Source organism: Pleurodeles waltl, chromosome 5, assembly GCF_031143425.1.
Source record: "Pleurodeles waltl isolate 20211129_DDA chromosome 5, aPleWal1.hap1.20221129, whole genome shotgun sequence".
Taxonomy (NCBI): Eukaryota; Metazoa; Chordata; class Amphibia; order Caudata; family Salamandridae; genus Pleurodeles; species Pleurodeles waltl.
The window spans coordinates 97,601,361-97,745,539 of record NC_090444.1 but is presented as its reverse complement, the minus strand read 5'-3'; the positions used below and the strand labels follow the sequence as shown (position 1 = coordinate 97,745,539).

General features: G+C 45.8%; 1 protein-coding gene across 1 annotated transcript; it reads right to left on the bottom strand.

Annotated features, from left to right (window-relative positions):
- Nucleotides 1-25,957: 25,957 nt before the first annotated feature.
- On the bottom strand, nt 25,958-120,812 carry CIMIP2C (ciliary microtubule inner protein 2C). Its single transcript, XM_069233694.1, has 4 exons — nt 120,602-120,812; nt 67,402-67,675; nt 66,232-66,344; nt 25,958-28,934 (listed from the first exon to the last, which is right to left on the bottom strand). Exons 1-4 carry the CDS (start codon nt 120,673-120,675, stop codon nt 28,901-28,903), a joined length of 495 nt encoding a protein of 164 aa, XP_069089795.1. The 5' UTR covers nt 120,676-120,812; the 3' UTR covers nt 25,958-28,900.
- Nucleotides 120,813-144,179: the final 23,367 nt, after the last annotated feature.

The window sequence follows — 144,179 nt, the reverse complement described above, 5'->3', positions numbered from 1 at the left end:
ACTTGGAAACTGTGCCTGCCACGCCATAATCTCCTATAGGGTCTACAAGGTTAAGATAGGTTTCTAACTGGTTAATCTGGCAGAAGTTAAAATATTAATAGTAGGAAACAACATATTTTATTTTTCATGAACATTTATGCCTCCTTTCCGCTTTGGAGTCTTTTCATACATAGTTGGGCGAAATGCAGCTGTGCATGATAAAATCACTCATGTCATTAAATTATATCCCAAGAGTAATAAGAAAGACATCTACCGTGTAATCTGGATCCTTCAGATAGTGCAAGTACAGCTGGAGCATCCGATCTTCACTGCAGTGACAGAAAAGAGAAGACAGACTGTGTGACCTCACAGTAGCTTCAAGAAATGTCATGCAGCCCGACAACCCCACAAAATGAACTGCTCTGCACATTGAGATGTATGTCAAGAGAAAGAGGCCTGTCACTCACAATCAATGACACCTGCTTACGATGCTCTTTTTATTCCTTAACACAGTGGTCTCTCCACTGCTCGCAGACCTATCACTGCCTCGGTATACTATCTCAAGCTTTAGGTAAGGTGGCCAAAAAGTAACACAACTCCTACAGCTTGGCCTCTTTGTCTCTGTGCAGGCGACTGTATACCAATATTTTATCATGCATTAGTACATCAGGCATGAAAAGAACAACACATTTAGCAGCATAATAAGTACAACCTCACAATGCTAGTTTTGCCTGAACAAGACCTATACAGGTAAGAGTGCTACATAGTAGCACAGGTAGTATAGTTACATACATTTAGAGGCATTAACAAAAGGTACTTGTTTGAATTGATACAAATATATAAATAGGATGAAAGAAAGGAGTCATCCGGGGATTTCCTTGACCATTGGTCCACTTTTTGAGGAAGCACATAGCGTCTTCACTATCAAGACATGTACTCCTGCTCTTCAACTTGTGGGCGGAGTCAAAGCCCCTCTCCTGGTGATGCTCACATAATTGCCGGGGGACAGCTGCTCTGTCAAGCAGACCATAACAAGGAATAATGATATGGTTTCACTTCAAGAATAAAAACAGTGTGATTATTTATTTTCTTTGTCTACTCTAGTACCTACCATTTTTTCTTTGAATCTGTTTATTCCATTTTTTTATTTCCAAGTTTTACACACTATCAAGACAGGAAGTTGCATGGGTCAACAAACACATACTATAGATGTATACCATTTTTACGACTTATGATACATAGAGTAAGGAGAGCACAGTTTCCAATGCGATCAAGTTAATGCTCGACGTGAGAAGTTGACTAGAGCAAATAGTTTGCAATAACAGAAGCAAACAGTTCATTGCAGCAAATATCACTATTAATAACCATAATATTAACAATAATAATAATATCAATCAGGCAGGCCAACTGTACTACGTACCATAAGAAGAAACAGGTAAAGAGGTAGGACTAGAAGAAAAGTAAAACAAGGTGACTAACGATGGAGCGATGGAAGGGAAAGGTACTCGAGAAAGGGAAACTGACAAAATAGAGAAGAGGGCAATCGCTGGAGGTCACAGCAGAAGAAAAACAGAAAAGGAGAATAAGAGATGCATTGGTCCCTTTTCCTAAAAAAGAAAACAAAGGACTAAGGGCCACATGTATGTACGTTTTGCAACTTGCAATTAAGAAATCACAATTTGCGACTCGCAAACCGAATGTACAAGGCAGTCGCAAATTGCGAATAGTTGCAAATAGGCCACTTTGCACACCCAGATTAGCACTGATTCCAAACAGGTGGTAACCAGAACCAAGTTATATAAGCAGACCCAGAAGGCATCTGGGTTTTTTAAAATGGCTGCACTCTACGTGATTGCATGGGGGAGACGAGTCCAGGCTGCCCAGCAGAGGAGGAGGAGGCGGAGACAGGAGAGGATACACAGAACCAGGCAGACCATATTCCAACAGACTGAGGAGAAAATATATGAAAAATATAGATTGAGCAGCACAGTTATCTTAGAGATCATTGACCTGCTGAAACCTCAGCTAGAACGCCAAACCCTATGCAGCTGCTCCATCCCCACACATGTGCAAGTGCTCTGCTCACTGCACCTCTTGGCCTCGGGTAGCTATCAAGGGGTGATTGCTGTTGCTGGTGGGGTGTCCCAAAGTGCCCTGTCACGATTCTTCAGACGGTTCTTAGATGCCATACTAGCACACATGTTCAGATACAGTTACCTTCCCAGGAATGCAGAGGAAATACACAACACCAAAGTGGACTTCTACAGAATTGCAAACTTTCCCCATGTAATAGGGTGTGTGGACAGGACACATATACCCATATGTCCTCCTGCAAATCTGGAATATGTGTTCCACAATGGGAAATGTACTCACTCACTCAACATCCAGGTGGTATGTGATGCCCATAATGTCATAACTGACATAGTGGAGCACACATGAGGCGTACATATTCAGGCACAGTGGGATACACCAACGCCTAGAACGTAGGGAGTTTGATGATGGATATTTATTAGGTACTGTGTAGTACACACCAATGTCATAAATACGTGTCACTGCATAACCATGTTATGCCATGCTCATATCTGCTGCTTTGTTACACAGGTGATAGTGCATATGCTGTGAGGCCATGGATACTCACCCCATACCTAACACCTGCCAATCAGAATGAGAGGCGCTACAACATTGGACATCGGTGCACCAGAACCGTCATTGAGAGGACCTTTGTCATGTTGAAGTCACGTTTTAGATGCCTGCACAGAAGTGGAGGTGCACTCCAGTATGCCCCAGAGACTGCATGCAAGATTGTGGTGACATGTGCCATCCTACATAACATAGAAACCAGACGTGGGCTACATCTCACCCTAGATGACACAGATTCGGAGGATGAGGAGCAGGAGCCACCACAAGGACAGCCTGGGGATGGTAGCATCTCAATGGAGGGCAGACGGAGACAGGATCACATAGCAACTCATTACTTTGGCAGGTAAGTGCCGACCGTTACAGCACTCACAAATGTAAGGCACATAGCCAGGTTGTGCAAAACAAAGAGATTGTTTAATGTCAGGAATGCATAATGTAAATGGTGGCGTATATCCAGCAGTAAAGAAGTATAATGTAACAAAGCCTAACACATTCAACTCAAGTGCCTTAGGCTAAACCTAGTGAGAAACATCACACCCTCCCACGGCTACAACCACCATGGCCTGTGCCTGGTTGGTCCACAGATGTCTGGCGGGCATTGCTACTACGCAGGATGTGGGCATCTGAGGCCGAAACGCTGCTTACACTTGATATGTCCTCACTGTCCTGAGGGGTGTCACCAGTACCTCTTGCTGCCTGGGAGGTACGAATGAGGTCAACAGCAGCAATAATGTGCCCTAGTCCCCTTGCCACATCTCTAGCAAAATGTCCTAGTTCAACCTGGAGCGTGACAGTGCTTCTGGACGGGCAGGTAGTTGTGGTGGCTAGGCGGCCAATGGACTGACTGAGACGGTCCAATCATGCCGCTGTGTTGCACTCTCTGCGCCTTGCATGGGCCCAATCCGCCACCATTTCCCTACATAGGTCATTGATGGCAGTGGTGAGGTTGACCATGTTGGTGTTCATGGTGGATAATTGTTTTTGATCATTTCCAAATCCCTGTGTGAGGGTCTGTTGCATCCGGTGCAGGTTCCTGGTTCATCATCCGCATGTGTTTGTTTTGCAGGCAGTGACTGCTCAGTATGGATGCCTCCAGTCCAAGGAATTGTTCTGTTGTGACATTCTCCTCATCTGCAACATGTGTCAGATGACGCCTTCCCCGCCCAGACCCAGCTGTTCTCAGTGGCCGGCTCGCACCCATCTTTGGCCCCGGTGTAGGGTTTACTACCTCAGTGTCCACATCTGTCTCCTCCATGGTCTCACGTGGATATTCGGTGTGGCCCTGCACTCCCCTGTGGAAATGCTTACTGCCTCGTCTGCTGTCATAGTGGCATTGTCATCTCCCTCCGCACTAGGGTCATCAGTGGATACTTGAGGGAGACCTGTGGGACACAGGGGATACATATCAGTGCCTCTCAGATGTGTGGCTTATCAAAATAAATATTCTTCACACTTTGGACTACTGTATTACATTACCCATAATGCACTGAACTTGAGGTGGGCATATAGAGATTGAACAATTTGGATGATGTATGCTTTTGTGAACTGTGGTTGTGTGCATGGTGCCTTGAATAATGTAATTAAGTGAGAATTACTTAAGTTCCAGGTGCTGAACTGTCCAGGTCCCCAATTCCAACAACAACCTCTGGCTCCAGAGTGGTCTCTACATGCTCTCTATTGCTGTGGGTGGTGGTACTGTTATTGGTCCCCCACCTGTTCCATGCGCCTCCTTCAACCGCTCAGCAAGCCTTTCCTTGGTTCTTGACCTGAGGTCATACCATCTTTTGCACACCTCCTTGATGGAGCGATGACTGACTCCTATGGTATTTATCTTGTTTTGTATGTCCAGCCAAATCTTCTTTTTTGTGTGTGTCTGGGACACTCATTGCTGCCTTTCCAAGCAGGACCTCATGGTGTAGGCAGCACTCCTCAGTGATGACCTCCAACTCTTTGTCAGAGAATTTCAGCTTTCTCTTCGTCCCTGCAGTGGTTGCCTCCTTTGTTTGGCTTGCCATGGCTGCATTGCTCCCCTTATCTGGGTGTACCTCTGCTGTGTGACCTGGCTAGACTCCTCCTACTTCCATGGGAGCTACTTCCTGGTTGTGAGGTCATCATCCAGCACCAGGAAGTGTAATTTCTCTTATTTTTTGCACATGTTTGCTAATTGGGACACAGTCGCTATCTGCGATTCTGTTAAACACCTATGTATAATTTAGGAAATCGCAATTTGCGATTTCGCAAATTGCGTTGTGACTCGGCACCGAATCGCAAAATTGATTTGCGATTTTTTCTTACATCCCGTTTTGCGAGTCGGAAATAGCAATTCACATTGAGTCGCTATTGCCGACTCACAATTTTTTAGCTTTGTACATGTGGCCCTATGAGGGGCAAAACAAAGAAAAGAAGAAATTGAGAGGGTGCAGAGTTCTCCCCAAGATACGCAATTACAAATTGAGTGGGATCTTGACAGTAAATGGAATACATTACAAGAGCTTGAATTGCATGGTCAGGTTTTGTATTAGAAATCTAAAAAATCTAGGTTTCTAAATCTGAAACACGTTCCCATGGTGCTAAAACAGAAGAAGAGCAAATGAACTTGAATCACAACAAAGCTGCTTAGTCTAACTGGGTAGACCCCTCTTTCTGTTCAGGATAATACCAAGGTGTTTGGATTCCAGTTCTGTTTGAGCAAAATAAACACTTAGCTGAGGGTGCTGGACTTTTATGGCCAGTGGCACTGGGGCCCAAACTGTGCAGGGGAGGTGACTGAAAAACAAGGGCTTAAAGAAGTCTAGAATTGGCATGGCAATGGACAGACAAGGACCACTAGCATTGGCATTGTTGAGGAAATTGATGCACAGTGTGGGACAGACAGCAGAGCGTAAATGGACAATGTTCAGTTCATGACCATTCCGTGTCTTCACGGAGGCAGAGTGAAAAGGGGCAGCAGTGTGTCAGCCATGGAGGTATAGCTGGAAAAGGGCTCAGTCCGACTCTCTTCAATGTCTACATGAGCCCCCTCGCCAACATCGTACGCAAACACAGCATCATCATCACCCCCTACGCCGACGACACTCAACTGATACTTTCCCTCACCAAGGACCCCACCAGCGCCAAGACCAACCTACAAGATGGAATGAAAGACGTCGCAGATTGGATGAAACTCAGCCGTCTGAAACTGAACTCAGACAAAACGGAAGTCCTCATCCTCGGAAACACCCCGACCGCCTGGGACGTCTCCTGGTGGCCCACGGCCCTTGGCACCGCACCGACCCCCTCAGACCACGCACGCAACCTCGGTTTCATCCTGGACCCACTTCTCACCATGACCAAACAAGTCAACGCCGTATCATCCTCCTGCCTCCTCACCCTCCGCATGCTCCGAAAGATCTTCCGTTGGATCCCCGCCGACACCAGAAAGACCGTGACCCACGCCCTCGTCACGAGCCGCCTGGACTACGGCAACACCCTATACGCAGGAACCACCGCTAAACTCCAGAAACGTCTGCAACGAATTCAAAACGCCTCCGCCCGCCTCATCCTCAACATACCCCGCAACAGCCACATCTCCGCCCACCTGAGACACCTGCACTGGCTTCCCGTCAACAAAAGGATCACCTTCCGACTCCTCACCCACGCACACAAAGCCCTCCACAACAAGGGACCCGAATACCTCAACCGCCACCTCAGCTTCTACACACCCACCCGTCCTCTTCGCTCCGCCAACCTCGCTCTCGCCGCCGTCCCTCGCATCCGCCGCACCACGGTGGGTGGGAGGTCCTTCTTCTACCTGGCGGCCAAGACATGGAACTCCCTCCCCACCATCCTCAGGACCACCCAGGACCACTCCGCTTTCCGGAGACTACTCAAGACCTGGCTCTTCGAGCAGCAGTAACCCCCTCCCCCTAGCGCCTTGAGACCCGCACGGGTGAGTAGCACGCTTTATAAATGTTTATGATTTGATTTGATTTGAAAACATTACACCCTAGAAGAGGGTACTTTCTATGTTTGCACTTGGAGGAATGGAGGATGACTACTGGTCAGGTTCTGAAATTGCTGAGTTAAGTCTTGGCTACATATAAAATGGACCCACACCAAATGGACATACACATAGGTAGAAGTAAGGTGGATTAAGATGGAGCCACAATAGGGTTAAATGGGCCTATGGTATGGAATACAAGTCTAAAAGACTGGAGGAGAGACCTAAACAATGATATATACTGACACATTTCCCCTATCTAATAATAGGTAAATGACAGTGTATTTGAATGTCTGGGGTGGACACTTGTAGTGTGTTGTACATAACAGTAAGCTGCTTTGGTTAATTCAGGGAACAAACAAAAAGTAGCCATCGGTGGTTACACAAGCCCAGAAGACTCCACAACTTTCGTGTTTACTGCAGTGCTTTCCAAAATGTTTTTCATCTCCGACAAACCCTACCTGAAATCTATAGTACGATGTAAAATTGTAAACAAACATAAGTACAAATATTTTCAGAAGTACAGTTCACTTTTGGTAAAGTGTCATATGGAAAAGTGTGCAGAACGGGCAGTGACATTTGGACATCAGGACTATCAAGACTGTAAATTTGTTGAAGCCAGGCCATAAGTATTGTCAGCTGTGTTCGGGAAGAGTGAATGGTGAAAGGCTGCTGTCTGGACTCTGAATGTTTTAGGGAATTCTATTTGTCTTACAGGCAGCTTTTAAAAGGCATAAGGTCTAGTTAGATTCAGACCTTACTCGCTGCTCACAAAGTAGAACAAGCATTTGCGATGCAATCTTGCATTTTCTTGAGTTAGAGCTATTAGCATTGTAAATTCAGAACAGGACTTTTCTTACCACATAAATTGGTCAACCCTGTCTCATAATTGTGTCTTTTCCTGCCCTGTTTTGGTGGTCACTGGCAGATATTGACATCAGAAAAGTCTGAACAGGAATTGGAAAATAAGTCTGGAAAAGTATTTTATTTTTATTTTAACAGAATAAAAAGTCTTGCTAGAGTTCTTGCCTCTCATTTCAACAAAGCTCTAATGATGTGAACAATAGCAGAGCAGCCTGAGAAGATTTATGGCCCCAATAAAGGGGAGAAGCAATTTCCTGGCGTGCAATGTCCTGGGTGCTGGCAGGGAGGGGCCCTGCAGAGAGAGACTCTGCGAGGCAAAGCAAGTTCCATATAATTGCTTCTAGATTTAGCTACATTCTATCAGAAAGGGCATATTGTGGCTTTCGTGTGCAGTGAGCTAAACGACTGGGTGTTTCTTTTGTAAAATAAGCTTATTTTAGGAGCCAGAGGTAAACGCGGACAGCACTGGAATAAAGCCAAAACAAATGTCAGCGACATGAGAGGAGGTGGGAGGAACGGAATGCTGCAATAAAACAGGCAACTGCTAGCCTAAAATACCTACAGTGAAAAGGCTGCAACAAAGAAATAACTAAAAAAGTCAGTCACAGCAACAGATAAAGAAACCAAAGTGGAATAATACAGTAGTTGGTCACTGCTCTGAAACAGAAAAAGGAGGGAGAAAAAGGCAGAACTGATCACTAGCGAGCAAGAATTTTTAAAGGACACTGCAACCAACAAATGAAATCGTTTTAAGCCATAAGAAATATACTAAACGTATACATGAGGTCGAACGCTTACGCTTCTCCTAAAAAATAATGTATTTAGCGTTGGGCAGAGGCAATCTATTCAAACTGAAAATGAGGGAAAGGGCAGTGAGCAGCCTTTATGCATATCATTCTTTCTGCAGCTACAAAGCAAACATTCCCTTCGTATATGTCCCTTCTATAGGTGAATGCTTTCGAAATTAATGTGCCACCTATGCACTGATTGTACTTCAGTGGGGCCAGTTTACTGGTGGCTGCCCACTAATAAGAACCCTGTCATGTGTGTGATGCCTCTTTCTCTCACAGCAGTGAGCAGTTCAGGGGCAGCACCTCAGTAAGTAAATGTAGCATCTTATGTATCACAGGACAAAGGTTGGCGAAGGAACAGGTGGCCTCAAAGGGTGTCCAATCATCTGTACATATAGCACAGTCACATGATCAGAAGTGACACACGGGCAATGGGTTTCTTGGGCCAGAAGGCAAGTATTTAGGAAAGTAGTTCAAGAGAGTTTGTAAATGTAAACAAAAAAACAAAAAAAGAGTGTTGAGACTCAACTTGCATGAGAAAGATGCACATAGACTACAGCATGCTTACTTTCTAGTTACAAAAAGGGGTCGTTCCTCAGTGCTTAATTTCTACCTGTTGTTTCCGGTGCAGGGCACCAGCAATTATTTTTGAGGGCCAGCACTTCTTTTATTACCTCAAGCATTTACTGAGACACATATGGGAAAGCCAGAGGAAGAGAAAAACGAAAAAGTATCACATTGGGAGAAAGCAGAAAGCTGCAAGAGTGAGCTGAAGGGGCAGTACGTGGCTGTAAATGGTTTGAAAAAGCCTGAGATGGCTTCATGATTACGCTGCCTCAGTATTCCATGTTCGCACATTTAATTGCAGCAGCCGCGTGCTTAAGAGGCGGGCTTTTGGCACCGGCACATTTTTATTTACAAATTAAGCACTGACGTCTCTTGAAGATGTGCTTCCTATGAACATGGTACGAAGTAGGTTTTAGAACTTTATGAATTCTGGGGAGACAGTCTGACGGTGGTTTATATTGTCACTGTAGATCTTAGTGTTATAATCACAGCAGGAAGGTTCTGGTTCTGCATGCACCTCTGGGGGAGAGGGTCTGAGCACATCTTGCTGGGGCTGGTCGAGCAATAGTCAGGCTGCTGGCTTTTCATGGGTCACTATTTGCAATGTATCAACACATGTCATCACCAGTCCTTGTAGCAAATCTACCAAAGCATCCAGCAGTTGACATGAATTGTTTCTCCCCATGAATTGTGAATGAATTTTCAGCGCTTCCAGCACTCCCCATGCACGGGAAAACATGTTTTGGAGTTTTCAATTAATATGGCACATCCCTAGTGATGAAGTAAAGTTCACAGGGCAGTAGCAAAGGAACAACATGGATTCCCCCGGGCTAATAAATCATTGCATTTGAAGTTGACTTCTCTGGTGAATGCAGGGAGTGTAATCTGTAGTTCATTTGTTAAAGGAGGTAAAACCTAGTACCTTTCCTACACCCAATGGAAGTGAGCACCCTGTTAGAACCTCCAGGTAAAAGGTACTTCACAACTACAGTGGTTGTTCTGAAGCGCCTCGGAGCGACACATCTTTCAAATGTAGTCAATGCTGAGATTACAACTAGTACTTTTACTGTTACTTTCTTATATACCCCACAGTAGTTAGTATGAGTCCCACAGCAGGGAAGATGTTTGTAGAAGTGCAGAATGGGTTGCCAGATGGCGAGGACTCACAGAGGAGACAAAGAGACTGAAGCACAAAGCGGCCACACTCATCCTCAGAAGGGCAGACAGGGTACCAGATCTGTGGCTACGGATGCACAAGGCTGACTGGCTGCTGCAATGGTGAGGGCAGTCTCAGGACCTGGCCAGGGCAGCACGTTAGAAGAAAGCGATCGACTGTCAGGGGAGGGAAGGGAAGGATGACCGGAAGTAGAGACACTACATCCGTAAAAGGAGCATTTATCATTCTAAATATTTCCGGAACTGATGTAGCGGGGTGAAAATGATGTGTGACCAAAGTTGATACCACGGAGCAGAAGAACATAGTCACCATCAGTGACCAGCAATGTAGAGAAGAAGTGCATCTGTGGACTTGATGGGGCTCAACAGCATGAAGAGCGGTGTTGCTGTGGGCGTTCCACCGCAGCACCCATTGCTTTTGATGCTGCCCCAGATTTACAAGAAGGCGTAAACCTGTGGCAGGGACAAAAACTAATGTCACCCAGGGGTGGCATTAGCATGGCGCAACGAGGAGGAATACTTTTATTCCTCCTCGTTTTTGCATGGGATGGGTTTAAAATGAATAAATGAAACTTTGACGTTTCATTGTTTAACCATTCACAAATGGGAAGAGGGTCCCTCAGCGAATGGTTACCACCTCCTTCAAGGAGTCGATAAAGAAATATGAATGTTCTCTGACCGTAATTCATTCACAAAACATTCATACATCCCATTCAGAATTGGGGTTTGGAAGGGAAACCCTAAACATGACCCTTTCAAATACCGAATCGCAAACACAAATGGAAATTCGGTAACGTGTTAGTGAATCACAATGTGTTTTGTACACATGTTAAAAGCTTTTTGCGGTTAGAAACGGCCCGATTAGGCCACTTCCAACTTCAAAAATGGCTTGAGCATGTGGCTCTTAGTGCCACATATCACTTTGCCCAAGATACGTGGTTTCTGTTCATGTTTTAGACAGCTTATTTATTTAATGATATACATAACAGAGATGAAAGTGTATTGTACTGTAGGTGGTAACCACCAAAATTCAAATATTGGCCTGTGTTATGTTGATGCACAGGGCATCTTTTGATCCCTTGCTGAAAGACAATACCTTGTTTTAGTTATTTTCTACTAATAGGCATCTGCATGAATGGAGCTGTGACAAACATGGGTGCTATCCACAATGCACACATAATGATTCAAAAATAGTCATGTTTGCTAAATGCTCTACATTGACTGCATTTTGGACAAGGATATTTGATTTTATGAAGCATACAAATATACCTTCCCTACTCGATTATGACTGTATTGCTTGGCGTGCTCCAGCAGACTGTGTGTGGTATCAGGTGTGTGTGTGTTCCTCCCTTGTGGAATGAAAAAAACAAATGTTACAATACCAGCGGTGGCTCCTTCACAATGGCGAAGGAGTGTTGCCTCCCTGGCTAGGCCAGGAGCTGAAAAATGAAACAATATTTCATTATTGTTTTATCTTTCAGCTGCTGGCTCAGCCATCAGCATGCTCAGGGAGGGGCGGGGCTGGGCCACGGGAGGGGGGAGTGGAATCTGTGCACTAAGTGCGCATGTGTGTTTGGCCGTCCTTCTCAGGTTGGCCAAACACACATGTGCACTTAGGTTTCTCCAACCTCGCTGTGCTACACAGCTTGGCTTGAGAAACTGCACAGACCCCAGGGTAGTGTCTGAGTGGCAATCCAAACCGATCAGACCAATCACAATGCTGCTCTCATGCTAGGTTCAGCATGAGACCAGTGCCAGGATTGCTGGGGAGCCTGTGCTGGTGTCTCAGTGAATGCTGGGACACCAGAGGAAGAGCAGAGGAGCAACACGGCAGGCGGCTGCGACGGGATCAGGTAAGTTGTTTTTTTAAATTTTTTTTTATTCCCCCTGTGCTGCCCCACCCGCCCATCCCCTTGAGATTTGAGCAGCCGCCGCTGCATAATACTCAAAAGTGTAGATACCAGACTCATAAACAATCCTTTCCTTACAGTTTCTCTTATTACCTATTTATATTTACCCGTTGACAAATTCCTGCATTTATAAGTTATACTTTTTAATTTTATGGCTGATAGTATTTGTAGATGACTTTTTAAAATTTATGTGAACCGTCTTTTTTGCTTGCTAGCTAAAAAAAAAAAAATACATCTACAGTTGAAACTCACTATATGAATCTGTTCCTTATGGCAGCACACCCTTCCCTTTTTCTTAAGCTCCCTTCATATTGCTTTCCAACCTTCATTTCCAGAGAGTAAACCCTCCCCTCTACTATACATTTCTGGCTGACTGCGAGCACCATTCATATCTATGTGTTTACTTTCCTGCTGCCTGTGTGATGCGAAAGGAAAACACTAAAAGTCCATATTGATTTCAGAGGTAATCTGTAAGCAGATGCGGTTTATTTCCTTCCACTGGCAGAGAGAGGAGAAACACAATTTAGATGTAAGTGGATGTACTTTCAGGGAGACAGGTTTCCCATCCAAAGACGGAGGAGACTGGCATCTCCTTGGGATCAGGCAAGTCTGCGGACCGCCCTGCTGTGAACAATTCCCACTTCCCATGAACAGCAGGCCGAGCCAATTTAGAGGGGCTGGGGCCTGACAGCGTTCAGCATGTGCTGCAGACCTGACCTGTCCAGGGGATCTCTGAGGAGCAAAAACCAGGCCTGGACCAGAGCAGGAGGAACGGCTAACTCCAGCACAAGAACGCAGAGCAATTATTTACACCCTGAGTTTACGGAAAATGTCTTGATACACAGAGACCTCTACCCAATCTGCAGACTTTGGATTGAAGAGACCTGCAGTTCAATCCGAGATTTCTCAATTGACTACAAGTCACCCTCAACATGGTACTTCATCTTCCTGTACCTTGGCTCCATTTTCGCCGAAATTGTGAGCACTTATGTTTCAAAAAAGGTTTATTGAGTTTTAAGATACAACAAGCAACAATCCTCAACTCCCCCCGCTCCTAGTCAGTGCCAGTGCGTTTCTTTGTCCCTCCTCAGCCAGTTCAGTCCTTCATCCTATGAAACCAATTCCTTTCCCATCAATGTTCTAAATTCGAGGGTACCTGCAGGGCCATCAGGTATCTCAGCCATATTAATGTCTTGAAATTTTTAGTGAAGTGTTCTACATAGGTTTCCATACCTTTCGGAAGCGCTGATCCTCCCCATGTTATGCATTCAAGATCTCTTTCATCCTGAAAATGTGCTGTATTTTTCCATACCAATCATGTGCTGTGGGTAGTAGAGTTTTGCCCCATTTGGCCAGAATTGCTTGTTTGTCTTTTAGTAGCAATGCAGTCACTAGCTGGTTCTCTCTCCCGTGTTCCCCTCATTTAACCTCTGGCATCCAACCCAGTATTGTGTATAGAGAGTTCTTGGGGATCTACGCCTGGGATTGCTTCCATGGCGTTTTATGTCTGTTAGAAAGTGGGTTACTGGTTGACTGGGGTGTGAGTCTTGGTCAAGCAGCAACCAAAATCCTAGTAAGGATAAGGAACAAGCAAACCTCAAATTAACCTGTGTTAAAACCCCTGGCATTTTGACACAAAGCAGTCAGGCTTAACTTAGAGGAAATGTGTAAAGTATTTGTGCAACACTTCAAACAGTAAAACAGTAGGAACATCACACAGAAAGATTCCCACACCAGGCTAGAAAAAATGAGTTTAATTTAATAAATAAAACAAACCCAAACAACAAGAATCCAATCAGTAGAACCAGAGTTATGAATGTTTAAAGAATAAACTGTAAAACAGTGGCTAGAATCAGAAAGTGCCAACCGCGGCTATCTGGTTGCCCTACACCGGGTCAAATCCAAAAGTTCACAGTTTCAGACTTGTCCCACTGAAGGTTTACCTTCTCCAGTTATGTGCCCAGAGTCTTGTTCATGTGGAAGAAACACACCTGGAGCAAGGACAGCATCTCTGCTGGTGGTTGGGGCGACACGAGGAGCAGGCCAGGCATCATGGTCAGACGGCCTGAAGCGTCGCATTGGCTGTCCACGTGGGCTGCTTGCTGTGCAAAGAGACGTACTTGTGGCAGCTCATGCTGATTTTCCATGCTAGCAGCGAGGTTCCGGTGTAAACTGGCCTATTCTTGGTTCCAAAGAGCCAAAAAACTTGACTTTAAGAGCTCAAGAGCCACACCAAAGGCCCAGGATCTGAGAGGCACCTCTTCGGTGTCAGAAACTCATTGAAGATGGGTCCAAGAGCTTTTGGGAGCCAGTTATGTCCCTTAGGTTCTTTCAGGAGGGAAGCAGACTAGCTCTTTGAGTCACTCCGGGTCCTGGGCTCAAATTGGAGGTTGCAGGTCCATTTCTTCTTTCCCAGGCAAGAGGGCAGCATGCCGTAGGTCAGCATAACAGAGCAGCAAGTCCTTCAGAGTAGCAGTCCAGCAGACGGCAGTCCTTGTAGGAGCACAGCAGACCTTCCTGGCAGAGTAGCGACATGTCCAGAAATATACTGAAGTGGTGGTGTCTGATGTCCTTCTTTTATACACAGTTGTGCCTTTAAAGTGGGGAGGCATACCTTTGAAGTGCACAGATGCCCTGCCACCCCTGCCCTGGCTCCAAGCTGGCTAAAATGATAATGCAGGGTCCTTCAGCCCTTTGTGTGAAGACATGACACAGCCTACTTAAGCGTGAGGCTGGGCCCAGCTCCTCCCTCTCTGCTGCCAGTGATGGCCCATTCAGTCACACCTAAGCTCCCCTTCTGTGTGGCTGTCTAGGAGGATTGCACAAAGTCCAACTGCCAACTACACCAGTCAGGTGACCCAGGCAGGATGCATGCACCAAATGGCTAAGGCAAGAAAATGTCACAATCTGACTTCACCATAAATTAGGATTTTAAATTAGGATTCCAGAGGTACCGAACCTAAAGGGGTTATCTCTTCCCATGTCAAAATTACACTTATAAAATATATTAAGGAGAAACAAGCCTCTCTTTGGTTTACATGCATCAATATTGTTTATTCACCTAAATGGCTCCAAATGGAACAACATTTCATCTCACCATTTCCTTTACCGGCATTACTATTTACGGCTAACTCTAATAGGCTTCTCAAATCATCTGCCATTATCACATCCAGTAAACTAATCATACATGATTTTGATTCTTCATTTTCCTTACATATCTCAGACTCTACCAAACTATCTCTGTGGCACAATCCTATGATAAAATGTAATTATACTATCACATTTTTGAAATAGTGGATAAATGCTGGTATTTTTTACCTTGGGGATATCTATGATGAAGGTGCAATAAGGTATTGGCAGACCTATATTTCAAGTTAATAGTTAAAAGTTAAAAGTTCATTATCATATTGCGTTGGTCAAAAAACATATCAAACCATCGTAAGAGTTGGAAAGAGTGGCCGCGCTTCGGTGTCACTGGATAAATCCCTGGCCTCGAACAAGCTTGAACTTTTAAAATAGATTAACCCATAAGAACACTTGAATAGCCTTGAGAAAGCTCCAGGTTTACATACCGCCAGGGGGCGAAACGCATGTCGGCTGCTGTTCCTCTATATATCTCATAATAAATATCTACTGAATTCATTGACTGGGCTGAACGTGCTTTTTAAAATCCGATTATGATGTCAAGATTTGGACTATTAACTTGAAATAGGGGTCTTCCAATACCTTGTTGCAGCTATATATACTTTTACTGAGGGAAAAAAAGAGGGTCCACACCTCGTTGGTGGCTCATACCCCTAAGAAACAGGGCATTAAGAAGAAGAGAGTGTTGGACCTTTTGGAGTGCATTTTTCTACATTTATGATAATGGTGTTTCTATTGTCATTTTCAGCATTCCAAACTACCATTTTTGTTACCTAAGACAGAAGTCCATAAATACAATATCCTTTGTAATACTATACTTAACTCTTTTTCAAATACTTTACCCCAAAATATCACCCCTGACTCTAAAATCTGTATCAGGGTTTTTTCTGCTATCCTACCCACAGTTTCTAAATTTTACAAACACATCATATGAACCTAACTTGAACTGGAATATTGGAATACAGAACTTTCTACAGATTTCTCCCTGGTTGATTGGAGACAAATGTGGCTATCAAATATACCGGGATGGTTTCCTGTGTCTTTATCACAAAGAAATGCCTTTATTTTATTTAACTGTTTATGGACTCCTTGCAAATTATGTAAGGCTAAACTTGTTGATTCCCCTCTTTGTTGGCATTGCAACAAAATGTAGTATGGTAAAGCCAGAATGGAGCCTGCTTAGTTCCTCCATTTTAAAATGCACATTTTAACTTAGCATTTCTTTGTTGATGGTGACCCTTTACATGGGTTTCCCTCATAAGAAAATGTATTGAGAAATCACTGTGCATGCAGCCTGTTTCTTGTAAGTGTTGCTGCCATCCAGTCTGTACACTTCATCCAAGGCTAAGCACACAGAATGTGATGTCCTGGTATTGTGATTGTATGTGGAGCTAGCTGTTCACTTGCAGGTATATCATAGCATTGAGCATGCAACTCTAACACAGTGTGACACGAACAGTGCTTGCATTATAAAAACTGACTCTGCGCTGCCTTCTGCAGAGGGACACTTTGGCTGGGATTATCCTGGAACACGGCACACTAAGCCTGGGATGCAGCTTTGCTGACCCTGATGCTGATCCTGACCTTTACTCTACACCATACAATAGACTGCATTACAGTAGACCGGCCTTCTGGCTTCCCGGTACGGGGATAATTGATCTGGCAGAGGGTAATCCCTCCATGCTATCGATAGCATAGGTAGCAACAGATAGGAGTGTACCAACATAAATAACATTAACATGGTTGAACTGTTTATCTTTTTTACCATATTCGTAATGCTTTGTCTAGTTTGCCTAATAATTGCAGCTCATGTTTTTATGCAAGAATAAGATTGTTGCAATAAATGTTTTAAACAACATGTCTGCACCCTTATGTGTCTCATCTTTGGTACACAGAGTGATAACAAAAGGGTAATCATGTTCAAGGTTGCAGATACCATCTTGTACCCTGGTGTGTTTAGGGGTTCAGATGATGCACTATGAGCTAGCTAGCAACCATGTCAACATTTTCCGATGGTATACACGGACTAAGCCCCTATGTGTTGACATTTAAGTTGAGGAGATACACAGTTCTACTTAATTCATAGGAACTGTATAACAGAGGGGTCTTTAAAACATGTTTTGCTTGAGTGTTCTGTAATTTTAAAATTTGGGAGAAATGTTTGGGATATTATATTGAAAAACTCCCCATCACTGACCTTACTTATGACCTGATTATATGTGAATCTACCACATTACCCTCCAAATTATCGGACCCTCATAATACGTTTTTTGACCTCCTCATCTCAATAACCAGCAAATCCATTACGACTAATTGGAAATTCAGTGACACATTATCAGTCCATACTTGGTGGTCCTGGGTTACATTTACTAGATGTGGAGCTAAACTGTCTTCTAAGGGCACTTTTAAAACACTCCTTTGTTTCAAAAGTTATGGAGACCGGTTGATGATTATATTGCCACATACATGCAATATATCTGTTGATTATATCTGTTATTTCATAAAGATATAGTTGAACCCCTGTAAAATGATAAATACGTTTTGTTTGTTCTTTAGTTAACATTTTTTTCTACTTATCACATGACATTTAATCATTTTAGGTATATTTATAATTCAATCACTGTATTTCAACATTTCAGTATATTTATGTTATATATACCATTGCAGTATACTTCTTCGCAGCCTGCAGCAGCGGCCTTCATGTGGCTTCTTCTAAGCCCTGGAAACTGCAGGTCGCACAACGTACTGCAGTTCTCAGATGTGCGGGTGGCAGAGACACCGTGGTTGCAACACTGTCAGATTCATTTGTTAGGATTTTGGAATCCACAAATGTGTAATTGAAAGGTCTGTCCCTTGGTACAGCCAGACTGGCTTGGTTGGCCTCACAACAGGGCCTTATGAAGCAGGAGACAAGGCAGGCAAGCTGCTGTACTGGTTGGCCATACTTAACGTTGACTGGAGAACCATACCACAAAATGATGGCTCAAACAACTTGAACCCACAGAACATACACATGTAAACATAGACCACACAGGCTATGGAGAATGGGCATAGGTGTATCAGCAGACTGTGGCAGTACCACTGGCACCTTCCTACACATAGTATGAGAATGCCCCAAAAAAAGTCCAATAAACACTGGTCAACAAAACAACACATCTTGTCCACAGGATTGGGGTGACCTGTTACTCTTGCTCTTCAAGTAGCATTCTTGGACTTACTGGATCAGGTGGAAGCCCACGAGGTGCATGCACACTTTTTGAGATCACATAGCAATGCCATTAGGAATCAGGTGCGACAGCCTCATAGCAAGAATGGCTATATTAAACTAGGGGATGATCCCAAAAAATCCCCATGAAAATAGGGGGTGGGAGGAGCTTGGAGTGACCATTTCCTCAACATCATTTCCTAAACATTTGACGTTCTCCACTACCTTGGTACACGGCAGGTAGTTTGGAGCAGGTTTGCTGGGTCTTGAAGGGTTCCAGTGCACACATTAATGGAAGTGGACATGGAATGCAATGCTAACCTTTCAAAACCTCCTTTTGATGTATACTTCATCATTTCCGTACTGTGTGACTGTTATCGGATACATATAGGTCGACTGTTGAAACATCAATAAAAATGTTGGGGAAAAATTAATTATCCATTACACTTTTCAAAGGTTAGTTGTAATTACAAAATACAGAGGACAAGAACTCCATGCACTTCACAATTAGGTTAGAGATCTAGGAATTGTTAAAACTCTTGAAATAGCAAGGATGAGATATTACTTATTCTATCAGGGAAGTAGCATTCTGCAAGACATGTACTCCATTGGTCATAAGACCGTATCCAGGTTAGATGCACCTTGAAAGTGCAGGAATCATGGACCTAGTGTGCATGTATTTCTTCCCCTTGGGACAGGATCTGGAAGGGATATCACAGATTATTCAATCAGATATGCTCACGTTTTACCCATTCAAGAGCAACAAGCACTAGTCCTGACTGACATCGTCTAGAAACACATTTTTAATATGTTCAGAAGTGGAGGCGTCAATTCAATCAAGCCTATTGATTTGTAACTAGGGTAGCCAATAAGAATCTTAGTTGCAAGTAAGAGATGAAGTGGTGCTCCACTGTTTAGCACATCAAGGAAGGAACTAAGAAGCTAAATTATTTGAACCAATATTGGAAAGTACACAGTGTCTAACATTCATGTCAAGAGAGTATGTCAGACAAATGACAGAAGAAAACACAGCATTCTTCATCAAAATCACTTATGGCAAAGTGACTTATGGAAAACATTTGCACTTTTTTCCACGGATGAATATGTATACTACTAGGCAGGGCCGGTTTTAGCGCTGGTGGTGCCCGGTGCAGCAGTATTTCTTGGCTCCCCCAACCCCATGACCACCTCCTCGGATTCCCTCACTACCACCTGGCAAAAGAGACCCTCATCTCTCCATAGCCCCCTCACATACATTTCATTTGTTTTGTAGCAAGTGCTGGCTTTCCTAATCCCCTCATCTATCAGCAACAAATATAGTTCTGTTTTTTGCAGCAGGCATATTAACCCTCAGCGCTACTTTATGGCGAGTCAAAGCTGCCACTAGACAAAACTCTGACCTCTCTCCCTAGCAAGAATATTAATCAAGAGAGGTATCTTGGCATTTTAATTGCTTCCTGCACAAGGAACATTTCAGCAGTGCTTTGAAATCGCAAGTTTCATAAGTTATTGCGAAACACAGCCCCCACCCCGAGATCAGCACATCCACCCCTCCCCATCCAGATCAGCACCCTAAAGCCGGCCCTGGTACTAGGTACAGTGATATTTCAGGACAGGCAATGGGTAATAGGCGTGCCAATCATGTAACCAAGGGAGGATGGAATACTCCATCACAAACGTAGCGGATGTCCCATCCGCCATATTAAGAGTGCATTATAGCCTACGGGACCTATAACACAGCAGATGAGATTTTCCTCCCCTTTTGACAGTATTTTCCATCAGCCAAACTCTAAATAAAGCCCTCAGTGTTAAATTCTTTAAATGGACCTAATGAGATGCTCAGTAAATTGTTTACCAGTATCTTAATTCAGCTGCATTTGTATTGCTGAATACAAATTTTTATAATTAGTGTTGGGATGTGTATGTTGCTCCATTAAAGATTTATTTTAAGGAGCTATTTGTATGTGCGGATCAGAATGAAAAATGTTATGTGATCTTTGCATCCCAGATAGTCTGGACTTCACTCAGGTTCCATGCGTATCAGGATGAGAGATTTAACGGCAACAATTATTTGCCTTTTAGCAGATGAACACTTTAGAGATCATGTACTCAGAGCTCTTATCTGACAGTGTAAAATTGAAATCATTTTCAGCCCATTATTGCACTTATCCTGTCCTTTCTGTGAGTTGAAAGAATGATGGTCGCAAATTGGAAAGGACTGCAGTGAAAACTTTCACATTACCTCAAAACTTCAAAAGTAACACTTCTAAAAAAACTTCAAAATTATGAAATACCTCTAAAAAGGAACACTTCCCAAGGTGTGTGTTCTCAAAATATATTGAGGGAAGGACAGTAGGAAATGGGCAAAGTGTTTCAGTGTTTGTCCAGATCGATCTACAAACCAAGGATTGTAGCGTGGTCAACAGAACAATATTTTTGATAGCAATTTAATCAATTTTGTCCATGTATGGTCATACAAGTTTTGTCTTCAAAAGTAAAGACTTCATGCTTCAGCCCTTAATGAAGATGCTTTCTGTAAATACAGTCCTGAATTTTATGCCATTGCTACCAAACTGCCCCCTATGAACTATTTCAGTGCTAATCTAAAGTGTCACTGTTAATCTACTTTAATCAGTGGTCCCTTACCATGTTTAAGGAACTTCCTACAGGTACCAGCCTCCTCTTTTCTTTATAACTACAACAAGTTCTTCCACTGGGGGTCCACCAATCTCTTTGAGACCGGTACCCACAATATATAAATTTTCCAGAGTGTTTCCTTTTTTTAAATCATCACATTTAGAATTGCTAACCTCCACAATTTGTAGTTTTCATCTACCTAATTTTAATTTTATAGATTTGTTTGGCTACTTGAATTTTCGTGACATTGTGGGAATGTATTGAGTTGGTATCACAACCATTTTTGCTCTTTTCACCTTTAATAATGGTACATATTGTTTTAGCACAAAAAGAGGTTACAGAAAAGTCTCTCAATATTTAGCCTGTTCCTTTTTTTCTTTACAAATTCAACTGTGACCTGACTTCTCAGGATTCGGTAATACTGGCAGAAGCATGGGTGGATAATTTTGGTAATATTTTTAACCCTAGAAGTGTAAAGGCTATTAGTCCACAGAGTCGGGAAGACAGTCACAGCACATATACATATGATGCATTGAGAGACACTATAGATATTGCTGATGTTACTGCCACCATTAGGTGCAGTCCAGCGGGGAAGGCTCTGGGGCCCAACAGAAAATGCTTTGGGCTCCTGTTAGACCTGACAGCCTTAGGGTGGTCACCCCTAACTTTTTGCCCTCCTCCCTCCACTTTTTAGATACTGTTTCTGCTGGTTTTAAGACTCTGCGTACTTTACCACTGCTAACCAGTGCTAAAGTACATACACTCTCTCCCTTTTAAACATGGTAACATTGGATCATACCCAATTGGACTATTTAATCTACTTGTAAGTCCCTAGTAGAGTGCACTATGTGTGCCCAGGGCCTGTAAATTAAATGCTTCTAGTGGGACTGCAGCACTGATTGTGCTACCCACTTCAGTAGCTCCTAAACCTTGTCTCAGGCCTGCCATTGCAAGGCCTGTGTGTGCAGTTTCACTGCCAATTCGACTTGGCCTTTAAAAGTACTTGCCAAGCCTAAAACTCCCCTTATTCTAAATATAAGTCACCCCTAAGGTATACCCTAGGTAACCCATAGGGCAGGGTGCTGTGTAGGCAAAAGGCAGGACATGTAACTGTGAAGTTTGCATGCCGTGGTAGTGTAAAACTTCAAAATTCTTTTTTACACTGCTGTGAGGCCTGCTCCCTTCATAGGCTAACATTTGGGCAGCTCTCATATTTTGTTTGAGTGGTAGCTGCTGATCTGAAAGGAGTAGGAAGGTCATGTTTAGTATGGCCAGAATGGTGATACAAAGTCCTGCTGACTGGTGAAGTTGGATTTAATGTTACTATTTTAGAAATGCCACTTTTAGAAAGTGAGCATTTCTCTGCACTTAAATCCTTCTGTGCCTCACAATCCACGTCTGGCTGGGTTTAGTTGACAGCTCCCTTGTGCATTCACTCTGACACACCCCAAACACAGGATACTCAGCCTCACTTGCATACATCTGAATTTTGAATGAGTCTTCCTGGGCTGGGAGGGTGGAGGGCCTGACACTTACATGTCAAAGGACTGTAGCCTGACCTCACACAAAGGACTGCCCGGCCCCCTACTGGGACCCTGGCAGACAGGATTGAACTGAAAGGGGACCTTGTGCACTTCTAAGCCACTCTCTGAAGTCTCCCACACTTCAAAGGCACATTTGGGTATTTAACCAGGGCCTCTACCCCTACCAAGTCAGACATTTTCTGGAGAAGTGAACCTGAACCAGAACCTGCATCCTACCAAGAAGACCTGCCTGGCTGTCCAAAGGTCTCACCTGACTGCTTTCTGTGAAGGACTGCTTCCTTGCTGTTGCCCTGCTGCCTTGCTGCTCTCTGGCTGTGGTGAAGACGTGCTCTCCAAGGGCTTGGATAGAGCTTGCCTCCTGTTCTCTAAAGTCTCAGGACCAAAAGGACTTCATCTCTACAAGAAGGACTCCTTGTGCGGCGAAAGTCGACGCACAGCCTGCCGAGCCGGAACGACACAGCCCAACTTCCAGAGAGGAATCGACGCAGCGCCTGCCGTGCGGTTGAAATATCCACGCAACGCCCACCGGATCGATGCAGCCCCTGTGACTTCGTCCTGTCAGCACCCGAAATCCATACATTGTCCCCAGGGCATCCGAAAACCCAGCAAACCCGAAGAGGATCCACGACCAAGTGCCAGAAATCGACGCACAGCCTTCCCTGCATGAAAACTAAAGACGCATCACCGTGTGTGGCCCGAGAAATCGATGCACACCCCCTTGTTTTCCATGCATCTCCTCCTCTGCGGTTCTTTGCAGAGATTTTGCACGCAAACCATGTTCTTTGTGCTTGAAAGAGACATTTATTGCTTTTTAAAGGTTAAGGACACTTTATATAACATTTTACAGTGATATCTCAACATATACTTATTGCATTTTAATCGTTTTGACCTCCATCTTATCAGATAAATATTATATATTTTTCTAAACACTGTGTGGTGTATGTTTGTGGGGCTATACTGTGTTATTGCATGATTTATTGCACAAATACTTTACACAATGCCTTCTAAGTTAAGCCTAACTGCTCAGTGCCAAGCTACCAGAGGGTGGGCACAGGATAATTTGGATTGTGTGTGACTTACTCTAACTAGAGTGAGGATCCTTGCTTAGACAGGGGGTAACCTGACTGCCAACCAAAGATCCCATTTCTAACAGCTCCCATTTTAACTAATGTTTTTAAAGTATCAATTAAAGGAGACCTAATTCCATCATGATCCGAAGCCATAGTCATCCTCATATTTAAGAAGAGGGATCAGAATTCCCTGCCTTGTTACCATCCCATATCCCTTCTGGATAGTTCCCTGAAAATTTGGGAAGGGTCCTTGCCACTAAACTTGAAGCTTGGCTGGAGGTTAATCAGCCTCTGTCCAATTCTCAGCATGGATTCCATCCAGGGGTTGGCACGGTAGAGCAGTGCAAAAATCTGCAACTGACCATAGGGAAATATGTCAAGGGGAGGAGAGGTTCCATCCACCTTGCGTTCACGGCACCTCTCCTCTGCCTTTCACTTGGTCAATAGGAGGAAGCTGGGGGACTGTATGGATAGGATGGGACTGAACCGGGCTTAATTGCTCTCCTACAAAGAATGCTATGGGATACTAATATCAGAGTTAGATATGGTAGAGATGGGGAACTTACAGAAAATATAAGGTCTCATCTAGTGGTGAGACAAGGGTGTATCTTGGCCCCTCTTTTGTTTCTCATTTATATCAGTGATTTAGAATCCCATCTGACCAGGATAGGAAAGGATCTCCCTAGATTTAAGACAAGAGCCTTCCTGTACTACTGTATGCAGACGACGACGTACTAATGGCGAGATCTCCAGCTACTTTTAGATAGCATTTATGATTTCATGGGGAGACTTGATCTCGAAACTATTCTACAAAAAATAATTGATAATGAGCTTAAGGCCCTAGAAATGTTAAAACTATGGCTTTCTTTTTTTGGGGGTACAGAAATTCATAGGGTGAACTATTTAACTATCTGGGGCTTTCTTTTGACCAAAACCTAAACTGTCAGAGTTTACATCAAAGTAGGGCTGCTCATACTCAAAGTGTTGTGGAGGTGGTGTTCTCATTTGCGAGAAGGTTGGGCCAAAAACCAATTAAAGAACTGAGGGTAATTTATCAGAGTAAATGTGTCTCTGTGGCGACTTATGGTGCAGGGGCATGGGGCGATAAAGGTCCCGAGCCAATCCAGCAAGTAGAAAATAAGTTTGCTCATAGGCTGCTGGCCAGCCCCTAATCTTGCCCGTCTTTTTCAGTCTTTCAGAGCTAGGACATCTGTAGGGAACAAGATTAAGTTGTCACCACTGTTTTTATGGATAAGGATTTGCGGGAACCATGATGCCCAACTCTCAAAGGACATATTGGAAGACTGCCTTTCTCTGGACAATGCCCTTGGCATACCCTGGATAAGTAAAGAAAGAATTTTTAGAGCTGGGCCTGCAGGATTATGTTGAAAATCGGGCAAGTACTGACTCCAGGGCTATCCTCAGAGTAATGGAGACTTTTCAGTGTAGCCAAGGCAGAGCCCACAAGGCGGCCTTTGGCAAACTGTCCGTAAGCCGCACCTATGATCCAATTAAATTGATAAATGGTTGTGAGCTTTATCTTTCTTGGCTCCCGAATGGGAGCCCTGGATATTATTGAATCAGATGACGTTATAGCCTATTGCACTTGATTGTTGCCTTTCCTCTGAACATTGTCTGGGGAGAACCACTGCCCAGATGCCCGCATAATAACTCTGCCGTTCAAAGCACAGTGGACTTTGTTGTATTCGGCCCCTTGTATGCACATGCGAGGACATGATTTTTGTATTGCATTTTTCGCTCTTTTAATACGAACTCCCACAAGGAGGCTTTGAGCGACTGAAAAGGCTGGAGAATGAGAACATATGCCTGGCTGTGAGAAATTTTGTTCGCCTTTCACTGAGGGTTAAAAACAAATATGGTTTATTGTAAACCCTCCACCCTTGTTTTACTGGCATTTTAGGATTTGATTTTGTTTTTAACTTTTTAAACTTCGTATGTATTAGCTTGTAATCTGCCACTGGCATGTCCTTTATGTACTGATTTTTATGAATATAACTGATTTTATTTTTAATTGATTGAGTGTTCTCAATTTTGTAATGCTGCTATATTATGGAGTGTTTTTTATCATTTATCATTTATACTTTTATGGCGGTGTACGGCCGAATAAAGTTTCTGTGACTAACTGACTGAATAAGTAATCTCGCAATTATCTTCTGAAACATCAATCATGTTTTCTTTCACTTCATTTCCTCAAAAAACAGACTAAATTTGGGGATTTCATGTAATGCCTATCCAAGAGAATATACTAAAATCTTCATAAGTGACAAATCTAAAGTCCAAATAACATGTGCCATTTTTAGGACCGTGTGTAGATTTGGCAGGGCAATCCCCAATCACCCAAGCTTCATCCATGTCCTCAACATCCTTGCTAATACAGAATAAAAAAAAATATTCAAGTGATCGGTAAATGAAATGAAATCAACAAAGGTTTGTGAATAGGATACTTTAATTTCTGAATAGGAACAGCTCTTGCTACATTGCAAAAGCCCCTTTCTGGGATGTGAGCATCACCATTCCAGGTGAGGATTTACTGAAATGTAGAGTACAGTTTAGAATGTACACTTCAACCAACATTGCATCCAAGATGAAGAAGAAAAACTCAACCACAATACAGCAGAAAAGAAACACTGTGGTAGAAATCGATAAGGCGAATAACAATAGAAATGTTCAGTTTGAATGACACGGATTTCAGTTTTTTAGGTATAGTTTTCAAACATATCTTTAGAGCAGAAAATGAAACACTAATATTTGTGTCAAGGGTAATAATGAAAAAAGACATATTATGTGAACACTGTTGCTGTCATCTGCTTTGTGTCTTTGAGGGATAATGTTTTGGCATATGAAGACAGAGAACATTTTGCAAATCCTGACCACATGCAGTTTTCTGCATGTAGTAATGCCAATAGTACCCCGAGACATGTTCTTGAACGCTTCCCACCCGACCTTTTAATTGCTGGAAATGGCAACTTGTTGATATTGTGCTGGGACTCTTCAGTGAGATGAATAACCTATATCAAGATGTGTTGACATTAGGGGTGTAGAGAAAGCTAACTAAAAACTAAGGAGGCCACCCTGGAGGCATCTAAGAAAAATGTGAGCTCTGTGATTCCAGCCTTTAATAGGGCTTTGGCAAGAATACTTTGGTAGTTCTGTACTGGGTGTTTTGAACTTGAGCAACATATGCACATTTGTGTAAAAATGTCTGCTTAACTTATTTGCCCGCTTCAGTATTTAATACTATGTAATAAAATAGGGTGCGTAATACGACATTTCCCATTTATAAAATGACACATTGGGTGATTTGTACTTTTCCGGGGGACTATATATCACAATGACTAGGTCATTCTTATTCCTAGACTTGCAGAGTTGCCAAGAAAGTCCACTTTCAAATGTATTACTTAACACGTGTCCAACTAGCCTCATCCTATAAACACTGTGTTGAATTTACCTAGATAAACTACGCTTTGCTTTGTGCATTATTGACAACAATCTGAGGCACAATGATCCATATCCTCTCTTTACTGCCTCAAAACGTCCATGTCCACCATACTGCCAGTGTACTGGGCATGGCTACAGGCAAAGAACTTTGCCTAACTGAATACTCAAACTACAATGGGATGATTCACAGTGAAGCACAAATCAGCACTTGTACATTTATTGTCCACTACAGGTGCAGATTTGTACATTTCCTCAGTTTACAAAACTCAGGGCCAGTATGGTTGGGAAGCAGTGCCAGTTGCAGCTTCCCAGGTATCCTACTGAGTGGGTCAATGATGTTTCTGAAGACTAACTTTCTGAAAGTTCAGGTGTCCCCAAAATACTGTAATATTCTCTACCTATGAAGGTATGCATGTAATAAAATGATGCACAGTTAGTCAATATGTTTCTAGTGTATCCAAAAGGCCCATTTGAATACAATTGTTGATTACAAAAAACACAGTACGCAACACTTTCACAGTGAAATATAAGTTTAGTGTGCAAATAGTTTCATACACCCTGCCCATGTGGGCTTACAAACTGAGGATGTGAGAGCAAAAATCATCACCATTTAAAAACTGTTACACTCTGGTCAAGTGCATGTTTCATATACCTCTCCACCCCCAGAGGTTTTGAGTAAACCAAATGTTGCTGGAACACATTATGCCCTGGACAACAAAACGACAAAAACAGTGGACTTGACAACATTGTAAGTGTTTTGTTTTCAAATGCTTTAATACTTCTGATTGAAAGAGATCATATACAGTGAGATGGACTGATTTGGGAAATTTACTTTTCAGTGGATAAAGTAGTAACACATTCTAGATAAGCTGAATATTCCTTCATCATATGAAGACTATTCCTTCAGGTTGATTATTGCGCAAAGCTCACGATCCATAATGACACATTTCAGTAAGAGCATCAATCTATATATTATTTTCTTTAAGACAGCAAGCTAGAAGTTAATAATGATGGAAGTGCACCAAGCCATGTCAACAAATCAAGCCTGATAAAAATACGTCCACAATCTATGAGGGTCACAGTACATGTAATAAAAACGAGTTGGAACCATTTCAAAATATGCACTAAATATGTACACTTTCTGCAACAACTGGAAAGCTCTAGGTTTTCAGATTTTAGGTAACAGTATCTGGGTACACCTTTCAGTGACTCTAAGTGTGTGAACCATATCAAAGTGGTAAACATTGTACATTCTAACCAAGGGCAAAGTATTGGCCTAAGCAAAATTCAAGAAAACGACCAGTGCAAGTAGTTCTTATCCTTTCACGCGAGGGTCTCCAGTGTGGTGGTACTTAAAGCCAAAGCAAAGATGTGTCACATGACAAGTGCAATACATGGGAAGCTTGGGGTGTAGTGTTGTAGAACATACAACTTATATATTTTTTTCTTTGCATGGACATATCTCCAAAGTTTTCAAGAGAAAGGAGGTCACCTGCCTTGGTATCTGGATTTCCTTTACTTCTACCTGAAAGCTTCATTTCTGCATAAGAGTATACTTAAGAACAACAAAGGTGTAATATTCGAATAAGATATACGTCTCAATTGGTTTCAAAATTGACAATGTTATTGAGAACTGAGTGTTACCATTACTTTTTTAAATTTTAGTGGTTCTGGGCTTCTGCTGCACATTAACTCACAATTAAGTATCGTCTCAAATCTCCAAATGAATTGGACTGGGACAGCTCCCCGTAGGATACATCTAGCCCTCACACCATCACCTGAACACCTTTGCTTTACAAAATGGTTGCCTTTCATGTAATATCACAAAGCATTCCATCCACAAGGGGGCACCACGAGACACTGTGTGTGGGACGAGAGTCGCTGTTCCCTGTGGGAGACATGGCCAGAGCTCTCCATTAGATTCCACTCCGAGCTTTACAAGTTTTGAGCGCAGTGTGAGTTTGATATCCTACATTAAACAGAATGTAAAAAAAAAACATTAACTCAAAGTTATGAAGATAATTCAACATCACCAAGAATTACATGGATAATTGAATACCTGTATTACAAATAATTACAGTAAAGAATCTACAGCACAAGAATGAGCCAATATTAAAAATGTCATAGCCAAGATGGGAAAAACTTAATAGCCACAGCTTGTCATTTGTTGAAAGACAGACAGTTAATTCAGCAAAACATGTAGCTTGGGCTTCTTCTCCTCAAACATATGATTTCGTCTCCATATCCATTTGTGAAACTTTTGTCATTCTGTGCTAATCTTGTGTGACTAGTGTTCACTTTCGTTGGCTTCCTTTTTCCTTCCAAGCCACAATAATAAGGATTGCTAGAAGGTATCCTTTCCTATGTTCTTCCAACTTATTAAACGCCTGTTTGAGGCCCTAGTTCCCCTTGGCTTCCTTGTTCGCAGGGCCTTTGGCTCCTTTTGGTTCACTGCCTGGCTGAGATAACTTTTCCATACCTGATTCAGGCGGCTGGCTTGCCTGCGGGTGCTCTTCTGTGTTTTTCCCCATTCTTAAATGTTTTTTATGTTTATCACATCAAAAATGAGTTTTTTCTTTGTGTTTTTGATGATATTCAGTTCTACATTGCATTTCAACAAACATGAATTTTTTGTCCGTGTCAAGTATACAGGTACTTAGTTACAAATAGTGCAGCAGATGCAGCGGAACCGGGGCCTACGGGTGGAAAAAGCTCACTGTACCCCATATATAACTGCATTTTACTACCTAACCATGCTACGTGTGGATCAATTTTCCTTTTTGCATTATGCCCTATGGCGCTCTTCCTACAGCACTGCATGTGGTGATCACAGAACCGCCATCCTGTCAAATGATTTAAGTAGTGAAGCAGTCTTTGTCACATTTTTTTAAATGTTCAGTCTGCATTCACCACCTAAGATGCTCATGACAAAGATCCAGCCACCTTGACTTTCCCTTCGTGGAAGTAAATAGAATGTTATCCTAGAAAAGGTGGACATATGGGTATGTTGTGTCGACTCTTGGGCATGTTACAAATAAATGTGCATTGCTTCTTCATCCTGGCCCACTTCTTTAGCCTTTCGGACAAGTAACATGTAGGTACTAACTCTTGTTGAGGCATTTTTACTTCACAAGTGATGGAGCACCTTCTCCTGACCCAGTACTTCATTCTCAGACATTGGGGGGGGTTAGGGTCTCCTATCAAACTAAGTCACCCGAGGTCCATCAGAGCTTGAACCAGTCCCTTAGCGAATGGACTCAGACTGATTCCCACGGAGGGCAACAGGCATTGTGTTACATTCTTCAAAATGGATTCCCATGTAGCAGTGCACAATATTACTCAGATGGGACCCTAGCCCCAAGATGGTTCCCATTCTCCTGTATTTGTTTGAAAAATGTATAGTTCAACCAACTCTCTCAAAACCTGTAGACAACAACTTATTGCAGCTCTGATAACAGGTTTTCAGTAAGTTTCTGGCCTTCAGCAGACCATATAGCTCTGGCATCGAGTAGAGGAAAGTGATTATTAAAGTTTTTAATTTAAGAACAGCCCACAAAGCGTCATGTTTGTCTGCAGTGCACCCTCTCTACTCAGTGTGCCACACTTTGTTTCAAACGGTCACGCCTGCCAGTCAAAGGATGTCAAACCACAGCGGTACAGGTGTGCTGGTGACAGGGGGATGCTGCTCGACTGTTCCCCTACATTACTCCTTCTAGGGTATAAATGCTTACATGAATTACCTTGCCTAATGTCACCTGCCTTAAGTCATGCAGTATCTTGGGTGTCCTTCCCACACCTGTGACTAGTTTTCCTTCTTTTGTGTGCCCATCAGAACTGGCAGTAGCATAGCAAGCTTGCCCCAGGCACTACTACAAGCACGAAAAAATGTGCCAACATCCCATGGTTTGGAAGTCAAAAAACAATTACAATTAAGGTGCAGGGACCCCTGACACCTGAGGGCCCCAGTGCCTGCTGCATTGCTGGTAGCTGCGACCCTGATAACTGGTTGCTCTACTCAATCAATTAACCAGTTTTTATAAAGCGCAACTGCTCACCAGTGAGGGTCTCAAGGCGCTTGGGGAGGGTCTGGGCCTCATCTGAAGAGCCAAGTCTTGAGGCTCTTCCTGAAGATGGTGAGTGATGGTCTTTGTCTGAGGTGCATGGGCAGGTTGTTCCAGCTTTTAGCTGCGAGGTTGGTGAAAGATCTTCCTCCGGCGGTGGTTTTTCGTATGTGTGGGATGGTGGCTAGTGCCTGCTGGGCTGAGCGGAGGGGTCTGGCGGGATTATGGAAGGTGATGCAATGGTTCAGGTAAGCTGGTCAGATGTTGTGAATGGTCTTGTAGGTGTGGGTGAGGAGTTTGAAGATGATTCCCTTCTCTACTGGGAGACAAGGGAGGGCCCTCAGGTGTTGGGAGATGTGTTCCTGGGGGGGGGGAGGTTCAGGATGAGCCTGGCAGCAGCCTTTTGGATGAGTTGCAGTTTCATGATTTTTTTGTTGTGGTTCCGGCGTAGAGTGTGTTGCTGTAGTCAAGCTTGCTTGTGACTAAGGCGGAGGGTGTGCCAGCAGGAAGAGGTGACTGCATTTACCTGTCAGGTCACTTGATAGGCAAGAGTCGAGAATGATTCCTAGGATGAGGGCGTGGTCGGTTGGAGAAGGCAGGGGGGCAGAGCAATGTGGGACACCAGGAGTCATCCCTGCCTGAAGTGGAGTTTGCAGAGATGATGAGCTCGGTCTTGTCTGAGTTGAGCCTGAGGCAGCTCCCTCATATCCGGGTGGCAACGGCTTCCATCCCTGTCTGGAAATTCCTCTTAGCTTTGTCCGGGTCTTCGGTGACGGATATGATGAGTTGTGTGTCATCGTCGTATGACACGATGTTCATTCCATTGCCTCTGACGATGGCTGCAAGCGGGCCAAGTAGATGTTTAAGAGAGTTGGGCTCAGTGAGGATCCCTGAGGGTTTCCGCAGTTGACTTCTGTTGGTTTGGATATGAAGGATGGGAGCTTGACTCTCTGTGTTCTTCTGGAGAGGAAGGAGTGAATCCATTAGAAGGCTTTTCCGCGGATTCCTCCATCGTGGAGTCTGGTGCATAAGGGTCTGTGGGAGACCGTGTCAAAGGCTGCTGAGAGGTTGAAGAGTATGAGTGCTGCAGTGTAGCTACGGTCGAGGAGTGTGCGGATGTCATCGGTGGCTGCAAGAAGAGCTGTCTCCGTGCTGTGGTTGCTGCGAAAACCAGATTGAGAGGTGACCAGTGAGTTGTTGTCTTCGATTAATGAGATATCGCAGCTGTGAGTTGATAGCTTTTTCCAGTACTTTGGCTGGGTAGGGTAATAGCGAGATGGGCCGGAAATTCGTGAGCTCTGATGAGTTGGTTGTGGGTTTCTTCAGGAAGGGCTGATCTTCAGCGTGTTTCCAGTCTTCGGGGAAGGTGGCTGTGTTGATAGAGCACTTCAGCATCTTGCGGAGCTCGGGGCGATGGATGCGCTGGCTCTGTTGTAGATGTGGTGGGGACAGGGGTCTGTGGGAGCTCCAGAGTGAGTACTGTTCATGATGCTTTCGGTCTTTTCTGTGGTGAGAGTGGACCAGCTGTGGATTGTGGGGGGCTGGGTAGCTCGTAGGTTCTTATGCTGGATGGGTTCTCCATGAGAAAGCGGTCATAAATGTCCTTAATCTTGTGTTGGAAGAAAGTGGCCAATTTGTCGCAGAGGTTTTGTGACGTGGAGAAGTTGGTGGCTTCGGAGCGGGGATTGGTGAATTTGTTGATTACGGTGAAGAGTCCTTTCGTGTTGTGCGTGGAGGAGTTGATGCATTCATGGAGGTTCTTGATGCGTCGGTGGTTGTGGACGTTCTGAAGGAAGCGAGGTCTACTCAGGTTTTGCTATTTCTCCATTTCTTCTCTAGGCGCCGGCAGTTGCGCTCGGATTCCTAGAGTTCGGTGGTGAATCAGCTGGCTTTCTTTGGGATGCGCTTGACTGAAGTTGATCAGAGGGGGGCTAAGGCGTTGGCGCATTCAGTGATCCAGGAGTTGAGGTTGCGTGTTGCAGTGTTGGCCTCATCAGTAACCAACACCGCAGCGGGGGTGATTTGGAAAATGTCATGGTGAGTTGCTTATCTGTGATTTCGTTCCATTTCCGGTGGGGGGCCCTATGGACGTGGAGGAAGGTGCTGGGTGTGGTGATGGCAAAGTGTAGGCAGTGGAGGTCTATCCAGTCTGGGGGCGAGATGTTCTTCATTGTAATCGGGTTGCTTGGGGAGAAAATGGGGTCTAGTGTGTGTCCTGCGGCGTGTGTGTGAGCGGTGATCAGTTGTCTGAGGCCGAGGGAGGCAAGGTTGTTGAGTAAGGAAGTCGTGTTTTGGTCATAGCGGCCCTTGAGGTGGAAATTCAGGTCACAGAGGAGGAGGTAGTCTGTGGACTCCAGGGCATGGGGGGTGGCGATGTCTACAATGGTGTTGATGAAGGCTGGGTGGGGACTGGGTGGTCTGTAGACCAGGGTGCCGCAGACAGAGGAGTTGTGAATGGCGTGGATCAGGAAGTGAAGGTGTTCCATTGTGGTGCAGTGTTCCTCCATGTTGACCGTAATGGATAGTGAGGACTTGTGTACGATGGCCAGCCCTCCGCCCGGGCGGGAAGGCCAGTCCTTCCTTAGTATGTTGTAGCCATCTGGGATTGATAGCGATGTTTGGTCCAGAGGTAGGATTGGTCCAAGTCTCAGTTAGGAATGCGATGTCTGGGCGGACGGAGTCGATCAGGTCCTAAAGTTCAGTGATGTGCTTATGGAGGGAGCATATATTCAGGAGGAGGCAGTTGATGAGGTTGTCGTGGACGTCGGTGGTTCCGGGTGTGGGGTGTCCCAGCTGTTTGTTGTGGCTGAAGCCGAGGTTGCAGTTCCAGAAGGAAAAAGATCCGTAGGCGTCCTTCGGAGATGCAGTGCAGCAGGCGCTGGAACGTCCGGGTCTTGGCGTCGTAATGGAGGGTGGCCAGGGAGCGGCTTAGAGATTCAGGGTTCCTCATTCTGGGCGCAGTCCAGGCGCTGTCCAGGCGTGGATGGACGCAGACTGGCTTGCCTTTGGTGCGCCCACTGCGCACAGCTGCCATTAAGAAGGGGAGGGAGGTGGGGGGTTCGGTGAGCTGGGAGGCGGGAGAGCGGGAAAAGCACTTCGCGGGGAGGGGGGCGGGCCGCATGGAGCAGCGGCACTGGAGGGAGAGAGGCAGAAAGAGGCAAGAAGACTGAAAATAAAAGATTAGAATTAAAGATTGGAAAACGAGTGAAAGCAGAGGTAAAAAGCAGGATTAAGGAGAGAGATAGAAGAGAGACAGGAAATACTTACTTGTGGATGGCCACTAGGCTACCAGGGATGAGGCGCAGGCAGGAGCCTGGGGGTAGAGGAGGGCCTCAAACTGAGAGTCAGGCAGCTCTCAGTTCGATCCAGAGGAGGGGCAGAGGCAGCAGCAGCCGGATGAGCTGGGGTGGGCAACAGACGATGACCCGAGGCCAGAGGAGTCTGTTTTCTTACTACTAAGATGTACTAAGATTACTAGACATAAGAAGACAGATGTGATGCGTGCAGTGAAAGCATCTGCCCATATTTACTTTTACAATTAATGGTGCAATAGGACAATTAATGCTAAATGGACTAGAAACTGACGAGAAGGTAGTTGTTCTTAAAATGCATAACTGATGTCTGGCAGCAGGTGCCAGTGATATTATTTATGTATGTAAAGTTACATTTCTCCTGAATGAAGCATCCAGTGCATAAGGAAATATAAGGCTGGATGGAGAACGTGATCAATAATGGATGATACTCTAGCAGTGACGGTGCAAGTCCTTTGCCAATACTAGCATCTGCTGTTATTCTACTATGAAGTTTGCTGGGGTCCCGGGAGGATGCTTAGAATGCAGCTGCTGTGCAATTAGTATGGAATTTCACATACAATTTGTTATAAACGTGTTTGGCCATTGGCAGGCCAGGGACATGCTCTAATTGCCCTTGTCCTGTCACATCTCTGCCTCTCTGACTGCACGTTGTGGTTCCATGGGCAAATACATGTATGCAGAGAAATATAAACTCAGAGGGCGGCTGAAATGCAAGCAGGCTGCAAGTACTTGCATTTTGGATGCAATATTATTTACAAGAAGACATTCCTGGCCTGGTGCACAGAGCAGTCACGCCTCTTTCTTTGGAAACGTGCACCACGTTGTTTCAGGCACATAGCTGTGCAGAATCTAGATCACAGAAAATGTTTAGGAGTTTCTCTATTCGTTACCATATCTCCTAATTTATCAGTATATTTGCAACACAATCTTTAGTAAAATATGAACAAAGTAATGCACTTGAAAGGAGCAGAACAAAATAAGTCAAATTGTTATCACCATACATACCGATGGGCATTTTTTATTTTGCATGCCATGTTTCAGACAATGTTGATGGGTTTAGAGTATCCTGCAGTGTTACGTGCTGTACATCTGATAAGATCAGATAGAGGGTGCAGAGCTACATATACATTTGATTACGTCATATATGCGACTATACAAGTGAGCCATAAAGCAATGAGGCAATCCTGGGCTGAACTGCAGTGCTAACTATTTGTCACTATAACATTCAAGGTGAAAAGTGAAGATATGAACGCTTCACTGCAGTTTTACATACATGTGATCATTCTGAAAAGAGAGTATGCAGAAAATAATTTTCAGTGTACAACATATAAGTGGTCATCCGAAGAAGATGAAGGAATGACCATACCTACTGAACTCAAATATCACACCTAAGTTATCATTCCGAAGGGGCCAAGGTTCTGATGTGGGTCGAAAAATAATTCTTGGATCACTATATGGAAGTGATTCTTTTGGGGGGAAGGTATAGATTGTGAGTGTGTTGACTACTTTCTAAGGAGGTTAGTTGGGTGGCTTCTTCTATGAGAAGTGACAGTTTCATGGTCAAATAACCTGCAAATCGACACATCTGCTTACCTTGAAGATGTTTTGATGGACTACAATGCAAATGCATTATTTTTGTAGCCTGATATACTGACTGATCGTAATATTGTGACATGCAAACATTTTCAAAGGCTATGTGCTCGAGTCTTTCATAGGAGTTTGTGGATGACCCCCATGGATGGATTTAATTTCATATGGCCAGATCACTTTGATTGATCTTCGTCCATCTCTATGTTTCTTCTGCTTGAAGTTGGCCACAACAAGTAGTTTGGGATGTGGGACTGGAGGGACTCTGCCGGCAGGGATACAAGATGATCATGAGTCTTCAGAACCCCCGAGACACTCTCAATAACTGGCCCACACGTCTGACCTGGGATGCAGAGAGATCGCAACTCTTGGTGCCCTTCATGGGAGTTATAGAGCAGATACATGGGTTTGATTGCAGTATTTCAGCGGTGGTGGTACGATCTGCAGGCGCAGTGGTACTGGCACATGTTGAAGAAACCATGATGGTGGCGAGCCCAACTTGGCTGGCCAGGTCTGAGAGAGGGCCACATGAGGCAGCGTTCCAGTGGTGAGATCAGGTCGCCATGGCTATATTGGCATACAGAGGAATTATGACAAAACAAAGCCAGGTCTGAGAGAGGGCCACATGAGGCAGCGTTCCAGTGGTGAGATCAGGTCGCCATGGCTATATTGGCATACAGAGGAATTATGACAAAACAAAGCTGAAATCTGACATGAGGGTTCCCTGGGGGGACAGGATCAGCCCAGGAGTGAGATGGAGGAGCATATCATATGCCTGATGGCTGGCAACTGCCTATTCTCAGGACATCGGGGTGGGGTGGCAAAACTGCTATTAACATCTTACATGAGGGAAGAGGTACCATTCTGGCAAGGGCAATTTGTGGGCCTCTGTAGCATCCTGCAGGCCTACAGAGGTTTTAAACTGAGTGGGATTCGTGGCTTGGCCTGGCCTTATTATTGCAGTTATTGAACTCGCAACTAATAAAAAAAGGCCCTTTTATGGCAGAGACGAGGAGAAATAAACAAGATTTTTTCATGTCCCATGTTTGATCCCAGAAGGTTGACAGAAATTGGCTATTCCTGGAAACTGGAGACTGTGTGCATCTACCAGTAAGCAAGGTAGACCCAGAGCAGTTCTATAAGTGCCCTTCACACAGATATGAGTGATAAAATACTTACTGTTGCCAATGCAGTGAAGCGCGTGGAGGAGAACCCGAAAGTATGGCAGGCAGACTCTTAGCTTGCAGAGTATTCTTTGGATATGATAGAAGGAAAAGTAAAGGGGTTGGACAGAGGGTCATTACACACTAAGAAGGAGTTGAAAGAGATCCAGACCTCCGGAGTAAGTGTACGGGAGCTAAGATAAAGCTTAAAGCTAAATTGGAGATGCAGGACAACCTGCGTAGAGCGTCTTGACTGTAGGTTTGCTGGGCACCTGCAGAAGTTACATTTAAGTCTTTGTGATCTGCTCTCTCTGCAGTTGTACTGAATTGATGGGCCTGCAACATCCAGAGACAGGCAGCAGAGAACCAGGTTGCACAGTAATATTGGTTGGGAATTCAATGTAAGGGAGAGAGAAAAATCTCCAAGGGTTGGTGTTGCTATGGTCAGAACAACTTCTCCTCTTGCCAGTCTTGCACCCTACCGCACTTTCAGGATAAAGGCTCTGATTAACAGCAAACATGAGGTGATTGAGAAGGAACTTGTGGCCCCTCTGGGAATCCAGTCAAACTGGATGTATGTGGAACATGATGGTAAAAGGTTTGTTTTTTCACAGGTTAAGTAGGCAAGACAATTTCAGTCCTGATAAGCATTGGCTGTCTTTTTGGAAGGTCATTGGGATTAACCTAGGATGTGAAATGAGTTGGCCAGCCTGGCTTCGCCTGGATGTGCTCCTTTTAGGGGCAGTGAAGGGGAAGGGGACATTATCCAATGTGGGTGAACAAGGTTGTGGTTTCAGTTTTCTCTATACTTTCCCCTGTTCCCTTAAAGCCAGTGAACCTTTGTTTTAGCTACAGAGATTATTGTGGTGGAAAGGATTATACATAATGGGCATTTTCACTGAATCCTATGGAGATGTACCACTACTCTAAAAGTCTGTAGGTGGGAATTTGTGAGGTGTCCTACCTAATAACACACATTTGATTCTAGAACATGAGACCAGAGTTGTAATTGAGAACAAACTTCAGTAGGTTTTTAAAGCGTCTTCCGTACAATGTTTATCATATATTGGAGTTTGACCTTTAGCCTTTGTTCATCCAGAGGCCAGTGAGTCCTTTCAAGGTCAGCCTTATGTGGCAAAACTCCCTCAACTTACAACAAAGACAGTACCCTGGTTTGGATCCTCTGGAGTTCCTTATCTTCTGTGTAGAGCGGCCAATATAATACCAGATCCGGGATGGATAGAACAGAGTGTTAGGTCTGGTGGAGTGAAAGAACTCTCAACAGCATCTTCAGCTGAAAGTTGGTTTTCGTATGAAAGCTGTCTCTGTTAGGAAGAGTAGGCTTGATCAAACCAGACTGCCAGGTTTTGCACCTTCTCTACTAGAACCTAAGGGGATTCTACTTTTTGGGTGGGTGGCAGATGTGCTAACAACCATCGGGGCTTTGGTTATGGCACCATTATGGCAAAGGTTATCTCTTATCCAATAGATGTGACTTAGACAGCTAGTAAATTACCTTTGATATCCTTTGCTGTATTCCACCCAAACATGAGACTTTATGACCAGAAGATACATTTTGGAATTGCAGCTGGTGTTGTGCAATAATATCCTCTGAAGTGTAGTAAGCCCAGGCTGAAGAGTTCAGGTGATCTGGAGAACACTTCATGACATTATTTAACCAATTCTAATTTATTTTCTCTGGTCTGACAATAAGGAAGGAACCAGAGATTCTGCTGCCTGCTCACCAGATCCTATGTTGCTGATGGGTTCATGTTGTCATGTACAGGTTGGGTCCCTGCTTCCAACATTCTATTTGGAACATATATTATTTACTTACCTGGAAGTTCCATCACAGGTGGTTCTTGGTTGCTGCAGATGGATGTGGTGAATAAACCAGTCTCACCTTTATGTTGGTATCCTGGTGTTTGTTTACAACGGCAATCTAGTGATGAGTAGAGGTCTACGTTGATTCCTGCTAGAGCGGCCTGATAGTATCGGAGTAAAACGCAGTCCAGTTTACTGTAATGGAGGACGTTGTATGCCTCAATGTGGTCTTGGAGTTGATGTATAACATCACCATCAACAACAGTGCTTAGAACGTGGAGCCTGGATACTGGGCTATAGTTCCTCATGTTGTCAGGGTATGCTTTTGGCTTTTCAACAGTGTGGTTATCATTACATTCTTAGACAACATTGGGACTGACTTCCACTGAGCGGATGAGTTCTTTAGCTTCACAATAACCAAGGTCAAGAGATCAATGTGGTCTTCAGCTATGGTTGCCAGACATGGGTTAATCGGCAGGCTAGATGGTTTCATCTTCTGCATGAAATCCTGGAAGAAGACTCACTAGTGTGCAGGTCATCAGGGATATATGCGTTTTAGAAAAAGTAGGTCCACCAAAGACTGTTTGTGCTTTTCCCAGGTGTTGTCCTGTACTTTCATTATATTTCCTAGAAGAAGGGCAAGAGCCACATCTCCTCCCACCTCAGAGACCTACACTGACTCCCAGTCAACAAGCGCATCACGTACAAACTCCTGATCCACACCTACAAGGCACTACACAACATAGGACCGGCATACCTCAACCACCGCCTCACCTTCTATGTCCTCAACAAACAACTCCATTCATCCCTGCTCGCCCTCGCAGCTGTCCCCAAGATCCGGAAAAGCACAGCAGGAGGATGATCCTTCTCGTACCTCACAGCCCGGACATGGAACACGCTACCTCTCACACTCAGACAGATCGCATCACTGAAGCAGTTCAGGAAAGACCTCAAGACCTGGCTCTTCGATTGAGCAGCACGCCCACAAACAGCGCCTTGAGACCTCACAGGGGCTTAGCCTCACTTTACAAATGTTTGCTTGATTGAGATTAACACAATGTTGGGGAGAGGTGAATGCAGCATCTTCGACAGATTCCATTTTGGTCACTTCTTGTGAACCGCTTGCAAGTTTGCTTTTACGTCTGGTCCATTCACGTGGAACAGCAGACCTGCCAACCCCTACAGACTCTCTAGTGATGCCCCTACATGTGTACCCAGTGGGCTTTTCTGGTGTCATCCCCATCTCTAGAGCAATAGGCAGGCATTTGGCAGTAGAGCAGTCAGAGATGGAAAGTGCGTGAACTAAAAGTGCTTACTCTCCCACACCATCAGGCCTACCCATGCACAAGGATGCGCCCGGAAGCATTCCAGATGCAAACCTGCATTACCCGCGCCGCATATTCTCACTCTGTGAACCTGCGTGGAGCCGGAGAAGCTGAAATCCCACCTGATTTAGAGTTCATTATAATGGGAAAATGTACAAATTCTCCAGGTAAATCATAATCCGCAGGGGACACTAAATTGCTGAACTTCTTCCAGTGCACTAGCATTAAGGAACACTGCCTCCAGCCAGGGGATTCCCCTCATCCCTGACATATCGACAGAAAGCCTGACACACTGTGACACAAAGCGCTGCCTGAAAATTAAGGGCGAGGGCTCTTTCCTGGAAAACACAGCCTTGGCTCATTCAGCCCTCTCTTTCCCCTGCGCTGCTATAAAGCAAAGTTGAGGAATATCCGCGTGTTAGGCAAAAAGCTCCCAAGACAATACAATTAAGGATAGCTAGACACACACACAGCTCGGGGATAAAACAATACTGCAGCGACTGCAGACAGAAACCTGCGAAGACAAACAGCGCATTGATCGAGAAGGGCACCGATGCGCTGCTCGGGGCCCTGGAGGGCACACAGACAGCATGTAATCAAACACCTCATTAAATTCTCTGACCAGGTTTTCTGCTGAGGGAGCGAAAGGTCACACAGCACAATCTGCAATAAAGTCGACAAGAAGCCCTGAGTATATGAACAGATCTTCACAGAACACCTGGGGCAGACGGTGACGTCATTAGAGGGGGAGCTGCTGCAATGGCTGCATAGCCACTAAATTATGGAATTCCCTTCAAGTGAGCCTAACTACCTCTTTCCCAAAGCATAGGGAAGTCGGTCGCTTTCTGGCATTCTTCAACGCGGGGAAGACCGGTTTCGGGTCGCCATGCGCTTTATAAACCAGGTAATGAATGAATGATTGAATGGCTGTTTTGAGATGGGATTAGGCCTTGGCAGCTGTCCCTGTTGAGACAGTGGGCGCCATCTTGGAGCATGTTTCATGTGCACAGCACCACCTACAGAGATATTGGTTCCTTCTACCATGGCTCCTCCAGGGCACCACTAGGCAAGACAATGTTTTACATTTTTGTTGCCCAAAAACAGAGTAGGTGTTGCTGATGTTATGGCAATAAAGGCTTGTCACTAATATGGTCTGCTTTATAAACTCTCTATAATTCTTTTGGCTTTCAAGAATTTTGGTTTGGCATGAAGGCCTAATGACGGGATACAATCTGTTGATGCATACTGGCAAAATACCATGGGGCAGTTTGTGCGCTATCCTGGAGGGATTGCACACTGACCCGGCCCACACTTCTGTTTCACCTGGCTAAGGAAGGTGGGCTTTAGGGCAGTGAAGTGGGTGCTGGGTGAAGCATGCATGCCAATAGACCCAATTTGGGCGGGAGACTCTGATTTGCTAAGCCAAAAATAGCTTTATTTTGGCTGTCCCCGGCCTGAAATTGCCTCTACTTCAATATAAGTAAACAGGAGAAATATATTCTCCTGATTATTTTTTTTTAACTCTCCCGCTTTCCTCTTCTGAGATGTTAACATGTATGGTGAAAGTCGGTGTATTTCCAAAAAAATAACCAAAAATAAAATGTACAAATAAATATTCAGACAAGTGTTCATTCCCTATTAACCTTAGCGGGATCACCCTCTTAAACACCCAACTTCACCCACATTATTGAGGCAAGAGGCTGATGGTGTAAACAACATTTAATTAAACATGTGGCAGATTAGCAAAAGACTCTTTATTCAATAAGCATGAATGATAAGGGAGACATAGGGCCTATACGCAGGGCTGCAGTGGAAGTCGGACTGCCGCCAAAGCAGCGATCCGGCCTCCGCATTACGACCGTGACAGAGCAGCCACTTTTGGACCACTGACACTGGCAGTCTTGGCGGTCTCAATCTGCCAGCGCTGCCCTGGGGATTATGAGTTCCCTTTCCGCCAGCCTTTGCATGGCAGTGGCTCCGCCATGCAAAGGCTGGCGGAAAGGGGGTGCTGGGGGCCTCCTGGAGGCCCCTGCACTGCCCATGTACTTGGCATGGGCATTGCAGGGGCCCCCATGGGCAGCCCCATCACGCTTTCCACTGCCCGACTTACAGGCAGTGGAAAGTGTGACGAGTGCTGCTGCACCCGCCGCACCGCCACATCACCGCCAGCTCGAGTATGAGCCAGCGTCAATTTTAAGGCCCTGTTCACTGCAGAGCTGGCGGGCGGAAACGCTTTTGATGACGCAGAAAAAGAAGGACCAACATATATTCATATATCATGTAACCAAAATTGTATAATGTAGTGTGATTTTAGTAAAGAAAATAATGTACGAGGGAAATTGTGCCCTCGGAGTAGTTCGCCATTATTATAAACAAGCTTAATTAATCATGAAGAATTTAAAATTATAGTAATCCGACATAATTACAAATATGTGCTATGATTTCTTGTTGGAACCGTTTTATGCTTAGCTTAAATTTAGTAGAGGCTTTGGCCTAGTTGCCTGGTCTCAAATTCTAACTGCGTGGCTTTTTGCTCGAATTAATAAAACATATATTTTATTTTAAGGTTTTATTTTTCCAGTAGAGATGATTAATACATTTATCTCCAAGGTTTCGTGCTAGGCCGGTCTCATCCCCTTTGATACAAGGTCAGTCTCTGCAGGTGCGGACAATAAAAGTACTGATACCGAAATAATTGGCAAACTTTGTTGCAACTTGTGTTCCAAGGCTCCAGGGACAATGTATGCATAAATGAGTACTAGGAGAAAGACACTATTCATTGGTCAATTTGAAGCCACCCTATAAACCCTCCAATGGAAGATCCTGCAGAATTTGGAATGTTTCTTACTTAAACCCACTGGACAAAGGGAAGTCAGCCATTTTCCTTGATGCCATCTTTGAAGCCAAATACCAAACGTCATCTTGGACGACATCTTGATGCCCTTTTCTCTATTCCAGAGAAAGAGACTTTAAGAATTCTCACCCTAGAGACTTTAACTTTAATTTGCCCCGTCTTGCCTATGCAGTAACTTTGCCCCATTCTCCTTGCTGCTGCAAGGAAACTTGCCCTTAACTCTGCCCCCTTGATATCTGCCCCATGCTGATCGAACCGGTACCTGAAGGACGAAGACTTTCCTTGTATGCTGATTGTATTTGGTAATTATGAAAGGATAATTGTATTATGCATTGTGTTTTTCCTTTTAGGTACCAACTGCTATTTTGATAGGGCCCAAGCTAGAAGTTTTCCAAATTTGTGTTGACTAAATTCGTTTTGCATGAAGCCCCACATGCCAATGCTAATTAGAGGTTAGTCGAGGTAGTCACTTGACGCACCATGTTGAATTGAAATCTTGTCATGCTAACCGATGTATGCAATTAGTCCAATTCAATTACTCATATTAGTGATTTGCATTGCCGTAACCGAGTGTATTATAATTCAGATTTTGCGTAGATTGCATTTCTTCTGCCGTTATGGACAGCTAGTAATGTTCGTATACATATATCATTTGATTTTGAGACTCATATATATTGTTTTAGCTTTGTTAATATAGGGAAATAAACTCATTAACTTTTAATAAACTGGTGTGGTTATTCATGACTGAAAGGTCATGTTGCGTCAAAATACCGACTGTTATTGATTCCTAATGTGTTATTCTGACCTAGAAATAGAGTATTGGATATCGATTACAATAGTTATTGATTATTGGTTTAAGTGATTCGACTATTCTAGGATAAGGAGAGCCCAACTCGGCTAAAAGGTTCACCGACCTCCAACGTGTCCAGGTACAGGTAATTTATAAGGGCTGGACGCGTTATCAGTAGATGGTAGCAGAGATTGATGGTTTGGCCCTTTGGGACCCCATCCGAACAATAGACGGAGTTAAGTTAGAATTTTCTTTGATAAAACAAGTTGGAGAGATGATGATGCCCTAAATCCCCAATGACTTTCCCGGCATCTCGGAGCTTGCGAATGGAGGAAATGGAGGTGTGAAAATGTTTCCGGCGTTTCTAGTGACGGTATGAGAGAAGTTAGGGTTTTGCGCTTGCACAGCTTATTGCCGCAGATTAATTGAGAAGTTTGTAAGGATTTTAGGGGGTTACGAATCCCAATTAAAAGATTTTAGAGGAGTGTTACTCCAAAGTGTGAGAGTAGGGAAGTCATTGAACTTCACATGTGTGTAGCGCTTTCTGCAGGAAAAATTGTCCACGTGGTTATTGATGTTGAGACGGGCCCTGCGAGGTCAAGAGATGCCGGAGTATGTTGAAAAGTGTGTGAGACACTTGATTGATGTTGTAATCTGTTCGGTTTAATAGGTTGATCGGGCGTGGTCAACGAGTCAGTATGGATACTGAGGAATGAAAGAAAATATTCAACTTTGAGATTTGACGAATTCTAAGGTGCACTAGAATAGTTCATTGATCAGTTGAGAGTAAAATTTGCGGGTCAAATTTTGCTTGCGAGAGCGGGAAACCGAGAAAGATGGAATAACTGCTGAGGCTAGTGAAAAATCCCTAAGGTTTCTGAAGCGATTGTATTACCCTTCCTGTAGTAAACCGACAGATTTGTTTTCTTCTTTTTGGTTAGTTCTTGCGATATATTGCAGAAATTCGTTTTGAGTGAAGCTGAGTAAAGGAGGACAAGCCGCGGGACTTTGTCAGCCGCAGTGTGTGAGTGTGACGTCACTAGGAGCCGCGCTGGGATAGGTTGGTTGGTAAGAAGGGTCGCGCACGGATTGGACGCAGTCCGTGAAGTGCAATTGGTGGGGAAAGGCAAGCGAAGAGTATTCCGGGAATTAAAGTCAGTTATTGATTACATATTTTAGAAAAATAAAAGACGGAAAGATGAAATTTTTCAAAGCATTCAAGAGTGCCTTGAGGGGAGATGTATATATTAAAGCAAATGTAGGAGAAGAAACACCGCCTGAGGGTACAACAGCTTACATCGTGATTGAAGAAAAGGGTGTTGCACCATGTCTTTGGTTAAAGCAATGGTGCAAATTGACAGAAAAACATGGAAGGGTAGCGTTCCCTATCCATGGGTCGTTTAACCTAAGAGTTTTGGAAAATTTAAGATTTGCGCTATACGACATGAAGGTACCTCCAAGACCAGCACAGTTTGAGGCGTTAGCAATTTGGGAGCTAATAGCTAGAAACCAACAACAAAAGAAATTTGAGACAAGAATAAGAAAAGTAGAAAAGACACTAGCGGATGCTAGATGGGATAGCACACAAAAGGTTTGGAGATCAGACGTACTGCAGGGAATTAAATTGTTTCCAGCAATTACTGATGAAGCAGAGACGGAAGGAAGGAAAGCTACATATAAAACAAACAGGAGTCAGTCCAGAGATAGAGAAAACAACAGAAATTCAAAAAGATCAGATGAGTCAGACGATGAGGAGTTCATTATACAATTGCTTAATGATCGCCCGCCACCATATGTGGAAAGCAAAAAAGGCTCAAGCATTAGTACTGCCCCTCCAGAACCAATACAAAGTAATGTGACACCGAATTTGAGAATATCACAGAGGCAAAGCAGTTCCGATATACCCTTTTCACCACAAATACAGCAAATTCAGAGGGTATATCCTGACGTGCCTAAATTGAATCCTGTCGATAATTATCAGCCGCAGGTTCAAAGGCGCTGTTGTGATGAGCACAATCTGGGAATGACTTCTGATTTAATGGCGCAGGGAGGACAGAATTATCAAAGACCGACATTGATTCAAGCAGAATCAACACAGATTTTGATGCCCCAAAAGCAGGTACAAGAAGTGCCGAAGTACACTCGAGTAACAGAGGGCCAGTTAGGTATGCCAGCAATGATGAACCATAATGTGGGGATTAACATGCCACAGAATTCGGGGAACAGACAGAATCCAGATGCAATATCTCTGCCTATCACTGTAGGTCCACCAGTGCCATTGTATATACAGGCAAACCCAAACGTATGCGATCAGGGGGTAATGACACAAAGTGAGACAGGGAGAAGATGCATAGAAAACACTCCAGGAACAAATCCGGTAGGAACACTGCCAAATGGATCTGGGTCTTTGTCGGAATTTAGCCCAATTCCAATTTGTGCTCCGTCAACTGTGGTAAGGTCAAATCCACCGCTAATAGTACCGCTAACTTCAAAAACTGAAACGTTGCAGCAACCTTCAGTGGCAGTTGATGTAAGTGCTACACTGATGGGACTGAACACACAACAGCTAACACAATGGTTCAACAGTCTGAACTCCACACAGAGTACATCCAGCGGGAAGGGAGAAGAATACCTGAATAAAATAAGATTGGGCATGGAAGCAGATGAATTAGTAGAGGGAACGATGGGTCTGAATAGGTTAGAATCATACACAGAAGAAGTGCTGAGATACATGTGCCCTAGGATTACGAGAGAAGTGAGCAGCATACACAAGAAGTTACAAGAAATTGCAGACAGAAACGAGATCGATATAGGTAAGACTAAACACTTGAGCAGAAGTTACAGGCTAGACTTTGAGACAAAAGACTTTGAACACATGAGATCTGCAGGGATGAAAACACACCTTAAGGAGATACTGCAGAGCGCGCAGGTCTGGAGATGTTTAGACAAGTGGGAAAGTAGATTGGTTAAGAAAAAGGACAAAAAGAAAGAAAGTACCCCAGATCGGAATGAAAAAGCACAACAGAATGACGACCTGATAACCATGTTGCCAATGAGAGAAACAGCAGGGGGAAAACTTATACATGTACCGTGGCACAGGTGCGATATTCAATTCTTAACGGACGATTTCCCTAAATTAATAGAGAAGCCGATTGAATGGTATCAACAAACAGATAGATTTGTGAAACTCGCAAAATGTCTTTGGGAAGACCTGAACACCTTATTCGAAATTGTGGTTCCGGCAGATTTGTGGGAAGACTGTAAAAGGGCTGTAGGTTGGCCAACAAGTGAACCAGAAAGGGACAGGGACACAGGTGCACCATCACCTACGGTAATGAGTTTATACTACAAGGTGATTGAGCACTTGAAAACAAAGGTTGCGTCGAAAAATGTGGATTGACAGAGGATTGACAGAACAGCACAAGAAGTTAAAGAGTCGATACATGCTTACTATGAGAGATTGTTGAAAGCGTTTAAAAATTACAGTGGCACGGAAACGATCGAGGCAAAGGACATGCTCCATTTTGTGTTCAGATTTGTGGAAGGGTTGAGACCCGAGATCAGTCAGATCATTAAGATGCATTTGATTTGTTGGCAGTCAAAATCGATCGATGAAGTGTTGAACTATGCAAAATACTGCAGTGATGAGATTGAGACAAAGCAGAAAAGGTTGAAAGAAAAAGTGATGGTGATGCAGCTTAGAGCGGCTCAGACAGGTTTGCAAGGTTTGCAAGGTTTCCAACAACAGTTGCCGCAGCAGCAACAGCAGGGAAATGCTATGTTTCAGCCACAAATGAGAGGCAGAGGCCGAGGAGGTTTTGTGAATAATGGTCCTGATTTAAATACTGTTATGATTCCGAATGGTATACAGGCAATGAAGAAGGTGATGCCATGTCACACGTGCGGACTCGTCGGGCATTGGAAACGGGAGTGCCCAATGATGGTGCAGAAAGGGGTAGGTCAGCAAAACAATGATGTCAATGCATTTCAGAATATGAGAGGACCAAAATTGAGAGGTCCAAATCAAAATTTTCAAAATAATGTAAATCAGATGCAGGGTTTACAACCCATACAACCGCAACAAGTGCAAATGCCCCGTGCACAAATGGCACAGTTGCAGCCAATGCAACAGCAGTTTCATATGGTACCTAATCAGCAAATGCAAATACCCTTAGCACCAATGAATCAGCAACAAGTAATGCTTCCTCAACAGGTCGCGGGTCAAGGAATGAACCAAAGTGACACAGTACACCAATTCCCGTTACACAGTGAGAATGGAATAAACGATGCGTGGGAGAGTGAAAGTTCAGATGAGGAGGGAAATTGTATGCTTGCAGCATCCTTGGAAGTTGATCAAAAGGGTCCGTATGTGGAAGGAAGAGTTATGGGTCACCGTGTTTCGTTCTTGGTTGACACCGGAGCTACACGCTCACTTTCAGGGAGAACAGTTCAAGTAGTGGGAGTAGCAAATAGGTATCTGACAAACCCAATCACAGATCCAGTGCAAGTCAGAATTGGTAACTATCAAGGGTCACATAAATTTGTGGTATGTGACTGATGCCCGATATCACTATTAGGGAGAGATTTATTGTGTAAATTGAGATGCTCGATTATGTGTTCAAATGATGGAATTAAAATTCAGACAAACAGTGATGGGGAAGAAGAGGACAGTGTAGGAGGGGACGAAGTGGAAACTGTCGATGAAGAGTATCCCTTGATTACTCTTTATCCAATGCTCACTGAAGCAGATATTCCTGCTGAGTTATAGGAAACAGTTTGAAAGGAAGTGTAGGATATGACAGGGAAAGAAGTAGGATTGGTCAAAGGAGTAGAACTAGTGAAAGTGACTGTAAAACCCAATGTAAATTTTCCCCAAGACCCCACAATACCATATGGCACAAGACACCCTCATGAAAGTCGCCCAACTCATTGATGAGTTTGTAAAACAGGGAGTACTAAAAGAAGTGTTAAGTAGTTCATGTAATTCACCAATCATGGGACTAATAAAACCGAGTGGAAAGGTCCGGATTGTTCAGGATTTGAGGAAAATAAATGACATAATAGTCAAATGTTTTCCCGTGGTACCAAATCCAGCTGTGATAATGTTTCAAGTTCCCTGTGATGCTGAGTGGTTCTCAGTCATCGACTTGTCACAAGCATTCTTTTCTGTGCCTCTTCATGAGGACAACCAATTTCTCTTTTGTTTCAAATTCCTAGACAGAGTCTACAGTTGGTGTCGAATTCCTCAAGGGTTTTATCGGAGTCACCATCAATTTTTAATCAGATTCTAAAGAAAGATTTGGAATCATTGGAATTACCATTTGAATCAACTTTGGTACAGTACATTGACGATTTGCTGATCGCATCTAAGACAGAAAGTGACTGTACAGCTGATACCATTGCCCTATTGAACCATTTGGGAAGGAACGGACACCAAGTTTCCCCTTAAAAATTACAGTTCTGCCAGAAGAAAGTGAAATATTTGGGTCACCAAATAGAGAAAGGGTCGAGAAGAATTATGAAAGAGAGAATAACAAGTGTGCTTCAAATGAGTCCACTGAAAACGAGAAGAGAGGTGAGAAAGTTTTTGGGACTGGTGAACTACTGTCGCCAATGGATTCCCAATTTTTCAACTCTAGCCAAACCTTTGTTGAAATTGACCCAGAAAGATGCGCTGGATGAAATAGAGCTGAAAAGAGATGGGATGGATGCTTTTATTGAATTGAAGGAATGCACGTGCAGGGCTCCAGCTTTAGGTATGCCTGATTACACAAAGCCTTTTACATTGTTTTGTCATGAACGTGATGCATGTTCCTTGTCTGTCTTGACTCAAGCCCATGGTGGCGTATACAGACCAGTAGCATATTTTTCAGCTACTTTGGATCCGGTCACAGCAGCACTGCCAGGGTGCTTGCGTGCCGTAGCAGCAGTTGGTATCAGCCTAAATCAGAGTGAAGGAATAGTGATGGGACATCCTTTAACAGTCATGGTCCCTCACTCAGTTGAGATACTTTTGACACGTTCCCGAACACAGCACATGACCGGTGCTAGGCTTACAAAGTACGAGACAATAATTTTGGGTTCACCTAATGTGCAGCTGAAAAGGTGCACTACGTTGACTCCAGCAACCTTGTTTCCCAGTGAAAATGTCGAAATTGAGAATGCTGAAGACATCGAGCACGACTGTCTTCAGCTGACTGAATTTTGTACAAAACCGAGACCTGACATCAAAGACACCCGATTGGAAGAAAACGATCAAGTTATTTTTGTTGATGGTTCATGTTTAAGAGATGCACTAGGAATATTGAAAGCAGGATATGCTGTATGTACAATAACAGCTGTTCTGGAAGCATCTTGGCTTCAAGGAGTTTACTCTGCACAAGTAGCGGAACTGGTAGCACTTACTAGGGCTTGTCAACTTTCTGCATTAATGAAAGTCACCATTTACACTGACAGTCAGTACGGATTTGGAATAGTGCATGACTTTGGACAGTTGTGGTCACAAAGAGGCTTCATGACCTCTTCAGGATCACCAGTGAAAAATGGTGAAAGAATAAGAGAATTGTTACATGCTATCCAGTTACCAGGAGAAGTAGCAGTGGTAAAATGCAGTGCACACTCAAAATCACAAGACTAAGGGGGTCATTACAACCCTGGCGGACGGTGTTAAAGCGGCAGTAAGACCGCCAACAGGCTGGCATGGTCATCCGCCGCTTCCCCGTTCAGCCCGCCAGGGCGGAGACGACTGCTGGGCTGGAGACCTGGGTCTCCAGCCCGGCGGCCGTGACAATACCGCCGCCGGTATTGTGACCCAGCTTACCGCCTTGGATTTCCAGCGGTAGGAACCGCCATGAAATCCATGGCGGTAAGCACTATCAGTGCCAGGGAATTCCTTCCCTGGCACTGATAGGGGTCTCCCCCACCCCCCACCCCCACCCCGACTCCCTCCCCTACAACCCCCACCACCCCTGCCACCCCCCAAAGGTGGCAGGGCCCCCGTCCCCACCCCGACCCCCGACATTACCTTAAACATACACACCCGACACGCGCGCAGGCACCACCAAAACACATACACGCACACACACTGACATACATGCCAACATCCACACACACAGTCAGACACGCACACCCACATTCAAACATACACGCACACATCCATACAGACATACATACAGACAGACACGCACACATTTCCGAAACACGCAACACCCCCGCAAACATACACGCACTCACACACACCCCCTACATACACAGACGCACATCCCCATGCACCCACACAACACACAACACCTCCCCACCCCCTCCCCTAACGGACGATCGACTTACCTGTTCCGTCGATCCTCCGGGAGGGGACGGGAGCCGTGGGGGCAGCTCCGCCAACACCACACCGCCAACAGAACACCGCCGCGCAGAATCACAGGACGTGATTAGCTCGACAGTGTTCTGTTGGCGTGGCGGTGGAGGTGGAGCAACCTCCACTTCCCCGCCGCCCGCAAGTATGGCTGTTGGCGGCTCTCCGTCGGAAAAACGACGGAGGGCAGCCAACGGTCATAATACGCCGAGCGGCAAACCGCTACTACTAGCGGTCTTCCGCATGGCGGTCCAGGTTGTAATGACCACCTATGTTTCTTTGGGAAATGGATATGCAGATCAAGTCGCGAGGTTTTGCGCATTGAACTGTATATTGCTCAGAGATGAATGGAACTTGATAAATGAGCCAGAACTTGAACCAAGTGAAGCTTTTGCTCTAAAGGTTCTAGATACAATCGATGAATTGAAATCCTTACAGAACGATGTTAGTGAAGATGAGAAACTCTCATGGACCAAATCACAATGCGTAAAGAAACTAGATGATTTGTGGGTTTCAAGTGAAGGGAGGTTGGTTCTGCCAAACAGTCTTTTGACACAGTTAGCCAGATTGTACCATGGACAAGCCCATCTTGGAAGGGATGCCATGGTTAGACTATTGATAATTGATTGGTTTAATCCCAAATTCCATCAAGTTGCTGAAGCAGTTTGCCATCGTTGCGTCATTTGCCAACAAATGAACGCAGGGAAGGGAACAGTAGTAAATTTGAGTCATATTGGAAGAGCGGGAGGTCCATTCAGCAGGATGCAGATGGATTTTATTGAAATGCCTGTGTATGGAGGCTTGAAGTATGTGTTGGTGATTGTGTGCATTTTTAGTCACTGGATTGAAGCACACCCCACACGTAGAAATGACAGCCTTACAGTTGCAAAACTACTCTTGAGAGAACTAATACCACGTTTCGGATTCCCGATCTCTTTAGAATCAGATAGGGGAAGTCACTTCAATAACGAAGTAATAAAATTACTGTGTGCAGCACTGAACATTGAGCAAAAATTGCATTGTAGCTACCGCCCTGAAGCATCAGGACTAGTGGAGCAATGGCGAAAATACGTGCATCAACAAATTTGAAATGGCCTGACGCATTGCCCTTGGTGTTAATGTCAATGAGAAACACCCCTGATAGAAAGACTGGACTGTCCCCGCACGAGGTTCTCATGGGCAGAGCCATGAGGCTTCCAGCAGTTCCTGCAAATGCTCTTTTGAATATTACAGATGATATGGTGTTGGACTACTGCAAAGGTCTAGCTGATGTGGTGCGCTCTTTTTCTCACCAGGTGGAGGCAACCACCTTGCCACCGATCCAAAGTCCAGGACACGCCCTGAAAGCAGGTGGCTGGGTCGTGATAAAGAAGCACGTGAGGAAGTCGTGTCTGGAACCCCATTGGAAAGGACCTTTCCAAGTGATTCTGACAACTACCACCACTGTGAAGTGTGCAGGAGTTCCCAACTGGATTCACGGCAGTCACACGAAAAGGGTGTCGTGCCCCACAGAAGGGGAAGTTGAAGCGCTGAAATCGCCAGTGACTGGCAAGAAAGTACCAGGCACCGAGACAGAACAAAGAGAACCTGGAGGCGAACAAGCAGAAATAGAGGAGGGAGAGATATTTTCTGAGGAAGAAACAACTGATTCATTTGAGGAGGACCAAGGAGAAGCCTCAGGAAGTGACGAAGGTCCTGAAGGTGACAAAGAGCCTGCGACAGGTGAAGGAGCAGGAGAGCCTGAACAGAGGACGGCTTTCCCAGAAGCAGACGATAGAGGAAAAGAAAAGGAGAACCTAATTGACCTCCTCGAGGGAGAAGACAAGACAGGACAGAGTGTAACTGTTCAAACTCTTCCAGAACCGGTTGCAGGTCCATCAGGTGAAAACAGTGCGAAACGGAGACAAAGCATTTCACCAGTGAAATTGAGGACTAGAGAAATATTAAACGAAAGTGAAGGGCCAAAGTTGAAAGAGAAAAGGAAAGAAGTGTCTGTCGCAATAACAACACCTAGTGAAGAGAAAGACCCAGCCAAAGAAGAAAGTACCAGAGAGAGAGAATCAAAAGGAGATGCAAAATTGAAAAGGAAAAGAATACCGAGCAGAAGATATTCTGGTCCGGAGTGGGCATACATAGCCACTAATGATTGGTCAGACGAATTCCTATCCCTCAGTCTTGAGAACGAAGAAGCAGAACTTCACTTTGGCACTTGAGAAGTGAAATTCCATGAACATTACCGAATAAGACATTAACAACCTGATTGACTTTTGAACCGGCTAAGACATTGCTAACTTGATTGACTTTGAAACCGATTTTGAGACAAAGCTGCTAAACCGATTAAGAGACTAAGCTGCTAAAAAGAACCGTGTGAACATTGAACTCATTCAGCTTTATATAAATCTGCAAATCTGATTTGATAAAGTGTCTTCAACTTTCTGATTCTACATAGATCATGACAGACTACACTACACAGGGACATAAGATGAAGTGTTGTAAATACGTGTGTATAGGTCTAATAACTGCATGTGTACTAATCATTGTTGCAATAGTTCTTGGAATGCATGGAAAGAACGAGAGAGAGACGAATGATGCTTCTACTTCTAAACCTACTACTGAACTAACACCTTTAAAGAAACTTGAACAAGACGAAAGACATTTGCATGATAAGAAGGAGCTTTCGTCCAATGTTTTCTATCGCTTGCTGAGTGAGTATGTTGAGACCATGGATGCAAAAGATTGTTATGTATGCACACAAATACCTACCTCAGTAGTGGAAGGGGTGACATATCATAGCATGCCGCTTACGTACGGGATTACATGTAGTTTAATAATGACCAGACTTTATGGCCAGGAGTATATTCACTACTTTTATTCCAATCAGAATGTTACATTTGCATATATCCCCATAATCGGGTACCTGAGTAAAGTAGCAAGAGATTATTATATAAAATTGATGAGGGGCTTCTTTGAGCCATTGTCACCTTTTCACACAGCTCACGCACATAGAGAGAACCTTACATGCTTACTTTCACCGATGGAGATAAGCTTTTTAGATCACACTGACGATAGGAGGAAAGCGGGGAAGGAGAAATTAGAAAGGGAATTACACAAGAGGAGGAGGACATCTGTAGATAACTATGCTTTTGCCGCAATAAAGACACAAGGGAAAATAGCTTTAGATGCATTACACGTAGGGCGATTCTGTGTACATAGACATAAATCATATTATGACACAGTCTTTGTGGGAACGAATGAATGTGAACATACGTTTTTATTTCAACCTAAATGGACGTTCATGCTGAATGGACAAGACCCAGTTATTCCAGGAATATATTTTATTTGTGGACTTAACGCCTATTATCGTCTTTCTAAAGGATGGTATGGGAGATGTTATTTGGGAATAGTATTCCCAAAGGTTTATCAACTGGACGACTTAAAGAAATTTCCAAAGCTGTCTGAATCACATCATGTTCACAAGAGGGAGACAGCTTCTGGTGTGGTAGGAGATATATTTGGAGCAATGATTCCTTCAGTGGGAGTCATATTGAATTCAATTAAAATACGAAAGTTGTCTACTATTGTGGATAACATGCTGACAAAATTCTCAGGAGCTATAATCCTGATGGATGCTGAACTTGCTGCAGAAAGAGCTATGACTCTTCAAAATCGGCTTGCCTTAGACATTCTTTTAGCAAAGGATGGCGGCGTTTGCAAAGTGCTTGGTACACATCACTGTTGTACTTATATTCCGGACAACAGTGGGCAAATTAGAAAAATGCTTACAAATTTAACTAACGAAAGTACAGATTTGAAAGAATTGAAAGAACCAGGAGTATGGGAGAAGGTTGGAAAAGGATTTGCTTCTGTGGGAAATTGGCTCAGCAACATTTGGAACGGATTGTTACTGAAAATAGTAAAAGGAATATTAATAGTATTAATTTGTTTATTAGGTATTTCGGGAATATGGAAAGCTATTAAAATATTGAAAACAAGGAACAAAAGAAGAAGAGAAGAGAAAGAACAAAATAAAATGATAGAAATATACAGAGAAAAATCAAAGGGAACAAAAAGAAAGAGGGAATTGACTGAAGTGCCAAGTTACTAAAACAGAATTTTAATGGAATAAAATTTGTGGGTAGATTTGATGTGATGACATAATTAGTCATCAGAGGAGGGATTGATGACGCAGAAAAAGAAGGACCAACATATATTCATATATCATGTAACCAAAATTGTATAATGTAGTGTGATTTTAGTAAAGAAAATAATGTACGAGGAATATTGTGCCCTCGGAGTAGTTTGCCATTATTATAAACAAGCTTAATTAATCATGAAGAATTGAAAATTGTAGTAATCCGTCATAATTACAAATATGTGCTATGATTTATTGTTGGAACCGTTTTATACTTAGCTTAAATTTAGTAGAGGCTTTGGCCTAGTTGCCTGGTCTCAAATTCTAACTGCATGGCTTTTTTCTTTGTTAATAAAACGTATATTTTACTTTAAGGTTGTATTTTTCCAGTAGAGATGACTAATACATTTATCTCCAAGGTTTCGTGCTAGGCCGGTCTCATCCCCTTTGATACAAGGTCAGTCTCTGCAGGTGCGGACAATAAAAGTACTGATACCGAAATAATTGGCAAACTTTGTTGCAACTTGTGTTCCAAGGCTCCAAGGACAATGTATGCATAAATGAGTACTAGGAGAAAGACACTATTCATTGGTCAATTTGAAGCCACCCTATAAACCCTCCAATGGAAGACCCTGCAGAATTTGGAATGTTTCTTACTTAAACCCACTGGACAAAGAGAAGTCAGCCATTTTCCTTGATGCCATCTTTGTGTTGTATTTTTTTTATTGTTAATTGCATCATATTACATAGTATAGTGAACAGTCTGTTAACCTAAGCCATTTCTGTTTCCAATCAGGTTTTCTCATAGGGAAGATAACAAGTACAGTTTTACATTCTATGAGTCATTATCAATTCACATGTCTGTTTTTTCTAGGCATCATACATGTACAATTGTTATTTTATATCTCTCTTGTCTATTGCTATGCCATTTGCCATAGTTGTGGCTTTTTTCTTATAATAATGCATATACAATCAGAGATATGGTAAACGATTCAATGAAACCAACTTATAAAAGAAGAGGGAGAGAACAAAAAAAAACAAGGATCCATTTGCTCCATGATGTCCTCGTTATACAATTCTACTGTAATAACAGTCGTGGTCAATACTAACCAGGTGTCCCATTTGCCATCTCCTTGAGTCTCCCTGGAATATGCTGCTAGTCCATTTAAAGAGTGTGAGTCATAATGTTTTGTGATAAGGGTGGGATACGGTCAAGGGTAGTGGGGGACCATTAGGAGTGTATTGAGGGATATAAAGAAAAGTAGTGATTAGTGTGGGTTATGAGAACGGGGGGAGGAAGGGGGGGTGGCGGGTGAGGGGGAGAGGTGTCTGGGTAGGAATCTAAGTGTATAGAAAATGTAGAGTAGGGAGGGAGGGTATGGAAGGGGTAAGGGGAGAGAGGGCGTATATATGGATTGTATTAGTGTCCATGGTGTCTAATAGGCAGAAGAAGAATAAGGAAGTGGCAACGATAGTAACAATAAAGATCACTGTAATAATAATGATGTTAACATTAGTAGTGATATTAGTAGTGATAGTGATAGCGATAGTGACCAAGGGGAGGGGGCCGTGTGAATTCAAAAGGCAAATCATTATAGTGGCTGCTTCCATATGAAGAGAAAAATAGAGCCAGACTATAAAGTGTTATAAGATGTTTTGGGGCAGGGGGGTCTGGTGGGGGGGGGGAATGGATCGGGGAATGACACGGTGATATGAACATCAATAGTATGTATAAGGATTGGGATATGAATAACGGAATAGGTTATGCCAAAAAGGTCAATGAATAGTGGATGGTGAGCAGCGGTTTTTATCATAGGTTATACGGTAGCTTTCTACCTTTCTACCGGGGGGTGGAGGGGGTCATCTGAGTCCAGGAGGGGAGGGATGGTGTGTTAGGTGTGGGTGGATGTACCTGCATGGGTATGATAGCAGGAATGGTATATTCCCACTACGTGGTATTTTGTGGAGTTCTCTAGGGGTAATCTGGTCCTAGTGTCCGGAGATGAAGGGTGACCAGGTCTGGAGAAACACCTCCGTTCTGTCCTGTAAACTGTAGATAAGTCGTTCGTGTGTGGCTGCTTGGTACATTGCTGTCAACCATTCATCATGGGAGGGGACGGTCGGTGCACGCCAGTGTCTAAGGATGCATAATTTGGCCGTTGCTAGCGCGGTGTGTAGGAGTCTACTTTGAGTTCGTGTGATCTTATGGAGTTCTCCCATGTCGTGTAGCAATAGAAGAGATGGGGTGAGGAGTGGTGGGAGGGGTAGGGATTCTCGGAGGGTGTTTCCCACTGTTCTCCAAAAAGGTTGTACGGCTGCGCAATCGTGTAGGATATGGAGTAAGTCGCAGTGTGTGTGTGGGCACCTCCAGCAGTTTGCATGGGGGAGAAGTTTTGCCATATGTAATTTTTGTGGGGTCCAATACCAATCATGTAGTGTCTTAAAGAGGCAGAATTTCAGACGAGCCTCGCGTGCTCCGCGGTCCCTGGCTTCGATCAGGTCAGTCCAGTCCTCCAGGTCATATTCAGTTTGTAGGTGCGTCTGCCATTTGTTTTTGAGGGAAGTCAGGAGTGGGAGTGAGAAGAGGTGGCGATTCAGCAATGCCTGGAGTCCCGATATCGCACCCTTCATCTTCCCCCATGTCTCTAGATAATGTAGTATAGGAGAGCGCGGGAGCTGTCGGGGAAGGGCACCTAGTCTCTGTTTAAGACAATGTCTGAGTTGGAGGTAACGCCATGAGTGGTATTCCGGGAGGTTGAATTCCACCTGTAGGTCCCTAAAAGTTTTCCAGGTTTCCCCTGATATAAGTTGGTCCACTCGTCTGATGCCTCGTTGACCCCAATCCTTCCAGGTAATAGTTTTCCCTCCAATTTGGAACCCTTTGTTGCCCCATAAGGGAGCCCTGTCATGTAAGTGGGGGTCTATCTTAAGGAGCCGATGTACCCGCTGCCAGGTTTTCTTCATGGCTCCTATTATAGGATTGGTGGGTCGGGGGCATTTTTGGCTCGTATCGTATAATAGCTGGAGGCCGTAGGGGGCCCCTGTAAGGGCTCGTTCTACGTCCACCCATAGCAGCGGGTTATTACAGTCTGGAGTAGGAGGGCCATTTGTGAAAGATGTAACACGTACGAATAGTGTTCGATCGAGGGAAGGCTTAGTCCACCGCATTCCCGACGGGCTATCAAGGTGGTTTTGGGTAGTCGTGGGCGCATGGATCCCCAAGCAAAGGAGCGGATACAGCGGTCTATCTCTCTTAATACAGGTAAGGGGATCTGTAAGGGGAGCATGCCTAGGACATATAGGAACCTCGGCAAGGTTACCATCCGCACCGCCTGTACTCTGCCCCACATGGAGAGGTTCAGTTGGCCCCATTTCTCAAAGTCCCGTTTCATGGTATTGATCAGTGGGTCTATATTGTCTGACACCACATTGACCAACCCTGTATTTACGTCAATTCCTAGATATCTTAGTCGGGAGTGTTTCCATTTAATCGGTAAGCCTTGTATGGAGGCACTCACTGTGACTGGGGAAAGTGGTAGAGCTTCGTACTTGTCCCAATTGATTCGATATCCTGATATGCATTCAAATTCCGTTAGAATCTCCCTCAGGGCAGTGATGGAAGTGGGCAGGTAAGTGAGGGTAAGTAAGATATCGTCTGCGTATAAATATATGTCAGATTTTCCGCCTGGTAGCGGGATTCCTGATATGAGGTTGGCACTACTGATGGCTGCCGCCAGAGGCTCCACCGCGAGTAGAAATAGGAGGGGTGATAGTGGGCATCCTTGACGTGTCCCTCTCCGGATCTCAAAAGTGTCCGACAGGAACCCCCCACAGTTTACCTGTGCTGTCGGGGAGCCATATAGGAGGCGCACCTTGTTAATGAAGCCTTCTCCTAACCCGAATTGTTTCAAGATTTCGAAGAGGTACCACCATTCTATTCGGTCGAACGCTTTCTCAGCATCCAACGAGAGGGCTAGAGCTTCTTCACGTGTATCGCGGGCGGCCCAAATGGCATGGAAAAGTGTGCGGAGGTGATTCCTGGAGGAGCGGCCCGGTACAAAGCCTACTTGGGAGTGATGGATTAACGAGGGGATAACTTTTTTAAGGCGAGTGGCCAGTATTCCCGCTAATATTTTAATATCTCCATTCAATAAGGAGATAGGGCGATAGCTTCCGCTAAGAAGTGGGTCTTTTCCGGGTTTCGGCAAGACTGTGATAGTGGCTTTAATAGACATAGGATGTATGGAGCCTTCCCTTTCGGCCCCTTGAAATGCCTCGTATAAGACATCTACAGTGTCGGTTCCCGTCCATTTATAGAATTCAGATGTAAACCCATCCTCCCCCGGTGCTTTGTGATATGATAGATTAGCTATTGCTTGTTGTATCTCTTCCTTACTAATATCTCCTTCTAGAAGAGCCCTGCCTTCATCTGTAAGATGGAGGATGTGCGTCCTCTGCAGGAATGCGTCTAAGCGGGCAGTGTCTTCCGATGTTTCTGAGGAATATAAAGTTTGGTAGCACCGGCCGAATTCTTCTGCAATCGCCTGGGGGTGTGTAATGAGTAAGTTATCCTGGGTGCGTAGTGCCGGTATAGCAAGTGCTGTTTCCCGTTGGCGTAGTTGGGCAGCCAGTAAGCGGCCCGCTTTCTCTCCGTGCTCATAGTGGCGTCCCTTCAGCCGTTGTAGGGCATATTCTGCCTGTGAGGTGTAGAGGGTGTTAAGCTCCATTTTAGCCTGTTCTAGGGAGCGGCGATTGGAGGGGGTGGGTTGTTGTGTGTATTTCCTCATGGCCTGTGTTATTGTGTCTTCTAGCGTGTGTTGTCGGGCCCGTCTATGGGCATTGGAGATAGCTGCATCTCTCATTAATTGCCCTCTGATAGTTGCTTTCGCCGCAGCCCAGAGAAGTTGTGGTGAGGTCACTGAGACTTTATTGTCCTTCAAGTATGTGGCCATATGGGTCTTAAGTTGTTCCTTCCCAGTCGGGGATCGGTATCTAGTGTTAGGGAGGCGCCAGGGTTTACGGCCGGGTGTAATCATTCCGAGTTCCAGGGTTATTACTACCGGAGAATGGTCTGATAGTGCGGCTACCAGTATTTCTATTGACTTAACCGCTTGTAGTATTCTATGACTAAGTAAGAAATAGTCTAGCCGTGACTGCGTCCCGTGGACCGAAGAGACAAAATTATATTCCCTATTGGAAGGGTGGGAGAGACGCCAACAATCTATTAGGCCATGATCTGAGAGGATGTCTTTGAAAAAGGCTCTATCTGCATTGTTACCCGCGTCAAGACCAATTGATCGGTCTAGAATGGCATCTTGGACTATGTTCCAGTCCCCCCCAAGAATATATTGTGAGGCACCTATCTGTGTCAGAAGACGGTTGAGGGAGAGGAAAAAGGTGCGCTTCGAGCCGGTGGGGGCGTATATGGAGCCTATGCACATTGTGGAGGATCCCACCACTAGCTTAGCCAGTACGTAGCGTCCCTCTGGGTCATGCCATGTTTTAATTAGTCAGAATTGCAGGGAGCGACGCAGGAGTATTGCCACTCCACATTTTCTTCCCGTTCCTTGTGTACCTGCCAACATGGGTGGTGTTCCGCTGTATATTACTTTTCCCACCCAATCTCTACGTAATTTCTCTGATTCCGTCGAGGAGAGGTGTGTTTCCTGTAGTAGAGCAATGTCGGTATGTTTGGAGCGGAGATAGCACAGTATCTTCTGTCGTTTAATATAATGGGTCATGCCGTGTACATTCCAGGACAGTGCCGTGAGTGGGGTTGTCGATCCCGAGGGCGCCGGGTGTGTCATGGTTTATGGTGTATTGAATATGTTATGGTCCGTGTGGTGGGACCAGGAAGTAAGTAAGGAGTGGGCTGAGAGGCAAGGAATATGGATTTCTTGTTCAGTTAGGCCTTGGGAGGTTGGGAGAGTTCCCCTTGGTCACAATACGAAAAATATAGAAGAGAAGGGAAAAGAAAAGAAAGGGAGGGAGGGGGATGGAGAGGAATAGCGTGGAATGTGCAGAGACAGACAGACAACGATTAAGAATAATTGATAAAAGTGATAAGGAATAAATAGGAAAAGGAAAAAGGAATAGCAAATGGAAATTGGTCAGAGGATGAAAACACTCACTACTGTCTAAAACCTTCTAATCTGCGGGTCTAACCTGTAAGGCCCGCGCGCCGGTAGGGTATTATATCAATGGGGCATGATAAGGGAATAGATGCTTCGTTCCTGGTATCATGGGACCTCCCAGGGGGGCGAGGTGGTGGGGGGCCTCAGTCGTGTGGGTGCATAAATGGGTGCATGAAGTGCCGGGATGGGCTGGGCACGGGCCCGGAGTAGATGTTATGGTCCAAGAACGAGGAGGGAGGGGGAAGGGGGAGAGGGACAGGACCGGGGCCATGGGCCACAGGACCTCCCGCTACACGTTCTGTGCTTATCATCTGTTAAGACATCTTAGAATATGAGAATTCTTAGTATCTTATGATGGCCTGCGGTGTTGCATTTTGAGTGTTCGTCCGGGAGCATGCCCCTTGTGGTAGTCTTGGAGCCGCCATGACCCCGAGTTGTGTTAGTCTGATTACTCTCTTCAGTACGATTGTTATATGCCTGAGAGTTAACTGTGCTGTTCTACAAGTATGCCTATGCGTTACATTGTGGCAATCAGTATTTGATAAATGTGTTTTTAGTAGGTCCCCACTCCCCTATTGGGTGAGCAGCAGATGTGGTGAATGGGTACGTCACTTATCTGTCCCAAGGTGAAGAGTGGATGTTCTAGAAGCGGGTCCGGATCTCCAGGGCAGCTGTCCTACTGTGGGTTTAGTGTTCAGCATGCTGATCTTCTGATATTGGTTTCAGGGGGGAGCGGGATTTGTCTCTGCCCGTGTCTTGAGTGTGATCAATCACTGCTTGCAGGATGTGCTCCCGGGATTCCTGTGTCTTTGGTGACCGATCATATCCTCGGCCTCTTTTTTGCGAAGGGGGACGGTGAGTCTGAGGCCATGGAGTTGACAGACTAATAGCAGTTTCTGTATGCGCCGCTGGGGAGTCCGGACGGCCGGGGGCGGTGTCCATAGATTGCGGGGTCACACTATGTAGATAAGCGCTGAGGTCCTCGGGGTCAGTGAAGTCTCTGGATGTGCCGTGGTGTGTGATCCACATATGTGCTGGTTCAAAAAGACCATACTTGATGTCTAGAGATCTTAGTTGCGGACGTAGGGCAAGAAATGCTCTTCTTCTGTCATTCGTTAACCTCGAGAAGTCTGCTGCCACTCTGATTTCGTGTCCATCCAGTGATATCGGTTGTCGTGCTTTAGCTGTTGAGATGACCTGGCGGGCTTGTTCATGGCGCAGGAAGCATGCGATAATAGGGCGCGGTTTATTTGCAGACGCTTTGTGTGAAGGACCAATTCTGTGCACCCTCTGAAATTCTGGAGGTGGTGAAAACTCTATGCCGAAGTGGTTGGTCAGCAGTGAGCTAAGAAAGGTTTTGATATCAGATCCTTCTTTTTGTTCCGGTATACCGAAAAAGCGTACATTGTCTCTACGACTTCGGTCCTCCAGTTCAGTAAGTTTAGCTCTGAGCGACTTTAGTTCTTCTTCCTGATCAGGGGTTGTCGCTATATGGTCTTCTACTGCTGACAGGCGCTGATCTAGGTTATTTGCTGTTTCTCTGAAGCCTGCTATATCAGCGCGGATTGAGGAGGATGCTAAAGTTAAGTCTGTTATTTTTAAGTCCATTGCCTCCAAGCGTCGTCCAACTGAGGCAATCTCTTGCAGTATACGGTCTGTGGCGTCTAGTGCGGGTTGATCTACCGGGGGAGATGTATGCCCCTGTGATGCCGTTTGTGCCGTCATAGCTTTGGGTTGAGCAATGGCTTCCGAGAATAGCAGTTGACGAGAATGTTTACTTGCGGTCTTGTCGTTGGGCATTGTTCTCAAGGGGTGGAAATCAATTAGGAGATATTATTTTAAGAGCTAGCACTTGTAGGTCCACGGAAAGTTTCCTCGACTTCCAAGGATGGGTCAGACCTTGGAATATAGGATCTGCTGTGGTCTGCTAAGCTTTAGAGCGTGATCTATAGAGGATTAGAATATGCTCAGTTTCTGATAGAGGTCCATTGATATAAAGCTGAAGAGAGATCAATGAATTTTGAGTGTGATGCAGCGTGCAATAGGGGGGGGTATCTTGTCTATCTTTTATTTTAGATCAGTCTCTTATTGTTTAGTTGGAGGGTCAGGTTGCGTAGTGCGACACGTGTTGTTCTACTCTTCTTTCTTCTTCCTATTCCGGTTTTCCTCCCCCTTCTTTGCTTCTTTATCGTTCCTTATGTGAGAAATCTTTGTCCCTCTGTTGCTCTTTGAGATCCTTTCTCTGTCTCCCTTTTGTCTTCCTTCCCCCTTTTCCTCTGCCTCCCCTCTGGGTGTCGTGGAGATTCTTATTCCTTGCCGCTGTAGGTCATAAACGAGGGGGGGAGTATGTCCTTTATTTGCTGCTGGTGGTGTTGCTAGATAATGTTGTTTGAGGGGTCTCACCGTCTCAGCATGCGGTCTCCTTCAGGCACTATTTAGTCCTCGTGTGATATTGCTTCTTTTCCTTTCCGCCGTGGTCGTCGTGGTCGTCCTCAGGCCTAGGTTCCTCAGTGATCCATCCTCCTCGAGGTCCCCTCTCCCTCCATCCGCATGAGGGGGCAGTGCGGCGCTCCAGCGCCCGGGGAGCCGAGGCGGAAGAGGGCCGATCCGGGCGCCTCCCTCGCGACGCGTCCCGGGCCCGTGTGGCACCGCACCTTAGTCCGCGGCTCCGCGGAAGCTCGGAGGCCGCATTTGCTCTCGCGTCTCCGGGCGTGTCTGCCGTCGCTCTGGTCCCACAACTTTGCCCCTCCGGAGGCCCCCTCCCTCCGCCAGCCGGGAGGCCACACTAGGGGTCAGGATCGCAGGGGGAAGACCCTCTGTTTGCCAGCTTGACCTGCCCGGCGCGCGGAGATCTTTTCTCAGGCGGCCATTTTCTTCGACGGCCAGACCACGCCCCCTTGATGCCATCTTTGAAGCCAAATGCCAGACGTCATCTTGGACGACATCTTGATGCCCTTTTCTCTATTCCAGAGAAAGAGACTTTAAGAATTCTCACCCTAGAGACTTTAACTTTAATTTGCCCCGTCTTGCCTATGCAGTAACTTTGCCCCATTCTCCTTGCTGCTGCAAGGAAACTTGCCCTTAACTCTGCCCCCTTGATATCTGCCCCATGCTGATCGAACCGGTACCTGAAGGACGAAGACTTTCCTTGTATGCTGATTGTATTTGGTAATTATGAAAGGATAATTGTATTATGCATTGTGTTTTTCCTTTTAGGTACCAACTGCTATTTTGATAGGGCCCAAGCTAGAAGTTTTCCAAATTTGTGTTGACTAAATTCGTTTTGCATGAAGCCCCACATGCCAATGCTAATTAGAGGTTTAGTCGAGGTAGTCACTTGACGCACCATGTTGAATTGAAATCTTGTCATGCTGACCGATGTATGCAATTAGTCAAATTCAATTACTCATATTAGTGATTTGCATTGCCGTAACCGAGTGTATTATAATTCAGATTTTGCGTAGATTGCGTTTCTTCCGCCGTTATGGACAGCTAGAAATGTTTGTATACATATATCATTTGATTTTGAGACTCATACATATTGTTTTAGCTTTGTTAATATAGGGAAATAAACTCATTAACTTTTAATAAACTGGTGTGGTTATTCATGACTGAAAGGTCATGTTGCGTCAAAATACCGACTGTTATTGATTCCTAATGTGTTATTCTGACCTAGAAATAGAGTATTGGATATCGATTACAATAGTTATTGATTATTGGTTTAAGCGATTCGACTATTCTAGGATAAGGAGAGCCCAACTCGGCTAAAAGGTTCACCGACCTCCAACGTGTCCAGGTACAGGTAATTTATAAGGGCTGCACGCGTTATCACTTTTTCCTGCGATGAACTTGTAATAGGGCCGGTGGTGTTGTAGCCGAACTGGCGGTCAGGTGGCGGTACAAACTCGTAATGAGGGCCATAGTGTGTTGGTGCAGTAATTCAGAAACAGAAAACAAGCCAAGAGTAGCCCAAGTCCTAGTTTTTAACCTGTTCTAATCAATACATTGATTAGAATCAATGTATGAACAAAGACGAAGTAAGGTGCCTTGGGTCCAGGAAGAGGGATCATGAGAAGGGACAGCATAGGAATCAGGGCCGGACTGGCCGTAGCGGACATCGGGCATTTCCCCAGGAGGCTGGTAGGGCAGGGCCGGTTTTGTGACTGTGGGCCGGCTTTGCAGCGGTGCTTCGGTCCTCCCAGTAACAAAAGCAGCAATGCTTCGCACTTCCCCCCTCCTCCTGACCCAGGGATTGGTCTGGCTAAATTGCTAGGGCTGCTTTGTGTTCCTAGTCCAGCCGTGGTAGAAATGGGCACATAGTATAGTGTAGAGCCACCCACCATACTCATGGAAAAGGGGCATTAAAGATATTGGGAGGGATAATGTACCATTAAAGTGGAGCAGATTTTGAATGCTCATCCAATGTCATTATTCGTGTACAATGCTCATGTTATCACGTCTTCAGTGCTTGTTACCCCGAACCCTGGTGCTTGCACCTCTAAGCATCAGATTATTAATCAGAGTAGAATCAGACAGATGGCATAAGTTTAAGAATAAAGGATGGAGACACTGCCCAGAGATTCCCGGTGCTTTAGAAGTGCGGGCTTCAGCAAGTCTACCAAATTTGTTGTCCTGTGAAATGGTTTAGTGAGGATATAAGATTCAGTGACCAAAAGATTTCTAAATTGGTGCATAAACTCACAGCCAAATCTTACTAGCAGTGATACTCACAGTTGTTGTGGTAGGGGGTACCCCTCCCGATTCTTCACAGGTAGCACAAAGTATGGAACTTGGGGCACTGTGCCCGTCTTATCTCGGTAATACTCGCGGTGTTTTTGAGTGAGCTACAAGGGAAACAAATGTTAAATTGTTAAATGGACCTTTGGTACAGGGATAGACAAGCTGAGACAAAAATTGAGGCTCTCCACCTTGTACAATATATTTGAGAACAATACTTCAATATTGGTTGATAGGTGGATAAGAAGAGCAAATAGCTTCTATTAATCTTGTCTCAAAAACAAGGTAACAGGTAAGCCCTGTATAACTGTTCCTCCAATCTTTTCGTTTAATGATCTCAAATTCTTAATGAGCAGACCTATCCGCATTGGGGTATACACACCCCTCCCATCTAGGTGGAGGAGCTGTGGAAAAAAATGGGTGGATGGTAACTCTTGATGCAATACTGCTCAACCACTGTGAAATCCTTAGTAGCAACGCATTCCATAGCTGTGATACGCTGATATGCTAATAAACAGAGCATTGAGCCTTATAGTTTACATAAATCCAACTTATGCCATGATGCATATTTTGCCAGAAGTAACTTCTATATAATTACCTTCTGCTTAATGTACAGTAAAAATGTGAGCTCTATAATCCCACAGCACTTCATGACACATTGCTAAATTGCAGACCAACCTGTCCCATCAAAGAAAGTCAATGCTGGGATGCTCAGGAACACACCACTTGTAAATAAGTTCTCAGCAGCCAATCAAAGTGGCCAGCCAAAGTCAACAGTCCTCATTGGTTGAAAAGGACAGCCAATAAGGACTACTCAAAAGCTGTCTGTTTCTGCTGATAAACCATTCACTATAGCCATGGACAGGCTTCACCTTCCCAGCCCATATTATGGTCCAGGGAGATTCTGACAGCACTTTTCTGATGTGGGTCCAGAAACTCCATCTTTTAAAATCTGCCCTTGGAGAACCTTCTGCGGTTTTTCCACCACATTTACTACAAAAGCCTGATTTCCAGCAAACATGTTTACTTTGGTCAAGTACCATGATCACAGTACACCTTGTGTGATGATATCATGATTAATCCTTCACCGAAGTTCCAAAGTGCCTGCAATGTTGGGGATAAACACAAGAATCTGCTAAGAACCCCTGAAACAAAATGGTTCACCTTATTGAAGTCTTTCAACTCCTCCGTCCGGTTGTAATCCACACTGAATCTGGTGCACGTTGGGGCGTGCAACCATCTGTCCCAGGTGCGTGATCTGCTCCCCAAAACCAGTGCCGGGTCGTTGGAGTACAGGGTGGGGAACTGCCCCCCACTGGAAAAGGGGCTCTGGCTGTTACTCAAAGCGCTGGACCGGAAATCTTGGAAGTACTTTGCTGTGGTGTTGCCATAGGTATCACCAAATGAATACACTTTGGTTGGGACATGGCCCTGATACCTGCAAAAAAATATATATATATATTATCGGTGCCACGGTTATCAAAAGGGGGGCATTGCTGTGTTTTTAGCTCAAATGAATAAGTATTGATATTTACCTATATTAAAAACTGGGTTTTTTTCATCGAGAAGATAGGAAGCAGATAATACACACACACAAACCAGAAAAATACATTTTATTACAAACAATATTAAATGAGAGAAAGGGGTAAACACCGGTAATTTCTGCCCAGAAACAGACAATACTGGCCAGTTCATATTCATTTGCTCAAGGCATGCCTCTCTCAAAATTCACTCCCCTTTCTCACAGAACTTTAAAACTCTTTGCTTGGCCAGAGTACTCATCCCATCAGGGTATCCACTCGATTACCCAAAGTAGAAACACACTCCTACCGTAACCCTCTACGTATGCAAAACATCTCCCCCTTCCTCATTGCCAGAATAAGCGTAGCCAACCAGATTTCTGGTGAAGGTCTTCTGGATGAACACTACTTTTTTGTTATTAGTGTATGTACAATTAAGGAACAAAAACAATCAAATTACCCTTCGAACTAAGGTGGCTGCAGTGGTATTCCTGCCTGCAAATTCTACTCATGTTAGGGAGTTATGCAAAATCACACTATATGCAGCCAGTGTTAAAAAGGCTGGTAATCCCTATTCACACAATAGTTATATACATGCAATACAACTGAGGAATAGGGCAGAAGTCAATGGCAGTGTGACAAGGAGGCGTGTGTCTTGGCCATCCCTGAGACCTTTGATGGAGTCATTCATTGTTGTTATTTTGAATGTTGACGCAGCAGAGTTCATAGTTCCCGGGGGAGGGGCACACAGTCAGCAGCGCCACCGCCCAGGTCAAGGTGACCTCAGAGCATCAGGGGTCTGGAGGCGGTAAGAGGTTGAGGAGAAGAGGCGGTGTCCGCACATCTAAGAGCACTCAATGAAGGGCAGTAAATTGTGTAGAAAGATGGAGCAGTGTTGGATACTCAAGAGGCATGAGGATGCTTTCAGCCGGGGCAATGAGAAGGGACAGGCGTCCTGGTGGTATGTAGAGGAGTTCTGGAAGCCGGTGTGCTCTATCTTGAAGGTGTAGGGGGTTCTGTTCTTGAGGATGGGGGCATCATTTGTCGTCGTGAACGGCATAAGAATAACTAGGAAGACTGACTGGGTACATTGAGTTTAACTGATATATTCACAATATCGTTTGACAGATTGCCTTAGCAAGAGACACATCTTAGGGACTAAATCCTCCATAAAACATGTAAATGCCTCCATCACATGGGTCCTTACTACATGACTAGAAAAATCAGACCCTGTTCACCTATGCGCGATCCGCCCAGTAGAACAGAGAAGAAGCTTGTTGTCTCCGGATATATTCTCAGTTCACGAGGGGGCAGGGTCTCTCCTCTTCAGTGCAGGCACCGGTTCCATGGAACTCCTTGCCATTGATAACAGGTTCAACCCTACACACTTGGGCTTCAGAAAAAAGCTGAAGACCCACTTATTTGACTAGGTAGTGCCAAGACCAGCACCAACAAACCTCTTTGGCTTGTAGGCACTTTACAAATGTTGTCACTCACACTCATCCACTACTAACCAATGCACTAAATTATGCTTCTGCTACCAGGATCCATGCCACAGGAAGGTTCTGGGAAATGCAGGCACATGCAGAGAGTGACCGCAAAAAAAATAACCCTATTTTTCAAAGGTGGAAATCACATGGTATTATGAATATTATTGTGTTTCTGTTCTCAGTCACAAATATAGAGCATTGCATTCTTGAAATAGATTTGGTAAACCACCAGAGCCATTAGGTAAGTACTTGTTTGGGAATGTAGTGAGGTATATCATTTCAGATCTGTGGCGCAGGTGCTATACAACAGAGTAATGGAAGAGGCAAGAGCGGGGTCAGTTACCAAGGGAGTTTACAGGTCCTTTTTTGGCAAGGCAGGCGAGGGACTTATTTTTGAAAAGGACCTGGCTTCCCATGATGTAATCAGCTGGGCCTAGAGAAAAGCCATCATAGTCTTGGAGATGACAGGTAGAGGTTCTGTTTAGCAGAAAGAGGGGACACTTCACAAGATGCAGGAGAAAGCAAGAGCCTGATGATGGCTGGATGGACATGGATGATGTCTCTATCCTCTGGCCAGTGACTGTCCAAGAAACATGATCAGGCATAGTTAGCTATGTTAGTCTGCCAAGAGGTGCCACATTGACAAAGGTGTCAATCACCTGCCTAAGATCAGGATTCGGGTACGATTCAGGAGGCTGTTGGGGCATGCAGAGACCGGTCTGTACTGAACGCTAACCTTCCATCGTTAGAGTCAGTTGGAAGGTATAAGGCCTCAGAGAGGTTATCCGGCTGTCGATCTCAGTCTCAGATATATTGAATGTACACCTGAACCCGGTTTGGTAAATTCCTGCTAACCTTGGCGTAGGTTTGGTGGGACAGTGTGCCATTGACTAAGAATTTGTTGTAAAGACACTTCAAAATCAGGTGACTTATAGGACTGGGTTTAGGTCACCTTTGGCTAAAATTTTGTTTAGAAGGTATTTTAGAATCAGGTGAATGAATTATTGTCTTTCTAGACTGAGCATACCAGGAAAGCCTCGTTCCTAGTCCTAGTTCTTACAGACCAAGGGTGAGTGATACCCAGGAAACAAGCAACTAGATAAGCCCTTTGTATTGTAAGCCCATAATAGGACCTCCTCTTTTCTTGAAAACACAATGCCTGACCATTTCATCTGGAAGTCCTCTTTGTTCCTTTACTGCTTTCAGCATATGACAGGGTGCAGCTCAGTTTCCCTTCTATCTTTGTTGCACGCTTTGCATTTTGTGCTCCCTACAGGGTGTGCTGGGGAAAGGTTCTACTTCTCTGCAGTCCTCTTTCTATTCCAACCACAAGCCAATTTGATCTCAACATTCTATGATGACCAGAAAGGGACCTGTGATGAAGATTAATAGCCTATAGATTTAGCTTCCCCCTGCAGCTTGTCTGGGATACCAAGCCCCGGGACCTCATTTTGCTGGTCTGTGTAGGTGTGGTATGGGGTGCGGAGTTGTTTTCCTATCCCTGATATCCCCTTTGTGCAGATGCATGTAATACAGCTTGTGTGCATGTGTGCTTTGCCTTCATAAACTTATGAACCCACAGGTATATATTTTTTTTGATAACCAAATGTTATTGTGTTTATGCGCAATGTAACATGTCACATTACAGATCTGATACAATTAAACCTAAATTTCCACATTCTGGGCCCCCGGGGAGCCCCAACCCCGCCCTGTGTGAGGTTCAGAAATTATCCCAGTGTCACATTGTTTGGTACAGGGTATTATATTCCCACTTCTGTGCAAGCATCTCCCATCCATGTGGACCAAATATTAGTGTGTTCCTGCGGGCAGCCACATGCTGTGTATATGGGCCTCTCCATCTGGGTGCAATAGTCCACCCCGCGCCTCCACTTTGAGAGTGCGGGTGAGCTGTTCGCTGTGTGCTGCAATGTCTAGTTTTGCTACCATAAGGGCTGTGCCCGAGAGAGAGTTCCCTGTCCCCTCCATCACTCCCAACAGAACCATCATAGAGAAAGGATCCAGGGTTTGTCCCAACACCGTGGAGAGTTCGGCCAGGACCTGTTTCCAGTATTGTGTAATGACGGGACAGGACCAAACTACATGGAAAACATCCGCAGGTGAGTGAGAGCAGCGGTTGCATTCAGGGGGTAAATTGAAGCCCAGCTCGCTTTAGGACCTATAGGTATATAATACAGCAGTTAACTGGTATATATATATATTGGTATATATATACTGGTATATACATATGTATATATATATAAATATATATTACAGCAGTTAACTGGTATATATATATTGGTATATATATACGTGTGTATATATATATATATATATATATATATATATATATATATATATATATATATATATATATATATATATATATATATATATATAAAACCTGTGGTTTTCCATTCCTCTGCACCACTGTTTATTGTACTCAGGATGTGAAGATGTGTGATCTTGTTCATCTGTGTCAGTTGTTCTAACTGGTGCTGTTGCTTGCTCATCTCTGACTTCATGGCCCTTCTTTTGACCATGACCTTGCAAGGAAGAAGAATGACCGTGGCCTGATCCCTAGTTCTGCGATGGCTATACCCATCCAACCCTTTGCATATGTGCCAACCCTCCTGATTTAAACAGGAGTCTCCCAACAAATATTTGAGTCACTAATAGTGTTAGTTTAGCTTTCTTCAACTTAATGTATCCTTCAACACAGCCCTATGGGGGAAAATAGTTTCTTTCATTTTGTTTCTAATTTCCCTGTTATGTGTTCCCAGGTGCTGGCCTGTATGCCAGACCAGCACTGCAGAGGCCTAGGGTGCCCTGGGGCAACCTCCCTGGTCTGCTGTACGTGCGCGTCAGGTGGTGGGGAACCACTGGGAACACTTTGAGCTCCAGGAAGGGAAGGCAGCACTAGTGCGGATGTGAGATCCCTGACAGGTACCATGCATGAAAGACATATAAGCTTTGCAAGGGAGCCCTCAGGAGGTCTCTCCTTGTCCCTTCATTCTTCCACTATGAGTTTCCATCCCTTTCATTAAGGTGCAAAACTGCCAGTGGCCTTGGCGGGAGCCTGGCAGGCTGGTGGGGGGTTAGCCCTGGGTGTAAAGGGTGGGGAAAAACACTCAAATATTTTGTGGGGAGTTTGGGCAAAACGAGCTTGTACACCTGGAAAACCATTTCAAGCTGGAGTAAAATAATAAAAAAGTGTTATAACCTAATGTGCATTTCCGCCACACTTAACAATACAGAGAGTACGCAAGGAAACTGAGGAACAGATTATGGGTACGCCTAGAGATTTCTGGAATCCCCTGAAAGTCAGAGGTCTCCACAAATCCAAAGAGGACTCTCACAATGCACAGATTTCTGAATCTCACATATTTTCTTTCTGATAAACACCACCCCGATAATGAATTGTTATTACTTTTCAAGCATAACAGCAGATTATCAGAGAGAACCCTCTTAAGTCATTAAAGTTCTTCTCTTCCTGAAATGAAAGTACACACCAAGGGCGCATTGGGAGAACACCATCAAGGCGGTGTTGCCCTTCGCTTGCTGCAGTCTGGTCCCTGGCCATCATGAGGATGAAAGCAAGAGATGAATGCCAGAGCAGGTGCACAGGTGCACAGCGTGAGGTGATTTGAAGTGGGTGTTTGAAAAGGGAGGTGATGTCCTGAAACGTTTCCTGCATCTCAGCTGCATCTGTTACCAACATGGGAGGCAGCCCTTATCACTGGACCTTGTCCACTGATAAAGCCACAGGGCCAGCCTGGGAGTATCGAAGGTGGGACAGCAGAACATCCTCCCTACCTGGGAGTTCTGCGGAATGATGGTCTCCTGGGTCTCTGTCAAGCTCCAGCTACTCGTTGAGTCGAGGTACACTGACGGCTAGATGCAGGAAGAGGTCACTGAGCAGGCTCGGTTATTTACATCATTCAAGGCGGTTAGGAATTGTCTTGTCCTGGCGGGAGCTTCAGGCTCTATCTTCACCAAAAGATACTGCCTGAGGTCTGACACCACTATGCATCTCTCCCTCAGTTGTTCAAGTAAGTCACTGAAGAGAACTTCTTTCAGGGTTATACAGTCGCCTCCTAAAGGGGCCATCGAATGGGAAGAAATAATCTTATCCTCTTAAGCAATCTGGCCTCATCAGCAGTCACCTGCAGTAAAGGGTTCCGCGATCTCCCTTTGATGACATCTGTTCGAGTTGTGACATAATTTACTAGATGTTCCCTTTAAACTTATAATCATGGTTTCACCCATCCAAGACAATGGATAACCATGGATTACCAGTAGACAAAGAGAGACGCTGATACAATGTATTCCTGCTATATATTATGCTTTTATTTCTTTATGTAAAAATTGAAACATTGATCGCTGAGGAAACATTTAGTACGAATGAGCGGATGGGAGCGCGTACTGTTCTGCACACTACATCGTAACACATTTACATGATCAAATGTACAGCATGAAGTCAGCCATAGAGCGCATTCCTGGCCAGAAGATAGAATGAGTTATAACTCAAACAGACTGATCAACGATTACCAGGAAAGGGAATCTCAGTGGAGCGCAGAACGATTCCCAGTACACTGGTTCTCAAGTGTGACTTTCCGTCTTCTGGATGGTGAGATGTCGTGAGGGGCCGCCTGAGCTTCCAGGCTCTCAGCCTCATCTTTTATGCATTACTTTATTCCTGTTTCTCCCCTACAAGCATCACCAATCTGGAAGATGCTTCTTCACGACGATAAGCAATGACACGCGTATCAACAGGTCCATCAGCGGCACAGCGGTGAGCTGACCATCTCGAAAAGACCTTCGCTCCATCTTAGTACAGTCCGCACACCGCTATAGCAGGGAGGGAACTAGGAGCGGTGGCATTCTGGGAGGCGTACTTCTTTTCAATCTGAAGTAATGAGTTACAGGAGTGAAACTGACACTCCAGCAAAATAGATTCCACCACTTCTGTCATGGCCGCCATGCAGATTAGAATTGTTCATTCCCTGACAGCATCCCACAAGCAAGATGCTTTTAGAGGGTTACACTGACAGGTTTCTCATAGTATCCATTTATTGGAATTCTTCCATGTCTTGGTTCATTGAATATCTGAGGATGAGTTAAGTATATTAACAAAGTAATGTTTATGTAAGATGCACAGGGAATAGATTGCAGCAATCCAAATAAATACTTATATATATGTGTGCAAACATTTATGTGAATACTTATGCATAGGCACCTTTGTGTACTTCAGTATGCGTATACACTCAAGAAGAAAGGGTAATTATGAACATGTTGAGGTAAAAACCTAATTTTACAAAAGGAAGTGAAATGCCACTCCTTTCAGAAATGTATACCACCTTAACGCCTCTCACTGCACCGATTATATTACACATGAATGTGAGTGGTGATCAGAGCAGGTTTTCTTCACTATATGCAGAACACAGAAGCATACTTGTATGAGGTTCCACCACTTATAGGATCTGCAAAGTGGAAAAAGAGGGTCTGGAGCCCACCATGGGGCTTGGACTGTGATGGAACCCTATGTGTCCTGTGTGCCACATAGAACTCACTATAGTCAGGACCACAGGAATTATACAATTGTGCGGCCACGGCGATTTTTGCATGATTATAGATTTGCCACATTTGCCTCATAAACCATGACGTATGATCTGCTGATTTTAACAAAAGAAATTGTTTCTAGCTCAAACGGTTCAAAAGTTACTAAAAATGCAGCAACAAGTGTTGCCACGCAGAGGAAGACCCGTTGCAAAGATGCACCAGTCACCTTTCTGTTGCTTATTGTTATATTTTTTTGTTAAAATTGTATTAAGTGGGTGCAACCAATGTCCATACAATGTTACCAAGTGTAAAAATGACAAAATAATTAAGTTAACTATTACAAAATGTGCTGCAATATGCCGCACAATTTGGATTTTCTTGCTGCATAATTTACACAACACTGCTGCATAATTTTACCCTCTCCTGTCACATAATCCCAGTGACCTTGACTATGGCATTCTTTTATTGCACATATATTTCATGGACAAGCTTGAAATTTCTGTATAGATACTCATCTGCAATTTTCTTATTACAGTCTAGTAGTGCTATTACAAGTGAAGTCTTCTGTAATAAGAAAATGGTGTAGCTGCTCAATGTAATAAATTATCACAGTGCAATTGTAACTAGGCCTGGGCAGAGTTCGCAGAGTTCCGCTATGTGGGACTCCACAAGGTGCCCCGAAAATTCCACTTTACTATGCGGAGTTCCGCAAGCGGTGGATTGCGTTAGGTCACACTGTTCTCGCTGATTTTTAGCCCCGGGTGTTTGTCCTGCACTGAAAACTCAGTGCGAACGGCTCCCCGCGCAGTGCAAGGGGGCGCTGCTTCTTTTCTGCCACTCGAGTAGATTTTCTCCCGCTCGAGTAGATTTTCTCCTCGAGAGGCAGCTTCCTCAACGCGAACAGAAGGTTTCTCAATGCGAGCAGTCGCAACCATCTGTGACCGCCCGTTTTGAGAAATCTCAATGGGAGGTGGTCTTGAGTAAGATTTTCCTCGCTCGTGCTTGCCAACTCAATGTTGAGTAAGGAAAAAACTATGCTCCGCTCTGCGGAGTTTTTCAGAACTCTGCGCTCTAATCGGAGCGTGGAGTGGAAAAAAGTCTGCAGACTCTCCCTTTAATAAGGACAAAAGGAGCCTCATTAACCTTTGAACATAGCTAAACCAAACCTCATTCTAACAACAGAAGACAAATAGATGGCAGCGAAGTACGTTTTATGGTGGGCTGTTGGGGCCAATGTGTAGCCTCAACAAAATCATATAATTTCTCTTTATATTCTCTCTTTTTTGCTAGACCAATTAAAGAATAGGGAAGGGATGTTTAGCACTGAATTGTTAAAGAAAGAAGCATGGCCAATTACCCTTGCATTAGATGGAGATGATGTAAGCCTTCATTCACCCCACAGGCTGCTGTGCAGCAGAGAGTGACTGACTTACACTGACTGACCATCCAAGAAGCATGCTCCCACCCTGATGGATGGCCTACATTAAAGCGCTACATGCACAACGCATTACTCCCGGTGGGGGTGCTAATTAAGTCGTAGTATGTGCTAGTGCCAGCGAATAGCCCCCCATAAGTGGGAGCATGCCGGGGTAAAATACCTTAATATTAAATGAATCGAGTTAATTGCCCTCATTATTTGCCTCCTTCTTCAGCTCAGGGTGCTTAACTTGGGCGGCAGGCAACTATCATATGAAGCAATATGGAGCACGTGGGACCTCCCGTGTCCGGATGAAATACCCACCATTAGCTCAGGAACTGCACCCTCTTCTTGAGTAAAGCAAGGGACACAGGTGTAGTGACCCATGTGACACTAAACATTTCAAATCCAGCAGACGTCCTAGGAGCAGATTCCTCTTCTAATTTTCATGCTTCAGGTACCACCTCAGAGCTGGTATGAATATTGGTTTGGGTAGGTTTTGTGGCCTAGACCTTGAGGGTTTCATTGTGGTCTGCTCTAATAACATCATTAGCAATGAGAAATCTGTGGTCTATGTCTTGCTAAAAGTGTGGGCCTTCTTCCTTCTTTGAATTTCTACCTAGGTGAAAAAATACATTATTTTAAGGACCTAGGACTCAGGAGTCTGTGATGTCAGGAGTCTGGAAGTGTGGGGTAAGTGGAGGTTTCCATCAGACCTGTGTTCTTCATAGACACGAAGGTACAACCAGGGTGTGTTTCTAGCCTAACTCCTCTCCTTCGGTCTCAGTGAAGACAGGTCAGTAGGGTGGGTGAGGTGCACTTTAGAGGATCTCCTGAGGAGGGGCCCTCCTAGACATGCATTGGTTTCCAATGCAATTACAGCCTTTAACAGACAAAGCCCCCTCGGGAATCACAGAGGTACCAGTCCCTGCGGGGCTCATCAGCAGGGCCAGGCGGCCTGTTTGTTCCCCCGGACGTTCCCCGGTGGGCTGGGGCCTTGGAGGTCGGTTTTCAGGACAGGGAGACACTGCTATCCCTCTGTCACTTTCTCCGGCTTCCATGGGTTGTTACAGCAGGGATGAGGGTTCGAGGATGTGGGTGGGGATGGTTTGGCCATTTTGCCAGAGCAGCTTTTTGTTCCCAGTCCAGATATATTCCTCCGGTTCGTGAATTCCTCTCTGTGCCAAAGCTCACTCATGGCTCAGATTGCACCAGATTTCCAAGGCAGGCGGTTTTGTATAGAGGTAGCAGTTTTTGTAAACTTGTAAAAATAAGATGGGCTGGTTCCGGACCATCTATTTGTCTATATGCAAGAGCAGCGAAAATACGGCAAAAAGCGTCCCCCACTGTCCGAATGCGGAAAGCTTATTTCCAAACACCTGTCTTTGCTAGACACGCTTTGTCTGCCCTTGATAAAAGGCCTACGCCCAGACAAAGCCCATCTGGGGCCTGTGTTTGCCCACTGTGGGGACCGCATCCCTCACACAAAGGATCGGTGTTGTACTACACACTGGAAGATGAGGTGGGACCTCTGGGCCATTTGTCAAGAATAAACAGAAAGGTCTGCGGAGCATGAACTCGTGTGCCTGGCGCTGATAGATGCTGAATAATTGCTCACAGAGGCCTTGTTGAGCAATAGCTTGAGGCTGTGCATCAGAGGGGATGCTGCCCACTGAGACCACTAAAGATGGATGACCGGGACCAGCAGTGGCAACCACTGCTAACTAAAAGCAGCTCCCGGAGCCAGTCACCAGGCCGGGCTTGGCATCAGGGGACCATTGTGAGGATGCATTTATCAGATCACCAGGAACCCTCAAGAGCAAGGATGCAACCTTTCTAAAGAGGTTTCAAGGAACTGTACTAGAAAGAATGGGAAACAGCAATGGCAACCAGTGACTGAAATGGTACAAGGACAAAACGAGGGCAGTGCTGAGGTGAAGCAGACGAGGACACCCTCTGGTTACAAGAGGTCGAGGTTGCCTTTTCCTCTGTACAAGGGTGAGGAAACCTGGCTTTACGCTCAATTGCCGCCTGTCACCTGCCAGTTAGAATGAAATATGCAATGTCTCCTCCTCTTGCGTCCATCAGCTGAGTGTTCTGGACAAGTTTGGCCCAGCAACCCTGGGGAGGCTTGCACTGCTGCTATCTCCATCAGTGGGTTTCCATTTAGATAACCAGAAGGTCCTCTACATAGATCTGCCGACATGTGAAATCTGGCCGCTGCGGATGGTGCGTGCTACTACATTTTGCACTATGCGGAGGGGCAAAAATGTGATCCATTTAGTACCAGCTAACTGCACTGTACCTGGTATCACCAGTCACTTCAAAGTAGTGCCTGCCTACTGCGCCTTACGTGCTAATTTAACTAGTTCGGTTAAGTCTGTTCCCTGGTCCTGGTTTTTGGCAACTGAACACTTCTGTCCTGGCCCCAGGCCCGAGAAAGAAAATCCCACTCTTCCCGGGGCTCAGAACAAAAAAAAATCTTAAATGGTTCCCTTTTCTATTTAAACCTATTTTAGGAATTTTGTGCAGCACTATCTTTGGCTAACGCCATACAAACCTTTTTATGCATATACTTTTAAAGAAAGACCAAATAATGCAATGAAATGAGATTTGGTGCAAACATTTTCGATCTCCTACTTAAAAAGATATTATGTTGATTGGACATTCCATTTTCCCAAACTTCAAGGCAATTTTTAAACCATCTATTGTAAATTCATGCCCTCTTGTGGCCATTTGTGGTGGTGCAGTAAGGCACCTGCTGTCAATGGCCATAATCGATCCCTGGAAGAATAGAATAGAATATCCCAAATTCTATGGTAAAGCAAGCTGGTAAGTTTGGGCCTACTGTTGTAGTAGTGTAGAATGCATAAAGATGCTCTCATTCTCCTACATGAGACGGGGTGATGTTGTGCTCTTCTACAGGACCCACATAACATTTCATGACACTGCTCAAAGCCTAAGCAAAGGCTAACTTAGCCAGGAGGAAGGTTACTTCTTGGGGGAAACCATTTTATGATACAAGCACTCTTCACCTTTCAGATGTGAATAATAACCACGCCTAACCACGAGTCCTTCTCGTCATCAGTAGCAATTTGATTGATCGATCAACTATAATTAAATGTATACTTCTTTCTGAAAATGTTTATGGGTGTCATCTTTCATAAAGAGTACCATGATGATAGCTAAACGTGACAGACATATGGTGTTCAGTCTGATGGTTAACTACTTGCATGTGATGTTGAACTACTGTAGGTAAATATCCCCTTACAAGTCTATTTCATGGCAAACACTTGAATCCAGACAACATTCTAACCCAGCTTCCCCTTATTTATTAACTCTGTGTACTGAGCTGTCCCTGACAAAGAACTTCTTGATCTTAAGACTCCAGCCCTATTTACTAATAAAAGGTATCATGATGGCTGCCACATTTCCCCTACTATAGAGAGTAAGGGATCTCATTTTGAAAATAAAAAAATCACCTCTGAAACAAAACAACACAAACTCTATTTAATACCTTTGAAACATTAGATAGATAAAGTCTTCCTTATGTGAGTAGTGACAAAACTAACCAACAACCAGAATTCAAACAATGGCTTATTACAAAGGACCCAATCTTAATATCTTCTACGGAGAATGCAGAGAGCCTCTGTCAGAAGCGGGTTATTAATTAACGCATGTTGGTGAGCCAAAAGCACAGTCTTTAGAGAATCTCTGCTCAGTCCTTGGTAGATATGGCACAGCAGCAGGTGGTTCCTGGACAAGTGGGTCTTAAATTCAAGAACTAACAACAATTTTAAGTAAAGAATACAACAAAGTAAAATTCCACAACTATTTCAGACAAAATAGATAATATAAGAGCAAAAAGACACCAAATCATTGATGTTTTATAGCAAAGGCCACGTACAAGGTGCTATTAAAAAACAACAATTCGTGGTTTAGTGGGACCTAAGCACGATTTCACACCAGCCACCATGATGCAGAAGAGGTCAGATACACCTAGCCGCTCATCCTAGTCAAAGTTTTTACCTTTGGACTTACTCTCTGAAATAAAAGTCAAATCCTTCGGTGGAGCAAGGTGCAAGGCTGAGACTGGTAAGAGTTCCTTTAAGTTGGACATACCGTACTCGAGTTCCCAATGAAGCCGTTAGTTTTGGTACCAAAAGCTCTGAGTGGAACAACGCTGAATTTTGTAGACTCCAATGTCAAACCACTGTAGGTGTGCTGCCTCTCCACTTTGCAAGTTTTCAGATTCATACTTAGGGCCCGATTTAGAGTTTGGTGGATGGGGCTACACCGTTGCAAGCGTGACGAATATCCCTTCTGCCGTATTAAGAGTCCATTACAGCAGACAGGATATCTGACGTTGGTGACAGAGTAACCCATCCGCCAAATTCTAAATCAGGCACTTAGTCACTTCTTCCAGCATGACGAGGCTGGAAGCTTTAGCTGGGAAGGGCTCTAAGGGCAGGGGTGTTTTTTTCCCAGCTACAGTGCTTTTATTATTTCAGTTGGCTGCCACCGGCCGGGTCAGGTGCACATTGCAGGCTGAGGCCTTTCCATCATAAGTGTGCACTGTGCGGGTAGGAGTATGGCCTCATGATTGACAACTGACAGGCTGGCTGAGTCTTCACTTAAGTGCAGAGTTAGTGTGCATGTCGGGTTGGACAGATGTCTTTCTGTGACCAAATCGACATGCTCACTTGAGGCCTCACCTGCCTGCACAATGGTAATGAGCCAGGGATCACAATCACAGCCTCCACATTCTCCTACGGAGTGCTGGTTTTACTTGCTCCAGCCAATCCTAGTACTACTCTCATGCTGTTTGTTAATATAAGCGGCAAAGGAGCAGTATCTGGATTGGCTCAAGTGATGCAACTAGGCCTAGTTAAGTGGTGAGGCAGTGCGTGGTTGGAATGAAGGAATGCAGTGATTGGACATTTTCTCTCCCTTGCTCAAATCTCTACTATTGCCTTGTCATCATTGTGGGTGAATAGCACATGAGGCGAGGGAGTGGAAAAGACTAGGGCTCTTTTACTGGCCCAGTCTCCTCCACTAAAAATGTTGGCTTCCTAGTGGATTTCTCTCCCTCTCTTTCATGTGACAAATAGGCCATGTGGCCTTCTGCTCCTTCTTCTAACTTTGGTTGCTGCAACAAATTGTTCCTCTTCTCCCAAATTCCACAAAGAAAATTGAAGTCCTATTGTAGGAAGTTGGCTCTGTATACTATTTCAAAGTAAGAGATAGTGGGTACAGAATCCAAGGGTTCCCCTTAGAGGTAAGATAGTGGCAAAATTAGATCATTCTAATGCTCTATTTGTGGTAGTGTGGTCGAGCTGTAGGCTTATCAGAGGGAAGTGTTAAGCATTTGTTGTACACACACAGGCAATAAATGAGGAACACACACTCAAAGACTTACTCCAGGCCAATAGGTTTTTATATTGAAAAATATATTTTCTTAGTTTATTTTAAGAACCACAGGTTCAGGATTTACAGTAAACACTTTAAATATAAGGTACTTCACTTAGATACTTTAGGAACTTTGAATAAAAGCAATATCATATACAGTCTTTGTAAAAATGGCAATAAGCTATTTTAAAAGTGGACACTGCAAAAATCAACAGTTCCTGGGGGAGGTAAGTAAAGGTTAGTTTGTGAGGTAAGTAAAACACTTACAAGTCTCAGTTCTGGGGCATAGGCAGCCCACCGTTGAGGGTTCAAGGCAACCCTAAAGTTACCACACCAGCAGCTCAGGGCCGGTCAGGTGCAGAGGTCAAAGAGGTGCCCAAAACACATAGGCGCCTATGGAGAACAGGGGTGCTCCGGTTCCAGTCTGCCAGCAGGTAAGTACCCGCGTCCTCGGGGGACAGTCCAGGGGGGTTTTGTAGAGCACTGGGGGGGACACAAGTAGGCACACAAAACACACCCACGGCGGCACAGGGGCGGCCGGGTGCAGTGTGCAAAGCAGGCGTCGGGTTTCAGATAGATAACAATGGAGGGACCCGGGGGTCACTCTGGCGTTGCAGGCACGCACAGGGGGGGCTTCTCGGGACAGCCACCACCTGGGCTAGGCAGAGGGTCGCCTGGGGGTCGCTCTTGCACTGAGGTTCGGTTCCTTCAGGTCCTGGGGGCTGCGGGTGCAGTGATGCTTCCAGGCGTCGGGTCCCTTGTTACAGGCAGTCACGTTCAGGGGGAGCCTCTGGATCCTCTCTGCAGGCATCACTGTGGGGGCCCAAGGGGGTCGTCTCTGGTTACTCACGGGCTCGCAGTAGCCGGGGAGTCCTCCCTGTGGTGTTGGTTCTCTGGATCTCGAGCCGGGGGCGTCGGGTGCAGAGTGTAGAGTCTCACGCTTCCGGCAGGAAACGCGTAGTCTTGGAAAGTTGCTTCTTTGTTACAAAGAAGTAGCTGGTTTTGAACAGGGCCGCTGTTCACTGGAGTTTCTTGGTCCTTTAGTCCAGGGCAGTCCTCTGAGGCTTCAGAGGTCGCCGGTCCCTGTCGGATGCGTTGCAGGAGCAGGTTTTCGAAGTTGGAGACAGGCCGGTAGGGCTGGGGCCAAAGCAGTTGTCGTCTTCCTCCTTCCCCTGCAGGCTTGTAGGTCAGCAGTCCTTCTTGTTTCTTCAGGTTGCAGGAATCTGATTTCCTGGGATCTGGGGAGCTCCTAAATACTGAATTTAGGGGTGTGTTTAGGTCTGGGAGGGCAGTAGCCAATGGCTATTGTCCTTGAGGGTGGCTACACCCTCTTTGTGCCTCCTCCCTGTGGGGAGGGGGACACATCCCTAATCCTATTGGGGGAATCCTCCAATCTCAAGATGGAGATTTTCTAAAAGCAGGAGTCACCTCAGCTCAGGACACCTTAGGGGCTGTCCTGACTGGTGGGTGGCTCCTCCTTGTTTTTCTCATTATCTCCTCCAACCTTGCCGCCAAAAGTGGGGGCAGTGGCCAGAGGGGCGGGCATCTACACTAGCTAGGATGCCCTGTGGTGCTGTAACAAAAGGGGTGTGCCGTTGAGGCTCACCGCCAGGTGTTACAGTTCCTGCAGGGGGAGGTGAGAAGCACCTCCACCCAGTACAGGCTTTGTTCTTGGCCACAGAGTGACAAAGGCACTCAACCCATGTGGCCAGCAACATATCTGGTGTGTGGCAGGCTGGCAGAAACTGGTCAGCCTACACTAGAAGTCGAATTGGCATTCTGGGGGCATCTCTAAGATGCCCTTTGGGTGTATGTTACAATAAATTGCACACTGGCATCAGTGTGCATTTATTGTGCTGAGAAGTTTGATACCAAACTTCCCAGTTTTCAGTGTAGCCATTATGGAACTGTGGAGTTCATGTCTGACAAACTCCCACACCATATACTCTTATGGCTACCCTGCACTTACAATGTCTAAGGTTTTGCTTGCACACTGTAGGGGCATAGTGCTCATGCACTTATGCCCTCACCTGTGGTATACTTCACCCTGCCTTAGGGCTGTAAGGCCTGCTAGAGGGGTGACTTACCTATGCCACAGGCAGTGTGAGGTTGGCATGGCACTCTGAGGGGAGAGCCATGTCGACTTAGTCATTTTCTCCCCATCAGCACATACAAGCTGTGAGGCAGTGTGCATGTGCTGAGTGAGGGGTCCCCAGGGTGGCATAAGACATGCTGCAGCCCTTAGAGACCTTCTCTGGCATCAGGGCCCTTGGTACCAGGGGTACCAGTTACAAGGGACTTACCTGAGTGCCAGGGTTGTGCCAATTGTGGAGACAAAGATACAGTTTAGGGAAAGAACACTGGTGCTGGGGCCTGGTTAGCAGGATCCCAGCACACTTTCAAATCATAACTTAGCATCAGCAAAGGCAAAAAGTTAGGGGGTAACCATGCCAAGGAGGCATTTCCTTACACCTATCTATTATGCTCTCTCAGCTCAAATATGGTGACTCTATCTTGGGCTTCTTACTTACCTCTCTCACTGTCTCTACATAGTCCAAAATGCAGATACCTGCCTCATCGTGGGACTGCCACCCTGCGCTCTGCTATTTCTACCCATCTCCAAACACATAATTAGCTGCCACTGAACTATTTCTATGCATTTGACGAAAGTGCAACTGCAAACAATTAAATGCCTATATGTAACAATACGTGGTACATTGTGGGTGTTTGTGGGTGACCCCCCTGTCCATTGGTAGCACCCACTTGAAGTTTGCAAACTGAATTCTCTTTGCTTATGAAGGCTGATGGGAAGTGCTGCTGCTCCCATGCAGCCACCACCAGATGCTTTTGTTTTACTTGTTTCACTCTTTAGGTCTTGCCTGTGACACTTGCTTGCAAGAGATATTGTATACAACAAGGGGCTTGCAGCCCTCCCTTTGCTTAACATAAGTTGGCTTCATTGTTTCTATTATTTGCTGCCTTCTAATTGGCCAGCACATGCTAGCTTCACTTCCTCTTCTTCAGCTGGAGCACGAATCAAGTACTGATTGCTTCAGCTTGACTGCTGTCCTTGTGCTAATTGTGCTGTGACTGAGGTACTACTTTTATTTTTTCTTCTTCCCTTTCGTCCTTGTTGAGCAACTTGCTATTTGCAACTATGTTTACTATGCCATACACACTTCAAGACTCCCCCCCTTTTCTCCCTGGAAACGTATGTTTCCTGTGACAACAGATATCTGCTTTTATTGTGACAAAAGATATTGGGGGTTATTACAACTTTGGAGGAGGTGTTAATCCGTCCCAAAAGTGACGGTAAATTGACGGATATACCACCAGACGTATTACGAGTCCATTATATCCTATGGAACTCGTAATACGGCTGGTGGTATATCCGTCACATTTGGGACGGATTAACACCTCCTCCAAAGTTGTAATAACCCCCATTATCTGCCTCCAAATGTATTTTCACTAGGTTATGGACATGGATGCAATTGCTTTCTTTATGTGATAGGACTTTTTGCCAACTGTCATATTTTTATCTTGTCCATACATAGGGAGATTAACTGATTTGTTCAAAATCACGGGGGTGTTGTGCTGAGACCTAACAGGCACTGACAAACCCAATAATTCTCACTTTTGAAACTACTGGCTCTGCCACTACCTTTTGTTCGTGCTGTAAAGCATAGGCATTGTTGACTTTGGTCATGATTTGTAGCCATGTTGTATAGCAGCATGGGTGTTTTGCAGCCTGGCTAAAACTAATAAGAAAAAAAGACTATGATGCATCCAGCTCTAATGCACTTTTAAAAAATCACATTAACCCTGGCTGCATCATTTCTTAAATTAGTTCTAGCCACACTGCGAAGCATCTGCGCTGCTGTGCAGCAGGAATACAAAACATTACCGAAGCCAATAGCTCTCATAGGCAAGTCCTAGTGCCTTTGGCAATGCTTGTTTACTTTTACTTTTTAGTTTCCTGTCTACCGTCTCCTTTTTAAATGCAGGGACCCACGCCCCTCCATTCAGCACTTGACCGCCCCTGTCTTTACTGTGTGGTTGCCTCCTCTAGACATGTGGTGACACCAGCCTCTTTGACCATCCTGGCACACTTTTTTCAGTGCTAGTAGATGGATCCAGATTTTTAGATCTTCCCACCTGCCAATGCTCCCTGGGTCAGCGCTCCATTCATCAGTATGGGGAGTGGAAGGGCTCCCCCACACAGGGCTTAGGTGCGTAGACCCGGGGGCTCCCCCAGACAGAGTGATAACTTTCTTTGCCATTCCACCACCTCTAATGAAGGACATTATTTCAAGTGTGCATGGTCCCTGGGCAGACAAAACATAACAATGCTTCTCCTAGAGAAAAAGTGCAATCCTGCCTAAGGTTATTCAAGTCGCAGGTGTTCTCTGCCCCCATGGCCCCTATGCAGAAAGAGGATATCTCTGGCCCTATTGCTCCTGGCAATAGTGTCCAGCCACTTCTTCTAACCTCCAAGGGTATTGTCCAGGTGAATTTCAAGCCTCTGGCACTGCTGCTTCCCTGCTTCCTCCATCTGGCAAACAGCTGCATGACTGCACATGCACTGAACTTGCTCTATCTAGCAGCCCCAAGACCATCTGCAGCAGAGCACTCTTTTTCTTGCATTCGGTGGACACCCAGTCCTTCTTTCATTTGCAGGATAAATGTATGTTATGATAGTTTGCAGTGCCCACCCCTAGGATATACTCGACCGGACCAGTCCAACAGAAGTCAGACAGTAAACAACCTCCTTCAGAGTTTCTTCAAGTCCACTCTCAATTGATGCTGAGAAGGAGTCAAGTGGGCGATGTGACCAGCCCTGGACTATAGACAATGCATATTTCAAACTTCACACATAGTTTCTTCAGCTTTGCCAGTCTTTGGTGTTTTCTGGAACGCTTCTCAGCTTACAGAACCTGCTCAGGGACTTAAGAAGGAGGTGGTTATTCCTGTGATTGTTGAGGCACCTACCTAACTTAGTGGTGCAACATCATCCCTCTTGGTGTCACTATCAGGAAAAATCCCACTCCTTGTCCCACCCTTTTCTGCATTTGTGGTGGAACTACAAAGGGCAGCTTAAACCAAATCTAAATAATAAGATCAAATAATTAGCAAAAATTCGTGTATTTCAGGGTAATACAATAGGTGCGCCAAGTGACGAAGAAGTGCAAAGGTGATCAAATATATACACATATATGCACACAATATAATACAAGGAAATACGCCAAACACCCATTCCCCAACTGATTATTGGATTCCACATTCAAAACTAAAAACTTTGTGATGTATTATTCCAGTATCCTATGCATCTAATCCCATGAAGGGTGAAAAGATCAGTCGACATTTCGACCCCCAATTCTGGATGAATCCAACGGTGTCATCATCAGGAGAGACAAAGGTAAACACCAATCCAGACACAGCCACGACAACAAGCTCCTGGTAGGAATTCCGTACAAATTTCCTTCTAAATTAGGCGATGTACAACAAATCCTGAATACGCTAAGGCACAGGTATAGCATACCAGTACCGTGGTCGGTGTGCCTCAAACAGCCCCGTCCAGTTGGGAATAAGGAAGAGGAATGAAACCCCCCTCACCATCATCGTCTCGTGCTACAAGAACAACGTCAAATGAATCCACCTATTGAATTACCTTGAAATACACCAATTTTTGCTAAATATTTGATGTTATTATTAGCCTGGAAGGATTGCTCGTCCTTTTGTGATTGATTACTACATTACTTTTGCCTTGCTCTATGTAAATTCTTAATGTTTTTTCCCGGATGAACTTTCTAAATGTGGCATTTTCAAAATTGTAATTTAAAATTCGACTTCAACATAAGTTAGGATTTTAAATTCCAATTTTAGAGACACCAAAAATGAACTGGTCAATGGTCATCTCTTCCCATTTGGAAATTACATTTATAAATGTAATAAGACAACTCCTATGTTATCCTACGGAAGGGATAGGCCTTGCCATAGTGAAAAACAAATTTAAGAGTTTCTCAGTACCAGAACATGTAAAGCTTAAAAGTACATGTCCCACTTTTAAAATACATTGCACTCTGCCCTCTGGGCTGTCCAGGGCCTACCGCAGGGGAGACATATGTATTAAAAAGGAAGGTTTGTACCTGGCACAAGGTCTACTTTCCCAGGTCGAAATGACAGTTTAAAACTACACATTTGGGTTCTGCAATGGCAGGCCTGAGACATGGTTAAAGGGGCTGCTTAGGTGGGTGGCACAATCAGTGCAGCAGGCTCACTAATAGCATATAATTTACAGGCAGTGGGCATGTGTTGTGCCACTTTACTAGGGACTTATAAGTAAATTAAATACACCATTTGGTGATAAGCCAATATTACCATGTTTTAGGGAGTGAACATGCACTTGAGCACTAGTTAGCAGTGGTAAAGCGACAAAGTGCTAGGGCCAGCAAAAACGAATTCAGCAAAAATAGGAGAACGAAGGCAAAATGTTTGGGGTGGGGGGCCCTTTAGAGAGAGACAGGTCCAACACAACCCCCCTCCAGCCTAAAGCCAAAGGAGACTAATCAATATCTTGATGGACTTTCCTACTTAGGTGATAGAGAGTGGACAATGGCCCTCTACTACTTGTTAGTTCCACACCCTTCTGAATTCAGTTGGCTTCCTCTGCCTACACTCTCCTGAACCACTGAAGTGATCCATAGGACATCCTTCACTTCACCTGTGGACCCTATCTGTGCAGCACCGAGCCTTAACTTGCTCACAGGTGCATCCAAGAAGCACCACAGCACCACAATGAGCAAAATAGTGAAGTGGTTCATTCCACCCCTTGGATCAGGCGTCTGTCCCCAACCCAAGGAAATCTCTGCCCATATGGACAACAACCAACAGAGACCACTGACAGCTGTCAGTATCAGTAGCCAGGCCCTGGGCCATCCACTGCATAAGGGGGTAAATTGAGTAGGCTTCTCCCCCAGCCTTGAGGCTGGCTAGGAGTTCCCTGTGGGCTCCTGAGGTTTCTCTGACTTCTGAGGTGTCTCAGAATAAGTGTGAAACACCCAATTTTCACTCTGCCTTTCACCAGTTTAGAGGTGTTCTCCTGAGATTGGCCACTCAGTCCTGGATCTGGTCTGTACCCTGAGGCTGTACAGGGAACTGGGGTAAGTCCTCCCTCACTGTGCCCCTTCATCACAGCTCCCGTACCACTTGGGAGTGGTACCCCCAGAAAACTGAACAGTCAGGGCACCCTGGGCAGCTGCCCCTCTCAGTCTCCTGACACCAGGGTCAACGTATTCCCCAGAATGCACTTTATGGGCATCTGGGGACGAACTATGACACTCCTCCGGGTGACCTCCCCACCCCACTCCAGTGATATCAGGGCTATAAGGCAGAAAAAGTTCAGCCCATGGGCCTGAGTTACCCTACACACCTGGCCATTGTACTGCTCTGGTGTAACTAGCCTTTCCACTGCCATGGTCTGGCTAGCCCCAGTGCCCCATGGTATGCATGTGTGTCCACCCCCCGCCCAGTGCTCTTCTGGGATCTTGTGAACCCTCAGGGCTACCTCATGTACCTCATAGACAGAAAACCACTTGCCAATGCCATCAATGTCATCTCCCACTACATAACTGGCCACCAAATCCTTGGAGGTGCTGACCTTTTTGTCTCCTTCAGACACTGCAGGTATGCTGCCACCACTGCTGCTGGAATCTGCCTGCCTTGCTTTCAGTTCCAGCTGAGCCAAAAACTCCAAAGCTAGTTTCTCTTCCATGGGCAGTTTCTTCTACTTCATCCTAAATCTGCAATCTCTAGTCTGAACCCTCTCTCTTCCCTCCTGTTTACCAGTTCCTCTGGGGACAGACTGTGGAAAGATACTCTGCTCCCTGCCCTGCCATGGAGCTCCAAATTAGAGGTCGTCATCCCCTTCAGCAGGCTGTTGGTCTTCAGGACTGAGATCCAAATCCTCTACTTGCCTGTCCAACTCCTCACCTCCTTCCATTGCTGTAGTAATTGACTGGTGGAATTCCGCCCAGGCCCTCAGCGCCTTTTGCAGTTCCACCTTCCTGGTGGTGCTCTTGGATAGAAGTCCCCTCTCTCTACAGAACTCCTTTAGCTGGGCTACAGTGTAGGACTCCATATTTACCAGCTCAAACTCCCTGCTTTTAGAGGAGGATTTGGGTTCAAAAGGCAGAGAAAAAACTTTGAAAAATCAAAAAGGCCAATCAGTGAGAATTTAAACTCAAATTGGTCTTAGATTTTGGGGTGGTAGTGTAACACAAGAATACTGTAAGGAATTGCACAACCACGAGTTCAAATCTCACCACTGATCACCAGTGTAAGAAATTGGGTTACTGGTTGAGGGGAGTGTAACCCTTCTCATGCAACAACCACAATTCTTCTCAGGGTGAAGTCACAAGCAAACCTTAAAATAACCTGTGCTCAACATTTAAAATACATTGCACCCTGCCCTATGGGCTATCTAAGGCCTACCCGAGGGGTGACTTATATGTACTACAAAGGAAGGTTTGGGCCTGGCAAAAGGTCTATTTTTCCTGGTCGAAATGGCAGTTTAAAACTGCACACAAGGGCTCTGCCATGGCAGGCCTGACACACGGTGAAAGGGGATATTGATGTGGGTGGCACAATGTGTGTGCTGCAGGCCAGCTAGTAGCATTCAATTTACAGGCCCTGGCCACATCAGAGAGGGATCCTTCAGAGAGGGCCAGGTCCAACACAAATGCACACACTTCAGTCTGGCCTTCCTGTTCTATCCCAAACATTTCAAAGAGATCCATTGCTGGGAAGCAGTGACAGATGCCTTGGCCCTTCTATTGTCAATTTTTTAGAAGATCCCACACCTGGAATATCAAGCAAGTGCAGGGTGATAATTAAGGATATCTCAACCCCACCCCCTTCCACCTGAGTAGGTCTGTAATCCTTATGGAATTGGCCTTTTATCTCTTGGCACCTTTTATCTGCTATCTAGTGTAGATGTGTAATCAACTAATTCAGCTAGGCAGCATAGGGTATGTTGAGGGATAGAGGTATGTCAAAATAACCTCATATTTGAATTCCAGGCCCAAACAATTATGAACAAGACTGCAGCTCTGTTGCTTGTACCATGTGCCAATCTGAAGCCATAGTAAAAACAATTTATACATATAGTGCATACTAAAGCCTCAACTTCATCCATAACAATTAGGCCTGGGCCCCATCTGTCTAGGTGCAGATGCAAGCCTAGTTCAGATAGTCTTCCTCGCTCGCTCAGCCTGCATATGTGCACACATGTGTGTCCTCGTGTTCCCACACAGCCTGGTCAGAGCTCCTCATCCCAGCTCTGTACAGCAACTGGACCTTCTTTTAAAGGACTGAGGGCTACAACTCAAAACTATTTTACAAAGAACATTTCTGTGAATGAGGCTACACATGGGGGTCCCTCACCACAGAAGAGGTCCAAAATCCAACACAATTGGGGTTTTTCATGGGTAGACTCCACTGTCCCCTTTCTCACATCCTAATTACCCCCAAATCAGTTGTATTAAAAGCCAAAAAAGGGAGCTTGGCAATGCAGTAAGTATGATTTACTGGTAACAAATTCCAGACCGAAAGAGATGGAATACATGACATGCAACCATATTCATCACTTTAATCAAATGATGGATGCAAAAGGCTAATTAAACATCACTTCCACAGCTAAACACCACTGGGCCTCACACTGGCTCACACGGTTTTCACCTTCTAAAATAAGCACTTATGTATTTTAAGCTTATGGGAACACTTACTCGAGAGGAATTCAGACACTAAAGACCACTACAGAAATGCAGGTTTAATCAGAGTCACAGGACCCTATAGGTTCAGTCTGTGTGATCTGTAAATGTAACTGTGCAGTACATGGAGCTGACTACCTGTCCACACAAACAGCGGTACTCTGTATGCAGTTTATGTAATTACCAAGGCGGACCCAAAGGACCTCAAGAACTTCCTGCCCATCTCCCTGCTCCTCTTCCTGGCAAAAGTCATAGAAAAAATGGTCAACAAACAACTGACCTGTTTCCTCGAGGAGAACAACACTCTGGACCCATCCCAAACCGGATTCCGCAGCAACCACAGCACCGAAACCGCCCTCATCGCAGTCACCGACGATATCAGGACCATACTGGACAATGGCAAAGCCGCTGCCCTCTTCCTCCTGGACCTCTCAGCCGCATTCGATACCTTCTGCCACCACACCCTACGCACACGCCTCAATGACGCAGGAATCTGTGACAGAGCCCTGGTCTGGATCATCGCCGAATGGATGAAGAACAGCTGCCTGAAACTGAATTCCGACAAGACTGATGTCCTCATCTTTGGCCCCACCCCCTCCACTTGGGACGACTCCTGGTGGCTTGCCACACCGGGAACCGAACCGACACCCACCAACCATGTATGCGCCGTGGGATTCATCATGGACCCTTCACTAGCAATGACTCAGCAAGTCAATGCCATCACCTCCTCCTGCTTCAACACCCTCCGCATGCTTCAGAAGATCTACAAATGGATCCCAATGGAAATCAGAAGAACGGTCACCCAAGCCCTCGTGAGCAGCAAGCTGGACTATGGCACTGCCCTCTATGCAGGAACCACGGCCAAACTCCAGAAAAGACTGCAACGCATCCAGAATGCTTCTGCACGCCTCATCCTGGACATCCACTGCCACAACACAGCCCACCTGAGAGACCTACACTGGCTCCCCGTCAACAAGCGAATCACGTTCAAACTCCTCACCCACGCTCACAAGGCACCGCACAACACCGGAATACCTCAACAGGTGGCTCTCCTTCTACACCCTGACCCAACAGCTTCACTCCGCCGACCTTGCCCTCGCCACCGTCCCACACATCCGCAGAACAACCACCGGCGGCAGATCATTTTCCCACCTCGCCGCCAATACGTGGAAAACTCTTCCCGCCCACCTGCATTAGACTAAGGACCTACTTACCTTCAGGAGACATCTCAAGACATGGTTGTTCGAGCAGTAGCAGGCCCTCCCCCCCCCCAGCTCCTTCAGACCCTCACGGGTTAGTAGTGTGCTTTACAAATTCTCTGATTGATTGATTGATTGATTGTAAATGTACCCGTGCAGTACATGGAGCTGACTACACACACAAACAGCGGTACTCTGTATGCAGTTTATGTAATTACCTGTCAATGGGCACAACTCCTCGTGAAAAAACAAAGAGTGGTTGAAACCAGGATCATACCCACTGAATAGTGCCCAAACATCAAGACTGAAGATAATAAATACAAACTTGGTCCAACAGAGAAATGTGGCTATTATATTACTAACAGACTAATGGACACCTAGTGACAATGTGCACCAAGACTTGAGGTTCTCACTCCAGCCGAGGCAAAATTAGTCGGACTGAGAATTGCTCCCCGGCCTAGCCTGGTTACTCCCTCCTCCTACACTATCCATTCCCTTACTGACTGCTCCAATATTTCTGGGAACATTCCTCGAACAGGGTTGCATGAACCATGTTTGAGTGATGATCTCCTACTTGCCTGGCATGGCCACCGTGTAGCCTTGTGGCCCAAAGTGAGTGATGTTTCTTCTTCCTTAAATCACAAACAACTGAATCACAGGTCCATGAAGGTCGGATGTGTGGGTCAGGCATTGTGTATCTTTTTACAGTGAACCTTTCCTTCATCCTGCTGAAGGCATCAAAGTCGTGGATTTGAAATAAGATGATTGGCTATGATTTTAAATTGCACTAAGGATGTGGGATCTACAGGCAAGTGGGTAACATGCCCATATTCCCTCGCCACTGCCGCCCACACCCCAGAAGGAGTAAGGAAATGTGAAGCAATGAGAGTAAGAGGTGGATCATCTCATCATTTCAGTCTAGCCTCAGCCAGCACTTCTTGTTACCACTGACTACTTGTCGCACAGATAGAAAGTGCTGTGTGATCTTGTAGCTGTCAGGCCGCCATCTGACAGGCCATCTGCACCTGCAGGCTGCACACCACAGCATCATTCCTGACACTCACAGTAGCAATGAAGAGATGCTTTCACTTTTCCTTTTCTCAAGATGTCCAAATGCATTTGCTGTAAACTGGCTTTTCTGTAGTTGAGCCTTCACTGAGGGAAACTGAATTTAGACACTGGTTTGGAGATATGAACATAATTACTGAACCTTCAAAAATTATCATTAAAATGCAGGCTTGCAACAGCTATTAAACGATGCAATGTGTGACCAATCACCAGGGGTGGCTCCTCTATTAGGGCGGAAGAGTGTTGCCCCCCTTCAGCATCGGGAGCTGCAAACCTTTTACCAAAAAACGATGATAAACTGTATTTATTATCGTTTTTTGTTAAAAGGGGTGGGACCACAGGCTGTGACAAGCCCTGAGGGGGAGTGCGCATGTATGCTTGGCTGGCCGTCTCGGGCCGGCCAAACACACATGCTCAGTAGGCTCTCTCCAGCCCACCAACACAGTTGCCAGGCTGGAGAGAACCTGCACAGGCTCCCAGTCTGCCTGGTAGCGCCCTGGCTGGGCACTCCCAGCCAATCCTGACGCTGATCAAAGCAGCATCAGGTATGGCCGCAGGGCAGGCTGGCAGCCTGTGCCTGCAGCCTGCAGAGGAGCGGATGGAGTGGTGCGGCGGCGATTGAGGTAAGTGTTTTTTAAATCATTTTTAATTACATTGTTATTTGCACCCTCCCACCCCCCTGCGCGCTGCCCCGCCCCTTCTGCTTGCCGCGAGCCGTGACTGCCAATCCCAGTGGCTAATAAAGAAGTTTGGCATAGTCGAGGCAGTGAAGGGTGCCAGAGATGTGTGATTTTTTTCATTCCACAGTAAGTGGAAGTCAATCTGATACTTTTCAGCAAAATGTGTTTCTGCTTATCAAGAACTGAAAGGTGAGGAACAGCAGGCTGCATTGCAGCAATCCACAGACAACTTGTAGGAAGTTGGCTCTGTATGTGCTATTTCAAAGTAAGGAATAGCATGCACAGAGTCCAAGGGTTCCCCTTAGAGGTAAGATAGTGGCAAAAAGAGATAATACTAATGCTCTATTTTGTGGTAGTGTGGTCGAGCAGTAGGCTTATCAAAGGAGTAGTGTTAAGCATTTGTTGTACATACACACAGGCAATAAATGAGGAACACACACTCAGAGACAAATCCAGCCAATAGGTTTTGTTATAGAAAAATATCTTTTCTTAGTTTATTTTAAGAACCACAGGTTCAAATTCTACATGTAATATCTCATTTGAAAGGTATTGCAGGTAAGTACTTTAGGAACTTTGAATACTTACAGTAGCATATATACTTTTCACATAAAACACAATAAGCTGTTTTAAAAGTGGACACAGTGCAATTTTCACAGTTCCTGGGGGAGGTAAAGTATTGTTATTTTTAGCAGGTGAGTAAATCACTTACAGGTCACAGTTTTGGGTCCAAGGTAGCCCACCGTTGGGGGTTCAGAGCAACCCCAAAGTTACCACACCAGCAGCTCAGGGCCGGTCAGGTGCAGAGGTCAAAGAGGTGCCCAAAACACATAGGCTTCAATGGAGAGAGGGGGGTGCCCCGGTTCCAGTCTGCCAGCAGGTAAGTACCCGCGTCTTCGGAGGGCAGACCAGGGGGGTTTTGTAGGGCACCGGGGGGGACACAAGTCAGCACAAAAAGTACACCCTCAGCAGCGCGGGGGCGGCCGGGTGCAGTGTGTAAACAAGCGTCGGGTTCTCTGTAGGTTTCAATGGGAGACCAAGGGGTCTCTTCAGCGGTGCAGGCAGGCAAGGGGGGAGCTCCTCGGGGTAGCCACCACCTGGGCAAGGGAGAGGGCCTCCTGGGGGTCACTCCTGCACAGAAGTTCCGTTCCTTCAGGTGCTGGGGGCTGCGGGTGCAGGGTCTTTTCCAGCCGTCGGGACTTTAGGTTCAGGCAGTCGCGGTCAGGGGGAGCCTCGGGATTCCCTCTGCAGGCGTCGCTGTGGGGGCTCAGGGGGGACAACTTTGGTTACTCACGGACTCGGAGTCGCCGGAGGGTCCTCCCTGAGGTGTTGGTTCTCCACCAGTCGAGTCGGGGTCGCCGGGTGCAGTATTGCAAGTCTCACGCTTCTTGCGGGGATTTGCAGGGGTCTTTAAATCTGCTCCTCTGTAACAAAGTTGCAGTTCTTTTGGAGCAGTGCCGCTGTCCTCAGGAGTTTCTTGTCTTTCTTGAAGCAGGGCAGTCCTCTGAGGATTCAGAGGTCGCTGGTCCTTTGGAAAGCGTCGCTGGAGCAGGTTTCTTTGGAAGGCAGGAGACAGGCCGGTAAGACTGGGGCCAAAGCAGTTGGTGTCTTCTGTTCTTCTTCTGCAGGGGTTTTTCAGCTCAGCAGTCCTCTTCTTCTTGTAGTTTCAGGAATCTAAATTCTTAGGTTCAGGGAAGCCCTTAAATACTGAATTTAAGGGCGTGTTTAGGTCTGGGGGGTTAGTAGCCAATGGCTACTAGCCCTGAGGGTGGGTACACCCTCTTTGTGCCTCCTCCCAAGGGGAGGGGGTCACATCCCTAATCCTATTGGGGGAATCCTCCATCTGCAAGATGGAGGATTTCTAAAAGTTAGAGTCACTTCAGCTCAGGACACCTTAGGGGCTGTCCTGACTGGCCAGTGACTCCTCCTTGTTATTCTCATTATTTCCCCCGGCCTTGCCGCCAAAAGTGGGGCCGTGGCCGGAGGGGCCGGGCAACTCCACTAGCTGGAGTGCCCTGTGGTGCTGGAACAAAGGGGGTGAGCCTTTGAGGCTCACCGCCAGGTGTTACAGCTCCTGCCTGGGGGAGGTGTTAGCATCTCCACCCAGTGCAGGCTTTGTTACTGGCCTCAGAGTGACAAAGGCACTCTCCCCATGCGGCCAGCAACATGTCTCGGTTGTGGCAGGCTGCTGGAACCAGTCAGCCTACACAGATAGTCGGTTAAGGTTTCAGGGGGCACCTCTAAGGTGCCCTCTGGGGTGTATTTTACAATAAAATGTACACTGGCATCAGTGTGCATTTATTGTGCTGAGAAGTTTGATACCAAACTTCCCAGTTTTCACTGTAGCCATTATGGTGCTGTGGAGTTTGTGTTTGACAGACTCCCAGACCATATACTCTTATGGCTACCCTGCACTTACAATGTCTAAGGTTTTGCTTAGACACTGTAGGGGCACAGTGCTCATGCACTGGTGCCCTCACCTATGGTATAGTGCACCCTGCCTTAGGGCTGTAAGGCCTGCTAGAGGGGTGACTTATCTATACTTGCATAGGCAGTGAGAGACTGGCATGGCACCCTGAGGGGAGTGCCATGTCGACTTACTCATTTTGTTCTCACCAGCACACACAAGCTGGCAAGCAGTGTGTCTGTGCTGAGTGAGGGGTCTCCAGGGTGGCATAAGACATGCTGCAGCCCTTAGAGACCTTCCCTGGCATCAGGGCCCTTGGTACCAGAGGTACCAGTTACAAGGGACTTACATGGATGCCAGGGTGTGCCAATTGTGGATACAAAAGTACAGGTTAGGGAAAGAACACTGGTGCTGGGGCCTGGTTAGCAGGCCTCAGCACACTTTCAATTCAAAACATAGCATCAGCAAAGGCAAAATGTCAGGGGGTAACCATGCCAAGGAGGCATTTCCTTACACCACTGCACGCTTATCAGTCCTCATGACATTCTCAGACTGCTTGCCTCTCTGTGATTCTGATTGGCAGCCAGCAGCCAGTCAGAATAATCCCAAAAGAGGGCCATATTCTGTGTGTCAGGTTTTTGAAACAACAGTGATCCAATTGATCACATTTATAGACAATTAGAAGAGGTCCTAGTGTTAGGAACATTCTAATTTGCTGAATGCTGACAAGCTCCTGCACAACTACCAGCCTGGCAAGACTTCTGTTGGAAATGGGGTCTCTAACTGGCAGTGGTTTGCACCCTGTCTAAGTAGGGACCCTCACTCTAGTCAGGGTAATGGAGTCACACAGCTAAGATAACCCCTGCTCACTCCCTTGGTAACTTGGAATGAGCCATCAGGCTTATCTCAGAAGCAATGTGTAACATATATGTACACACACACACAGAGTGAAAACAACACAAACGTACTTCATACTAGTTTGGAATAATAGCCAATATTTTTCTGAAACAAACAAGACCAAAATGACAAACATCCAACATACACAAGCAAAGGTATGAATTTTCAAAGATTAAATCTTAGTATAGCGCTTAGAAACACAATAGCTCCAACTGGGGCTACCACAACATCTTGAAGGAGTAATTCCCAAAAGTCCAATGCCAGTCGCGAAGAAGTATGGGCTGGTCACACAGTTGCACGGACCCCAGGCACTGTATCTTGGAAAACAAGGAAACAAAGACGTTGCATGGAGTCGGGGAGGTGAGGCATCATTGGAGCTGGTGCAATGTTGGTTCCTTTCTGCCACCAGGGAGGTGAAGCGTTGGTTCCTTACTGGTAGGCAGGGGAGGTGAGGTATTGGTTCTTTACAGTTGCAGGTGAGGTGATGCGGCTTCGGGGAAAAGGTTTTGGCTCCTTACGACAAGGTGGGGTAGATAATTCCAGCAGGTCAAGACGCGAGGCGTCGACTTCTCGGTGTCGCAATCACACCATGGGGCCACATGTGCTGTGGCAGAGTTGGGTGTCATGGACATCGGTGACATGGCACTTGGGATTCATGCTGTGGCGGGACTTCGGCGGTGGTCACAGTCGTACACTCAGCGGGGACCACGGCTCCAGTGCAGACAGCACCGTAGTAGGACAGCGGCGGTGGTTCCAAAGTCGCTCTGGAGTCGATGTGCTAGTTTCTTCTTGGTTACACCAGAAGTCACTCCCAAGGGCCCAGGAAGTGGATTTGGCACAGCTTGGCAAGTCAGGACTCAGCCAAAATTCTGCCAACTCTGCCAGCGGAGTGGAATTTATCGCCCACTCCTAGTCTTTGGACTCTGTGCAGTACTCTGATGCATTTTGGCTAGGCTTGTGCTATAAAATACCAAATACATACATTTCAGGTTTGCCAGGTGTAGAGAACGACTGTATTGACTTAATGCTGTGGTCTAGGGACGTGAGAACGGCCAAAGCACAGGTAGTTCTGTGTTCTGGCATTAAATCCACGCGTTTCTATAGTCCACCATTGGAGGGTTTCTTAAACCAAATTAATTTCAAAGGCAGATTGGAAAAGGTTTGCTTTCACCAATTTAGCATTTTCCCAAAATGATTTGCCTACCCCTATTGCAAACACTTTATTTCGTTCAGCCATCATCCATTGGGATCTGCCTCAACTGATTGCACTTGCTAGCCCCTTCCATACATCACCCATGCCTCTGCCATCTTGTGGTGCTGAGGTGTATCCCTGTCAGCAAGTGCTAGTACACTTTCAAAGCTCCATTGTTTAGCCCCTCTACTTTAAATGCTATCTCTCCCCGGTACAAAAAGTACTCCACGCGGTTGCTTAAACGTACATTGGCCTCTTTTGCATGCATGAGAGATGCTTCAGATTGACTTATCACATCTTTAGATTTCCAGGGCCATGGAATGATTTTTTTATCTTTGGCAAGATAGTTCTGCAGGGATTGAGAACCCCAGCAGCAACAAGGCAATGCTTGTACCAAGCATTGGCAGTTGTCTCTGGAACCCCCTGAACCAAGGACCACTGCAGGCTGCAGCCAAGTACAATTCATTAGGCTTTGACTTTAAGGGAGTAATGTAGTGGAACAGTCAGTGCATACTCTTGGAGAGGGGTAGAGTTTTAGGATCTTAGACACACAGTACACAAATAATACACAGTGAATGGATTGTCTACTCAGTTCTATCATGTGGAAATTACATGATTTACATTCTCCAATAGATTAGAGGCAACGCAGCAGGTCAGTAGTTCAATACTTTCTACCTAAATAAGGGGACAAGGTGAGTTATTCTATGCTGCAGAGCTTTGCTTGTGTTTAGAGTAGCACAGGAGACACCTGAAAGTTTGAGAACTGTAATCATGGACTACTTACATACTTGTATCTGGTCTACTGAGACAGTTCAGAGAATTCTTCATGCTTACTGGTCCAATCTTGATCGGCCTGTGAACTCTATGGCTGCAAAGTCTGGGTACCTCTGGGTTAAGGTGCAACTGCTGAATCCAGGTGACATGGTTGGGCTGTAATGTCTTAGTTCATCATCTCCCACAGGATACAGTCCGGAATGCTGCGGGCACACTGGTTGGGGAGGCAGCAACAGGCAGCCTCACCCAATGCGGGCCAGGATGGTTCAAAGGTTGTGGTTGACTAGTGACATGGGATTGGGGGGGTGGGGGATAACAGATACACTGTCATGCTTAGCCTCAGCACCAGTTTCTCTTCAACACAATACATCGTTGGCCATCACAGGCATCTGCCAACCCACATAAGATACACTCAACAATGAGTGCCTTCGACACTTACAAGTTCCTGCTTGCACAGTCTGTGGACAAGGTAAAGGCAACACAAATACCAGCTGTGTACGTCACAAATGATGGTAATGGCAGTGACAGGATGTAGTCCCCATACAGGTGATGCACGCTGGGCTGTGAGCCTCTTGTTGCCTTTGTAATGCAAACATGATGAATGGCTTATGTTTACCATGGATCACTGTCGCCAAAGCAATTTCGCTAAGCCTGGAGTTAGCTCAGTGGCGTAACAAAGGCCCCCGAGCTTCAGGGGGACCCCTCAGCACAGTATCCAGGCCCCAGAGCTCCTCAGTGAGCCCTGAGGGGCCCCTCCATGTACTTTGAAGGGGTCCCCTGAAGTTTCATTACGCCACTAGGTTAGTTGTACTGCTGGTGAGTTGAGATTGTGGTAACAACCCGCTGTTTCTACAGTACCTAATTCATCAATTCAAGATTGTGTTGTGAACAGAACACATAGAAGCCATATTAAACCCTGTACGAAATCCCACTTCACCAGTTTCTATTGGATCCAGTTGAGATTTCGGTGTTTTTGCAATGAGTTATCTACAGGTTCATCTACAGCTGGCAGTTCTTGGCAGCCAGGTCGTTTGCTTTTTCTATTAATCTGTTTTATTGTGAAGACGTATTGTCTTTTGGTAGCAACTTTATAAGAGAAATAGACTTGTACACAAAAAAAAGTTTATAATAGTTTCATTGATCGTTTTTAGGGGAAATATGTTTTTTTAATGAAATAAAACAAGAAGCGACTATTTAGTGAATGGCGTCAAAATAGGTTTTAGATCCCAGTGAGACATCATCCAAGCAAGGTTTGTTAATCTAGACCCCTGTTGTTGGTGATGTTTAAATGGCGTAAGATCACTGTGGGGCATCTTTGCACCACCCCTGACTCCCCACTGGCGGGATAAGCCACCAGCACCTAAAGTGTTCAGAATAGTAAATTAGCCGGTTGGAGTAACCGTAATTCTTGGGGTGGCCAGGCTAAGTAATGGCAGTGCACATAAAGATGTTGGAGATATACAATTTACAAGACGTGGTGCGGAAGGGACAACACAATAAAACAATGCATCAAAAAAATGTTTTTTGAAAAGCAGAGGGTGCATTTCTAGTGACTTCCTGGGGGTTCGAACTTGCTTTCACTGGAAAATAGTCACAGCAAGAAGAATGGGGCAAGAAATACGCGGTTTCCCTGCACGTGAGAAGAGTGAAAAACCTGGAAGCAGAGGACCACGGGTGTTAGGAGGTTGTGCTTCTCTCTTTAACAACTTCTTTTCACATTTTCTCCAGCGGAAGTATCATTGACATCCAGAGCCCCCAGTTTTCGAATGTTTGTTTTCAAGCAAAAGTATTCGAAAAATGGGCTTTTCAAACAAATGTTTTCAATGTATTTACCTACACCCAGAGACAAAGCTCAAGTTTATGCGGTAAAAAGGGGCAAGTGAAACTTCAAGCAGAAGAAAAAAAGAGTCCCAATGAAAGCAGAAACAAAATCTTCCCGCAAACGGTTGCAGATCAGCGCAGGGGTGGTTGTGAATGGCCCATCCTTGGAGCGCCCGTCTGGCTGACATCACCACTTGTGGCGCAGAAGCATTGCAGCCGAACATCCATTGAGGTTCAGAATGTTGCACCAGGCCACAGAGCTGACCAATCAAATCCTTGTTCTCAGGGCCGCCGCGTCGCAGGTGAGCACGTAAAGTGATCCGGGATTGGGTGCGCGATGAATTATTCATCGCCCTTGTTAAATTTTCATTCAAGATGAAAAAAGAAGGTCTCTGTTCTGATCCGAAAACGTGAGCCCTGCGGAGTTGCCCGGGCAGCGTTTCTAAACAATGCCTGTTGCTGACACCGTACCTGCAGCGCCGAGGTATCGATGGCAGTGCTGTGCCAGGCGGGTGGAGCAATGCTTGTTTGTCCCCCGTCCACCTGGCCTCACCCATAGCCTCCTGCCCCATCCGAAGATGGCACGCGTTTCACTTGCAGACTCCTTGCCAACGCGGCCACCCGTGCACCGCTGAGGGCCGCATCACGCTTCAGCCACGGAGATGTCCGTGCCAAGCCACTGCCAAGGGTCTTTCAGGACACAGCTGTGCCCTCTGCCCGGCCTTCCTCTCTGCGTGCAGCGTGCGGCACACTAGGGGGCAGCTTGTAGCTGGGCACTGTCTCAGGATACCTCCCATAGCAACATTTCCTGACTTTTACAGCCACTTCGTGCAACTTTAGGAGGCTCTCGTGGATGTCAGTCTTCTAAATGTTTTAAAAAGGTCTAGTTCTGAAGGAAGGTAGGGGTCATATGAAAGAACGCAGTTAATGGTCATTTTTTTAATATTCGGCCTGACATCCTGTAGTCTCTACCAGAGGTGGACGGTCCCCTGAAAGGTCGAGTCAGGCTCGGCTCGAGCCCAGAAAGAGCCGAGCTTTCACGTGGCTTCTGCCCCCCTCTACCTGGGACGGGGCGTCACGACCAGGGCTGCCGATTACGGAGCTCGGAAACCAGCACCTAGACTCGGCGTCAGATTAACATCATATGATTCCGGAAAAAACACTTCGGCCCCCACCTCCCACCCACGTGTCCATGTGTAATATAACTGGTGCTCGTGTAAAGCGCTCCGGCTCGAGTTTGCGCTGTGTTGTAAACTGCAAAAGAAAGCGCTAGGAGGTAAAAACAGAAGCCTTAACTTAAGTGAAACTAGATACCAGTTTCCTGGATGATTTGTACAGAGAGCCACCAGAAAACCTGGATAAATCGCGGCTTTCTTGCATATTCTGTAATGTACGCGAATACTTTATTTAAGCAAAACTCATGTTTCTTCATTATGGCGCATGAAAGCACTTTGGAATATCTGAGTTCAGAGTACCAAAACTATCATCACTTACAAAAAAGTATTTCTCAGTGCAGTGGTATAATGTGCCCCAATAATGTCACAGCGCCCCTATGTGAAAGAAATACTTTTTGTTAACTTTGAAGAGACTTTATCCTATTTCACGTGGTTTGTTGTATGATTTATATAACACATTTTCAGGGCTCGGCTCGGCTCGTGCGCGGGCTCTAAGATCCGAGCCAGGCCCTTGGCTCGGCTCTCTCTGTAAATTTGTTGTCTCGCCCACCTCTGGTTACTATGATTCAGTCAAAACTGGAGCAAATCCAGAACTGCTATTCCTATTAATTGTGCTCAATGGCACAGATAAAACAAATATCAATGTTTCAGATAAAATCATACAGAAACAGCATCCCACAAGCCATTATAATTTTTGTTAAATAGGGTGTCACAGTACCAGGGGTTGGCCATGTGTGGTGCTGGAGTACATTTACTACCATTTTGTGCCTTTTTTGGCCGTACTAACTATAGAAGGCCAGTTTGTGAGTAGCAATGAGCTTACTCTTTTGTGAGTGGGTGCGGGTCCCTTCCTAAATTCCCACCTAAGCTTACTTAACCCCTCCTTACTCCTCCCTTAACTCCTCCCATTACTAGTAAGTATTCTTCATTTTCTAGCAACTACCTCTGTCTCCCCCACATTTATAATTAAGAAGTATCAGTAAGTGTGTGGAGATCTCCACATTCGGGGTGGAGATCTCCAAACATAAAAAACAGGAGAGGCAGAGCTACAGATCTCAGCACCCAGGTTATGAACGGTGTTTTGGAATATGTTAGTACTATTGTAGTATCACTAAACTGACTACAAAATGCAGTTTGTGACTAGGTCCCCAAGCGTTGAAGAGCTACTTTGCAAATGAAGTACATATTATTAGAACATTGGAATGTTGGGAACTCCATTGAAAACAATGGAGTGCTCCGGGCTTCTAATGGTCTAAGCGGCTTGGACTGCTGCTTAGACACTGCCACGGGGTCCGTGCAGTTTCTGTAGCTCAGCTGTTCAACACAACCCGGTTGGAGAAACCTAAGTGCGCATGTGTGTTTGGCCGGCTGTCTTAGGCCGGCCAAACACACATGCGCACTCTTAGTGCACTCTATTCCTCTTCCCCCCCTCCCATGGCCCAGCCCCGCCCATCCCTTCACACACTGGCTGAACCAGTAGCAGAAAAATAAATGTAAATAAATATAGTGAAGTATTGTTTTATTTTTCTGCTGCTGGCTCTGAGCTAGGGGGGCGGCGCTCCACCATTGCGGAGGAGCCGCCCCTGATATGTAATTTGGAAAGAAATGGTCTGCTGAATTTCCACTGCACCATCTATGTAATCCGGTCTTGTCTAAGGAATGCACCGTCTCTGTGGGTATTGAACATTACAGCTCATGTGAGATGTGTATGAAACATTTGACTTGTTCATTCTAGAGTTCTGCTGAATTTCCGAAAAACACCACTCCAGAACAGCAGCCGTGCTTCACTTACCGATATGCTTCTCTCGACAACCACTCTACCAAACCATTCTCTTTGGAGATGTTTCTGAACTACAGCACTTTGGTGGGAGTTGGCACTTAGATTTCAATCTAGTTCTTGAAGCAGTTTATAAGTCGGCTTCTTTGCTGTGACCAACACAGAGTTACATGTGCCAATGTAAACAACTGCTCCAAAATGACACAGGTCTCTACTTTCCACCACATTGCTATTGATGAAAAAGCATGACATCTCCCAAGTTATTGTGGCATACACCCGCTAGAATTTTAATGCCAAGGAGGAAGCCCTTTGATGGTTTGGCTGTAGAGTCTTCACTTCATTTAATGTCATTGAGTAGAGTGTGTTTATTGTCTGAGACTTTGGCTTCTAAATCGTTGCTATCGGGGGCGTGTCCAAGATGGCGGAGCGCTAAGACATTCCCGCTAGCGCTCCGCCGCCTCGACCCAGGAAAGTGCTGTGCGGCCCGTTTGGGGGAAGCCTGGAGGCTCTCCCCGCATTGTGAGGCTCCCCTGGGTGTTTTGTGCCTCTCGGCTGCAGTCGGGTCCGGGCTGCGCCGCTCCCGCGGGAAGAACTGAGCCCGGCCCCGTAGTCGGGGCGGGGCCGCGGAGCGGCGCGAGAGGCGGCCTGGGCCGCGGGACGGGCCTTTCCCTCGGTGGCCCTTCTAAGCGCGGCGCCGAGGGATTGAGGGCCCAGGGGCTCACCCGGGGCCCCTTAGCAGCTGGAGAGTGCCGCAGGACCCGGCGCCTGGAGATTTGAGCGCCCTGAGTGGGAGGGGCGTTCCCTCATGCTCTGTTGGACCGCGGGCTGCATGTGGGGCCTCCTCGCCCTGGCGCCTTGGTGTAGGGCCTTGTGAGGTGTGGGTCTCCAGTATAAGGTAGGGGCCCAACTGCCTGGCCCCCGGGCGGCGTCACCCCAACATCTGACCTCTTGATAATCCTGGTCCTGCTGTCCCGTGGAAAAGGCGCCAGGAGCGGATCGCTGCAAGTGGTGGTGGCTGGGAGCTGGACCTGGGCGCGGTCCCGGACAGAGCGACGTATATTGATCGGCCTCAGACGGTGACCCTGGAGGCCCTGCGGGACTGAGCCGGTGAGGCGTGATCAGGCCGGCGCACCATGGCGACATCCAAGTCCAAACGCGAACGCTCAGTGAGGGACATGCTGGCAGGGGCGCGCCTGACACCTGGGACTATGGCAGAGGACTTACCTGAGACGAGGCCTTGGAGAGTCGGGTGGAGACGGATCCAGAGGAGAGTTCTCCTGTTACGAAGGGCTTTCTGACCTCCCTGTTTGAGTCGCTCCGGGGCGATATCCAAGAGCTGCGTAGGGACATCTCACGGGAGGTGAAGGAGCTACAAGGAGAGGTTACCTCCTTGGGTGAACGTGTATCGCAGCTAGAGCACAGTGAGATCCCTCGCGGTGAAGAGGTGGCGGGCCTGCAACAGGAGGTAATCCGCCTCCGAGAGCAACAAGACCTTCTCCAGATGACAGTCGAAGACTTGGAAAATCGCTTGAGGAGACAAAATATTCGTATAAGAGGGGCCCCGGTTGGTGCTGAAAAAGAGGACATTGGGGGCTACGTGGTGGATCTGTTTCGCTCCCTGCTTGGCACAGATGAGACACGGAGGTAGTCCTGGACCGGGTGCATCGAGTTGGGCGCGCCGGGGGCCCTAGAGACCGCCCCTCAGACATTTTAGCCTGCCTCCACAATTTTGTCCTTAAAGAAAAGATTCTACAGCGGGCCCGCAACCTCCAGAGTGTACTCTTTCGAGGGCATGAACTCCAGCTATTCCATGACCTATCTGTACGGACTTTGCAGAGGCAGAGAGAGTTCAGACCGATCACGGATCACTTGAGAGCGCATAATGTGTCCTATTCCTGGGGCCACCCGTTCCGCCTGGTCTTCCGCTGGGAGGAGCAGCTCAGGCAGGTGAAATCTGTCATGGAGGCTAGCCGCGTCCTGGGCCTGGAGAATATAGGCCGGGAGACGAGCGAGGGGGCGGTTCTGCCGGCGGGGGCCCCTCCTCGTTGGCGGAGAAAAGAGAAGAAAAGGAAGCTGCAGCGCCCGACGGCCTCGAAGCTGAGATCGGAGAGAGAAGCCGCTTTGAATAGTGTGGCCGCCGGTACTTCAGCCTAGTGTGGACACCCGGGGGCGCCGGGGATTACTATTGGCCGCATTGCTAACAATATGCTGATCGTCGAAGAGGGTCGAGGTGGCGGGGGAAATGGACCTGACCACCGACATGGTTGGATATACTGCCCCGTGGAGACTGCACCTCGCGAGGATGGACGATCGAGGACTTCTGTGTTCTATGCACCTGTTGTGCTTATTAGTTGTCTATTGTTGGGTTTCCCTGTGATGCTGGCTCTTTGAGGTGACACTCTCAGGCCTAAGTGTTCTAGGAGGTCTAGATATTAATGTAGGTGGTGGTCCTAAGTGTTTAAGCTTAAATGTTAGGGGGCTCAACAACCCTACTAAGAGGCTAGCCATCCTATCAGCCCTGGAGTGATCCAGGAGTCATGTATGTCTTTTGCAGGAAACGCACCTTGTCTTTAAAGATACTTACCGTATGCGCTCTATGTGGTTCCCCAGGCAGTTCTGGTCCTCGCTACCATCAAAGCATGCAGGGGTGGCGATACTTTTATCACGCTCATTCCCGGAGGAAGTGATATCAAAATTGCATGAGGTTCCAGGGAGGCTCTTGGCCATGAGGCTTCGACTGGGGTGTTTCTCCTTCACGATCGCTTCCCTATTCGCACCCAATTCCCAACAACAAGCCTTCCTGAGACAGTCTCTGACTCCGCTGCTCCAATCCCCTGATGGTGCTATATTGCTGGGGGGCGATTTTAATTTGGTGATGGACGGGGACCTGGATCGCTCAAGCCATCGGTATGGTCAGACGGGGTCTTTGTCGGATGCAGGGCGGCAGTGGTTAAGTGAGTGTGGTCTGGTGGATGTGTGGAGGAGTGCGCACCCCTCGTTAAGGGACTACTCCTTTTACTCATCAGCAACCAAAACATACGCTAAGTTGGACCTTTTTCTGGCATCCCAGGAGCTTCTCCCCAGGGTTAGAGACTCGGCGATAGAGCCGCGGACCTTGTCAGATCATGCCCCGGTTACAGTTGAGATCCACATGGACATGGAGAGGGTCAGTACATCGGGATGGCGATTTAGGGACTCGATGCTTCAGAACAGTGCAACGGTAGAGGCGATCCGAAGGGCAATGATAGATTACCTTAGCTTTAACGATAACGGGACAACAAGCATTGCTACACTGTGGGAGGCACTGAAGGCTGTCCTGAGGGGTGAGGTGATGTCGCTTTCTTCTAGGGACAATAAGGCGAGGATTCGACTCAGAGGGGACTTGGAGCAGCAGGTGAGGGTGTTAGAGCGCTCACATAAACACACCGGTGCTCCCAGAATATGGCGAGAGCTCGAGAAGGTGCGAAAGCAGCTGAGGAGGTTGGACTGGGACAGGGCAGAGTATGCGGTAGTCCGCCTCAAACAAAAGTATTATGTAGGAAGTAACAAGTAAGGGAAGCTAATGGCGCATAGGTTGAGAGCGCAGCGTGCAGCGTCAATGATAAAAATGGTGCGCTCCCCTTCTCGAGCAGAAGCGCGCACGAGCGACCAAATAGCGCAGTCTTTTGCGGAATTCTACCGCAATCTATACAGGGCTGAGAAGCCCGGTGACTTAACTCCAGAATCCTTCCTAGAGGACATAGCAATCACTCCTTTGTCTGTGATAGAATCAGCCGCGTTAGACCAACTTATAAGGGCAGAGGAGGTCATATCTGCGATTGCTCGGCTGCAGACCGGGAAGTCACCTGGCCCCAATGGTTTCTCTGCGCTTTTTTATAAGTCCTTCTGTGTGGAGCTTGTTCCCGTTCTTGTGCGACTTTTTAACTCCTTTCGTCAAAGGGGCGCTCTTCCGCCTAGTATGTTAGACGCTACTATCGTGGTTATCCCGAAACCGGGGAAGGATCCAGAGGAATGCGCCTCGTACAGGCCGATCTCCCTCCTGAATATCGATGCCAAACTATTCACTGGCATCTTGGCACACCGTCTCAACTACTATATGCCGGGGCTTGTGGATCCCGACCAAGCGGGATTTATACCGCATAGATAGTGTAGCGATAATACAAAACGACTGATTCACCTCTTGGATAAAACTGAACGTTCCCGTAGAGAGGCGCTCTTCCTTTCTATTGACGCTGAAAAGGCCTTCGATAGGGTTTACTGGCCATACCTGTTCAAGGTGCTTGAACGCTTCGGATTGGGTTCGGGCTTAATGGCATGGATTCGCTGCATTTATCAAGCGCCTCGGGCGGCGGTTCGGGTTAATGGGACACTCTCTTTGCCATTCGCCGTCCAAAGAGGTACCAGGCAGGGGTGTCCGCTTTCACCCCTCCTGTTCGCGCTTTACATGGAGCCTATGGCGCAGAAGCTCCGGGACAACCCTCAGATCACGGGCGTGAAGTTCGGGGGGGATGAACATCTCATTTCGCTATATGCAGACGACGTCATCCTTACTCTGGCGGAGCCCATGACCTCACTACCGGCGCTAATGGGTGTTTTAGAGGAATTTGGACGGATCTCGGGGTTCCGAATGAACATGCTTAAATCACAGGCAAGTTTATCAGTGCGGAGCATGAAAGGGACCTGAAGGCCCGATTCCGCTTTACATGGTCCTCCTCGGGGCTCCCATACTTGGGGATCGAGCTGGGCTCCACAATCGCCCGCACAGCGACGTTGAACTATTCGAAACTAACTCGAGAGGTGAAGCGCGACTTAGAGACATGGGGAGGCTTAAATTGTCCTGGCTGGGCAGGGTTGCGGCAGTGAAGATGACCATCCTACCACGTATACTTTATCTGTTTCAGGGGCTCCCGCTGGAACCTCCTCCGCGAACTATAGCGACCCTCCAAACAGCGGTTTTAAGATTTATATGGGAAGGGAAGGCGGCGCGGTTATCACGGCAGATCCTGTATCACCCTAAGAGGGAGGGGAGGCTGGCAGTCCCCTGCCTCCTTCGATACTTCCAGGCAGCACAGTTGCGTTTCCTTTTGGAATGGAGCCGACCGTCTTCTGAGAAGCATTGGTGTTTCATGAACCAGGCAGTGGCTGGCTCTCACATATGGAAGGAACCCTGGCTCAGGCGCCGTCATAGGGCGCAGGGGTTGTATATATCCCTGGTTACGGAGGTCTCGCTGAGAGTATTGGATCGGGTGGCCGGCAGGATGGGTCTGATGACCTTCCTGTCCCCAATGACTCCCCTGGGCGCGAACCCCAATTTTGGCCCGGGCCTACAGCTTGAAGCATTGCGTCGGTGGTACGAGGGGGGCTGCAAAAGGGTGGGATACTTATTTGACGAGCAGGGGGTTATTCCCTTCGACCAGCTGAGGGAGCTATATGGCCTAACCGAGGCTGACAGGATGATGTAATATCAATTAAGACACTGGGCTCTGCTTCCAGCCAATAGGATATTAATAGATAGGCCGTTAACCCCGTTTGAAAAATGGATTCTAACGAAAAAGGGCGATAAGTGTGTGGTTTCTGAGCTTTATGTCCTCTTGCGGGGGGGCCCGTTCAACCAAGACTAAGGGTCAATTGAGATGGGAGAAGGAACTAGAGAGGGAGCTATCGGAAGATGAGTGGGAGAGCGTTTTTTATAGGGCGCACCACACAGCTTATAATTCAGCAGGTACAGAGACAGCCTATAAAATAGCCTCCTCCTGGTACTACACCCCAAACAGGATCCATACTTGGGATCATGACAAATCTAGTCTTTGCTGGAGGGGGTGTGGGGGATCTCTCGTGCACTTACTATGGCATTGTCCCAAACTACACCAGTACTGGAAGGACATAATAGACACTGTGGACAAGGCCTTTGACACTCAGATCCCTAGATTTCCTGCGTATATCTTGCTGTGCCTCCCCATTCCTCTCACTTTTCCCCTAAGATCATTGAAGGGTCGGCAGATGGCTTTAGCCTTGAATGCTGCAGTTCAGCTGTTGCTATCGGTGTGGGGGACAGAGCGGATTCTGACAACAGTCTCTTGGCTGCACAAGCTCTGGTTTATCCTCGCTATGGAAAAGCTCACTGTGACCTCTCAGCAGCGGAGTGGGGACTTTAAAGAACTTTGGCAACCGTTCTTACGTATTCTATCCGGGGAGTTTTCAGAGCTGACATGTCCAACTTATTTGAAGGTTCTGAATTTGAATTGACTGCGGGGGAATGCACCTGCAAGGGGATGTATATACTGGACTAGAACTATATGGTAAAAGAGCCTGAGATCGTTTGATTAAATCATAGTCATCCAGCAGTGGGGAAACACATTTGTTTTGTATATTTAATCTTCTTCTTTTCTATTGTTTCGCATGGAGTAAACTAATAACGTGCCTTTTGGCAATATTGTGATGTAGTGCATATGTGATGTTCTATAATTGAAAATTTTATAAACAGATTTGATCCATAAATCGTTGCTATCTGATATGATCAGATAATTAGTTCAATGGAAGCAGAACAGGACTACAACACCCAGAATGCATGAGATTTTCACAAGAAAATCCAGGAATGGGGACACGTATACATAATGAAATGGACTGAGGTGGCCACACTGGTTTTGGTTTAAAGATCCAACACAACACACTTTTCTTACAAAGGCATAAGGTGAGGTGCAGATCATTTTTGCCACACCAATGTACAGACAGTTAACAAATTTAACAAGCATTTGCAATGCAACGGGTCTCGCGTTTGCTCATGTTAGAGCTGATCGCATTGTAAACTCCTAACCCGACTTTTCATCTATCGGCAAAAGTGCTTTTATGTACGTAACCCGAAAAAGTGAAATTAATTGTGTAAAGTGCTCGACTTCTGCCAAGCGAAATCACGCTAGGAAAATAGAGAAAAAGTAGTCCACGATCCGACAGAAAACAGCGAGCCTCGCATGTTTTCTGTACTTGGTCGCTGCACTCAAGGAGGGCTAACCACCGGAAAAGGCATGACGTGTGCATGCCTTCGACTAATGAAAGCAAGCAGATTTTACTAGGCAAGCCCACGAACCAATGAAACACACTGACGTGACGTCGACAGGGCTCCGAGCCCTTTTCTAATAACTAAAGCGTCTCACTGCGATACGCATGCGCAAGCGCATGCAACACAGGCTCGACCCTAAAAATGAGAAAATAATGAAGGAATATTATCACAAAATTGTGCCTCAGTTTGTCTTTTGATGCTGCATAATTCACTCAACCCTGCAGCACAATTTCCCCCCCACTGTATAATTTCAGTGGCCCCGATCATGCCCAATGAGAGAGCAAGTTGGGTGCTGCCCTCAGACAGCCCCATGCTGCGAAGAGACCAGCAATTTACAAGGCTTCATCTCTATAATGTCGCTCCAGTGACGTAGCTAGGGCATGGTAGTATGGACAACGTTTTGTTAGCCTGGGGGGTGTTTTGATCATACCCACTGATGTACTCGGTAGCTTCTCGTCCCCACTTGGGACGCACCTAACACATGTTGGCGAAGTCAGGCGTGGTCAGGAGAGAGCTGGTGCCCTAGCTAGTAACCACATCACTGCTTCTGTGCCTCATTGTAGGCCCTCCTGTGCGACCCTGTGGCAGGCCATAAACCTGGCGTGTCGGCACTCCCCTGTCCGAAGAGTAGGTGACATTATTGGTGACAAGGGGGCGTCCACCCTCCTAGCAAGAGAATCCCCCAGCGCGAAGCACAAGAGGGCAGCCGTAGCGCAGTCCCTCCTGGAGGGTGCGGTGATTTTGGTGCTGCAAGCCATGAGGCCCTGGGTTCGGGGAGCGTCCTGCAACACGTGTGAAAAGACTCACTCCTTGTTTCTGCAGAGCGAGAGATGCTGTATCTGCCCGACAAGGAACCACATGGGTGCGCTCACCCTACAGACGGTGAACAGCGTGTGTCTCCTGCTAACTGCACGAGACAAGAGGTAAGTCCCCTCACCGTAGCTCCACACAGACTCCAAAGCAGTGTTTCCTGTGCCAATAAAAAGGGGAGAAATACCACAAATAACAAATTGTTAATGGCAGAACTAAACACAGGCCCCAACCCAAGAGTACACCCTATAGATGGTGAATGCTGAACATATTAGACTGCGAGAATAACCAGAGGGCCCTGCCCCACAGAGTACCCGTGCACACAGGCATTAGTGGCACGCGGCAAGGCCTATCACTCTAACTCTCTATCTAAGTGCAGTCATAACCCAGTGTTGCCAGCCTTCAAATGAGACAGCTGCTGCTCAATCGACACTCATGCACCAAACAAGTGTAACCCCTGTGACAGGGGCCCCGGGAATCACCACAGTCACTGTGTGTATAGCCAACCCAACCTACGCACATATCACCGAAACCTAAAAACACAGTACTGGCAGACAGCCAAGCATCACCCAACTCCCCAGTCTGCTCCCAAGAACACTCCCACGTCGTGGTGAACATATTTCCAATTGGACCATTCGTAGTGGATGGAGCCCTCTCTGAGCAGGCACCCAGGTGGAGAGACTAGGTGGAAAGTGTGGAGCTGTATTTTGAAGCATTACAGGTTGAAGACAAAAGGCTAAGGGACATGATCATACACCTAGCAGGCAAAACCATCTATAGGATCTCCAAAACCACCACAGAAGCCACACAGAAAACACATGCAACCCTCATAGCTCCACTCAACGTGTATTTTGAGACAATGGCCACTCAAGACTATGAGAGGTTCATATTTCACCAAGCCAGATAACATGCAGAAGAATCAATTGGCACCTTCTACACACGGCTCAAAGAATTAACAAGCATATATGGATTTGCAGATGAAAGAAAAGAAATAAGAGGGCAAATAATACAAGGTTATGCTTCAGCCAAGTTCAGGGAACAAATTCTACATGAATTGGGTAAGTCACTAACGGACATCCTAACAATGGGGAGGACCAAAGAGTTATCCAAAGCCCACACTTCACACATCGAGGCAGCCCAGCAAAGGACCGTGGAGACCGAGCACGTCAATGCAATTGCACCACAGCCACGACCCGAGAAACCAAAGAGACTTACCCCACCCTGAAATACATGTGGATACTGCAGCGGTCCCACACATCACACTGCTGGCTGCCTCGCAAAAGGCCGAAAATGTGCAGGATGTGGCAAATCCAACCATTTTGCACAAGTCTGCTGATTGAAAAAAGGATGACTCCCGCCTCAGTTAATGCAGTCCCTGAAACCCAAGGTCACCACAGTGGTATGGATGATGATGATGCAGGTGAGTATATAGTACATTCTGTATTCACCATAGGTACATCCGCAACGCTGCAATGACACCTACCCCAGTGGCAGATAAGTGTCAGAGCACACCCAGTAACAGCCACAGTGGACATCAGAGCATTAATAAACCTGATGTCCATGGAGATGTACAACACCCTACAACCAGCACCACGCTACAGAAAACATCAATCAGGGTGGTTGCATATGGACAAGATAAACCTCCAATGATGAGAGAAAAGATCCAAACAACAATATCTCAAAGGTCTCAAACTGTTGAGTCCCCGGGGTCTGTCAAGGAGGAGGGCCATGGCATGCCACTGGGATGCTGTACTGCAGAATCCCTTGGGATTGTCATGTTTCTGTTGAGAGTGCATCAAGAGAGTGTGGCTCACATCCTCGCAGAATTTCCTGACATATTTGAAGGCATAGGGTGTCTGAAAGGAAAAGAAATCAAACTACACATCAATCCAACGATGCAGCCCATAGTGCTTTGGCATCAGAGAATTGCCTTCCACTTGAGGCCCCAAGTAGAGAAAGAACTGGAGAAGTTGGAAGCAGAGGGCATAATTGAAAAGGTATCCAAGCCAACCCCATGGGTATTACCCGTCGTTGTGACATGCAAACCAAAACAACCAGGTGAGGTCTGCATATGTGTCAAAGTGCGAACACCGAATGTAGCCATCAAAAGAGAATGCTGCCTAACACCCACGATTAATGAGCTGATCGGAGAGCTGAGCGGGGCCCAGTGGTTCTAGAAAGTTGATATAGGATCTACCTATCACCAACGTATGCTACTGGAGGAATCCAGGCACATCACGACGTTCTCTACTCACGTGGGAATTTGAAGATACTGCAGACTAAACTTTGGTATCTCAAACAATTCCAAGGTGTTTGAAAAGTATTCCAGGAGCTCCTGGCAGGCCTCCACAGGGTAGTAAATGTCAGTGGCAACATTTTGGTGTATGCCAAATCAGTTAGAGGAACATAACACCAAACTGCAATGAGTTTTGTAGCAAATAAGATTCAGGGCTCACCCTTCACCGCAACAAATGTGAATTCCTAAAACAGAAGCTGAGTATCTTTGAGTAAACGTTCTAAGCTGAGGTTGTAGCTCCCCAACCCAGAGAAAGTATTGGCCTCATTATGAGTGTGGTGGTCCGAGGACCGCCACACTCGCGTTGATGATCGGACCGCAGCACTCCAGCCTGTCGGATCGCCCTGCCAGGGGACCACTGTCCCAGCTGGGAACGTGGTTCCCGACGTGGTGACAGTGGTCTAAGTTGTACTCTGCCAGGGCAGCGCTAAACTCAGTGCCACCTGGCTGATTACAACTCCCCTCACTGCCAGCCTTTCCATGTCAGTTTCAGTGCCTGGAAAGGCTGGTGGTGTGGGTGTGCTGGGGGCCACAGGGGGTCCTCTGCACTGCCCATGCCCACCGCTGGGCAGTGCTGGGACCCCCCTGCCCAGCACTCTTGGAATGCGCACTGTCTGCTTTGGTCTGGTCGGCCCCCTCTATGCTACGAAATAGCACTCAGCACCTTTAGGGAAGCTGAGTGCTATTGCGTAGCACTGTTACAATGTTCCCACCAGTCAGACTGATGGGAACATTGTAATAGAGCATTCCCACCCCATGGCGGTGGCATCCTCCCCGCGAGTTTGGCCTCGCGCGTTGGGACAGCCAAACTCGTAATGAGGCCATAAATGTTATCAAAGAGGCATCACCGCCCTCACGTATTTCGAAGTCCGGAGTTTTCTTGGCATTGTTAATTACTGTGGCAGGTTTATCAGAGACTTAACCACCTTAACTCAACCCCTCAAACCTTTACAAACTCAGCAACGCCTTGGAGCTGGAGCCCCAAACAAGATGCAACATTTCAAGCCACTAAAGATACCATGTCATCTAGTACGATGTTAGTGTACTTTGACCAAAACAAGAAAACCTCAATAGCAGTAGACTCGGGTCCTTGAGGCCTAGGAGCAGTGCTGGTGCAGCAGCCTGATGGCAGAGAGTGGGCTCCAGTGGCCTTCGCGAGTTGATTCCTTACAGTGGCTGAGCAACGATACTCCAAGATAGAGAAGGAGGCCGTAGCCATTCACTGGGGCTGCCGGCATTTCCATCAGTATGTGTCTGGGTGACCATTTGTAGTTACTACTAACCACAAACCCCTCAGTCCTCTGTTTCAAGGGACAGCATCAAAGCCACCACCTCAAATAGAGAAATGGATGCTGCAGGTTCAAGATTACAACTGCCAAGTGGAATACCACCCAGGGACAGCTAACCAAGATGACTATTTGTCCAGGCACCCCAGATCTGTGACACCAGATGAAGAAGCTGAAGCAGCCGAAACTGAAGAATACGTGAGGTTTATAGTTGACCGATCACAACCACTTCCTATCTCAGTGGACAACATCTGTCAAGCTACAAGAGCCCTGGAGCTGTCAGGAATGGGCAGTGGCACAAGCTCAAAACCAGCCAGGCACAACAGACACTGAGGCTCAATGAGTGCCTAGAGCTAGTTTCAAATCCCGATAGGTATTTGCTGTGAGCCCATGGATTAGTAATTCTCACCTCACTCCAAGACCAAGTCATACAGCTTGCCCACGCCAGAAATCAAGGGATGGTGAAAACAAAAAGTTGTCTCCACGTAAAAGTATGGTTTCCATTGATAGTAGAGCAAGTAGAGACCATGATCCGATCCTGCCTGTGGTGCCAATCAACTGGTGGTTCTGACCCCCCCCCCATCACCAATAATCACAGAGCAAGGACCCTGCCAGCCCTGGGTGTGTGCAAGTCTTGATTTCAGAAGCCTCCCGGATGGGCAGCATGCCATGATGATCATCGACGATTATTCAAAGTACCCGGAGGTAGAGGTCATACCTTTCCAAGGGGACCATGATGTACTGCTGAAGCTAGAAAAAACACTTGCCACCCTTGGGCTCCTCAAGGAGCTAAGGACTGACAATGGGCCCCCATTTTAAGACCACAAAGTAGCAGAGTATTTCCAGTCGCTGAACATCTTCCACAAAAAGGTCATCCTCCGCTGGTCCCCAGGCCAACGGGAAGGTAGAACGCTTCATGAGAACTTTAAACAATGTAATAAGAACTGCACATGCCAATCAGCAAGTGTATGAATGGGCCATTTTCTCATTTCTGGCGGAATATCATCAAACGCCACACTTTTAGACTGGGCAAGCTCCCGGGCACCTGATGATGTGCATGGTAATCCGATACTCCATCCTGCTTCATCCCAGATGGGCCCCAACCCTTCTGATGACCATTGAGTACTCACCGAGTACTCACCAGAAGGCGTACAGTTAATGCACGTAGCAGCAACTGCAGGAACTCAAGATCCTCTTGTCTTCAGGTTGAAGATTTGGTGCTAGTGAAACACAGGTTCCCAGGCAGTAAGTTTAGAATACCATTCGAGCATCACTCATAGATGATCACTGACCTTAAAGGCACAAGAGAAACTGCATGACGTGGAAGTGAAGAAGTGACTCAGAACATTTTCCAGTTCAAGTGTTTCCATGGGCCAACATCTACACCATGTGACTTAAGAGACCAAGGAGATGAAGACCTCCCAGAGTTAAGAGATAGCCCCGGAATTGCCGGACAATGTCTAACGACTTCTGCCTATGAAGACAGTGACGACCGTAGGGAGGTGTCCCTTCCCAGCAGCACCGGAGAAAGGGAGGAAATGCCCCCATATGCTCCCATGAGCCGAGACAGTCGCACAAGGTATGGACTGCATAGCATCCCTGTGCCATCTTCCCGGTTAGGGGACTATGTAATGTGACTGTTGGACTTGGAAGCAGGGTGGTAATTGCTAACCTGTTTATGATGTCTAATAGTGGGCAAACCTTTGTTTTTGTTTCAGTTTTGTTTAAAATAAAGGAGGAATGTAATGTCGTCCCAGTGATGTAACTAGGGCGTGGTAGTATGGACAATGTTTTGTTAGCCCTGGGGATGTTTTGATCCTACCCCTCAAAAATAGATTTACTTGGTAACTTCCCGTCCCCACGTGGGGCGCACCTAATAAATTTTGGCGAAGGCCTACAATGAGACACAGAAGCAGTGATGTGGTTACTAGCTAGGGCACCGGGTCTCTCCTGACCACTCAGGAGAGACCCGGTGCCCTAGCTAGTAACCACATCACTGCTTCTGTGTCTCATTGTAGGCCCTCCCACACAAGGCTGTGGCAGGCCTTAAATCCAATGTGTGGTACTCCCCAGTATGGAGAATGCATGCGCGACATAACAATCTCCACAAAGGCAGAAGCAATCAGTCGCTCCTGTGAGACATGTTTTGCTCAAACCAATCTGCTGTCGGCAAAAAGTATGCAAAAAAAAACTACATACCAGAGGGAAATAATTATGTGACATAACGGACACCCAAAAAAAAGGTTGACTGTGCAGAAATATACACATGCAGCAAAAATAATATCACCCAGGCCTAATTATGAAGTCCATCATACAATTAGCTGCAAGTGTCTGCTAATAAAAACACATACTGCTAGGCTAGCCACTGAACACACAATGGGATATATTTACAAGAAACTGGTGCTGATGCGCCAGTTTTCGTGCGTCACCCCAGCCACACCTGGCACCATGGCGCATGTTAGGCCAATAGCGTCAACAATTTTGACGTTATTGTGGCACTTTGCTGTACTGACTTAAAAAATGTTGACACTAGTGCAGCAAAGTGCAAGGAGGCCCATTGGTTAACATGGGTGCGTCACTTTATCGCCTGCTTTGAGCAGGAGTTGAATATTATGCCAAAAATGGCGCAGTGAAATCTACAAGATTTCACTGCGCCATATGTGCGGGCCTCCTAACACTGAAACGCCCCCCTTGCATACATTATGCCTGGCGCAGGTATAATGTAGTGCAAACGGTCACAAAGTGGCGCAATGCATGAATTGCGCTACTTTTTAAATATAGTGAGGCGAAAATTGCCTCCTTGAGCCACATTAACGTCAAAAAATGATTCTAGTGTGGCGCAAGGAGGCGCTAGGGACTTGTAAATCTGGTCCTATGTTTTTAAGGATTACTGAGTGATGGGCCACAACTATGGGCATGTGGCAAGCAGCACTGAGAAACCCTGAGTATGCATATTAATAAGCAATGCTATAAATCTGGGTATTCAGTAAAAATTTCTAAGCAGTGGTGCAAATCTCAGCATGAGTTCAAGATTTTAGAGAGAGACCACAATATTTGGAGTGTAGATAAGTAATCACACCCAACACTAGTATTTTTGCCTCCATCTCTGTATGGAAAGGAGTTGATACCTTTGCACTTGTGGGAAATTAGGCCGTTATACCTGATATGTCCTCCCAATCTGTTTTTTATCTTGACATAGGTTCCTACCGATACAACAAATAAAGGTTCTCCTGTTTGGTACCTATAGCCTATTTCACTCACACACCCCCCAGTCCTCTCTTCTCACTCCACCCCTTTGGCAATAGCGATCAAAAGATCTCCAGCAAAGAGTCCATTGTCGGGCCCATCAGGCATTGCAGTGGCAGCCTGACGAGGAGCAATGCCCAATGATGAAGCATGACACCCATGGGTGAGTGAGGGCAATTGTTCTAAACAAACTGATATGTGCTGACCTGTGTCTCCACACCTATTTGGTTGAGTGGAGGCAACATTTTTGGAACAGTGTACTTTATTTCACTTTGCAGTTACGGTTCTGGGAGGGTGTACACTGGACCGACCAATTCCTCCCCTTCCCCCCTTTTCTTGGCAAATCTGAACATGCACTGCAGATTAATAACTGATGCTGTCAATGTGACCAGTCAGCCAAGTCTTCTGGGTAATCTTGCCAATCACACAAGATGTCTCTCTGCAAAGCTGAAGATGCATTGAGTATGAATGAGTGATGTGCAAATCTGAACACGCACCACAGACTTGAGTGATGGGTCGAATATTAATATGCACTGATGGTTACTGAGTAATGGGGCAAACCAAAATATGCAGCTAGGGTAATGAGAGATGGTGCAAACCTCTACCTGTACCAAGGATAGTGACAATGTGAACATCCATGATGGTACTAATTGAGGACATAGTGTAGGCATTTTTGCTATAATAGTGGTCAGTGCTGCTCAATGCTTGTACTGCTATAATGGTGGTAATTCTTGGCATAGGCTTCGCAGTCTTGGTACAGTGGTACCAAACCCTGGTGTAATGGTGCCCTGGCATAGTGCTTGTAATTCTTAGCATTGTTATGCCATGCACTCACCCATTCATCAGTGCATTCGAACATTCATCCATGAACTCACTCGGCCATTCATTATCCACGCACTCGGTCACACAATCATCGAACGTTGATCCAGTCTCACAGCCACAAAAACTCACCAATCAATAAAAGACTTTCACTTCTAAACTAGCCAGATATACTGCTCTGTTAATGCTTGTTGTAAGAGCTGTTCGCCAGACCCCATTTTGCCAAATCGCATTCTAAAACGGTTTAATGCTGGCCGCACTTTAAAGGAAGGGTCCTTTGGGGGTCAAGCTGCAAGCCTCGGAGCACTGAAGCTACCAGGCCTTGCAAAGGGTACCGAAACCCTTATATAAAAACAATGTGAAAAAATACACCGGGCACCGTCAGACGACAGCTTAAGGAGGCTGTGAATATTTTGCGACGGAAATAATTGCATTGGAGATGCGGTTTAGGGGACGGAATAAAGGCGCTGAAAAAAAGCTAGGAAATCTATTTTTTAACTAAAAAAGTTTTCTTCTACATGAACTTGTCAGAAGTTATTCTAGAGTTACATCAAGCAAGTGGCATTTCATTAAACCTTATAAGCGTCAGTTCCCGTGGAAAGGTCACTTGTGAGGTAAATGAGGTTTTGAACAAAGTGCCGCATGTTCAGTGTTTGATGTGAAGGTGATTGGGGCGCGGTGCTCACAGCCCCCTCGCTTACCCGGGCATGAGCGCAGGCGGGATGTAGGTGGCATTGTTGTGGGTGACGAGGGTGCCAGCGCTCCTGGAGGCCATCGGCCGCTGCCTGCTCTGCACTGCGATCCCTACTGCCTCTGCTCGCCTCGGTGAGTCTGCCTGGGCTGCTGCTGAGGCTCTGGAGAGGGTCTCTAGCTGACCCAGGTGATGCTGCCAGCTCCCCGCGCAGCGTCCCTGGCAACGTAACAGTATCCAGGGGCCGTCGCCAGGCAACAGCCCTTCCCGCTTCACATCACCTGCAGCCCAGAGCACGGAAACGGAGAAAGGACAACTGTGACCACAGCACCCCGTCGAACAAATCAAAGACGTCTGCAGTTAAAGAGCAGAGAAAGTGGACGTGAAAATAGGTGCCCTGCACATTGCTGGGGTCGTATAGCAGTAGTGTAGTTTATAGACACAGTAGCAACAACAGCAGAGTGCCACTCATAGTGCTCGAACAACTGAACAGAGTGTTCTCTTAAATTATTGACTCAGGGAAGTTAGACGAGACTGGAACTCATTTTATCGACCTGCAATGATGAAAGGCCTGAGTAGGTTCTTCGATGGTTCAAACGCATAACTTGTATGGTAAAGAACAACGAGGACCCTTGCGCAAGCACATTGATCCACAGAGCTGCCTTCTTGAAATAATAGCTTCCAATTATTTCCCAATCTTATAATGCTATCACGGTGCCGCAGTCGGGCAGGACATGGACACATTCCTCTGGGCTCTTGCATGTTGGGAATCTGTGGAGGACTCCGGGTGGAAAGGGGTAGGGAAGGATCTGGAGTATGGTGGGTGGGCTTCAGAGCTTGGGGTGGAGTAGGAAGAGGTGTTGTACTTTAAATGGGGCAGATTCATTAGATAAATGCTGTTCTATACCTTAAACTGGACGGCGCCAGCACTGATTGCAGGATGGTGCATCTGTGTTGCTGCTGTAATGAAAGAATGCGGTCGTGGTGAGAAGCTCAGTTACTGTACCACAAAGAAAATATATATTCTCTGCTAAGAAGTTCTGGCACAGTCACTCTAAAAACACAGTAGCCTTGCTGAGAAGTTCTGATACTGCTGAATTAAAAATAGCGAATTAAGGTATTGCTCCATTATGAATATATCATCTCTGCTGAGGTGTTCTGGCACTCTCAGTTAAAGACCACAGCAGCCACGCTGAGAAGCTCTCAAACTGTTTCGTTACACGAATAGAGTAGTCCAGGGGGAGAGAGATCTGAGAGGCAGGACGTGCCCATACTTTTTTAATTTATGAAAAACAGTTGCCCTACATTTTGTGAAGATAAAACCCTCCAGGACAGTTAATTCAAAGAGTTAAAATGCTTCAGTTGTATTGAAGGCAGGGAATCTCCTGTGCTGTGAAACCATGGCAGGGGCAGACAGCTAAACAAGCCTTTTTTTAGAGTGCCTGCTTGCCTGAAACAAATGTAAACGTGTACAACAGGGTAATGTGCAAATGCAAAAGGTGCTTGAAAGCAGGTATTGGCTTTAATTAATGACATCACTTGAAGCTTCCCAATGACACAGATGTATTCTTTTTGAGTGGTATTGTGAGGAAGTTACCAGCTGAGCTGTGAAGTGTGTGCTTCTAAAGGACAGTTATAAAACAAATTTACACTTCGAACAGTCTGGGTATTACTAACATCTATATTTTGGAAACTAAGCCTTTATGAGCATTTTGTAGCAACCTATTTAATACTGTGTCCAATGAAGGTTTAAAATAATAACGTAGATATTCACAGTGCTTTCAGTGACAGACTGGGACCTCGTAGCACTAAGTGTACGTAAGTCACTATTCTCCACTGCACCAACCAGGACTCAATTCTGTGGCTCTCTGGTACAGTACATTAACTAATAGAGGTTTCATAATGTACAATAGTGCATTTCCCCCTGAATAATATGATTTTCATTTAAGTTGTGCGTTATCTTATGTATAATTACCTGAAGGTGAAAGATCTAAAAAAAGATACAGAATATTTTGTTTTTTAGACACGTTTTGGACCCTGCCCCCACAGTCAGTCACTCCATCCTCATTGCGCACAGCATCACAGTTCCCATATCCTTTTTAACGCACATTGACCACTGCATGTATAGCATCTCTTTTGGAAGTGGTGGTTCTATTCCACTCAAGGTGTAGTTGTACCTCTTTGCAGGGTTGCTAATGGACACCTAAAAGTAGAGCAGTTCTGGCGAAACATTTGGAAAACACCCAATTAAATATAAGGTTCCATTCAGACAAATGGAACTGCCCTACTGAAAGTACAGCACAGCTGCTGTGAAGTGCAGGAACTGAGCCAATCACAACTTCCGAGCACCACTGCTACATTTTCTAAAGTGTAGTAACGATGACCATTTGCAGTCTCAGCAAAGACACTAATCTCTGAGTGATCACAAAGTTTGGACTCTCCATGTACACAGCAGGTTTGATTGATACTTTTGAAAAGTACTTAAAGAATTATCGGAATACTGTGCTATCCTCAATACATATGACCAACATAAAAAGTGCATGGCACTCCTACTGTCTTTGACCTGAAACTTTATGTTTCGCAAAATTACTACAAGTATATCCCTTACAACCCCATTAATCACGGGGATCTCTAAGATATGAATGAGGTGGACTTACTCACATAATGTGACATGCTTTCTCATTGGCCACCTCATCCCACCCTGGTAAGATCACACTACCATGGCGGACTCGGCCTCCGGTGGGTCTATTCTGAGGGAGTTCGATACATTCTACCACCACACTTTCCTTAACATACTTCGCACATAGGCATTAAACAAAACACCCTTAAGTGGGTCGCCTGTTTCATCTCAGAGCATCTGCATTCCTCCCTTCACTTCTACACAGGCAACTGCTAAAGTTCGCGTGTCTGCAGGCAGGGAAACAGAGAAAACCATTGCTTCTAGCAAGTGAGAGCTGTTTGACAGCTTTCACTTGATGGAACCAGAGTGTTTGCTCTGACTTGGCGGAAGCTGTCAAAGCTCCTACCAAGTCAAAGTAAACAGCTGTGTCCCGAGGTTGGGCACCCCGGGACATGGCAGGAGCCGGCCCTTGGGCTTAGCGGTCCCAGGGCCAATCATTGGCTCCTCGAAATGTGTATTGCCCTGGGGAGGTGGGGGTCCCCGGCACCAGGGGGTCCTCATTGTTTTCTTTTATCCCCGGGCAGGTGGCAGTCCCCGGGGATGAGGGGGGTCACGCAGCCCCCCGCATAGCCTATCACATTGGCTCCGGGGAGGTGCTGGTCCCTTGTCTTATTTTTATATTTTTTAAATGTCAATACCCCTGGACGTGGCCCACCTGGGGGTTCCTCTGAAAGAAGTGCTTCATTTTTTAATTTTTTTTTTCCGCCGGATCTGCAGCGAATCGCAGCAAAAGCTTAAAAAAAAATGCTCTTTAGCTCTGGGGATGTCCCTCTGGGACTCCAGCACCAGAGCTAAGGGGTTAGGGTGTACCTACCCTGGCCTCTTTTATCTTTTTTTCTGGGACTTGCCTGGAGCAGAGTCCCAAGATGATTGCCAACAATTCCTTGTTGAAGTGTTGCCAGCCAATCAGATCTGAGCATGAGATCAGAAGTGTTCGCAGAGCCTTTGAATCTCTATATATACAAATTTGACTTTTCTTTAATTTCCCTAAAACTACTAAACAGATTTGCATTAAATAACAAAAAGGGCTCTTTCTCGACCAAGAGCTAGCTTTCTGCCAAATTTGGTGTAATTATGTCCTACATTTTGGGCTGTAGTCGTGTTCAAAATCCCCATGGAAAAATGCATGGGGAAAAGTGTTTTGGGACCCCCTTTATTCTTGGCCCCTGCTTGACAGATCACCCCAAAACTTTCCACACAGCAGTTGAGTGAGCGCTATATTAAAAAAAAAAAAATTCTTGAAGATGCAACAACCGGCACCAAAGATATAGGCAAGTCAAAAAATGCTTTTTGTACAGAAACTAGGTCCTAACTGGTAAGATATATATATATATATATATATATATATATATATATATATATATATATATATATATATATATATACACATATAGTGTTTATAGTTTTATAGTTATACTTATCTGAAGAAACTACAACTCTTGCTTGAAAGTAACTTTAGGCTACGAGTTATAGTTTCTTAACATAAGCATAACTATAAGTAAAACTATAACTGCTGAATTTCTATAGTTTTGTGTGGGTAAAATGTCAACCTAACTGTAACGTCCCTCATACCTTTGTTTTTTCAGTGAATATGTATACATTTAACCCTCTCAGTGAAATCAGTTCCACAAGAAAAAACAATACAGGCATAGCAGAACCAAGCCAAGAGTGCATTTATTTAGGGGGTGTTACACCACAACCTCCCCCTCCCTAGAAGTTTTGCCTCACCTTTTGCATGGATTTGCATTTTCCTACATCTTAGTGTTAACATCATTCTTTAGCGTCCCCAGCCCACTGCTAATTGAAACAATGCAACCACATGGAGTGCCGTGGTGTGTGTGTCAGGGGCCCTAATGCAGGCAAGGAGAATGGCCTTCTGACCTGCATTTGGATATGAAAAGATTGATGTAATTGGATTGGAGTGGCTCCCATACCCGTGAGCCCCAGTACCACTGCACCTGCTGCTCCCCGGACAGACACCCCACCAACCTCATGATGAGAAGCCAGGCCAATGTGTTCTACCTGTCCCGGCCATGACAGCTTCTATGAGGGCGGCAAGCGTCACTGCCACTTTGTAGCGAAAGGAAACCAAGCCATTGCTCTCCCAAGACTGTTCTGGTTGCTGCTTGGAGGCCCTTGTGTGCTCCGGTACCCCTTACAGCTGCCCAGCTCACCAGTGCAAGGGCACCAGAGGAATCAGGAGTAAAGTGCACGAGCCCACGCACTGGTTACCTCTGCAGAATCGCTGCTGAATTTGGAATCTCTCCATAGCCCACTCAGGCTTTGTTGTGCATATGGGAGACTTTTTCTGCATTTGAAGTGGCGGTCATGCATGGCAATATTTGGGTGCAGCTAAGAAGGACATTTAGAGACAATTATGAACATGTATTTTCCTATAAACTTGCATAGGGATGCAAGTTTATAGGGAAATTAAATCCACAGATTTCTTTCTTTAATTGTCCCACTTTGCTCTAAGAAGGAGAATGTAAGAAGAATGTAAAATTACAAGAACGATAGTCTTCTGCCTAAATCAAGCCTGCTGGCATGCACACAGTGTGCGTCTGGGCTACATTTCCATTCCTTGAGTGCCACACTTAGAGTTACACCCTTTTCCTGAGTTGAAGAAGAAGAAAACGAATTCATGGCTTAATTTTTCAATGTTTTTGTATTTGGTCCATCATATGAAGGCGTCCACCTTAGATGAGCTCAACATTTTACATCCTACAAGGCAAAGATCTTGCCTGACGCAGTGCGAGTAATAATGGTCCCACAAACACTTGTATTTATAGCCCCTAATAGTATATGAACTAATGATACAGGCAGTAGATGCTTAGTGCCCACCCCCCCCCCCCCCCACCAGCATTATGTGCTTACAACGCCCCAGGCAGCATAGGAATCAATGATCCCAAACATTATATGCTCTGTGCCCAATATAGCGTATGCATCAATTGCCACTGACAGCAGGCTGTGGCCATGTGCATCAGTGGCCCAAGCTGTGAGCATTAATCGACCCATGCAGATGCAAAACACGCCAGTGGGCCCCGAGCTGTAACAAGCATCAGCGGATCCCAAGTTGCGACAAGCATCACTTGCCCCCTATGCGGTTGTAACAAAGATTAAGGTCCCAAGCTTTAACAAGCTTTAATGTGCCATAAACTTCAGCAGCTACCAATGTGCCCCAATTTATAACAAACATCAGTGGGCTCCAGCAAGAATCACAAGCATTAATGGGCCCCATGTTGTAACACACCTCAATGCCCCCACGCAGCTCTACCAAGCATTAATGGGCCCAAAGCTATAACAAGCATGTTACAACCTCATGGTTTATTAACCATCAAAGGACCCCAAGAGGATGTAAATCGCAGGCTGTAGCAGTGGCTCATGGGTATTACAGGGGCGAGGGAGGCCACGGGCGGGAGGGGGGTTGAGCGGTGGGCGGGGGAATATTAATAAAACTAAAAAAGAAAAATAAATATCCTTACCTGCACGCTGTGCTCCGCCGGTCCTCCGTCTCCTCAGCAGGCTGCAGGCACAGGCTCCCAGCCTGCCCTGCGGCCAATCCTGACGCTGCTCCGAGCAGCGTTGGGACTCTCTGGGTGCGCACATCCAGGGCGCTCCCAGGCAGACTGTGAGCTTGTGTCAGCTCTCGCCAGCCCGGCAGCACAGTGCCCGGCTGGACAGAGCCTACTGCGAATGTGTGTTTGGCGGGCCCAAGGCAGCCGGCCAAATATACATGCGCACTGAGAGGAGTGCACAGTGCACTCCCCTCATCCCTGTCATCCCAAATGCCCCGCCCCTTTAACAATGAAAAGGATGTTAAAGGATTTGCAGCGGTTGCTGCTGGTGGGGTGGCGATGCTCCTCTGCCATAGGGAAAGAGCCGCCACTGGGCTGTAGTAAGCATATACGGACTCTGTACTGTAAAATGCGTGAATGGTCTGCAAGCAGCAACACGCATGCAGCAAAGGGCCACTAAGCAGCTGTAAGAACCATCAGTGGGCCTTGAATACGGCATCTATTGTGTTACTTGCTTTGGATATGTTGGAATGTTTCTGTCAGAATGTTTTTCTGTGTCACTAATTCCAGAGCACTGGCTTACTGCAGTGGCGTAAGGAAACTTGCAGGGGCCCCCCTGCAAAGTACATGAAGGGTCCCCCTTCCGAGCTCATTTAGGAGTTCGCAGACCAGGGAACTGTGCTGATGGGGCACCATGGAGCTCCAGCCCCGTCCATACTGCAGGGACTGTGGGGGCCTTTGTTATGCCACTGGCTTACCCGATGTTCTGGTTGACTCAGTTACTCTGTGACTGCTTACTAGTTGGTCCTGCATTGCTGTGGCCTCCTACTAATAAAGTCAGTTTTTACTCATGTGACTGGATTAATTTTTTGCCACACCACATATTGGTGCTGATTTAATGTGTCAATTTCTACAGTGCTGTGGAGCCCACTGACATCCCAGAGATTAAACCAGTGGTTTTAGTGCTGTACTAAAAAAATACTCCGGAGTTTGTGCCTGTTTGGGAACCATATAAATGATACAAGCAAGCCGCTGGGCGTGCCAAGGTGCAATCCTGTGCCACTGTTTTGGTGCACTTGTGAACCCACCTTGTGCTAGTAAGAACTGACTTTATCCAAATGTACAATAAGTTAAATAACAATTGTGTATAACTAAAGTAACTATTGTACATTGTGTATAACATGTCATTATCTCAACAAGTTATGCAACCTCCAGCTTCTTAGCTATTTCTGGAAACCCTTCTATCAAATTGAAGCTGTGGTTGTGCATTTTTGAGGACTATTTAGTGGCACTAGACCCAGTTAAATATGAACCACATAGGAAAAAAATCAGTTGTGTTCAATTGTTTAGGCACAGCTGGATAAAAAGTCTTCAATATTCTGTCTGGACAAGAACCACCACAAGGTCAGTTCATTCTATGGGATGGAATGAATTGACCAGATTCAGAGACCCAATTTCTTCAAAAGAAAACAGGGAAGCAATGAAACTGTTGAAGAATTTATTGTTGCCCTTCACATGTTAGCAGCCACTTGTGAATTTATAACAGGATGTGATATTTATATCAGAGATCAATTTGTATTTAACTGTTTCTAAAAAAAAAGATACACAAACGGTTGTTGACTTGTAGAAATCCTACTCTGCAGTAAGGCACTGGGAGAACAATGTCCTCGAAGCCACTAGCACCAAGTGATGGGGTTTCCTGTAATAAACTGCTTCACAACAGTTCACCAATACCTGCTATCAGTATGAACAATCAGTGTAGCAGTTCTAATACAAAAAATATTGGTCCTTGTTTTAGGTGTGATTCTAAAGATAATATTGGGAAAACCCTAATTGCCCTGCAAATGGAAAGCGTTGTTACATTTGGAAAAAAACTTTAAATAGTGTGTAAGTCTGCTGCAGCTAGTGTTAGAGGTAAACCGGTTGGGGTTGATATTGAATGCATGGAAACTTTGAGTAATGTATTAACATTGAATGTAGGCACAGTATCAAATGGCAAAAAATGGATAAAGGGCTTGTGTGTGATGCCTGTATTGATGGTGTGAACCTAAGAGTCATGGGGAACTCTGGGTCTCCAATAACAATACTCTCAGATACTACTTTTTACAGGAATTAGGATTGCAAAAAACATACATAGGAAATCAGCAACATAAATCCAAAAGCATTCAGTGAATGAGAGATTGACGCTATTGGATTTCTCATTGGTACCTTGGAATCTTTTAGGCAGAGTCACCAACAGTAAAATTTACGTATTGGGTTTCTTATTAAAATCTGGGTATAATATTCAAGAAGTTTTAGGAAAATTGCCTGTATCTTCTGTAGAAATAAATAAGTCTACTATATTAGAAAATATGATAGCTACATTCTATGATTTGTTTTTTAACTGTGTCGGGATATTTGACTGAAGTTTTTGAGGAAGTTAAGACCATGGTCACTGATGCACCCACTAGGCATTCTTTTGAAAGAGCTGAAACATTTATTATCAGTGTGTATTCCAGTCTATGGTTTTAGGTGCAGTACTCTGTCAATACATTTATGGTAAGGGATACACTATCGCTTTGGCTTCTAAGACTTTACAAGAGTTTGAAAAAAATTACAGTCCAATTACACGTGAAGGTTTAGCCTGAGTATGAGTCCTGCAGAAATTCAATATTTTTATTTGAGGCACTACGTCTTACACATATAAACTGATCTTAAATTTTAGTTTATTTGCTTGATGGCTGTGGCATAGGGAAGGCCACAGTGAGACAGGTAAGCATATTTTCTGAACTTCAAGAATGTAATTTAACTATCAAGTGCACTCCTGGGTAAAACATTCAGGGCAGAGTGTTACATGCTGATGCACACTGTGTGTTTCTGCAGCTACTGATGCCCTGGGTGACAACAAATGTAGTTTCAGAGAAACATTGGAAGGAAGCTTCTAAAAAGAATGCTGCTTTCCAAAAGTAATGAATTCTATTAATAAGCATTTGCAATGCAATAGGTCTTGCATTTGCCTGGGTTGGAGCTATTGGCATAGTAAATGCATAACAGGTCTTTTTTTGCCACATTAATTGGTCAACCCTGCCACATATTTTGGTCCTTTCTGCCACATAATTCCAGTGGCCCTGCATGTAACTAAAGGGCTAGTAAGCCTATAGGAATATTTTTTAAACCAGTCGAATAAAACACAAACTACTCCCAGGTGCAAAATATATTTACTGGGCAATTGGTGCAGGCGACATTGCCTGCGGGGCAATTAATAAATAATTGTACTCCAAGAATGCGCGCCTACTGGATCACTGTCTGTCTACTGCAGTCCGGGGAGTCGAACAAAATGCTCATGATTTTTCACACGCTTGAGAAGAGCCACCTCACATGATATTAATGATTCTCAGTCAGTCTTGAACGGAAATATTAGTTATAAAATATTGACCATTGTATAGCATAATCAATTGTAAGCTCTCCTCGAGGTTAGTTTTATAAATACATGCAAACACAGCTCAAGTTACACAGACTCAAACGTGTGTAGTTTATCTAGTCAGGTTTCTGCTTTGTATTCACAGCTTGTATCACGTTATAAAAATAAAACTACAAGTCCCAGAATGCAAAGCTGAAATGCAAACTAAATGAGCGAATCACGCATCGAACTAGGGAATTGAACAACTCTATGAATATGACTCCAAGGGCTGGTTTCCAGCTTCTATCAAGTTATAAAAATAAAACTACAAGTCTCAGAATGACTATGGGGGTCATTCTGACCCTGGCGGCCGGTGACCGCCAGGGTCACCGACCACGGGAGCACCGCCAACAGGCTGGCGGTGCTCCCGAGGGCATTCTGACCGCGGCGGTTCAGCCGCGGCCAGAAAGGGTAAACCGGCGGTCTCCCGCCGGTTTACCACTGCCCTTGTGAATCCTCCATGGCTGCGGAGCGCGCTCCGCAGCCATGGGGATTCTGACACCCCCTACCGCCATCCTGTTCCTGGCGGAACAGGATGGCGGTAGGGGGTGCCGCGGGGCCCCTGGGGGCCCCTGCAGTGCCCATGCCTGTGGCATGGGCACTGCAAGGGCCCCCGTAAGAGGGCCCCACAAAGTATTTCAGTGTCTGCTAAGCAGACACTGAAATACGCGACGGGTGCAATTGCACCCGTCGCACCCCTGCAACTACGCCGGCTCAATTCTGAGCCGGCGTCCTCGTTGCAGGGGCATTTCCTCTGGGCCGGCGGGCGCTCTTTTGGAGAGCGCCCGCCGGCCCAGAGGAAATGTCTGAATGGCCGCCGCGGTCTTTTGACCGCGGTGCGGTCATTCAGCGGCGGTACCTTGGCGGACGGCCTCCGCCGTCCGCCAAGGTCAAAATGACCCCCTATGTCTGCTGCAAAGGATGTGTACTATGCAGACCAGAGTGCATATAATGTAAAAATGTAGAAATAACTCTGGCAATTAATGTTCTTTTTGAGAGAGAACGTTTACTTGTCTAGTGGGCGTTTGGACTCATAATAAGGTAACACAGAGGGTTAATGTGCCTGCTGCAAAGTGCATATAATGTAAACATGTCAACATAACTCTGGCAATTTGTGTTCTTTGAGGAGATAGAGCATACTTTTGTGTAGTGGAAGCTTAGAGTCATCATAAGGTAGCGCACAGGGCTAATATGCCTGCTGCAAAGAACGTGTACTAAGCAGATCAGAGTGCATATAATGTAAAACGATACCGCTGATCGAGTTCGCGCTCTGAGCGCTGTGAGCGCCATGGCAGCCAAGAGAATGTACTTTTGTGTAGAGGAAGCTTGGAGACATTATAAGGTAGCACACAGGGTTAATGTGCCTGCTGCAAAGAACGTGTATGAGTCAAATCACAAAGTGCATTTAATGTCAAAATAACTCTGCCTATTTATGTTCTTTCTGGAGAGAGAACATACTTTTGTCTAGTGGAAGGTTGGAGTCATTATAAGGTAGCGCACAGGGTGAATGTGCCTGCTGCAAAGAACGTACACTAGGCAAATCACAAATAAGTAAAATAAATTGGCATCTATCCAGGAGCCTGGGCTTTGATTTAGACTCTGACAAATTTGTGCAAAGGAGAATTTAAATTTTCTGTTTCCTTTGGGTACGTAATTCCACTAATTCATCTGTTCCACAGAAAGAAAAAGGTTGGTGTTGTTTACATTTTTGTTATTGTTATAAGGAAGGGAATATGTAACATGATGTGTATTGTGGTCCTTGAATTGGATGTACTGGAATGTTTCTGCTAGGATGTTATTCTGTGTCATTGGTTCCAGAGCACTCTGGCTGAGGCAGTTGTGCCTATTGACTATCCGGTTCTTCATCACTGTGGTATCCTACTAATAGTCAGTTCCGCTTTTTTGACTGGATGATTTCTTTGCCACACCACAGGGCCCCAACTTTTAAGAAATATCAATGGCCCCTAGCAACTGTAACAAAAATCAGAGTACCCCACGTTCTACAAAAATCTGTTGCCTACTAGCATCTCTAACAAGAATCAATGGGTCCAAAGCTGTAACCAGCAACAAGCATCAGTGAGCTCCAAGATGTACCACATATCCATAGGCCCCCACGTTGTAACTCGCACCATTGTGCCCGAGGGAGCTGTAACAAGTATCAGTGGGCCCAATAGCTCTAAAAGATTCAAAGGGCCCCAAAGATATCATGTCTGCTCCCATTGTCTCCGGTGCTGGGCATCAAACAGGAATAACAGCAATGATACCACCAATATGCTGGCATCTTTGGTGGTGTGGGCAGAGCCAACATAGAGAACCAACATGGTGATCATGCTCTACAATCAAAGCCACCTGTCTCTCATCGGTTCCATCCTTGGCCATCATGAGAAACTGAAAAAAAAGGGCTAGCAAATGACTACAAGTCCCAAGGCATACCATGGCAGCAAGTTTTGATTGACTTGGATCGTAGAAAAGAACTATGCTCCCCCCACCATTGCTCAGTGTTACAGACCTCTTCCAGGAGGTGATTGTGTTTTCTGTTTGTGGTTTGTTAAAACACTTCTGTTGATTCTAGCCAGGACTACTACATCCTGTGGGCAACAACGGACTCTAGAGGCGTTTGGGCAACTGCTTCAAGCTCAACACAGACAAGACGGACGTAGAAATCTCTGGCAAAGACACCTTGTCCCGGACTCCACCTGGTGACCACACATCCCACGCAAAGAACCTCTGAATAGTAGTCGACAACCAACTCACTGTGACCAGCCAAGTGCAAGCAGGCTTCTCCTCCTGATTAAGAGGCTCAAAAAGGTCTTCAAATGGTTTCCTAGCAACACTTTATGAACCGTCACCTAAGCCCTTATCACCAGCAAGCTGGACTACAGCAACGCATTCTATGCTGGAATCGATGCTCAACTGATCAGAAGACACAAGACCATACAAAACTCAACGGCCAGGATCACTATCAACCTCTCATTGCACACACACATCACCCCACACCTCAAAGAGTTCCACTCTCTCCCAATCCACAAACGATCACTCTTCAGACTCCTGACACGCCCATACAAAGCCACACACAACATTGGTCCCACGTACCTCAACAACAGCATAGAGTTCCACAAACCTAACAAACACCTCTGCTCAGTGGAACTCCTACTTGCACACTCCACCCCTGCATAAGCAGACTGCTTGTCCAATCGTAGTGCCTTCTACCTTGCTCCTCAAGCCTGGCAGGACCTGCCCCTGCATGCCGGAGCCTCCTCCCAGTTCTGGCATTCAGCAAGAAACTGATCTGAAGAGCTGGCTCTCCACCTTGCCCTGACCCCGGCTGGACCCATACAGCACCCGCTTCAGCACCAGGATACCCTCCCGGGTGAGTTGTGCACCTTACAGATTAACATAACATAACATACACTTAACATACACATAACATAACACAAAAACACATTCCTTTATTTGGTATTTAATGACTGCAGGAAATATAGTGACCTTAGCCTTATTAGGTGCACTCTTCTGGCATAAATATTTGTATGACTCAAGGTATGAAGTAACACTTTTGGGCATTGCTATCTTGGTATAGGATTTCTTTATGGCACAAAGGTACAGAGTGCAGGTGTTATTAATGTCCTATTATGAGGCTACATTGAACAAGTGACTATGCAACACTACAATTCATTCCTCTCTCTTGCCAGGTTATAGTAGTCAAACCTCAGCTCATTCCAGGATGCGTAGTTAGTTTGTGTTCAAGTAGAATAGTGTTCAAATTCAGATGATTATCACATTAATATGATGACATTCACTGAGGAAAAGAGACGGTCTACTCACCCTTTCTTTCACTTCATGTTTCAGAACTCCTTTCCGCCATCCCTTCAGCAGCGGCCTGTCCGTACGGGCTCAGGGGCCAGACCCCTCTACCTTTTTCCTGATGTGAAGAGTATCTGTCAGGCTGAACAAAAGTCACCCTGACAGACACTCTTCTGGTTCAGGGCAGGCAGCCAGGTGCTGGACAATTCGCTAAATGCACAGGCTCCCGGCTGCCTGAGCGGAACTTTGCTGGGCTGAAGAAGTCACAGCCCTGTGGGCGTGACCTCTCCAGCCTAGCAAAGGTGCCTCAAGGTCCTCCCATGGATAACAAGGGGGAATGTCACCGATGGCTTCAGACCTGGGTGCTTCAGTTTTAAACCCTGAAGTGCCAAGGACCAATTGTCAATCAGTGACACCTCCTCACAGAGTGGGGTGGGGTCAGCAGGCTCATTGACCCCGTCCCACTCTGTGACGAGTTGGGACTGCTGCCTTCCCTCACTGGCTGACCTTAGGCCAGCCAATGACAGCAGGCAGCAGTCCCAACCCTCCTGGGACCTCTGAAGCTTACCCGTCGGAAATGCTGAGGTAAGTTTGGTTAATTTTTTAATGTTTGGTGCATGCATGTATGAACATATGTGTATTTGTCAGTGAGTGTTGTGAAAGGGGGTGTGAGTGCATGTGTGAATGAATGGATGTGAGTGAGGTGTATGTGTGTGTGTGTAACATACCCCTCCCCAGCAACCCTCCTACTGCCTTTCCTTGCTAACCATCTCTCACATTGGGCCAATCCAAACCTCTGAGCAGTAACAGCTAGCAGAGCCAGTGCTGCTGAAAGGTGGGTTTCGGGAAGGCACTGTTTCGGATGCACTGTGGACCTGCTGAGCCCACAAACTCTCTTCCTCCTGAGTTTAGCATTTCCAACATGGCCACCGTGGGTGATGTGCTCAAGGCATTGCTGTGGTTTGGCAAGACTTGGCCACGTCTAGATGTGGGAGGACTACTCTTGTAGACAGGGTCACGGACAAATTACACTTCTTCCAACTCAGGCCTTTACTGCGCAATCCTTTTGACTCCCCACTTTGTCTTTTTTCTAGCGCATGTGGTTGTTCTTATCTGCACAAACCAGACTTCAAAAATGTCCCTGGCTTTACTGATTCTTCTTCCAGTGACCCTGGTAAGATACAAGTAGGTGCGTTTCCATGCTATTTTTCACCCATCCGCACTCCCCGATAGATAGTCCCGAGCTCAGTGCTTAATTTGTGCTTGTTATTTCCGATGCTGAGCACCGGCACTTATTTTTGAGGGCGGGGGCTTATTCTTATGCCTCAAGCATTTGCTGCGAGCAAAAGACACATATGAGAAAGACGGAAGAAGGAAAAACTAAAAAGGGTCATAAAGGGAGAAAGTAGAAAGTTGCAGGATGAGCTGAAGGGGAAGGGGTGGCCATAAATGGATTGAAGAGGCCCGAGATGGCTTCAGGATTACGCTGCCTCAGTATTCAGTGCTGGCAGATTTAATTACAGCAGTCTCGTGTTTAAGAGAAGGGCTTTGAGCACCGGCACCTCTTTATTTACAAATTAAGCACTGCCCGAGCTGCATTCTTAAACTCTTACATCGGTAGAGACACATTAGTCTGGGCTCTTCCTGTCATGCGTCCCTGCGGTAGGTGACAACAACACCAGATTGTATAACTGGGATGAGTTTCAGAAGAAGCCTGAGGGCATTTTTGGCTGCTGCAGGGAAGTATCTATTTCAGCTGACAGAGAACTTCTGGGATTGCATCAGTGCACCAAAGAGCTGGTGACTTATTTGATACCCTTTAAATGCTTAGTTTCCGAGCCATTGTGGCCTCAAGAGAGAAGAGAAAAGAGCATCTCTTTTTTTATCAAGGCTCACAGGACGAGCTAAAAGATATTATAACAAATAGTTAACTCACAGCCAGAAAACTGCACAGACCTGATAAATTGGACACACTCGGGTTAGACTGTCGGCCACCATAAAAGACCTAATTATGCCTTCTCATTTTGAGACAACAAAACCACTCCTTTCTCGTGACAGACAACATGACCCCAAGAAAGGTACACATAGGGAGCATCTGTGATCTACTATCAGTGCTTCTCCGACCCCAAGAAGAAGACAAGGCCATCATCATAGGTGCTGAAAGTTAAGAGGTTTTAAGCAGGTAGAGAGGCTGCCTTTAAGCACCGGTGATGGGCCTTCCCCTCTTCATGCAGCTAGTGCCACCCAAGAGCAAGTATTGCATGTGTGCCTAGATGTAGGTGTAACCATTCCCAATGCATGGGGCGTCAACATATAGTACTGACTGTTTCTGGTTACTTTATTGACACCATTTCAACCACAAGGTTGCACGTTCCTTGTAGGACCAGCGCACACCTTGTACCACTAAGAGCCATGGACAGAAAACTGTTATTCATGGTCTCATCAAAGGACACACACTCCCTTTGTTAATCCCAGGGTGTAATTTGTTAATATGTAATTCCAGTGCCATTGAAGCCCATAGTATGGACTAATTTTAGCCATGCCATGGTTTATGAAGCATAAACCCAACATTCAACAGCACATTTTGTGGGATTTACCTCTTCCTTCTGTTGACGGGAGCGCTTACACACATCTGACAGAGTCACACTCAAATTGCCTGGTTTGTTGCTTCTCCTCCTTGATATTCACTCTGACATCCAGGTTCATGATCATGTCATAGTTACGGTGGAATGAGAGTATGTTGTTGGTTAGTCAGTACTTAGCCTTTGAAGATGTGCTTAGTGTGTTAAGGAACAACGAGAAACAAGACCACGCGGTGCATACTGACGGGTATGCACGGTGTGGCGGATTCCCCCACCACCTTATAAATTAGGTCCCTGCCAGATGAGCAATGATTCTCTAAGACAGCCTTGTCTACCCCTTAGTGTCGTGCAACTGAGACAGAAAGCTACTTCAGAGAATGCACTTAAGGATCAGCAGGAATAACACAAACTTGAACCAAGGAACCGCACAGTAAGGCTGCCACACAAATATAGTGAACATGCATTTATGCACAGTGGACGGTATTTAAGGCCTCAAATACGTTCAGCAGACGTCAGGCATGGAGACCGTGGAAATAATCAGTAAATATTATTAATCCAGATCCATTGATATAATCATTACTTCAGGGCTTAATCCTTAATTAAAATTGACCTACAATGTCTTATCAGGCCAGGATGTGTTTGTGATATTACATATCACTCTGTGAGGGCCAGAATCTCGTTATATTTGTATAAGAAGTTTTACTTTTGTGGGTCCAGTAACATCCATACGTATTTAGTGTATTGACATTCTCTTACACCCTGGATGGTAACAGTGTCAGGATATTTGAGACGTATAAATGTTTCTTTGGGAAGCCGGGTTGCATGGTGGGGCAAATTCTCCCACCACTGTAGAAACTAGGGGCCATATGTACGAACGCATTTTCCCATAGACACAGAATGGGCAAAACTGCTTGCTACATCTGGCCCTAGCTCCTTTCCAGACAAGCCCTGGTCCACTAAGACCACCTTGTCTCCCCCCTAGTATTGTGGCAGAGACGGAAGGCTATCTCAGAGAATGCGTGTCGAAGATCATCAGACCCGACACAACACTTCAATCAGGAAACCACTTAGTAAAGCTGCCACACCAACACAGTGAACATCTGATTATGCACAGTGACCAATAATATATGATTTTTAGGTACTTTTGCCAGATATTACAGCTGGAGTGGCATAGTGTCTATGAGACAAACCTAAGACACTTGAAATTATTGAAACTAACAAAACCGTGTAACTTTACCCACTGATTACGATTTCTCAAATAACATCTCAGATGACATTAACTAAAGCACCACTGAGGACATCACTTAAGCCATCAGCAGATGAACACAGCTTCGTTTAGAATAAGTCATAGAAAAATATCACTGTCCCAAAAAAATATGACCGCAACATACAATATGAAGCCTAGATCGTTGGCATTCTATAACACCCTTTAAGATGTCGAGTATTATATTGGATACAAACAAGTATACATGCTTTAAACTTACTAATAACATTTGCCCTGACAACAAAATCAATTTACCTAATATCTAACTCAGTGAAGTTAGTCACTCATTCATTCTAATTCTAACATACGTAATAATATACATACTTTCATTGTGTTATTCATTTACATGCGTTTCAAAGAAGGCTTCACACAAATGTTGTGGTGAAACTGCTAGTTGCTGAGTATAAGTGCACAATAATTTAAATACAGGATGACCCCACACTGAAACATAGGCAGCCAGGTACTGTTGTCCACACTATCTCTGGTGGTGTCGCTGAACCAACCTTTTCACGGTTTACACCATTGCCTGCAGCTGACATCATACAAATGATTACAAATGTAAAACCTGCGGTTCTCCATTAGGGATCTCTCCTGCAAAAATCTCCAAAGGAATTTTACTCCCCCCTGCTCATACCTTCTTGTCTTACACCAGCAATCAATATTCTGTAGATACTTGATTTGCTTCTGTGGACTTGAAATCATCTCTACTTACTCTCTCCAAAAGAGGCCACGAGCTAACCCAACAGACCTATCAAACTAGAGGCCGATTTCCAATCATCTTTAGTTGTCCAAGATCCTACAGGAAGTAGCAACGGCACACCTTCAAACCTATATCGTAGTGCGGGGCACACGCTAGATGGTATTTTCATCTGGCATGATAATGGCACTAGGATTGTCAATAGGGTCCTTGATTGGACAGATCATCACCTATTGACCTCTAAGGTGGCTGGTACGGAAGCAACTATCGAAACTCCCCTTGTGCCCAGACCGGGCAGGCCATGGCATAAGGTGCAGGAGTCTAACCTGGCCAGGGCTCTCAAGTCAGGTTGGGAGCAGGCGAAAGCACAGGGTCTCCCTAAACAGGAGGTTTTTGAAACGGGGATCAGAGCGGCCATTGACTTAGTGGCTCCTCTTGCCATACTAGGACCTAAACAGGGGCGTTCTTTTTCTGCTCCTTGGTATTCAGAGGAACTTAAAAATTAGCAGAGACTATATCCTAGAGAGGAACAAAGATGGCAGCTTAACAAGACCATGACGGAGAGAGGTAAACTCAGGGTTGCCCTCGAGAAATACAAACTAGCCATCAAAACAGCGAAAACAGAATACTTCTCCCGTATTATTAGAGAAGCACAGAGTGTACCAGGAGAACTTTTTAAAGTGGTCTGAACCCTTACCCTTCCGTCCCCTCCTCCCGGTCTGGAGAATTCCTCCATGTTTTGCCAAAAAGTTGCAGACTTTTTTAAGAATAAAATTACCCAACTGCAGGCAAATTTTGTACAAGTCACCCCGGAAAGGGAGTGGGGCATGTTGGAAGACACTCTGTTATCAGACTCCACTCCTAAGCTGAATAGCTTTCCTCCTTTATCAGCCAAAAGGATTTCCGAACTATTGGCTAGAGTTAAATCCGGTTCTCCGAATGATCCGTGCCCCCCGCGGATATTAAAGTTAGTACCAGACTTGATTTCTACGGCCTTGGAACCAGTATATGCAGACATCTTGAGGGAAAGGAGCTTTCCTGCTGCTTGGAAGGAATCTATTGTGATCCCTTTAATCAAGAAGCCAGACAAGGAATCTAATGATTTAAACAATCTGCGACCTATCTCCCTCTTACCCACCATGGCCAAGATCTTGGAAAGACATCTTAATATTGAATTGGCAGATTTCCTACAAGCCAATGGTGGACTCGATCCATTCCAACACGGGTTCCGACAAGCTCATAGCACGGAATCTGCTCTGATCTGCTCTGCGGATCTTATTCGCAGAAGAGTAGATCAGGGGGAAGGCGCCATCCTAGTCTTACTGGATCTTTCCGCGGCTTTCAATACTATATCCCCGCAACGCCTTATTCAGCGATTGCATCAGGCAGGACTCAGAGATAGGGCACTTGATATCCTCAAGTCTTTTCTCACCAACAGATCCATCACTGTGTCCTGTGGGGATTATAGGGCTACCCCTTTTCAGTTACCATGTGGCGTCCCACAGGGGTCCTCGCTTAGCCCCACTTTGTTAAATCTTTATGTAGCACCATTGGCCAGTTTAGTGCGTTCATTCAGTTTTCAGATTGTGTCGTACGCGGACGACACACAGCTGATTATTCCGGTCTCTCGCAACTGGGAGAAGACCGCTGACAGATTTCATCAATGTATGAGAGAGATCAGCAGATGGATGAGCAGTAATTGGCTCTGATTCAATGGGGAAAAGTCTGAAATCATTTTTGGGGGATTTGATAGTAAGTTATGGAGTCCCCGTTGGTGGCCGGAATCTTGTAGTGAAAGCCCAGTTCCGCGTTCCTCGGCTAGAAACCTGGGCATTGTATTCAACAGATCCCTCTCATTTGACCAACAAGTTAACCAGACGGTTAAATGTTGCTATTGGGCATTAAGAACCCTTAGGAAAATATTTCCCTTTCCTCAGGGAGACCTGAAGATTGTGGTGGTTCTGGCTCTGGTAATGTCTAGATTGGATTATTGTGATGCCTTAATGTTGAATATTAGTAAATCCGCACTATACAAACTACAGCTTATCCAGAACACGGCAGCCCACTTGGTTTTAGACCTGCCTCGCTCTGCATCAGCTAGCAGCTGTCTCAAACATCTCCACTGATTTCCGGTGGAGAAACGGATTAAGTTTAAGTCTCTCTGTTTAACTTATAAGGCCCACCACCAAGAGGGCTGCGATTATCTTAGATCAGTTTTACAACCCTACCAGCCGGTTCGGATGCTCAGATCTTCATCTAGACATCTTATTTTGGTGCCCCGTTGTCACAGGGTGAGATGGGGGAACAAAGCCTTTTCAGTGGGGGCAGCCAGACTCTGGAATGCCCTCCCTCTTGAGATCAGACAGGCAGAGTCATATTTTGGTTTTTAGAAAGAAACTGAAAACTTGTCTGTTCTCCCTTTAGGTCGGGGAACTATGGAAAGGCCATGGCGTCCGATCTCTTATTGCTTTTGTATCTCTACGACTCACGGGTATTTATCAGCGCTTCAATGCTACGGCTGTAGTTTAAAAATCTGCTTGATGATCACCAAATAGGATTCTGGCCATCTTAACGTAATTAAAGAGTTAGTATTGCAATAATAGATGTGGGATGACAAATGGCGTTGGAGTGCTTATCTTACTGGGGCAAACTCAGGCTTTCAGTTCCATCAAGAATACCATTCTACACATATTAGTAGATTGTGAGATGAAAATTTCCATCCTGGCTTGATTAGCATTTTCCTTATCTTGGAGAACATATGGCTTGTAAGCTACAGCTGAAAATATTTGTAGCATTCTTCAAGGAGCTTCTTCTTGAATGTGTTAACTTCTTAAAACATAGAACATTCTTTATTGTAGTATAGCCTTATAGCCCACCGTAGCAGGCTATACCGGCCATTAAAGGTCCGCTCCAGCGTTGTAGGCCTGAGCCGAAGGTGAACTATAAGGCTATTAGAACATTCCACCCAATGAGGCAGAATGTTCTAATTAGTAAAACAAACGCCTGTCGCAGACCGAGGGGGTTGAAATCCCCCCCCTGAACTCTGAAGCCTTGTTTGCACAGCTATTGCTGTGAATGTTCTACAGCGAACAGCGCACGCAGCACCGTGCCTGATAGCTGTTGAACATTCACAGCAAGAGCTGTGAAAGGGGGCTGAAGTCAGCCCCTGGTTATCTCATGGCACGGCTAAACTGTTTCTTCTCGTTCAGCTGGGCCAGGGAGATCCAGCAGCATCCCCCTCCCTCCTTCCAAGGCTCAAGTGATTCTGTGAGCTGTGGGAGGAGGGACGGGGAAGGCTCATGTGTGCCCAGCAGCACATCCTCTGCTTTTAACTTTCCCTTGCCCACTCCATATATTTTGAGAGACACAGAAAAGAGAATATCAGAGGGTGTCGTTTAGAAATTTGAAATGTTGAGATCAGCGGTCCTGTGCAAGTTTATATAGCCCGCCGCTGCTCCGGTGTCTTCAATGGAGCTCTCAACATTCCAATTTTCTAATTACACTGATGACTCTCAGCTCATGATAAACTCATTATAAAGTTATGCTCTAGATCTGGAGGAAGAGCAGAGACCCATCTCCTAGATATTGATAGTTCGATGTGCAAAAAACAACTATAACTAAGAGCCAGATGTATCAAACTTTTTTGCATTCGCAAACGGTGCGCATCGCAGAAATCGGCCGTTTGAGAATGTAAAAACTTGTTTTGCAATGTATGAAAGGCATTTGCAGGCCAAAAACAATGATTCACAAAAATTGCGATTTTTTGCGAAGCGACATAGTTTTGCGTGTCGCATTCTGCGTATCGCAATTTGCGACATGAAAAACCGAATCGCTATTTGCATCCCGCAAATACAGATTCGGTATTTCTTGTTGCAAATTGTGATACGCAGAATGCGACACTCAAAACCATGTCGCAATGCGATGCATCAAAAAATCGCAAATTGCGAATATTCACAGAATGGCCTTTTGCACATGCAATTTACCACGGATTGAAACCAGGTGGTAACCAGGTGCAACCTATATAAAGAGGCCCAGAATGCCACTTTTCCACAATGGCTGCACTCTACGTCATGGCGAGGAGAATGAGGATCTTGGCAGGTTTGAAGAGAGGGAGGAGGAGACAGGAGCGCATTTTCAGAGTGCGCATTACCCTTTTTGACCAGACTGAGGAGGAAATTTTTGATAAGTACAGGTTGAGCTCAGCCATGATATTGACCTGATAGCTGAGCTACAACCCATACTGAAGCGCACAAAAACACAGGACCAATAGCATACCCACCCATGTGCAGGTATTATGCTCCCTGCACCTACTTGCCTCAGGGAGCTATCAAGGGGTCATAGCAGCAGCTGGAGGGGTATCACAGAGTGCTCTCTCACGCCTTTTCAATGCATTTCTAAACGCCATGCTGAGAAGGATACACCAGTACATCAGAGTCCCCCACAACCCACAGGAAATACAGCAGACAAAAATCGATTTCTACCAGATAGCACAGTTCCCACATGTCCTAGGTGCCATAGATGGGACACCTTTTGCAATCTGTCCACCATCGGCCACAGAGTATGTGTACCGCAACCGTAAATAAAAACATTCAATGAACATACAGGTGATATGCAATGCCTCCTACATCATAACTGATCTCGTGGCCGGGTGCCCAGGGAGCACACATGATTCGTACATCTTTTGCCACAGCGGGATTCACACAAGACTGCTAGCTGGGGAATTTGGCGAAGGATATCTACTAGGTAATTTCCAACTTTACAATGTCGCATTGATGTCAGTGTGACGTCAGATGGCACAGCTACTCATTATACCCTCTGTTCCTTCCAGGAGACTGTGCCTATGCAGTGCGCACCTACATGATGACGCCCTACCTAAATCCAGCAACACCAGCAGAGCGGAGATACAATTCAGCACACAGGGCAACCCGCAATGTGGTGGAGCGCACCTTTGGCATGACGAAGAGTCGCTTTGGGTGCATCCACAAAAGTTGAGGGGCACTACAGTACAGCCCCAACACGACCTGTAGAATAGTGGCCACATGTGTGATCTTCCACAATATTGCCACCACCAGGGGCATACCTGTGGAGATATCGGAGCCAGACTCAGATGAGGAGGATGATCCCGTACCACCCCTACAGCCAGCAGACAGGACCATTGCAGCAGAGGGCAGGCAAAGGCATGCTGACATCATGCACAACCATTTCAGATGTAAGTAATGACAACACCACCTCACTGACATGTATTCCGGTAGTTAGCACCTTTATTACCTTGACTTCAGGTAACATAAGTGTCACTAGGACAAAGCTATACACATGAGGCAGACATGAGCCAGTAACAGTGTCACACTATTATCATCATAGGTTTACTGCATTACTACATGTGAAGGTAGTCCCCTATAGCCCTCAATGTCACTTGTTACGACCACGCATTCCACTCGAGTGTGCAGTGGCCTCGCCGGCATCTCTTGTATCAGGCTCACAGGCAGTACTGTGCCTGGCACTGCGACACCTAGGATCCATCATGGGGACTGCAAGGCTGCTGAGGCTAGATGACTCCTCAGTATCCCCAACACCCAGTTTGCTGGGTGTAGCACTGCATGTTGTCAGCAT

Excerpts from the sequence above, each read along its gene's own strand:
- CIMIP2C (XM_069233694.1), bottom strand. The coding sequence starts at position 120,675 with ATGGCCTCCAGGAGCGCTGGCACCCTCGTCACCCACAACAATGCCACC. Across the intron at positions 66,345-67,401 it reads AGTTGAAAGACTTCAATAAG|CTCACTCAAAAACACCGCGA; the intron begins GTGAACCATTTT and ends TTTCCCTTGTAG. Across the intron at positions 28,935-66,231 it reads TACCCCCTACCACAACAACT|GATATCAAACTCACACTGCG; the intron begins GTGAGTATCACT and ends TGTTTAATGTAG.